This window comes from Delphinus delphis, chromosome 18, assembly GCF_949987515.2.
Source record: "Delphinus delphis chromosome 18, mDelDel1.2, whole genome shotgun sequence".
NCBI classification, from domain to species: Eukaryota; Metazoa; Chordata; class Mammalia; order Artiodactyla; family Delphinidae; genus Delphinus; species Delphinus delphis.
In genome coordinates, this window is record NC_082700.1 from 20,809,146 (window position 1) to 20,953,324 (window position 144,179).

Genomic DNA, 144,179 nt, shown 5'->3' on the forward strand with positions numbered 1-144,179 from the left:
CTGAAGGTCTTAAGAGCAAACACTGGGATTTCCTGGAGAAGAAGAAATTTTGCCTCCAGACTGTAACACAGAAATCCTGCCTGAGTTCCCAGCCTTCTGTCCTGCCCTACAGGTTTTGGACTTGCCAGCTCCCAAAATCACGTAAGCCAATTCCTTGTATCAAATCTCTTTATATACAGCATAAGTATATGGTATATAATATATGATCTAGAATGGCTAAAGAACATGTGATACACACACACGCACACACACATATACACAATGGAATACTACTCAGCCATAAAAAAGAATGAAATAATGCCATTTGCAGCAACATGGATGGACCCAGAGGTTATCCTACTAGGTGAAGTAAATCAGAGAAAGGTAAATATCATATGATATCACTTGTATGTGGAATCTAAAATATGATACAAATGGGCTTACTTACAAAACAGAAACAGATTCACAGACATAGAAAACAAATGTATGCTTACCAAAGGGGAAAGGGAGGGAGTGATAAATGAGGAGTCTGAGATTAGCAGATACAAAACACTATATATAAAATAGATAAACAAGGCCCTACAATATAGCACAGGGAACTGTATTCAATATCTTGTAATAACCTATCATGGAAAAGAATATGAAAAAGAATATATATACATGTATAACTGACTTTGCTGTACACCTGAAACTAACACAACATTGTAAATTAACTATACTTTGGTTTAAAAAACTATGATCTATAATAGGATACATATATCACATGCGGTATATAAAGGACGAGCGCTGTGCACGCCTGACTCCTAGCTTCTCCGTCAGGGCTCTCCGTGCCATGCTGTCCAGCAGCTGAAGGTCCAGGACCTGAGGCCTCAGGGCACACTCCTGGAGTGGAGTAGGACTGAAGAGAAGATGGGGGTAATGTAAGTTCTCCAGAGTACCTCGCTGAATGTAAGTCCTTATTCTGTAGGGACTGGCCCTTGGAACGTGAGCCCCATTCGATGACATGGAAACTCTTTCAGTTCCCTAGATAACATGTTTTCTCAGTCTTTAGTGATCAGTCCTTCCTGCCACCTCATCTTGTCCATTTTCCTTATAAATGATCTCACTCGTGACCCTGAGCTACTAATCGAGTCAGTTAAACACTGTGAGTTTTCTGCCTCCGGCGATGCTATAGAAATCGAGGGTTTTGCTGGTAAGTGACTAATCTGTCTGAATATATTAATTACTGCACGACCTGTTAGAGCTTTGAGAACATCCTAAGAACACTCTAAGAATACCTTGATAATAAAACATCTCCCTGCCGCCCCCGCCGTGATTCACCTCTTCGTGGTCGGGAGAATATGTCACACCCAAAGAAAGCCTCCATCTGTGTAAGGCGCTCCAATACGCACTTAAAACAAGCACTCAGAAACAGAGACCGTGTGAATGTGTTTGCGTATTTGTACCTGTGAGGACCGGCCAGGTTATACTGCAGTAAAACAGCTCCCCAAACTCAGCAGCTTAAAAAACAAGTTTCTCTCTTGTTCATGCTACTTATCCCTAGGGGCTCTGTTCTGGGTCACCCTCACATTGGGAGGAGTTCGCCGGAATGAACTAGGCCTCCTTCACAGTGACATCAGGGCAGCTGTGGGTCAAAGTCACGTGCCAATGAGGCAGAGGAGTGCAGCCTGGAGATGCTAGGGCACCAGAAAAGAACCTTTGGGGACAGACAGGCTTGGGTTCAAGTTCCAGCTCCGGCACGTCCCTTGCGTGCGACCTTGGACATGTTCTTTTCTTTAATGTTTTAAAAAACAGATGTATTGAGGTATAATTTACATGCCTTAAAAGTCACCTAATGTAACTGTACTGTATAGATTAATGATTGCAGGACATTTATAGTTGTATGATCATCGCCACAATCTAGTTTTAAAACATTTGCACCACCCCCAAAAGTCCACTCGTGCCCTTTTGCAGTTAACCCCAGTTCCTACCACCAGCCCTTGGCAACCACCAATTTATCTTGTCTCTATAAATTTGCCTTTTCTAGACATTTCCTATAAATATACTTATAGAGTATATGAGCTGTCGCCTCTGGCTTCTTCCACTTAGCATACAGTTCGGGGGCTTCATCCATACTGTGCCATATATCGGTGCCTCTCTTCTTTTTGCTGCTGCATTGCTTCGTTTCATGGATGATATATTTTGTTTATCCATGCACCAGCTGATGGACATTTGGATAATTTCCACTTTGGGGATGTTATGAATAATGCTTCTATGAACATTAGTGCACATGTCTTTTTGTGAATGTATGTTTTCATTTCTCTTGGAGAGAGTCTTAGGATTGGAATTGCTGGGTCAGAGGGTAATTTATGTTAACTTTATAAGAAACTGTTAAAATGCTTCACAAAGTGGCTATGCCATTTCAATTCCTCTCAATAACGCAAGAGGGTTCCAGCTCTCCACATCTTTGCCAACACGTTAGTCTTTTTAATTATAGCCATGCTAATAGATGAGACTTTATTAGTGATTTTTGTATATTTCATTGTGACTTTATTTTCTATTTTCCTAATGAGACTGAATATCTTCCATCTTCTTATGTAGTTACTAGCCATTCATATATTTCATTTTTCTTTTCTTCTTTTTCTTTCTTTCCTTTCTTTCCTTCTTTCTTTCTTTTCTTTCTTTCGTCTATTCAAATCTTTTTTTTAAACAACTTTATTGGAGTATAATTGCTTTACAATGGTGTGTTAGTTTCTGCTTTATAACAAAGTGAACCAGCTATACATATGCATATATCCCCATATCTTCCCCCTGTTGTCTCCCTCCCACCCTCCCTATGCCACCCCTCTAGGTGGTCACAGAGCACCGAGCTGATTTCCCTGTGCTATCTGGCTGCTTCCCACTAGCTATCTAATTTACATTTGGTTGTGTATATATGTCCATGCCACTCTCTCACTTAGTCCCACCTTCCCCTTCCCCCTCCCCGTGTCCTCAAGTCCATTCTCTACATCTGCGTCTTTATTCCTGTCCTGCCACTAGGTTCTTCAGAACCACTTTTTTTTTTTTTTTTAGATTCCATATATATGTGTTAGCATATGGTATTTGTTTTACTCTTTCTGACTTACTTCACTCTATATGACAGACTCTAGGTCCATCCACCTCACTACAAGTAACTCAGTTTCATTTCTTTTTATGGCTGAGTAATATTCCATTGTATATATGTGCCACATCTTCTTTATCCATTCATCTGTCAATGGACACTTAGGTTGCTTCCATGTCCTGACTATTGTACATAGTGCTGCAATGAACATTGGGGTGCATGTGTCCTTTTGAATTATGGTTTTCTCAGGGTATATGCCCAGTAGTGGGATTGCTGGGTCGTATGGTAGTTCTATTTTTAGTTTTTTAAGGAACCTCCATGCTATTCTCTATAGTGGCTGTATCAATTTACATTCCCACCAACAGTGCAAGAGGGTTCCCTTTTCTCCACACCCTCTCCAGCATTCATTGTTTGTAGATTTGATGATAATGGCCATTCTGACCCGTGTGAGGTGATACCTCATTGTAGTTTTGATTTGCATTTCTCTAATGATTGGCGATGTTGAGCATCCTTTCATGAGTTTGTTGGCAATCTGTATATATTCTTTGGAGAAATGGACATGTCCTTTATTTTCTCTGAACCTCAGTTCTTCTATCCAGTGGGATTAACCACATCTCCTAAGGCTGATGTGAAGATTTAGGAGATGATACTTGGAAAGCGGAAAAGCATTGAGCTCCATGCTCGGCAGGGAACAAGTGCTCATTCAATGTGAGCAACCTTTTATCCTTTCTGTGGCTCTCGTTTCCTCTGAGGCCACCTCCACACACACAGAGACACACCACCAGCACCACCGGGCAATGAGAAAATCCCGAGTTTATAAAAATACCATTCTTACCTTAGGAGCCTTCGGACTGGTGTTTTCCAACTTTTTTGATCACAGCCCCCAGTCAGAAAAACATCTGAATAAAACAATGTGTGGGCTGGTGGGGGGAACATGGGTACAAGCACTGAACTGCACCTCACCCGGGAGAACGTGCGGGAATCACAAACCCAGCACCCGTCTCCTGTGTATCCAGAGAAACTCCTTTGCAGGTGTGCCAAGGAAATGAAGGAGGAGGTTCGTAGCAGCCCTGTTCGCAAACACCCAGTCTGGAGCCACCCCCATGTCTACCAGCCCTGGGGCGGAACATGGATCACGATGCACTCATAGGAGGAAAAGCATGCAGCGCTGAACATGAATGAATTCCACCCATGGGAATAGTCCAGCCAGTACTGAGTGGAAGAAGCAGATCCCAGAAGAACTGTTACGAAGAAATCCGAGACAGGCCGAACTAAACTCTCTCTTTCCTGACGTTTACATGGGTAGAAAAATTATGAAGAAAGCAAGGGGGTGATGATCATAAAAGTCAGGATAGGATGGTGGCTGCCTCTGTGGGGGAGGAGGGTCACTCAGATGGTTTCTAGAAGGCACGGCTCTGTCCTAGTTCTTAACCGTAGTGATGGGAATTCAGGGTTTTGCTTTACTAGTCTCTAAAATATATAAATTGTATATATGCTGCTGGGAGTTTAATATATTTCACAAGAAAAATAAAGATTAAAAAAAAAAAAACAGGGCTTCCCTGGTGGCGCAGTGGTTGAGAGTCCGCCTGCCGATGCAGGGGACACGGGTTCGTGCCCCGGTCCAGGAAGATCCCACGTGCCGCGGAGCCGCTGGGTCCGTGAGCCATGGCCGCTGAGCCTGCGCGTCCGGAGCCTGTGCTCCGCAACGGGAGAGGCCGCAACGGTGAGAGGCCCGCGTACCACAAAAAAAAAATTTCCAAAGACATCTACCTTTATTACATGAGGTGTATTCATGTGTTTATTTTATTCAGTTTGGTTTTTTTTTTTTTTTTTTTTTGGCCGCTCTACCCGGCTTGAGGGATCTTAGTTCCCATAACAGGGATCAAACCCATGCCCCCTGTGGTGGAAGGGCGGAGTCATAACCACTGGACGGCCAGGGAATTCCCTGAATTCTATTTTTTAATGCTACTTATAAACTACTCGACTGATTGTAGACACCCCTAGTGGATCACGACCTATAGTTTAAGAACACTGCCTTAGACTAATGATAAATACCAACGTCCCACCTTGCTTAGATCAGAAAGGCTATTTGAAATATTTGGCAAAGCCCAACGCGCGCGGCAAAGCCAGACCTTGTTCTTGGAAGAGGTTTACTGCTTTTGCTCAGCCATTTGCAATTCAATGGCAAAGCTTTTCCTCTCGGGAGCCGGTACAATAAGTGATGGCGGGTTATTGTACTGCAGCATCAGTCACCCTCATCCCCTGATTCAAACAGCCGAGGGAAAAAAATAAAAGGCTGGACGCAACAGTTTGGGGGCTGTGTTTCTGCAGTGGAATGACAATGTTTCCGAGAGACAGACTAAAGTGTATCATCAGGAAATGGGCAGTGGAAGCTATTTACAGATGCAGCAGGGAGTGAGAATTGCTGCAGGCATCTCTAAAGGAAGAAGGATGCTGAGATGAAAATGGCATTGTAATACAGCCTCCCACGGAAGAGTGTTTTGTTCAGGTGCTGTCCTGTTGTGGTCGGCAAATTACGTGGAGGGAGTGGCTTGGGGGTGAAAGCGCTGCTGGCCCGCCCGATAACAGAGCAGCAGATAACAGAGCAGTGTTTGCTGGACAACCAGCAAACACTCCTTTAGTGTTTAAATTACTCCAAATGTTCCTTTCCAGTGCTTCAGAGTCAGCATTGCTTTCACTGGTTGAGTGGGACCCTGGGCAGAACAAGCCAAATGCCTTTCGTTTGGGACACATTCCCTTCAAGCCTTGAAAAGATAAGTGGATAAAGCAACCAGGTGTTATTGCCAGGAGAGGTCAGAGCTACATGCTGCCCTGTTCCTGCAGGGAACTACAAGAAGACAGAGCGGAGATTCTGGTGAATACCCGGCGGGTAGATAGGGTCAGGACCTGTGACATGAGCTGCCAGGAGGCAAGGACATCATTTGGGCTCCAGATGGTCCTGCAGTGATGCCACGGCACCCAGTCATAGGGGTGTCCACCTAATCACTGGGGTGGGTTGCACTAAGACAACGGCAGGAATGAGAGAAAATGAGGAAGGAGAAATGACAGAACTCTCACATTCCCCTGCGTTCTTGACAATCACTGAATATTTACAGCCAGCATAATAAAACTTGGGTTCCCCTGTCCCTTTCATTCCAGCATTCCTCTTCTGAAGCAGGAAGGAAAAATGGTCTGCATTCTTGGCGCTTTACAAATCCATTATCATCTTACACACAGAGAAGCAGACCAGCCCCGGGTACCATCAGCCCATATATTCTCGGCCTTCCTTCTGCATCAGGGTTTACAGCAGGAGAGAAAATTAGGAACCTCTCTCCGTTCAAAGAATCCACAAGGGAGGCTGGCTATGATGACATGAAATGTGTCCCTTTTGTCTCCAGAAAACTGTTAATCCTTCTTTGTGTTGTGGATAAGAGCCTGCGATATTGCAGCTCTGTGTGTGTGTGTGTTTGCATGCACGTGTGTTTGTTCACACAACACACGGAAGAGAGCGAACAAGCTTCTGAGAAAGACCAGAAAGGCATGGAAACACAGTCTATGAAGCAAATGTTGACATGATCAAGACCAGGTATCACCTTCAGGAAGCAGGTTTTATTTCATGGGGTCCTCTTCCCAGTAACTGTGGCTGTTAGCCCAGCCTGTCGATCAGTAGCGCCTGCTCTTCTAACCTACTTTGTATAGAAGATGCCTGTATACATTTTAGGTAGCCCCTAAGAGGAAAATCAAGGTTTGAGAGGCTGACTATTCCATAAAAGCTTTGTGGAACAAAGACTATGTGTCACAGTAAGTACACACTTTGTGGTAACAACAGAAATGAAGCTGCGGTGGGTTTTTCCTATCCTACTTGTACATGCGCCCAGAGGGTAATAAGCCATGAACACGTCCAATAACTCTAATAATTGAATAATAAAAAGCACTGAGTCAAGACAGACGGTAGGAGGGGGCGATGGCAGCAGACAGGAGGAGCACCTCCCCGAGCGGCACAAAGGCAGGTGGAGACAGATCACAGAGGAAGCGTTAGGACAGCCTTCTGGAGACTTCCTGACCTTGGCGTTTGTCCAAGACACGTGGTGCAAACAACCTCCGAAATGCACACCTAGCACACGCCTCCGACCTCCCTGCGGCTCCGAATGAGCCTGCTGAGACCGTGGTTGCTCTGGTGTGGGCTTGAGATAGCCACTGGCAGCTGCAGGGCGATTGCCTGGAGTACTTAGACCGTCACAAAATTGGACGGATTCTTACTTCAGCATCAATCAGCTTCCTCCCTGAGGGGGAAAAAAAAATGTGTGCAGTGGGGGGCAGGGAATTAGGTTATTGAGTTGGAAGAATTAACATAATGGAAGGAAATGAGGAGCTACAGAAAGTGCATGAATTCACTGCCATATATAACTCACTCCTGGAAACGTTGTTTTTTTTTCTTTATGATCCCTGGAGGATTTGACCCAGTGATTTGGGGGCACTTGTGAGGCGCATTTTAAATCTCAGGTAAGGGAAGAGTGAAGCTCCTTCACTGAAGAAAGACCTACAGGTACCAGAGGAGGAAGGAAGGAAGGGCTGGTGCAGGTAATGAAATTTGTAGCTCACGCTTCTTGGGGGAGCTCAAGTTGGGGCCACTGCCGAATTACAGGGGCAGCCTCCCTCTCCCAGGAGCTCTCATCGGGGAAGCCATGGCCACCTTTAACAGAAACACCCGGAGGCTGCCACTGGCCATGCTCCTTTGGACCCTGGGAGATGGGGAGGGGCATGGGGCCAGCAAGTCGCTGTACATTCTATTAACGTTATTAGCACTTCCTTTCAAAGTGACAAAGTGCTAGGATATCATTAGAAATGGAAGATATGGTCCCTTTCAGCCCACGGTGTAAAACTACACCATGAAAAACAGTTCTATGAGCATGCATATATCGATCCAACAGTCCTCTGTATTCATTGTATGCATTTAGCATAGTACTCTGAGCACAGGTCCTTTGTTGAAGGTTGTGTGATGATTGGAGGACAGAGGAGGGGGTGGTGAGGGAGAGGAAGAGGAGGTGCTGTTGCTAAGGATGCCTTGGAATCGATTGGTGCAATCTTTTCTATAACGAGGATGGATTAAGTGATCTAGACTACTCCTTGTAATCTACGAGAAACCACTTTGCTTTCCTATTCAGTCCAAAAATTCTATAAATGTGAGTATTGTACCTTTCAGGATTGTGCACATAACGGTTGAATAATAAATACCTATGGACTGATTTTACGAATCCATTTCATAGACTGTAAGTGGAAGGACCTGTTCCACCATCAGACAGCTTGTCAACAGTGGCGTGCAAACAGAAATGGACCAGGCTGGGTCCCAGATACAGAACAGGCCCTTGAATAATGAGCCCTTTGGATTGCATCGCTAAATTCACCTTTTCTGCTGAGAGGGGAAGCGTAAGGAAGCACCACAGTGGTGATGTTAGGGATAGCAGAGCCATCTCCTCTCTTGAAAAGGGAGAATCACACACAACCACTGAACCATTAGGAGACTGAAAAATCAGCTTTTGTTTTTCCTAAAGAGCTTCAACTTCTTGTTCTCTCTGTCAGTGGAAGTGAGGAAATTTTGAGCGCTACTGTCTATTATTCATTCATTCATTCAATGATTTTTTATTTATTTATTTTTTTTACTGAATATCTGCTAGGTACCGTACGTCATCAATGCCAAGCCAATGCAGAAATTGTCAGTGCCCTCAGGGAACTTGCAATCTAGCAAGAGTCTAAGAAGTCTTCATATTTCACTACAACGCAAGGCAGAATAAGTTAAATGCCCTGAGAGAAATGCAAATAAAGGCTAGTAGGAGTTCTAAGGCGGTAGAGACACGGCGAGAGAAGAATCTATCATCTCCATGATTAATGAGAATGCGGAGAGGCAAGCGGCCCATCAAAACGCTGACTGCCTGGCCCCCTGAAGCCCATCTGAGATTGCAGATACAGGGGTGTGTGTCGGCCTTCCCGCCTGCAATCCCTTTCTCCCTCCATCTTGACTCATCATTTGCTGCCTCTTTAAGATACAGAGTGATTTGGGCCTTCTGCTTGGTGTTTCAGGATCTAGAAGCCTGAAACTACTTCCAGCGGTCCTAACATATGTGCAGTCAGGAGACTAAACCCCTGATTACAGGTCAACGGTGCAAAAGGAGAACAGGGTAACGTGATTATACACTGGCATTTCTGCAGTGTCCAATCTGAAAAGTGCTAGCTGTTTTCTAGGTTATCTACACTCTGAGCACTCAGGGTGAAATGTCCCAGTATTATCAAGAAACAGCAGCGTTTCAAGCCCTGCTATTACATACGCTAAAAATATCAGGTCTCATGGTTGGCCAAGAGGAAGAAAAATTATCAACTCTGCTTACAGAAACACACACACACACACACACCCCTACCTATCAAGGTTTCTCAGTGCCACCTTTGTTTATATTCCTGACTCTGGTTTTTGCCATTAACCCCAGAAACTTCTCGATGAATTTTTGTTAACAAACCTCAAAGATTGCAGTCTTTATGACAATAGGGGTGTTAGGGCCTCTTATGGGATTACATGGCTGCTTTCCCTTGCAATGGTTCATGATCTAGACTTGTTAGAAAGAGCTCTCTGGTTTGGTGTCTGCTAGAATTTTCTTTTTTACAAGACAGAGAAAATCAATCTGAGAGGTTACTGTCAACATTGATGTTAAAACGCCACGGAGGGTGAAAAATAAATAATGCTGAGTACAATTTTCCTCCTCAGATGTCCTGATAGGCCTCAAGAATACACAGCACTCACCCTTCTAATCAAGGATGAGCAGATCGTGGGGCAGTAAATAATGTCCAGGAAAGGCATCTTCCCCCTTGATTTTCTCAGTTATATTGATACAAATAATCATACACTCAATGTAGAAAAATAGAAGATACAGATATTAAAAAGAGTTAACACCCAACATGCTATTACCCAGAGAAGATGACTGTAAATATTTTGGTGTATATCCACTGCTATAGATTGACTGTTTATGTCTCAAACGTAAATTCCTCTGGTGAAATCCTAACCTCCAATGTCATGGTATCTGGAGGCAGGGCCTTTGGCAGGTGATCAGGTCACGAGGGCAAAGCCCTCATGAATGAGATTAGTGCCCTTACAAAAGAAACCTCAGAGAGCTCCCTCTTCCCTTCCGCCATGTAAGGAGACAGTATGTAAAAGACCGCCATCTATGAATCAGGAAGTGGGTCCTTAGCAGACAGCAAATGTGCCCATGCCTTGATCGTGGGCTTCCCAGCCTCCAGAACTATGAGAAAAAAAGTTCTGTTGTTTAAAGCCACCTTGTCTGTGGTATTCTATTATAGCAGCCCAAACGAACTAAGACATCATCAAAACTTTTTCACGTATCTGTGTGTGGTTATTTTTAATGGAATTAAATTTAATATTTTGTGACCTACTTTTCCCCTTAATGTATCATGAATACCTTTAGACACACACACACATGCGTACACATCATCAGCTTATTATTTTTAATGGTTAAATAATATTCTGCTCTCAAGATGGACTGTAATTCATCTATTCAATCCTGGATATCACTGGACACTTAGGCTGCTTGCAGTTTTTCACTTTTAAAAGAAGACCCTAATGAATATCCCTGTACATATATTTGCATACTTGTCTGTTACTTACTTAAGGATAAAGTCCTTAGAATGGAATTACTAGGTATCTTTCCCTTTTTTAAGCATTTGCTAAATATTTCCAAACTGTACGCCAGGATTTGTACCGATTTACACTTTTAGCAACAGCGTCTGAGTCTTTTTCCCTAGATGCACGAGAGGCACCTTTTAAAATCCTGTGTATTGGGCTTCCCTGGTGGCGCAGTGGTTGAGAGTCCGCCTGCCGATGCAGGGGACATGAGTTCGTGCCCCGGTCCGGGAAGACCCCACATGCCGCGAAGTGGCTGGGCCCGTGAGCCGTGGCCGCTGAGCCAGCGCGTCCCGAGCCTGTGCTCCGCAATGGGAGAGGCCACAACAGTGAGAGGCCCGCGTACCGCAAAAAAAGAAAAAAATCCTGTGTATCATCTTTGCCCTTGAACTCCCAACCAGGACACACTCCTTTCCTGACTGCAGCTTACAGAAAGAGCTCTGTATCACTCGTGTGCACCAGACAAAGAAAGATGGGCAGGCAGCCATAAACTGGAGGAACAGCTGAGATGGGCTGTCAGGACATAGCGAAATTTTGCTCAAGAGAAAGAGAGAAAAGAGTGAGGTGTCAGCCTCAGAGATATGTGGCTTGGTTCCCTCTTCCCTTCCTTTTAGTGTTAAAAGCAGCAATACTTTCTGTTTACACAGCAAGGTTTCGGCTTTCAACCCTTTTCCAGATTCAAGTATAATTGATATCTGTGCACTTTTTTTTTTTTTTTTTTTTTTTTTTGGTGGTACGCGGGCCCCTCACTGTTGTGGCCTCTCCCGTTGCGGAGCACAGGCTCCGGACGCGCAGGCTCAGCGGCCATGGCTCACGGGCCCAGCCGCTCCGCAGCTTGTGGGATCTTCCCGGACCAGGGCACAAACCCATGTCCCCTGCATCGGCAGGCGGACTCTCAACCACTGCGCCACCAGGGAAGCCCGATATCTGTGCACTTTGACACGGATGATCGTGGCAAGTCCTCCCCGCTACCTGATTTGGTGCAGGTGTGATTATCCACCTCACTATGGATCAGGACACTTGCCTAAGTGTCAGGGTGGAGTGTTGAACTTCTGGTCCCCAGTCTAGAGCTCCCTTCAAATATTTCCCTCTTTCGCTTAATATTTAAGAGATTGGAATAAATACATATTAACCCCAGGACCTGTGGTAGAAATTGCTTTTTTGACATAATTCCTGCTATCAACTTTTGCTGTGCTTTGATTTTCTCCTAAAGAAGGGTGCAGCACAAATAAAGAAAAACGGAAATCTGGTCCCAGCTATTCTGCAGATGCCATGAAATGAGCTGCATTAATGGAACTTATTTATTGTGTGAGTGACTCTCTGGGGTCACGGTTACTGACTCGTGAGGAGGTACCAATGTTCGGACGGTGCTCTAAGGGGCCCTGTCATGGTCAATTTTATCTGTCAGCTTGGCTAGGTCATGGTACTAAGATAGTTGGTCAAACATAACTCTACATAATTCTGTGAAAGTATTTTTTGATGAGCTTAACATTTAAATCAGCAAACCTTGAGTAGAGCAAATTACCCTCCATAATGTGGGCAGGCTTCATCCAATTAGTTGAAGGCCTTAATAGAAAAAACTGATTTCCTCTTAAGAAGAGCAAGTTCTGCCTCCAGACTGCCTGTGGACTTGAACTGCAGCATCGGCTCTTCCCTGGGCCTCTAGGCTGCTGGCCTGCCCTGCAGATTTTGAACTTGCCAGCATCCGTGATGTGTGCACCAATTCCTTAAAATAAATTCCAACCCCCCAGCCCCTGCTCTCTCTCTCTCTAATACATAGAGATTATAGATATATATAATTATAGCTATATGTAATAGAGATAATATATAACATATTATATATATAATATTACATTATATATATAATATTACATTATATATAATATTACATTTTATATATATATGTATATATAAAATCTCCTGCTGATTCTGTTTTTCTAGAGAATGCTAATACAGGTCTATGGCCAACTTGTGACCTAACTTTCTACCTACTTTATTGTCACTTTCAAATCCAAGACGCAAGCACAGGTGAACTCCATTCCTTCCCACTTTTCAAAGACATGTTCAAAGACGAATGAGATGATAATAGAAATGTCACAGAAACTGTGCCAACACTAGGCACGGTGGACTTGAACTTCAGTCCACTGTGCAGCCCTAGTCACAACCCAACACTAGGAGGCTGGCCCTGGCGTCCCCACCGACAGAGAGGAAGCTAAGGCCTGGCGCAGCTGAGCCACCTGCTTCTATCCTTGTAAATGTGACGCCAGTGAAATAATATATAACAAGTAATGAATAAGCAGCTGGAGCGGCAGCTCCAGTCAGGAGATCCAGGCTCCCCTGACTTGCCTGACTCTCAAGTTCAGACTTTTGATCTCTAGGCCATTCTGCTGTGTTAAAAGTGGTTTGGCATTTGAAAAATTATTCAGCCTCAACTGGGCACGAGCAGGGCTCTAAATTCTCTTTGCTTCTGAGCAAGTGAAAACTGCCCAGAGACTGTTTCAGGTTCTGAACACACAAAATGAGGTTCAGGCAGGAAAGAGAGTCTTTCCCTGAGCCAGGGCATCAGAGCTGTGAGTTTCTCCAGTTCGAGAATGATTTTGATGCTCAACATCTGCCACCGATCGTCTCCGTAGCTCTGTCTTCATCTCCAGCTCTGATCTCTCTCTCTGAGGCCATCACAGGCAGAGCTGGGCTCCAGCCCTGCTTACCTCGCCCTGACTCAACTCGTCCCAGGCTCCCAGTGTCCCCATGCGGGCTGCCTTGTGGCCAGGTAGCCCTTGGCTGAAAATATCTCTAGCACACTCCCCAGACCTGCTGCTCTCTTTCCCTCCTCACTGCCACATTCTCCTTGCTTCATCCTCTTCCTTTGCAGGTAGAAAGATCTGGAGGCAGGAGCTAAGGGGAGGAGAAGAGGAGGAAAAGGGCCAAGGCTATTCCTTTCCTCTCTTCTTCCCTTGCAAATCCAGACACAGTCAAAACATAAGCATCTTTCAGCCACGTGAATAGATGCTGCAGTCACCGTCACAAGAAAACATCAAGGTGTTTTAACACTCAAGGGGATAGAGCTGTAAGAAAGCCCCACCCACCGCTGTTTGGAGTCATAGACGGGAAAGTGACAGTATGACAAGAGGGACCGCGTTCCTGTTTAGTTCGAGGCAGATTACAATGTGAAAAACACCATTTGCCTTTCACTGATGACACTTTAAGCATTATGGAAGCATGTTCACCCAGAAAATAGTCAGTATTCTTTCCTATTTTCCTAGGAAAGATGTACAGAATCATTCTGCCTCTTTATTTCTCCTGTTTTCTCCCTCCCTCACCCTCCGCAATGCCAGAAGCAGCTGCTGTTGCCTTGGCAACACTACAGAATAAACTTGTTGCTTTTAGACCATCTGTACCCAACCTGGGCTATGTCGAGGTGGTCTGTTTCCTTTTCCTGTTCATCACCTACCAAAAGCCAGACTTCATAATTCAGATGCTGACCTTCCTCAACAGTTATGTGAGGGCTAACTTCTCACGCCCATCTCAGAGTTAGAAGGGCTGGCTTATTCCTTTGAATTCAGGTCTTTCCCAAAGGACCCTTAATAAAATATACGCTTGATACTAGGGAGATGGGACCCATCAACTCACTACGATGGCATTAGTCAGTGTTCTTGCAGAAAACAGAATCTCAATGGACAGCACAGGGCCACCACATGTAAAACAAGTGTTAAAGTAATATGCTTTTTTTCCCCTCACTATAGACATATTTTTAGTAATTTGTCTATTTGTCCTTATTCCAAGAGAGACAGTGATTATAAAAATATTTCCATCTTAAAACAGATTTGAAAAATACAATATTCCAAAATTACCAATAATCCTGCTACCCGCACACATTGTTACTATTTTTGAACATTTTTTTCTCTTGTGCTATATGTTTCTTCAAAAAGTAAGATGGATTTGTTTTATAAATACAATTTTATATTCTGATTTTCCTAACTTAATATACATTGGGCATTTTTGCACATTGTAAAAACCGTTTGAAACATGATGTCTTTCTCTCTCTCTCCTTTTCCCCATCCCTCTCTCTCTAAGCTGTTTTATTTATTTATTAAAGAACCTGGTCATTTCTCCTGTAGAGTTTCCTACGCCCTGGAGTTTGCTAATTGGATCTCCATGTTGTCATTTATCATGTTCCTCTGTCCCCTGCATCTCCTGAAAATCAGTAGCTACATCTCAAAGGTTGATCAGATTCATGTTGTTACTTTGGTAAGAATGCTCTGTTGTGACTTCCCAGGAGGTACCCAATACCTGGTTGTCTTTCTGTGATGTCAGCAGCCAATGATGATCACCGCCCAGATCCCTTACTTCATTAGGAATTTCAAAAAGGTGAATATTCTCATTTTACCATTATTTCTTCATTTGTTAACTGCTATAAAGAGAAACTTCTCCTCACTGACTATTTAATTACACTGAGGTACAGTTCATCGAAGAAAGGCAGGATAAATACCTTATTTATTCCCTTCATTTGCCAGTTATCAAAATAATGAATTAAGTGCCAAGCGCCATGCAAAGGGAACTAATTAGTTTTGCTGGTGTCATTATGTCCGTGTGGATTTAAACATATTTGATGTGTTTCAGTCCCTTGCAGTTATTATTCTTAATCATGCTCCAGCCGTCCCATCTTCAGGCCGTGGGAGCCTCTTCACGTTGCTTTCTAAATCCTGAAAAAGATCCTTGCATTTTTTTTCTAGTACTTTTTTTTTTTTTTTGCGGTACGCGGGCCTCACTGTTGTGGCCTCTCCCGCTGCGGAGCACAGGCTCCGGACGCGCAGGCTCAGCGGCCATGGCTCACGGACCCAGCCGCTCCGCGGCATGTGGGATCCTCCCGGACCGGGGGCACGAACCCGCGTCCCCTGCATCTGCCGGCGGACTCTCAACCACTGCGCCACCAGGGAAGCCCTCTAGTACTTTTTAAAAACATTGCATCCTTACTTTCTGTTGTCATGGGATGTTCCGGGCTCATCTGAAACATTTCTGCTCCGGATCTAGAACGAGCCATTTCTTTAAAGAGATCTAGTTTGTTTGCTTTTAAGTGGGAAATTTTATATAGAATCTGGGTTTTCAGGTACTCATTTTCGAGGTCTTTTCTGTGGACAGAATTAAGGAACTTTGCTTTCGCTTTCCCTTGTCCCTCCTCCTCTCCTTCTGCTCTTACTGCCCTTTAACATAAAATACGCCGTTGCAATGATCGCCATTTGAATTCAAGATTACAGTGTTTTTTCTAACCTCATCAGTCTTACACCTGTGGCTCCTTTCCCTTACATCAATGACACCAACATAATTACTCATCTGCTTCATTAACAATACACACACATCAAATTACCGCAAAACTAATGGTTCAAAGCAACAATAAACACTAATTATGTCACAGTTTCTATGGATCAGCAAATCAGAAGCAGCTTAGCTGCACGGTCTGGGTCTGAGTCTCTCATGAGATTGCAGACAAGATGTTAGCCAGGGCCACAGTCATATGAAGGTACGAACGGGGCTGGGAGATCTGCTTCCAAGGGGACCTACTGACATGGCTACCAAGTGGATGCTGGGTGTTGAAAGAAGACTTCAGTGGGTCTTAGAGGGCTGCTGGAGGGTCCAGATGGCATGATTTCTGGCTTCTCCCAAAGTGAGCTATTCAAGAATGCAAGGTGTAAATGGCAAGGCCTTTGGTAATCTAGCCTCAAAAATCACACAGTGTCACATCTACCACATTCTATTGTTATAAGTGAATCACTGTGTATGGCTCATATTCAAAGGGAGAAGAATTAGTCTCTACCCACTGAAAGGGGAATGTCAAAGAATTTGCAAGCATATTTCTTCTCACTCTCTGGCTGCAACTTAATTTACATTATAAATGTAAAATATACTCACCCCTACCAAAGACTTCCCCAATGTTTTATTCTCTTACACCATCCGCTTGAAGTCCATGATCTTGGTACTAAATCAGGTACAAGTGTGGAGGAGACTCCTCAGGTGTCCTAGAGAACAGCTCCTCGAGTACAGTTCCTCACAATCTGAAGACCTATGATCTAAAAAGAAAAGTTAATTGCCACCAACACACACACACACACACTCACACACACACACACACACACACCATCCAATGGTAGGGTAAGCACAGGATAACTACCATGGACCATCACCCCACCACCACTACCATCATTCAAAATAAAGGAAAACAGGAGACACACAGACGCAAAAGATAGGAAAATTCATCAGGGCAAATGTTGAAAGTTCCTTGTTTAGGAGTCCAGGTCTGAAAATGTGTCTCCATAGCTTTAAGCTCCAGCCTCTGAGCTCTTCTTTCCACCCTGTAGGTCATCCTCTCTTTTTCATGAAAGGTAGCCCATGTTTTCTACTGAAGAGTATTCTCAGCTTACTTCCTATCAGTAGAAGCTTCAGGGTCCAAAGGCCTCTTATCATTTTATACTAATTCTGCCCCTTTCAATCCAATCCATGTGGTACTTCTGCCAATTTACTTCTCTTAAAAACTTTATGGATCTCCTATGATTCTGGGTGTAGCCCACTCAGACAAAACCACGTTCACAAACCCTTCCAAAATCAGCCCTTCTTGACCTTGGGCTTCTATTCAGTCTTCTCGAGGCCCTTTAGGCTTTCATTAACACTCTCAGCTTCTGTCCACTGCCCAATTCCAAAGCCGCTCATAAATTTCACGGTTTTGTCATGGCAGCACCCCAGTCCTGGAACAAATTCTGTATTCGCTATTTATTTCTACATGACAAATTATCCCAAAACTTAGTGGCTTAAAGTAACACTAAACAACTATTATGTCACAGTTTCTGTGAGTTAGGAATTTGAGAGCAGCTCAGTTAGGTAGTTCTGGTGGGGAGTTTCTCATAGGTTGCAGTAAAGAATTTGACCAGAGTTGCAGTTATCTGAAGGCTTGACCAAGGGTGAAGGATCTGCTTCCAAAGTATCTCATCTGCACGGTTGGCAAGTTGGTACTGGCTGTTAGCATGAGACATTAGTTCCTTTCCATATAGGCGTCTCCAGAGGGCTAGTTGAATGTCTTCATGGCATGAAATCCGGCCCCAGAGCAAGTGATCCAAGACAACAATGGGGAAACTGCAATTCCTTCGATGATCTAGCTTCAAAAATCACACAGCATCATTTCCACACTTCATCAGAAGTAAGTCATCAAGTCTGGTTCACGTTCAAGGGGAGAGAGATTAGGCTCCACTTTCTGAAGGTGGTGATACATTTTTAAACCACTACAGACACTACCACCAGCAATACATGTGCTAAAGGTAGTTAAATTTTTTGAACTTCTTTCTGTCTTTGGAGTACATTTTACTAAGGATATATAGTCATCTTACTCTGTTCCAAAGTAACTTAAAATTGTCTTTTCTGTGTGCATATGCCACCAACTTGTCAAATGGTTGATTTGTTTTATTTTGGTTTTGACTTTTGAAGATTTCTTTTTTATTTTTGTTTTATAATTTTATAAAATAATTTCAAGGTTTTGAAGTCCAACTACAGAACAGGATATATTCAGAGAAGTCTAGCTTTATTTTTGCCTCCTCTACCCTCTTCCCTTCTCGCCCCTATAAGTAACTTTGTTGTTAGTTTTTATTTTTGTTTTGTTGGGGTTTTTTTGTGGTACGCAGGCCGCTCACTGTTGTGGCCTCTCCCGTTGCGGAGCACAGACTCCGGATGTGCAGGCTCAGCGGCCATGGCTCATGGGCCCAGCCGCTCCGTGGCATGTGGGATCTTCCCGGACCGGGGCACGAACCCGTGTCCCCTGCATTGGCAGGCGGACTCTCAACCACTGCGCCACCAGGGAAGCCCTGTTGTTAGTTTTTAATTCATTCTTCCATTTTTAAAACATAAATAACAAATAAATAGATATCCCCCATTCTAAGATAAATATTTTCATGTTATGCACAAAATTCTTCACATTACTTTTTTTTAATCTACCAAGATAACCTGAATTCATTGCTTAGCAGTATTTGGCGATAACTGTCATTTCTTTTTATGGTTAATTGTCACCATTTGATAAATGTATACAGTTTATTCAACCAGTCCCCTATGGAGGGATAATGTGGCGGTTTCTAGTCTTGTACTATTACAAATAGTGCCACAGTGAATAGCTTTATGCATACGTCTTTCTATACTTTTTCCAGAAACCTATTTTTACAGCTATGATTTATTCCATGCTGTGGCTAGATGTATCTTAAATTACTTAAGTCTACTTAAATAATGTTGGACACATAGGTTCTTTCTATTATTTCCAGTAGTATAAGTGATACAACAATGAACATCCTCATACTTAAATATTTGTTGACATTTCTGTTTCTATCATAAGAACAGATTTCTAGATATTTAGTTAGTAGGTCAAAGTTTATGGACCTTCTTAGGCAGTTAATGCATATTGTCAAATTGTTTTCAAGAAAAGCGTACAACAAGTATACACTCTCAGAGGCAGTAAATCTCAGTATCTGGCACTGCAGAAATCTGGGGTCAAATCCTACCTTTACCGTTTACTAGTTAGGTAACGATGGTCAAGTTAATATTCCTGAGCCACAGCTTTCTTGTCTGGAAACGAGAAGAATATCTGATGGGGTTACTGTGAAAAGGAAAATAAGATATTTGACTGTAGATATACTTGACTACAAAGGCCAACTATTTAGCATAGTGCCTGATATCTACAAAGCATTTAGATGTTTGTTATTATTATTCACATCATCAGCAGAGGACAATGTCCTTCTCAATGAAGATTCATCAGCCCTGGTTATTATTGTTTAAAAATAAAAAGTGCCAATTTGACACATAAAAGATGCCATCTTGTTTTTTTGTTTTTTTGTTTTTTTTGTGGTACGTGGGCCTCTCACTGTTGTGGCCTCTCCCGTTGCTGAGCACAGGCTCCAGACACGCAGGCTCAGCGGCCATGGCTCACGGGCCTAGCCGCTCTGCGGCATGTGGGATCTTCCCGGACCGGGGCATGAATCCGTGTCCCCTGCATCAGCAGGCGGACTCTCTGCCACTGCGCCACCAGGGAAGCCCAAAGATGCCATCTTGTTTTAATGCATTTCTTTGATTTCTAGTTCTATTGAACATCTACCATTCATTTATGAATTTTTAAATTTCTTTTTCTGTGTACTCTGTTTATATCCTCTGTCTATCTTGTTTTACATAATTTTAGTTCTTTAAAATGATATACAAGAGTTCTTTATTAGGAATACAAATCTTTTGCTGTCATAATTGCTGCAAATATATCCCTCAATATGTTGGGTTTTTTCAATGTCAGTTGTCAGACATTATTTTGACATAGAGTTTAACATTTTATGTAACCAAGTATTTTCCTTTGTGATTACTTCAATAAACTTTTAAAATCTGTATGAATACTTCACTACTTCAAAGTTCAATTATATGCTCATTCACATGTTATTTCAGTATAATTGGGGCATATACCTTACATACAGAAAAGGGCATTGATCATAAGTTCACAGCCTAAAGAATTTCCACCCAACAGATATATCCATTGTATTGTTTTCTAGGGCTGCCATAACAAAGTACCACAAACTGGGTGGCTTCAACAGCATAGATCTGTTGTCTTGACAGTGCTGGAGACATCTTAGAAGTCTGATGTCAACGTGTCAGCAGGGTTGGTTCCTCCTGGAGGCTATGAGGGAGAATCTTTTCCATGCCTCTCCCTTGGCTTCTGGTAGTTTGCTGGTCATCTCTGGTGTTCCTCAGCTTATAGATGTACTGTCCCGATCTCTGTCTTCACGTTCATGTGGCATCCTCCCTGTGTGTATATCTCTACATCAAAATTCTCCCTTTTTAGATGAGCACTAGTCATATTGGATTAAAGCCCACACGAATGACCTCATGTTAACTTGATGACCTCTGTAATGACCCTATTTCCAAATAAGGTCACATTCTGAGGCACTGGGGATTAGGGCTTCAGCACATCTGTTTTCAGGAAAACAAGTCAATCCACAATATTCATGAAACTAGAACACAGATCAAGAAACAGAATCTACCTAGCTTTCTAAAACCTACCCCATGTCCCCTTCGGTCATGACCCCATGCCAAGGTTACCACTCTCCCGATCTCCTGCCCCGTGGATAACCTATTCTATGTTCCTGAACTTCATATAAATGGACTCACACAACATGTATTCTTTTGCATGTGGCTTCTCTACCTCAAAACTGTATCTGTGAGATCCATCCATGTTATTGCCTTGTTGCACGTAGCAGTAGTTTATTCTATTTTTTTATGTAGTATTTAACAGAGGAAGGAAGAAAACAATGTAATTTATCCATCTTATTTTTGATAGATACTTAGGTTGTTTCCAGTTTTTATCTATTGTGACTACAGTTGCTATGAAACTATATTATGAATACATTGCAATGAAAATCCTAGTACCAGTTTTTTGCTAAGCACACGCTCACACCTCTATTGGGTATATGGAGTGGGCTTTCTGGGTCATAGGGTACCCATGTGTTTGGCTTTACTAGATGCTTCCAAGCAGCTTTCCAAAGTGGTTTCCAGTGGTGCATGAGAATTTTGGTTGTTCTATATGCTCACCAGAACTTTGGGTTGCCTTGGACAAAAATTTTTTTGATGAGAAGATGATGATAATGATGATGACAATAGCTTCTCATTAAAGTTATTATGAAAACCAGTCATTGGGCTGGTTACTTTACTTATATTATCTCACTTCATCTTTAAACTACTTTACAAGAGAGTCATTAGCTTCCTTTTTACAGACAAACAAAACTAAGCGTCAGTAAGATTACATAATTTACCCAAAGTAACAGTAAGTAGCAATGTAGGCTTTCAATCCAAATTTGTCTAATTACCAATCTCTGAGAATTGCTGGTCCAGATAAAATGGAAAGCTGGTTGCTCTGGAGGTGAACGGGAAGCATGAGAGGATTGGTGTGGCTACCGCAGAGGGGTAGTGGCAAGAGGCGAACACAGCTCTAAATCTCTACACGAAGGCTAGTTTGTGCCACTAGTTTTGGGAGACATTAACCATGAGCGTTTGTCATCAGGGTTAGCTTCAGACATTTCCCAATGGATGATTATTTTGAGGACTGATTCCGAGAACAGATGGGTATGCTTAATATTCGAAAGTAGACTGACGTAAACCAGTTTGGGGCTAGAGAGTAGGACAAAAGGTCAGGTCTGGAATTAAGGAAAAGCGTCCACAGTAGCAGGTCTGTGGCTCTGTTCTCACCACTGATGTCAATATGCACTCCTTAGCCCTTCAGCCCTCACTCCCAGACCCAGTGTCCAGGTAATACTGGGAACATCCACCCTTAAGAACATAGCAAGAGTCAAGTCTGCTCTTATCGTGTCCTCTGCTTTTGTGACCCTGGATGGTAGGGTGAATATTCACGGGGAAAAATATTTCGTGGAACAGGAAGGAAAAACATTCTGAACATAATCACTCTTCCACAAGACACTCAATAGACTCAAGTATTGAAAGGCTGCTTTGAATCAGGCACTGTGCTGGGCTCTTCCAGATACATCATCTTAGCCTTCACAATAACTTTGAGAGGGGAATAATTTGCTATTATCCCCATGTTACAGGCGTGGGAACTGAGCCTAAGTGATGTTTTAAGAAACCTGTCTGAAGTTACCCAGAGGTAGAAACAAACAGCATAATAGTTCCACTCTAACAAAGGATGTGGAAAGAGGAAGTTCGGAACTTCTGAATTATGAACTGGTGGAGTATGGTCACTTTTATTTATTTCTTTTAAGGAAGGCAATAAAAGAATACTGAATGTTTTCCTGCTGAACTGCTGAAAGCTTGTTCTGGAAAATGAAAACTTTGCAAAGAGAATTCTGGTATTGTAGGTCAGCAACTCTTATCTATGAACCATATTATGAATGGGTCCGGGGACTCATATCCTATAAAAGCATCATACAGATGAGGTTCTAATCAGTTCAAATGTTGTCCTCTTCTAATTTTGTGCCAGTGCAATTATTCTAGAAAGTACAAAGTTTCCATTTTAAATGGTGCTTGGCTTATTTGTTTCCGAACACATTGGTTTGGTTTTAAACTCAAGTGAAAACCAACACCTGGGCTTTGTCCTGGTTTCAGGAAAACTGTGCATTTTTTTCCCCTATACTTTAATCAGTAGTTGGTTTAATTGCCTTACCAGGTCACAGATGTAGGTGTCCCAGGTGTGTGTACACTTTGCCTACGTTACAACCCAAGTACTGTAGCCGGAGTGGAGCGAGAGCCATTCAGGAAGAAGCAATGGGCTCACACTCAGTGTAATTCACACCCAAGACTGATGCTCACACAGGCTCACCGCCTCTGGGCTGGCTTCCCAGCGGAGAAACAACCAAAGAGAATGAGAAACACGACACATGCAATTCTCCTGCTTTAGTCCCAAAGACTGACTAAGCCATCAGAGCTTGTTCCCCCCAAACCCTAAGACTCCTCGTGTACTGCTCAGGAGCCTTTCTTCCAGAACCAGTGGATGGGCTTAGCACCTCTACCAGCCCAGTTCTGGAGAGAGAGGGAGTGCAGTCCGAGGACTGGAATGCCCTCTGCCTTCTCTAGCACAGAAATGTGCTGCTGGCATTTGCAGAGACAAGCAAATGATGTTGTATGTGTGCTCTTAACCTCTATTTTAACGTCTCCAACAATCTCGTGGTTAATTAGCAATTTGCTGCCCACCAATATGCAAATGAATGACAAGCAAAAGCCCTCCGCATCTGTAATTATTTTGCTGATTTACAAGTCACTCTCCTCTCTGTGTAGGTTTTTCTGTGTGTGTGCATTCATGCATCAGGGATTTCATTATTTTTAGAAGCACACTCCGTACACGTTTATGCTTTAATATTTTCAGGCTTCAGTAATTACAGTATTATAGATATACGTACATTTTTTCCCCCTCAACTCCCGAAGCATTTATTTGTCAGGAATGCTTTTTCTATGATAAAGAGCGGAGAGTCAGATTTATCAAGGGGCTGAAATCCAAACTACAGAGAGAATCGGAGCACAAGATTGAAAGATGCACGTTTCTGCTGTTGCCAAACCCTTATCTGGAATCGGAGGAGTCTTGTAATATTTGATTTTCTCCCAAGCAGCTCTGGTGAATCAAGCCGCGATCTGCGTTATCCATCTGCTTACTTTAGAGCAGGGTGTTTTACTATTTGGCGGTTTAAATGCTTTACGTTTTTGCCAGCGCGTTAAGAAAGCCTCTCATGTTAAATTAAGTCAATTAATAAATGGAGACACATTAAGCAATCAGTTTTGTCAGCCCATCTCCCCAGCATTATGTATGGTTGGCTGTAATCACAAGATAAATGCAATGTGCTGATCTATGGTAATGTTCAATAATACATTCTCCGCCAGGCTCAATTCATCAGGGAGTTTCGGTAGGGGAGGCATTTGTTATTGGCTGTCTCTGCACCTCAAGGATAACATTTCTGTCCTTTTGATTGGCCGCCTCACTGCTGCAAGATTCTAACCGTCTTATTTTGATGATGAATACGAAAGCACAGTAAGCCGGGCTGGAGCGTAGTGTCTCAGGGGCTGCGCTCCTTCCAGAGCCCAAGGACTTACAGCTTCCTCCGCTGCCTTGCTGTGCCAACAACCCCCCCAAAAAAGTTGTGATGCTTTTCTTCACCCAGTGCTTTGGGGCTGTGTTAGATCTCATTCACCTCCGCTTTCAGCACTACAAGGCTAAACGGGTGTTCTCCGCCGCTGGGCAACTTGTCTGCGTTGTAAACCCCACGCACAACCTAAAGGTGAGTGGCTCTCTCTCGCTTGATGTTCCCGCGGCTTGGGTTCAAGTCCATCCTCCGGGGGCGTCTGTGACCCTCCCGCGAGCGCGGGGAACTCGCGGCAAAGGCTGGTCCACTGGCGCCAGGACGGTGTTGGGTACCCGGCGCCGGTGCCTCGGGGCTCATTCTCCCTCTCTTGGCGGTTGGATGCTCTCGGCGACAGTGTGTTGTTTCCCCGACTGGCAAGAGCAACTGGAGTGAGAGTCTTCTTTTTTTTTTCCACGCTGTCAGCCTAGGAGTGGGGCGGAGGTCAGAAGTGAGGTCGGTGGACGGAGCAGGGGGCTTGCCCCTCTCTCTCCCAAATATTTGTGGGCAAGTGTTTAGGAGACAGGATTTGAAAAGTTACTCAAATCGCAGTCTGTCCCACGTGCTGCAAAGGCAGGCGAGCACACGGATTTAGGAAGCCCCTCTGGCTGCCGCTGAAGTAACTGGGGTCGGGGTGGAGGGGCAGGAACCCCGAGGCAGGGATCTGGGAGTTGGGGAGAGGGCTCCTTCTTCAGAGTGTTTTCCCCTTGTGCTCAGACTCGGCGTGAGTGGGGATCGGGGGGGCGGGGATGTCGGGAGGAGTTTGTCTTCTTTCCTTCCTTCGAGCTAGATGCGCCCGGTGCGCGGAGGACAGGAGGGGCAGATTTGCTTCAAGAGTATCGAAATGAAACCAGCCCCGAGCTGCCACTGCCCGAATCACCGCAAGCGCTGCGGGTGCCTCTTTGCTGTGGCCGCCCGCCGGGCTGCGCTTCCGACGCCGCTGCCGCTGCGTTTGCGCCTTTAGGTCAATGCCCTTTAAGAGAACAGCCAAAATATGGGCTGGAGGGACCGCTTCACATCACCGCCAAGGCTGAGGGAAATGAATGCAGAGCCCCTGGCTAGGGGAGGCAGGGGAGACGGGAAGGTAGGGCGGGAGGGGCGGTGCGAGGGCGCAGCTGAACTCCCCCCAGTGTGAAAGTCTGAGCCCAATGGGCTCTGTCCCCAAATAAACGATGGACTCGTTTGGGAGTTGCTTTCCTGTCCTCATTATACCCAAGGCACAGTGACGGGGGAAGGGCACGTCTGCAGCTGAGCCACGGAAGAGTCTCTACCAGAACAGCTCTGTCATTCTGACCACTGCTGTTGGGCAGGAGATGTTGCTTGTTGCTCATCACTTTATAAACTCCTGCAGTCAGACTCTCTTCGGCTGAAGCCCTGCAGGCCAGTGCTGAAGGATGCCTCCCTGCAACACTCCCCCCACCCCCGCTTCCGCACAATTCCTGGAAGTCCTCAGGAGGGACAGCTGCCTGGAGCCCCTGGGGCCATATGTCAAGGCCACTCCTGGATGGAGGGGTGATGCACTACTCTGGGACAGCTATGGTGCTCCTGACCTAGGAACCGGCTTTCCGCGGTACCCAAGCTGTGACTAATACCATCTCCCTCAACCGTTCAGCCTCCCAATCCCAATCCCTCCTTCTCTCACTCTCTCTCTCCCTTTCTCCCTCCTCCCCTCCCCTCCTCTCTCTTCCCCTCATTCTCCTATTTTCTTTTTCCCTTCATGGCTTACTTTTATAAATGAGAATTCACCACCAGTCATCCTTGGCAAAGCGAGTGTATGATGTACCTAGTAAAATATGATGCTGAATTCCATTTTATGGCCACTTTTGAGACTGCATTCAAACTCCCATTATTTTGTCGCTTTACATTAGTTAGTTCCCTGCGGCAAGAAATTTTGTTTATTCCTGTTTCGCATTTTAAAACCCTTACAAATTTTTTATGAGACTTAGCATTTCCAAAGTTTGAGTTTGGATGGTTCGTTGGCTGCAGCAGGTGATGGAGGGGAAGAAGGGTGCTAAGATCTTGGTGTGGGGTGGAGGGAAAAGCATCTGTGTGTATGTTTCAGTGATGTCAGGCTGGATATTGACAGGTAGTCCTGCTGCCCGGATTCAGGAGCCCAGAGTCAGTGTCGGAGTCCTTGGGTCAGTGCTGACTAGCTGTGTGACCTTGAAGGACTCGATGTCTCTGAGCCTTCCCTCCCTCACCTTCAAAATGAACCTATGACTCTTTAGCCCGCCTCCTCCACGACTCTGTGAGGCTGAAAAAGAGATGATACTCAAGGTAGATGTGCTTTATAACGGTCTCCTCCGAAAAAAGATTACGTTATCGTACATAATTTGTAGGGTTCCATTAGGAACTTCAAAAGTTATCACTTAAAGCCTTCAGCCGACTTAGTAACATAAAAATAGGTGACACGTGCTTTGAGAGGCTATTTCCCATGGCTCACTTTTTCACGTACATTCTCATTTGGCTTTTCATTTCCTATAAAAAGCCACTTAGAGAGTTTGCTCAGATGAGTGTCGCTGCAGATAAACAAATCAAATCGACGGCCGCTAATGTTACCAGGGGTTGCAGCAGGACACACAGGATTTACAGAGGCTGTACCAGGCGGAGACAGACCTCCGCATCCCAGGTTGCCCCTGGGGAGGTCTCATCCAGGCTCCAGGTGGCCCATCAGGTAAGTTTTACCTGCTTCTCAAACCTGAGGGCTAACAACCCTTTGCAGCTTATAAAGGAACAGTTCTCTAGGAGCATTGCTGCCCCATCACTGATATTTAAAAATGCATAAAACCTCGAAAGAAGTTGCTCCTTCTCAGCATTCCTTTCCATAGGCAGACCACAGAAGTATGCCTTAGATATAATAAGCTGTGATCCACATAGGAAGAAAAATTCTTCTTTTAAAGAAAAAAAAAAAAAAGCTGTGGCAACGTTAACCCAGAATAGCTATTGATCTGCGGTGCCTCCCCGCATTTTGTATGACAGGCTGGTACATAAAATGGTGACGAAGGACAGAGAGACTGCAACCTTGCTTTCAATTTTCTAGGTTGCATATTGCTACAGAGAGGGCTGGGAAGCCTGTGTTTTTCTTTGTGGAAGCATTTTTTGCACTTTGTCCTTTCCCGCGAATGCTAGCAGTACTTTACGACCCGAGGCAAGTGCTGAGTTATAATCAAAATTCACTTACTGAGCAGAGAAAATTGTGCATTTACCATGCTTCTACGGGTCACCTTCATTCTCAATTTTATTATGGCGATTACTCGGTAACCTGGATTCCTTCAAGCAACCTGATGCCTTTCCTTCTAAGTGGAAGGCAGAAGCCTTCCCGGGGAACGCAGACAACCCAGTTAAAGCCGTTACACTCCTTAAGCCCACCCTGCTTTAAAGGGGTGTTTAGAGTCGCTGGCCTGGAATAGGAGGGTCTTCTGCTTCAGGAAGAATCCGTAGCAGAGCTGGCTCTGTAGACCGCAAATGGCACTCCGTGTTGCCCTGTGTCTGTCTGTCTGGCTCTGCCTACAGGGATGGCTCCTTAAAGGGACCCGGGCCCCCACTTCTCCTTCCCACCCCATGAAAAGGGACCACCAAGGAGCCGGTGACCTTGGCTGGCTGCCATCTGCTTCCCCATTCATGGAGGTCACTGAAATGTGGCCCACGGGCTGCAGGCTGGCACCGGGGAAGGTGCGGGCTCCTGGTCCTGATTCAGCACTGCTTTCTCCCTCGTGTCCTTTGCTTGTTTCCAAACCAAGAAAGCCTTTCTCTCCTGGCCCCTCTCCCATCGACACTGGCTGCTTGTACAATGCCCTGCCCCGGGCAGCCCTCCCTGCTTCTGTCCCATCCCCAGAGGTGCCCTTTGAGGGGTGACCTGGCCAGTCTCTGCACCCAGGCCTCTCCAGGGAAGGGTCTGTAGTGGCAGCCAGACCCCTCTGGGGTCAGTGCTCAGCGCTTCCCAAGCGGACAGGCGCTGAGCTGAGGCTGGCTGGGCGACTTCCTCCCTGTAGCCACAGAGCTTGATAAACGAGGTTCTGAAAGAAGTCTAGCAAAACACTTTCTGGCAGACTTCCAAAAGGCCCTCACCAGGGCCAATGTCATTGCTGAGACCCCCAGTGCCTCCCGGCACCCAGACCCGAGGGCGGAACCTCCCCACCTCTCCTGGGAGGCTATTCATACCTCCATCCAGCCGGTCCAGTCCCTGGAGCTCTTTTCGATTATTACCCGTTAACCTTGAGTTGACAGACAGACAGACACACACACACACACACACACACACACACTCACAGTCACGCACACACACACAGTGGGAAGGGCATATGGGACAATGACGGCTTTAATTTGTGCCTGACAGATACTAAATCTAAAAATCAGGGCATTTTAGTACCATCACTGGAAGCATCCACGTGCCTTTCATTCTAAGACCAACCCGTATGGATGAATGTGTTCTGAGTGATGGTGGAGCTGGTGGGCTGGGGATCATCAGAGGAGGGAGCTGAGGAGAGGCGGGGTCAAGGGCAACCCTCACCTCTACCGTTCATGCACTGATCTTTGGAGATCCCGCGCCTGCCCTGGGGCTTTCACTAACTCTGCTTGACACAGCGTGGCAGGCAGCTGAAGGAACGCTAAAGACATGAACATCGTTTTTAGAGGTTTAGAGGTGGCCCTGGAGTATTCAGCCTGAATACCTAGTTTAAGGCAGTTAAAGGCTTCCGATAAGATTGTTTCATAGGCAGGGTGTGGGTTGCTCAGCTCCTCCTGACACAGCCATTGTCTGAGGGTCGCATCCCCAGTCTTCTGGACGTTTCACCATCTTCCTTTGCTGCCGAGGCTGGAGGCTCCTCACAGCTCCAACAGCACCTTAGGCGGGGGTGGGGGAAGGATGAGGGAGGAGCTGAGCTGGCTGTCCTCACTCTGTGAGCTTTATTCTAAAGGCTTTCCCTTGCTGCCTCCTCCAGCCCTTTGGTTTCTGTGAATATTATAAGACACTCGACACTGTAGGCACAGAGCAGTCATGCGGCTTTTCTGGTTAACGGTGATTGCACATGAGGCTCCTGAGTCACGTAACTGGAGGCGCGAGCCCCGAGCAGCCGTTCGGTTAGCAGCGTGCTGGTGACGGGGAAGCAGGGGAGGCTGAAGCTGGCGCAGAGGTGATGTGAGCCCCTTGCCTCCGTACTGCATTTATCCGGCAGCCCCAGAGCAAATTCTGTGGCTCTCCCTTCACCATGGTCCCTCAAGCTGCAGGGACTGTTTGGAAGAAATGAGAAAACTGAGACTGAACACTTTTTTTGAAATCCACAGAGAGGTCAGAGTTATTTGGATGGCTTTCCTGGGGCAAGGCAGAACGTTTCTCTAGCAATTAACAATAAGAAAAAAAGAAAAATTAACTGTCTGGGATGGTATTTTACTCTTAGCAAAGTCATCCGGACTCAACCAACTCTGTTCCCCAAAGGGGAAAGGTGGCCTGTTTAGACACAAAGTACCACGTGGAAGGGGTTACCTGGAGAATGGAGCTCCGTTCTCTATGGCTCAGAGAGTGACGGGGAGAATGTCAGAACTGGGAGCCTGAACCGTCTTAGTTTACAGTTGAGGAAACGGAGGCCAGAGAGGGGAATGACTTGTATTCGGTTCCTACGGCTGCTGTAACAAATTACCACAAATGGGGCAGCTGAAAATCAGAGTGATCTATTTCTCAGAGAAATCAGGAGGCTGGAAGTCCAAAATCAAGGTGTCAGCAGGGCCAGGCCTCTCCAAGGCTCCAAGGAAGAGTCTGTCCCTTGCCTCATCTGGCTTCTGAGAACTCCACGTGCTCTTGGGCTTGTGGCCACATCCCTCCAATCTCTGCCTCTGGGGTCACATGGGCTCCTTCTCTCCTTTGTGTGTACATCTTATAAGGATACAGGTTATTGCACTTAGGGCCTCCTTGGGTGATCCAGGATAAGCTTCTCATTGCAAGATCCTTAATTTAATCTCACCTTCGGTCATATAATATTCACTCTCTTGCTAGTTAAGGTAATATTCACAGGTTCCAGGTATTAGGATGTGAATCTATCTTTTCAACCCACTACTCGACTTTTGCAGAGTCAACCTATTTAGTGGCAGAATTTAGGAACCAGAAGTCGGCTCTCCTGATGTCAGGCCTAGATCCCCTGCACTGCCCCAGGCTGCCTTCCAATTAGCCCTAACTAAATATCCCTTGCACGCTGTGGAAGCAGAAAATTGCGGGGACCCCCCTTCCTGCACCCCATCAGGCCCAGGCCAGCAGTGTGACCCCATGGGCTGCACCACACACCCACCATCTCCCCTTTGTCAGATCCACATTTCAATTTGGGGCCTCTCCATCCTCCTCCCTTATTCCCCTTCCCCCTCCACAAACCTTCTTCCCTTTTCTTTACTGAATTATTCTAAAAACAATATAATGAACATGGATGCATGCACATCATATTTAAAAATCAAATGGAAAGAGATACACTGTCAAAAGCATAGAGCATAGGGAATTCCCTGGCGGTCTAGTGGTTAGGACTCCACGGTTTTACTGCTGAGGGCCTGGGTTCAATCCCTGGTCAGGGAACTAAGGTCCTGCAAGCCACGAGGCCAAAAAAAAAAAAAAAAAAAAAAAAGCACAGAGCATTATATTTTGCCCTTAGTACATATTTTATAAATCCTCCAGGTCAATATGGGGAGAAGCAGTGGGTGTAGGAAAAAAACATGGGCTTTGGGGCAGACAGGTCTGAATTCAAATCCAGGCTGTGCCACTGGCCGATGTGTGACTTTGAACAAATGACTTTGCCTCTCAGGGGCTCCATTTCCTCCTCTATAAAAAGGAGAAAAGAACGCCCACCTTGTGACCACCTGGAGGGGTGGGATAGGGAGGGTGGGAGGGAGACACAAGAGGGAGGGGAATATGGGGATATAGGTATACGTATAGCTGATTCACTTTGTTATACAGCAGCAACTAACACACCATTGTAAAGCAATTATACTCCAATAAAGATGTTAAAAAAAAAAAAACGCCCACCTTCTATGGCCGCTGCAGGCGTAAATGAGTTCACAGAAGGAAAATGTCTACCACAGAGGAGAGAGTCGGTAAATAGTAGCAGTTATTGTCAACACGGGTCATTACGATAAAAGCTAAAAGCCACTCCTGGGAAGTTAGAGTCAACTCCCCAAAACCCCACCTTCCGTCTTTCTCCGCCTCCCGGCAGGCCTCGGTGCTTGCTGTTCCTTGGTATCTGTGAATTGCCCTTGGCCTTGAAGAGATTTTGAACGGAACAATTTCTTGCCTTACGTAAAAGTCAGATTCGTCCTTACTGCCTAACTTCAAAGAAAGCCCTGAACCCTGCTTGGGTTCTGAGCCCTGAAGTGCAATGGGAGAGGAGGGGCTGGGGCTGGGAGGACACGTGTGCCTGCGGTGGAACAGGGGCTGAGGACCTGGTGCCCGTCATCGGAGCCAGGAGCCGTGCGGACGAGGCCCCTTCTCCTCCCACCCCGGGAACGGGCCCTCGTGACTTACGCATGCTTTCTTTTCATTAGAGGCAGCTGACTAAGCACAGGGGCAAGCGGCCCTGTGAGGGGCACCTGATCCGGAGGGCGTGGGTCTGAGGCTGAGTGACACCGCTGAGAGATGCAGCAGGGTGGGGAGAGGTAGGTGGGCAAAAACTGCAAGCCCCCTGGGAGACTGGACATTTTCTCTCTGCCCTTCAGTTCATTCTGCCTTGAGGAAGTAGCTTCCCTCTGAGCCGGGCAGGATGAAGGGGGTTGATGCTTAATGGAGGATGCAGCCCCTGGCATCAAGGGCAGGCAAGGGGTGCTCTGACCTTTCCAAGCCAAGAAAGAATTCCTAGATCCCACTGTCATCGGACACTTTTTAAAAAGCACGGAGGTAGGCCACAGGGCTGAGTTCCCTTACTCCATCCTGAGTTTACACACACACACACACACACACACACACACACACATACACGGAGTCAGTGGAGGTTCTGAGATGCCAATCTGTTTGTACCCTGAGTGGTCTCTGAATAGCGCAAGATCACAGGGTACAGGGCTCCCCTGGTGGCGCAGTGGTTAAGAATCCATCTGCCAACGCAGGGGACACGGGTTCGATCCCTGGTCCGGGAAGATCCCACATGCCGCGGAGCAACTAAGTCTGTGAGCCACAACTACTGAGCCCACGTGCCACACTACTAAAGCCCACGCACCTAGAGCCCGTGCTCCACAACAAGAGAAGCCACCACAATAAGAAGCCTGCACACAGCAAGAAAGAGTAGACCCCACTCACCCCAACTAAAGCCCGCGTGCAGCAACGAAGACCCAATGCAGCCCCCAAAAAAATATATATATATGTGTGTATGTGTGTGTGTATATGTGTGTGTGTATATGTGTATATATATATATATATATATATATAAAGATCACAGGGTACGAAGCCCAGTGGATGGGGAAACCTGGTCCCCAGCACTGTGGAGGAAAGCACGGAGATGAACAAGATCCCGCTCCCCGACCCAACCTGTAACTGACCACTCCAGCCTCAGGAAAGAGGTAAAAAGGGGAAGTCAGTGATGGGCGAGAAAAGAGTAACATTCTAGCTGAGGTCCTGGAATATGGGCTTTGGAGTCAGACTGATCTGGCTTTGAATCCAATGCTGTCACTTGCCTGGAGTAATCTCTTTGACTTCCCTAAGCCCGCATTTCCTCAACTATAAAATGACTGTTCTGAAGGTGAAATATCGTGATATACATAAAGTGCTTAGCATAGCACCCAGCACCTAATACACACTCCATAAACGGTAACTATCATTACTAGTAAGTGGAGTCCCTTAGAGATGTTACCTGATACACAAGATGTGACCAAGGTTCTTTTGCCCAACTTGTATGAGTGATCAAACTTCTACTCAAACTGGATGTCGGGGGAAAGAGAGGGATGGGCCAGCAGTAACAGGACCTGTCTGTTGAGTGACCAAGATTTTGAGCATGGCAGGTCCAAGCTCAGAGAACCAGAGCCACGCTCCAGTTCCAGGTCCTGGTCTAACAGATGAGGCCCAAAGGGGTGATGCCCAAGGTCACAGCTGATAAGGGGCAGGGTCCACTGCTCTACCTGTGCCACCACACTGCTGGGGGGTAGGGGCGTTGGAAAAGGATGCTGCCTGTCTACTGTGACCCCCACACACTGGGCATCTTCCCAAAGGGTCCCCGTCCTCAGGACCTTGCCAAGGTATAAACCGGCCGGGTGAGGATGGGGCGTTAAAAAGGCAATGCTCCTCGTGTCTCTAGAGCTGGCACAAATACACAGCGAGTGACTGAGATGAGGCTCTGCGTGAGATCACCCAAGCCAGGAAGCCATAACCCCAGGCTTTCACATAGCAGGGTGGATCAAGTTCTGCTACAAAAGGCTGCATTTTCATCTTGACCTTGGGCCCAGGATGAACGCACCATCAGAAACCAGCCTAATGTTTTTAGCAGAAGAACAAAGGTCCCGTGGATAATTTAGAATTGTGGTGTAACAGGAAATAGCAGTTTTACTTGCAAGATGCTGTACCTCAATAATTCCTTGGTCCTTTAATGGATGTTTCATCACGAACCGGTGATTAGGAGGGAGCTGGGAGCCGCAGAGCTATCTCCAGGTGGCACCGGGAACTCCAGCCAGGAGACACTGGCCTGTGGAAGGGACAGGGCCCCGCAGGACGAAACTGGAGAGTGTCCTCTATGGAAGGGAAAGGCCATCGCAGACCACGTTTGGGGACGGAAGACGGGGTTAGCATGGCATTAGGAAGGCTCCACAGAAACAGAACCAAATCAGATCAATACCAGATTTTACAAAAGACTGGCCAGCCCATCTAGCGATGTGCCCAGCTTTGCAGCCAGTGCCATGGTCCCTCAGATCTAATGCCTACGACTTCACCAAGGATGTGCTGGGAAGTCCCAGGCAAGTAGCCACTCAGAACCTCGCGTTCCCTTTCTATAAATTAGAGGTATACTGTGACTTAGGCTAAGCTGGTTACATATCCTGAAGTCCACAGACTGTCGTTTTCTGCTGTCACAGTTATGCACACAATAATAACAATAATGATCAGAACAACCACAAAATAGCTACCATTTACTGAAGGCGCGCTATGTCCAGGAACTGCATTAAATGCTATGCATTTGATTCTCCCTTGGAAATAGTATATTATCATTCTATCAAAGCAAAGGAAAGGTAAAGAGCTTACTCACTCTTACACAACTGTTTGTGGCGGAGCCATTTAAAATGAAAATCCCACGTTTTTAAGCACTTCTTGGTATGTCATCCCTCAGTGTTCTCTCTTTTCACAACAAACAACTGGCCATAGGACTAATATTGAGTATATTATATTCCATTTAAAAATACTGAGCTAAGATCCTGTCTCATTCACCCTCTGTCTGCATACATCAAACACACACAGATGCCCCAGCTCTTGGGGGCCAATCCTGGGAGGCATGCTCTAGGCTCTCCAGGGCTACCTGGTGGAATGGAGCCCTGTGGTCAATGGCAGTGACTCTGTCCCTTCCTCCTGCTTCCTGGAATCACTTCCCAAATAAACCACTGCATCCAAGTTTTTATCTCAGGCTCTACTTTGGGGGAAACCAAGTTAAAACTACATATGTGTGTATGTTTTTTGTTTTTTTGTGGTACACGGGCCTCTCACTGTTGTGGCCTCTCCCGTTGCGGAGCACAGGCTCCGGACACGCAGGCTCAGCGGCCATGGCTCACGGGCCCAGCCGCTCCGCGGCATGTGGGATCTTCCCAGACCGGGGCACGAACCCATGTCCCCTGCATCGGCAGGCAGACTCTCAACCACTGCGCCACCAGGGAAGCCCTGTGTATACGTTTTTGAATTAGCTCACGTTTATTGAGCACTCACTAAGTGCTAAGTGTGATGCTAAGTGATTTACCTGAATTGCCTTTTAAAAAATCCTCAGAACTACGCCGACAATCTATCCCCAAATTACACACAAGGAAGCTGAAGCACAGAGAGATTAAGTAACTTGTCCAAGGATGCATCCAATCAGCGGTAGAGTTTAGCTGGTGCTTTTAATCTTTAAGCTGTCTCTCCCTCTCGGTCACAGAACTGCTTACCTGGAAGCTTCTACAAAGAGCCTAGCCTTCCAATTCAGGCTCGATAAAAATTACGATTTGCATAAAATACTTGGAAGGAAATCTTGGCAACAACTTTATTTAAGTGCACGACTCAAAGTTATCCTGCAGAAAAGGAAGTTTGTGCTCCATGATCATTTATTTATTTATTTTTTTGCGGGACGCGAGCTTCTCACTGCCATGGCCCCTCCCGCCGCGGAGCACAGGCTCCGGACGCGCAGGCCCAGCGGCCATGGCTCACGGGCCCAGCCGCTCCGCGGCACGCGGGATCCTCCCGGACCGGGGCACGAACCCACGTCCCCCGCATCGGCAGGCGGACTCTCAACCACTGCGCCACCAGGGAAGCCCCCATGATCATTTTTTTAAATGGGTTACATGGTTGGACAGGAGGACAGAGCATCTGAAACCAGCATTGACCCCCAAATCTGGGACATGTGATCGTCTTGTCAATTCCCCACTTGCTTCTCAATGACAATGGGAACTAGCTGACCACGTCAGAAATGAAAATGTTCTCTAAGCACTGGGATAGCATTAAACGGGCCACTTTTTCTGAGAAAAGAAGAAATCTTTTTATACAAAAGCAAAAATGTCCTTCAAGAGAATGTGGCTCTTACCCTGTCACACCAGTTTTCTGAGAGATCCACAGGCCTTTGAAATTTCCTTTCCCATTAGCAGCCATACTTTATTACTAAATTTATTTTCTTAAACTAAAATTGAAGAGGAACGCAGTTTTAAGGACCATTTTTTACCTCACTTAACTGAGCCTCTACCTTGATTAGGGGAAGGGTCGACCCTTCCGCCCTAACGCTCTTCAAACATTTCCTTTTTTCCAAAACTGCCGTGGGAAGAACCGAGTTGAGGGAGGTGTCCGGGTGAGAGGTGAGCTTCTGGGAGGAGAGCGCAATGACGTTTGTGAGCCCTGTTTCCAGGGTACAAGCTGGAGCCGCGAGGGGCAGTGTCTATACTGACTTCAGGCGGCGTGAGGAAAACGCTCGGCCAGGCGCTGTGGAGGGGAGGCCACCAAGGTAATCCCCCAGGGGTCACCTCATCCTGCAGCTCCGACATCCGGGGAAAGTCACAGAGGCTGCAGAGGGCTCACGGGGGACGCTGACACGAAGGAACTAAAGGCATTCTGTGAGGAAAGTGCCTCAGACTTGAGCGATATGCCATCGCCACCATTCCCAGCCCCGCATGACCCCTGCTCATCCCCCCGCCCCTCGGGGTGACGGCCTGAAGCGGGGTGACCACAGCGGGGGCAGGGGACTGGCACTGCAGGCACCTCTGCCGACCCCAGCCCTGCCTGGCCTCCCCATAAGCAGGAGAGCTGATGAGCACGTGAAGAAGCCGCCTCATTGAAAAGACAGTCTCTTCAGCAAGTGGTGCTGGGAAAGCTGGACAGCCTCATGTACATCAGTGAAGTTAGAACACACCCTCACACCATACACACGAATAAACTCAAAGGGGCTTAAAGACTTAAATATAAGACACAACACCATAAAACTCCTAGAAGAGAACATAGACAAAAAAACTTTCTCTGACATAATTCATAGCAATATTTTCTTACATGAGTCTCCCAAGGCAAAAGAAATAAAAACAAAAATAAACAAATGGGACCTAATCAAGCTTATAAGCCTTTGCACAGCAAAGGAAACCATCAACAAAACGAAAAGACAACCTACAGATTGGGAGAAAATATTTGCAAACAATGTGACTGACAAGGGCTTAATTTCCAAAATATACAAACAGCTCATAGAACTCGATATCAAAAAAACAAACAACCCAATCAAAAAATAGTCAGAAGGGCTTCCCTGGTGGCGCAGTGGTTGAGAGTCCGCCTGCTGATGCAGGGGACACGAGTTCGTGCCCTGGTCCGGGAAGATCCCACGTGCCACGGAGCAGCTGGGCCCGTGAGCCATGGCCACTGAGCCTGCGCGTTTGGAGCCTGTGCTCCGCAACGGGAGAGGCCACAGCAGTGAGAGGGCCACGTACCGCAAAAAAAAAAAAAAAAGTCAGAAGACCTAAATAGAAATTTCTCCAATGAAGACATACAGATGGCCAACAGGCACATGAAAACATGGTCCACATAGCTAGTTATTAGAGAAATGCAAATCAAAACAACAATGAAGTATCACCTTACATGGGTCAGAATGGCCATCATCAAAAAGTCTACAAATAATAAATGCTGGAGAGGGTGTGGAGAAAAGGGTAGCCTCCTACACCGCTGGTGGGAATGTAAATTGATACAGCCACTATGGAAAACAGTATGGAGGGTCCTTAAAAAACTAAAAAATAGAACTACCATATGATCCAGCAATCCCACTCCTGGGTATATATCTGGAAAAGACAAAACCTCTAATTCAAAAAGATACATGCACCCTAATGTTCATAGCAGTGCTATTTACAATAGCCACGGCATGGAAGCAACCCAAGTGTCCATCAACAGATGAATAGATAAAGAAGACGTGGTACAGATACACAATGGAATATTACTCAGCCATAAAAAAGAATGAGATATTGTCATTTACGGCAACATGGATGGACCTAGAAATTATCATACTGAATGAAGTCAGACAGAGAAAGACAAATATTATATGATATTCCTTATATGTGGAATCTACAAAATAATACAAATGAACTTATTTACAAAGCAGAAACAGACTCACAGACATAGAAAACAATCTTATGGTTACTAAAGGGGAAAGGGAGGGATGAATTAGGAGTATGGAATTAACAGATACACACTACTATATATAAAATAGATAAACAACAAGGTCCTACTGTATAGCACAGGGAACTAGATTCAGTATCTTGTAATAAGCTGTAATGGAAAAGAATCTAAAAAAGAATATATGTGTGTGTGTATGTGTGCGTGTGTGTGTGTGTGTGGTGTGTGTAACTGAATCACTTCGTCTACACCTGAAGCTAACACAATATTGTAAATCAACTACAGTTCAATTAAAACAAATAAGTAACAAAAGACAAAAAGTAGAAGCTGTCTCATGAAGCCCCAGTGACGCATCTGTTTATGGTAATTAAATAAAGCCAGTCGGACCCTTCTCAGCGCGCTTGCTGAAGTCGGTGCCAGACACCTGAGGCTCTCCAAGAGCCCAAGGGAAATGAGAGCGGAAGGCGGGCTCCCCCGCACTCACCACAGCTCCGTGCAAATGCTCGGCCGAGGAGGCTTCCTCAGAACCGAGAGGCTGCAGCCCTTGTCTGCGGTCTGGCTCCGTTCCCACGGGGTCTTGGGCAAGTCATTTAACCTTGGCTTCTCCATCTGTCAGGGGAGAGGTGCCACTTGCTCTGTGCCTCCCTCCTGGGTGACCTTGGTGTGCGGAGGCCCGCTCTTCACTGCTGACCTCATCCACACGTGGTCTCTTTTCAAAGGGGTTTGAGACAATTGAAGGCAAATGGTAGCGTGAACAGGTGAATAAAATGGAAGAAAAATGGAGGACGCGAGCAGTTAATTGGAAAGCTTAACCCATTTATCGTGACAGAAATTTAGTAGAAAAGTGAAATTCTACAGATGTATTTTAAACACCTCTCAGCGTACTGGAAAGATCATGGCCTTTGGACTCAGGTGTGCTTTCAAATTTAGTTCCAATTTTCATAGCTGTGTGACCCTTGGCAAGTGACAACCCTCTGAGCTTCATTTTTCTTGTCTATAACAAGACAAACACTGAGAAGCTGGTGGAGGATTAAATGTGACAGATACATGCGAAAGCACCTAGATCAGTGCCAAGCATGCAGTAGTACCCTCGAAGACGTTGATTTCTTTTTGCCTTCCTTCCTTCCTTCCTCTTTTGATTTTTTTTTTCCATGGTAAATAAGGAAGTCTCCAGGAAACACTTCTGGCATTATTTGAATAGTGGGTTACAGGAAACTCTCTGAGAATGAGAAAGTTTGAAATTACGAAAGGAAGAGAGCCTTGTCATGCAGGGAAGGGAGAAATCTTCAAGATGAGAAATGACTCGGTTAACTTATCCAAAGTCACTAGATGAGTCTTTTACATTCTCTACATCGTATTTTTGTTATCTGGGTGTAGAATTAATACAGTAAGTTCTCTCTACAACTGAGATCTCCCAAGGGTATCTGGGAGTAGAACAGGGAATCTTGGGAGGATGTTTTTTCCACGTGAAGCTGGGAAGACCAGGGGCAGGGTCACTGTTAGGGAGGGCAAGGGGTACAACTCCAGACAGATGTGAAACTTTGCGACATCAGGACGCCTGGGCGGTCTAGGGGGCGCTAGAACCTGCCAGTCCCCTGTTCCTGGAGCTGGCACTGGACGGCAGACGTCTGCACATTTTCTACTAACCAATTAGAAAGTAAAGATGGTAAATGCAGCTCCTTCTTGCACTCTGAGGTCACGTGGGTGTGTCCAGGCAGGCAAAGAGACAACCAGCAAAATTCCAGGCAACTGGCTGGTATCAGGGATGCGCAGCAGCAGGAAGCAGCCCGTGCCACCTCCTCTGTGTAGCCTGTCCTGATAACCCCTCTCCCCAGGGAGAATCAAACCTGCCTTGTCCGCCTCAACTGAATTGATGTTCATCACAGCCCTCAGACTCTTCCACTCTATGCAACCATTTGCACATCTGTGTCCCTGTCACACACGGTGAGACCCCCCAAGGCTCTGTATCCCCAGGCCTCGCGTAAATGACCATCGCACGCTAGGTGCTTGGTGAATGCGGGTCTAATTAGTAAATGGAAGGCTCGGGACTGTAAGAACTTGGTAAGGAAGCGGGAGGACTGAGCGGGTTAGCAAGACAGAGGCTCGAGGGCAGGAAAGAGACAGAGCCTGTCTCCTGAAGCCTACGCTAAGCTGGAAACTTATGAGGAGGACAGCCGGGTTACAAGGCCAGAGCTGGACGAGCAGTGAAATTTGGCCCAAGCCCCCGCAAGTCCCTCCTGCTTGAGGACAGTGCTGGGTTTCTGAGCCTGGACTGGGTCTGGGCTCACAGTTGGGGTCAGTGATACAATCAAGTGTAGTGTGATGCTGAGGGAGGGACTCCGGAGCCACGCTGCCTGGGTTCAACCACTGCCTCTGCAGCTATAAGCTGTGCGAGGTTGGACTTGCAACCTAGCTTCTTTCTGCCTCAGTTTTCCCATCTGTAAAATGGGAATCGTAACAGTAGTACTTGCATCCTAGGATTGTTGTAAGGGCTGTTGTTGTCATTACCAGATGCAAGGAGGGCACACTTAGTCCACAGGTCCTGACAGTGATGCGGTGTAAGAGGAAACAGGAATCTAGTGGATTCTGACTTCTATCCACTCTATTACAGCTGCTCTAACTTAAACTGGGTAGTTGATCATCTGCAGGTCAGTTCTCTCTCTACATGCTGCTGAGAAATGTTTTAAGGTCCAGTTTGGGAGAGTCTGCGAGTCACTACCATGATGGTGCCATGGGTACTTTTAAAAGAACATGGGTTTGGGCTTGGTTTGCTGGTGTATTCAAATGAACCAGTGAGTTTTGTGGTTTAGGCTTTCTGTCTTTATATTCTACCTAAAAGGGACAAAAGAACATTAGAAAGCTCCTTTAGATGTTAAAGTTCCTTTTTGTTTTTAAAGGCACATTTACTATGAGCCAGGCACGCTGTTCTAATTACAAATATTAACTCACTGAATCCTCAAAATAACCCTGTGAAATAGGGCAATAACTATCACTAGTATACAGATGAAGAAAGAGGCAGAGAGAGGGTAAGCACTGTGTCTGCAGCCACACAGCACTGAGAGGTGGAGCCAGGAGCATGAACTCAGGAGCCTGGCCCCAGAGCTGCTCCGGTGTCTCCTGTTACACCTGTTATGCCAGAAGATCTAAGTTTAGGTAAATTCACAGGAAGGTAAGCGGGCCTCTCCCAGCCCAGGGTGGGCTGAGCTGCCTGATGGTCCTAGGGTAGCTCAGTCTTTCCTGCTGGAAGGAAAGGAGAATCCCACAGACCACATCAGACTCCCTGGGTTGACTCCAAGTGGCCCAGCTTTGGAAGGGAAGTTCTGTGGCCCCCCCAGAAAAGGAGCTGAGAACCCAGGCAGACAACCCCCATGAGGTCAAGGACACTGCCTGCCAGCTACGGGGTCTGAGCACCCAGGGAGCACAGCCCTGTAACCTGAGACCTTAGAGGCAGATCGCTTCTTCCCCTTGGTTTACTGTTACCTCTCAGATGGTCCCCGACTCAGACAGAGGACTGGGGGCCTGGGGGACTTCCTCCCTCTTCTCAGCAAGTGGAGGGAGCCCCAGGGAGCCCCACGGATGCTGGTAAACAGGTGTATGTGATCGCCAGGCCTTCACAACTGGACAGCCTTTCGTTTCCCCTGATAGAGGTAAATGTTGATAACTCAGTGATGATGATAAAAATTGTAAAGTGCCAAGCACAGCATGTTTACTTACAAAAGCCACGAAATAATTGCTGCAGCCTTGCTGCTAAGAAAACCAGTTGTTGAGTCCAGGATAATTCTAGTAAGAAATTGGCACCCAGGGATTAATTGTTTAGAATGTAATGACCGCTACAACCCAAATGAATGAGAACAGAAGGCAGTTTCCAATTTGAGTCTCAGGAATGAAACAGACCTTGCCAGGCTGGCTGATACAGAAAAAGAGAATGGAGGACTTTTTTTTTTTAACCTCACTACCGATTGGGCGAAAAATCAGAAAGCATTTTGCAAGAACGTCTTCTGAGAAGACTAGCCAGAAATCTGTGAGGACGCCTCAGGAAAACTCTTGATTGATGAGTGAAAGCCTGGCTGAGCTCGTCCTAGAATCCCTGAGCAGGTTTGGGGGCAGCAAGGCAGGGGTGAATCATCACCGCGCTGGGGGAGACAGAACGGGTGCCAAGCATGGAGACAGAGCCGCCCCTGACACTTCAGCTTGACCTTCAGCAGATCACCCCTGCTTTCTCAATCTGCCCTTTCCTGCAAATCTGGGATGGACTGCAGTACTTACCCTGCCAACCTCAATGGCTTATTGTAAGGATCAAACAAGAAAATACCTGGCAAAGTGCTTTGTGATCTTTAAATCACAATGTGGGTGAAGTGTATTATATGGATAAATTACCCCTTCCACATCCTTTTGTTTGCTTAGCCCTTGTTGTTCTAAAAAGGACTCAAGGCAACCTGCCTATTTTTTCCTCATTTTTTGCAGAGTAATAAGCACTCTGTAGAAAAATTGTCATGGCGAGCAGTGTTCAGCACCAGAAAAGACCCAGGATGGTTTGCTGGGTCCACTGGACAGGAGTCTGAGGGTCCCGGTGGGAGCAGAACCCTTAGCAGGTCTTCAGACATTGAATGTGATGGGGAAACGAAGATGGGGTAGCCTATTTGTTCATGTGTCTACTTACTGAGCTCCTGCTATGAGCATATATTTATTGAGGACCTGCTATGAGGATTGGCTCATCATGGAGAGAGTAAAAGGACCCTCAAAAGATACCTACTTGGGCTTCCCTGGTGGCGCAGTGGTTGAGAGTCCGCCTGCCGATGCAGGGGACACGGGTTCGTGCCCGGTCCGGGAAGATCCCACATGTCGCGGAGCAGCTGGGCCCGTGAGCCATGGCCGCTGAGCCTGCGCGTCCAGAGCCTGTGCTCCGCAACGGGAGAGGCCACAACAGGGAGAGGCCCGCGTATAGCAAAGGAAAAAAAAAAAAGATACCTACTTAACAAATAACCATGGGAGCGGTCCCCAATTCTTCACCAGTTTCCCAGTTCTTATCCATTTCCCTCCCATCTCCATCCCTCTTCCTAGCTGACATTGGTAATAGAGGTGCTGAGTTCTTTCAACTAACTGGAAGGCATGCTCATCACAAATGAGGAATCCCAGGATTGCCTGCGAGACTTGAGTGGTCAGAGTAGGTACTGAGAGAGGGTGCAGACTTGGTGATCCTAGTCAATGGAAAATCACAAGTGTTGTCAGAGGATGTGGTGAAATTGGAAACCTTGTGCACTACTGGTGAGCCTGTGAAACAGCAGCTGCTGTAACAGTATGCAGTGCCTCAAAAAATTTAGCATAGAATTCCCATCTGACCCGTCAATTCCACTCCTGGGTATGTACCGCAAAAACTGGAAATGGGCTCAACAGGTATTTGTACACCCATGTTCACAGACGCATTAGTCACAACAGCCAAAGGGTGGAAACAACCCGTGTCCATCCACAGATGAATGGATAAGCAAAATCTATATGGTATATCCACATAGTGGAATATTGTTCCACCATAAAAAGAAATGAAATTCTGACATACGCTACAACATGGGTGAACCTTGAAACTATGATGCTACGTTCAATAAACCAGTCACAAAAAGACAAAAACTGCATGGCCGCACTTACAGGAAATATTTCAAATAGGCAAGTTCATAGAGACAACAAGTAGATTCGAGGGTACCAGGGGCTGAGGGAAAGTGGAACTAGGGAGTTTTTGCTTAATGGTCAGAGTTTCTGTCTGGGGTGATTTTTTAAAGTTCTGGAAAGAGATAATGGTGGTGGCGGTACAACATTGTGAATGTAACTGATGTCACTGACTTGCACACTTAAAACTACTAAACGTGGCGAATTTTGTGTTATATATTTTTCACCATACCAAAAGTATACTTTGTTCAAAAAAAAAAAAAAGGTCAAGTCCTTGAACTTGCTGGTCATAGCGGGGCCCTGGCTTACGATGGGTAGCTTCACGCCACGCGGCTCTCCCCCTCATTCTCCGGCCTCTTGGGCCTGGCTCAGCCTTCCTGTCCATTGTGCTCTCTCCCATCACTGGGCCTCTGGAATGTTCCTCCACCCGCCCAAAGCAAGCCTTTTCAGACCACCCAGGCTAGGTCAGGTTCCTTGGTTATATGCTCTCAAAGCCTATACTCTTTCTCTTCAAAGTACAACCTCCAGTGATGGGATATTCCAATGACTCCTGACTCCCCCTGGCTCTCCCAGGGACAGTGTCTGTTTAAATCTCTCCATTTTAGTGCCATTGCCCATAGCAGGCCCTCAGTAAATGAATACGTGCTGGATGAAGAAACACATGAAAGACTGAGCTAGTCTGTCGTCTTCTTCCCACCTCCTCCATCATCTCTATCCCATGATTCGTTATCCACAGGACTTCGGTCTGTCTGAAATAATTTGAAGTATTTATTTCTTTATGTATCTGTGGTGTCCCTGCCTTCTCATTCAAACCCCTTCAGAGTAGGGCCCTTTTCTGCCTTGTCCACTGCACTACCCCCAATATAGAACAGTGCCTGCCATGTCGTAGGGCTCAATGGACATCCATTCGATCAATGAATAAGCAGACCTTCATTAGCTCCCGCCTGGATTATCTTCTTCTCGATTTCATGGTCTCCATATCAACGCCAGAGTCATATGGCTACAGATGTTGATTTGCCTGTGTCCCACTTCTGCTTTAAGCCAGGGTCCAGAGGTATGGTCCCTGTTCCTGTCAGAGGATACACCGGCCTCTCCTGACACACCCCATGTCACCGCTCAAACCTTCCCAGGCTGGAGGGCTCTAAGCTCACTACACAGACCGTTCTTAACCCACGCTCTTCTCTCTCCCCAGAATACCATTCCCTGCCTCTTCGTCTGGTTAGTACTTTCCCACCCATCAAGACTGCTCAGATGCCATCTCTTTGCAGGATGCCTTCCCCAAACCTCTATCATGATCCAGAATTGTTAACCGCTGGGCTCCCCCACTAGACTCGAGGCATCAGAGCTGGGAGCAAGTTCCGTTCATGTCGGGACAGGGCTCACTGCCCGGCATAAGGCAAGCCCTCAGTGAAGAGGGGCTTCACCAAACCCAACTGTTCAGAGTGAACTTGAGAAGGACAAGAATGGTCTCTTGTTTGAGACCAACGATCGCAATTCTGTAGAACCACCCTTGGACCAGACAAAAGGGCATTTTAAGCCCCGAGCTCTGCAGGTCCCACCTGGCTCTCCTCGTGCTGTGCCCCAAGCCTGTGGGGTAAGGAATCTGCAGCCGCAAGTGAACGTTCCTACCTGGACCTCGCACCTTCCCTTCCAGGCCTCTCTCTGGGTATCCAGAGCTTATCGTTTGCAGACCTGTCCTTCCGAAGGTGCCCCATGCCACCAGCGTGCTGCGCGGCTGATTAAGGAACGTTAAGGCTTCCTTTTTTGTGGAGGCCGTGGACAGAACTTAGATGTACAGGCTGGGGTGGCCACGTACATACATCGGGTATGGGATGGAGCCAGAAATAGGAAGAGAGGCAGGCCAGGCTGCCCAGCCTAGAACCACAGCTGACTCTCTACCACCATGTTTCAGAATTCTGAGGAGTTTGAGCACTCTAAATTCAAGCTTGGTCTTCTAACGTGTTATGAAGATGTTCACTTATCAAGATGGAAAAAAAAAAGTACTTTATCAATCTATTGGCTTAGCTGTAACTCTGAAACATCTCGACAAGTGGTCTGTGGGCCTCTATGTTACCCTTGCCTGGGGTCTCCCTAATGTTAAGGGCATGCCTGACCTCACCACCAGGGGAGGGGCATCATGGAGTGTGGGGCTCGTGTCTCGAACACAGAAGCCTCTAGAAACACAAGGTATTGTTTTACTCTAAATAGAGATTTTACATATAACTGAACACATGATATAGATAGGATTTATTAGCAGGGCTGAGAGACAGAAGCACCTCTCGGTCTTCTCTGAGGAAAAAATGCAGGAAGGGAAACAAGCAAGATTGTTTTGTCTCAAACTAGTTGATGTCAGAAGAGGAATTACTGAGGGGTGGGGGGGAGACGAAGAGAAGCTTCCGGAACACTGGAAGTGTTCCACATCTTGATCAGAGTGGCGGTTACTGGGTCATGCACATGTTAAAATTCACCAAGCTGCACACTTGAGATGAATGTACTTTACACACGAGCAGTTTTGGGAGTCAGTCAGCTGGGGCTGGCCAGCTCCATGCCCTCAAGCAAGTCACTTATCCTCTTAAACCTCAATTTACTCACGAGGAGTAGGTGAGGTCAACTCCCTACCTCAGGGTATTGCAGGAGAGGAAGGACGTGCAAGTGCTTCATCACTGGTGGTTATTATATTATATCAGCGACATTAACTACTTGTGCATTAGCTGTGTAAGCTGGTGCTTAAAATGCTTGAAACTTTGAAAGGTATGGATTTGTTTAAGGTAGAGTTTTTCTAAATGCAACAGAATGAGTTAGTTCTGTCCAAAACTCTCCTCCGCCTAACAAGTCTGTCAATACCACTCATTTTCACTGACGGATTTCTTGGAAACCACACTTGGGTCTAGGTGTCAACTTTTCTGCGCGGTAAGCAGGTTTCCCCTTGGCCATCAGGCATGATGATGTGACTGGAATTCAATCCTAAGGGAAACTAGAGCCCACGGTGGAAACTGGCTTATTGAAAAAGACCTTTATTACTCTTGCAGTGGACTTCACCTTGGGCCCCCCAAAGAGGCCTGGTCCTGGTTGCATTGATTCCTTATGGTGATGTCTCAGCTCTAATCTAATTCCACATGTAAGCTCAGAGGATGTGGAGAGATTTTTCTGACTCTTTTATATTAGGTAAGCCAAGCCAGGATAGCAAGTTTTGAGTCTCACAAAATATGGACTATGCCTTCTTTGTTATACTGCTGTTAAATTCTGCTGTTCTCTAAATCCAACTTTCAAAGGAGAAGTGGGCTTCTCCTAGAGTCCTAGAAGCTTCGAGAGCAACATCCGCACATCATCAAACCTTTACCTGGGGCCCGCCAAGGACAAAGGACCATCACAGGTACCATGGGAAGAAATGAAGAGGATCTCGGCTCTCAGAGAGCTGAACTGGCAATCAACCCCCTAAATGACGTACCAGGAACGTGAACTGCAACCGTGAAAATGGGCATGGGTGCAACTAACTGCAGTGTGAGTCAGGCCAGGACCAATGCTCAGGAGAAGGGCGGGAGAAGGAACCAGAACAGGGCACTCACAGAGGCAAGGCGCAGTGCCGCGCTTTGCTTATGTCTCATTTAGTCTCCCCAACAACCGGGCAAAGCAGCTAGGATTATTCTCGTCTCACAGATGAGGAAACTGAGGCTCAGAGAAGCTAAGACACAGCCCAAAGTCAAGGTTTGTAACAGAGGCGGGACTGGCGACATCTGTGAGGCACAACACAAAGTGAAAATCTAGGACCGTATGTTAGAAAATTAAGAATTTCACAGCAGTGACAGTAGTGCATTAAAATCAAGCATGGGACCATTCCGAGTGCAGGGCACAGTTTTGATGCCCACGAAGCCAGCCTTGAATGGAGGAGCTACAAAGAATTGTGGAAGGAAAGAGGGATTAATCTTGGTTGGAAAGGTTGATAAAATGAAAAGCTTTATTGATAGGGGTGGCAATGAGCTGGAAGGGGAATGTCACTTTGGTTTCATATAGTCAGACCCAAGACCACCCTGGTGGTGCTTTTTACCCTGAGCAAGATGTAGCCAGGAGCTTAGGTAGCTCCTGAAGCCTATGAGACTAAAGAGTCTGTCCCGGGAGCAAGCTGCCAGTGCTTGGTCTAATTCTTTGCTGTCTGCAGCTTTCCCAATCCCTCTGAAAACTCTGCGACCTTCCGGACCAGCTCCAGGCCTAGACTGGACATGTCCGCCTAGTTCCCTATCATGTTAAGAATACGTCGAAAATAACAGAATAATTCAGCATCAGTGGCTTGAACAAATATAGGCCTATTTTTCTCACAAAACAAAGTCTAAGAGTAGATAGTTTCTAGCATTTGTTCAGTTCTCAAAATGTCAGTATTGGCCTCTCTGTGATTCTCCTGCCCTTTTTGTCAGGGTATCACCTCATGGATGCAATATGCTTACTTTAGCTCCAGCCATCTTGACTGCATTCAAGATAAGTAGAAGAGGAAAGGGTGACACTACACACAATAGGGAAAGCAAAAGCTTTCTCAGGATCCCCACCTCCAAATGGTGGCCCTTAAATTTCATTGACTAGAGTTGGGTCACAGCCACCCAGAACTGCCAAAAGGGCGGAGAATCAAAGAACAGTGACTGGCTCAGCACTGGAACTGGCCACTAAGCTGCCATGAAAAAAAGAGAACTGGTGTTGAGTAGGTCTTCAGCTTGTTGGTGACTCTATGGACAAATCTAGTGCCCGGTGTTCATTCCAGTCCACCTGTATGTCTCCCAGAAACAGTCCTAGGGAATCTTTGGGTCATGGTTGGCCTGGGTATTAATCTGGGGGTGCCTGTTATCCCAGGACTGTGGGCAGCTAGGCGGTCTTCGAAGCGATGACCTGCGTTCCCACGGCGCCTCACCTCTTCCCTTTCGGGCACTTACAACTCACACAGAGGACTGAGGTCTTTCCAAGGATGCCCTTTCTCTCCTGTGGGACTATAAACTCCGAGAGGGAATATCCATGTTCAATTTGAAGAAATGTATTTAAGGATGTCAGTTGTTAGGAACTGAGATTTTGCTGCAATCCATTAATGCATAATAAAGGCTGCAGCACAGACACGAGGAGAGTGATAAGAGAAAGCACAGAGTTCCTGTAATAACACAACTTGGAGAGTGAAGGAGGGCTGGCAGAGAAGGCTGTTGACTTATCCATCCATCCATCCGTTTAAATGTTTATTTAACATTATGTGCCAAGCACTGTCCTAGGCTCTGGGGATATATTAATGAATAAGATAAACAGGTCCCTAATCTCGCGGGGCTGATCTCAATCTAGTGCAGGGAAAAAGAAAAATAAAGCTCAAGTAAATAAACAAATATATAGGGTAAGGTTACACGCTTTACAGAGAATTACAAGCTTCTAGGAATTGGGTCATCCAGGAAAGCCTTCTCTAAACAAATTGCACGTGACTTCAAATCTGAATGAACAGAACGTTTCCAGAACCGGCCCTGCAGGGCTTGGGGGAAAACACCTTTCGGGCAGAGGCTAAACAGAGGAGAAAACAAGAAACAAAGCTTCAGGGCTGGGGTGTTGGGAGCCAGAGGGAGGCAGGCAGGGACCTCTGAGTGTTGAGGGTCCTGGGCTTTGTCGGCGAGTGGGCGGAGCCTCCGGATGAGAGCTGGGTCTTAGAGGATGAGTGCAGGTAGCGAGGAGGGAGCAGGGGGAAGGGTCATCCTATGGACAAAGCAGGATAATGGCAAAGCCCAGAGGCTGTGTGTGGCTGGGCAAGTGTGACGCGGGGCAAAGGGAAAGTCCTCCGAGACACAAGGGGCCGCTGACAAGTGTCCCTGTCCTAGACCCTTGAGAACTGCCTGGGGGAGAGTGAGTGCGGAGAGGAGTCTTAAACTCAGGGCAGAGAATGCCAGTGGGAGACCCTCTAGAGGCGTCGAAATATCCAGAAAAGAAACGACGAGGACACACACCTTGGAGGGGGCTGGGTGGTGGGAAACACCGTCGATCTGGTAGATGAGTAGCAAGTAGAAAAGATGACCGGGCTTTCATCTTTGGAAGCTCTGCAGGGCCAGCCTGGTACTCTACCTGTTACAAGCGTGCTCTGACGGCAGTGGAATGAATGAACAGATGATGCGAGGCTCAGCAGCTCCGAGAGCAGCGAGAGGGAAATGAGTCGCAGCAACAGAAAGGGCTGCCTCCTAAGTCACTTTCTGTTTACCAAGATGTTTCATAAAGACACTGACTTTTTTATTTTTCCCTACCGTTACCTTCGGCAGGAAAGCAAGCTGGGAGAAGTGGTCATCTGGAGCACTAAACTAATTTACAGAGGTGCGAAAAGGTCACTTCAGATTTACCGCTGAGCACATCACCCCGACTTGGCTGGGGGCAGGGCTCCCGGCTTCGGTGAAATCGGTTTCCCCTCCTGTGTTTTAGGGTGAACAGCATGGTGGGAAGCACTGGCGTGGAGGCTGCAATCCCTTCCCTGCCTTCTCTCCATCATCTTCCTTCCCATTTATTAATGTGATGTTCCCAGAGTCGAGATAATGATTTAAAAGCTCTAATTTTGTTACATTCTGAAGCCTGTCTGCCATCAAGGCTGATTGTAATGAGATTTGGGGGAAGGAGCTGAGCTCTTAGCTGGGGTCAATTCATCTCTGGGAGAAAGTGCTACCATCAAAACACCCAGGAATTATTAGCACTTAGAGGATGGCTGAAGAGACCTATTAATGCAAGCTGCCTGGGGAGTCCTGAAGTGTGAGGTGCAATTATATTTCTTATTTATTTCCTCCGGCTTCATATTTAAGGGTGAAGAAAAGATGGGTAGAAAAGATCTAGTGAAAATCACTAAATACTTAGTGATGCTGTCCCAGCGCCTTGCCCAGGTACCACGTTCTGGCACTCCTAGATGTGAGCACATCAGCACACGCTAGGTCTCGCGTCCACTTCTCAGCCCAGCCCTGCAGACAGGAGAGGATGGCCTGGTTTCCATTTTCGTTCTTTTAGAATGAGGAATCTGAGGCTCAGAAAGAGTAAGTCCCTTTCTCTAATAAGTGGCAGAGCAGGATTGAAAGCTGGGTTTTCCATTCCCGGTGCACTGTTTTTTATAAATCCGTCACACCCCTTTCTTTACACGCCAGGCTCTGTGTGACGCAGTCTGGGGGCCCGGAGAAATTTTAGCAAGTGGTTTCCAACACTGCCTGCATGTTAGACTCAGCTAGGAAGCTTTAAAAGAAGAAAATAATGTCAAAACCTGGTCCCCACCCCCAGAGATTCTGCTTTAATTAGATGAGGTCAGGCCCAGACCCTTTGAGCTTACAGAGATGGGAGAGAAGGAAGAATGTGGGAAAGACACTGAATCGTAGGGGGACCGTGGTTACTCTGTTACTATTTTTATGACTATCAATGCTTTAGTGACTGCAAGAACTGCCAGGTGCCCTGCCTGCTTCTGGGCCTTATCACAGTTAATCCCACTAACTACCCTCGGGGGCGGAGAACATAATTGACACTTTTAGGCAACTTAATATGGCACAGTGAGACGAATTAAGGGCTTGGAACTAATAGGAACTGACTTCAAAACCGAGTTCTGCCGGTTTCTATTTGTGTGATTTTGAACACGTCACTTAAACCTCTTTAAGTCAAATTTGCCTGGTTTGTAAAATGGGATGTAAAAATTGCCTAAGTTATAGTGTGTGGAGATCAAACGGAAGAAAGTGTGTCTTTGAACTTTGTAGAGTCTACTATGTAGGCCATCAAAACAATGTCCTGGGGCTTCCCTGGTGGCGCGGTGGTTGAGAGTCCGCCTGCCGATGCGGGGGACACGGGTTCGTGCCCCGGTCCGGGAAGATCCCACATGCCGCGGAGCGGCTGGGCCCGTGAGCCATGGCCGCTGAGCCTGCGCGTCCGGAGCCTGTGCTCCGCAACGGGAGAGGCCACAACAGTGAGAGGCCCGCATACAGCAAAAAACAAAAAACAAAAAAAACACAACGTCCTGATGATACTACAGAGGAAAAACCCTGAGGATCAGAGCAGGAAGCAAGTTGCCCAAGGTCACAGGCAGGACGAACACACTCCAGATACAAATCCGTATGGCCTCCTCTACTGTGGACCTACAGGATTAAACCACCAGATGAACATTTTCATGGTACCTGGTTGCCCTGAAGGCATCTGCATCTTTAGACCTCTGTCTTAAAGGAACGGTAGGATAATGTGGGCGGAGAGGAGTAGGAAAAGCTTCCTAGTGTCTTTGGATGGTGTTAAGTCTGAGGCCAAAATACTGCCAGTGCTTGGGGGATCACGGAATAGACCAAACTCTATAGGGCCGAGAGTTTACATTCAGATAATTGGAAAATTTTAAAGCTGGAAGTCATATCAACTGTAGGTTTCACGAAGGAAATGGGAAAAACTCCAGAGGTAGAACGAGACTTAAGGTTTCTCAAGTAGTAGCTATAAAAAGACTTGCCTTGGAAACTGGGGCAGACTTGCCTTGCCTGTAGCGGTTCTGAGAATCAGCTGAAATAGCGGACGAGCGCTTCTCAGCGCTGGCTGCATATCAGAATCACCTGGGGAGCTTTCACAAGACTCCAGAAGCGGATTAAGTCAGCAGGCTGGGGGTGGGCCGGGCAGTAAAAACTCCCCAGGCAAATCAATTGTGCAGTCAGACCTGAGAAACCACCCCTCAGAAGCATCATGCAAATCTGAGCTGTGATTATGTTATTATGCAAGTACCCCCAAGACCATTATGAAACACAGTGCCCACCTTCTACTGAGGTTCCAGTAAGAGCTAATGGCGCTATCTACAGCAGAAGGGACCAGTTAAACCAAAGGAGGAGCTGTCCGTCCTGAGGGGGGATTAAAAGAATCCCTTGTGGTTGCCTCTCTAGGGCAACCCGAGCATAGACTCCACGACCATGTGACCTCCAGCCTTCATTTGCTCTTTAATAAAGGAAATAAGTAGAACCGCACGGAGCTAATATTGAAGGCTGGGCTGGAGGCCGTGGGGGCAGGAGGTGGAGTTGGAGAACACTTCAGCTTTCGGAACAGCTCCTCCTGTTTCAGAACGAGGATGAATTTCTATCTCCCAGGTCTGCGTACACCCAGCTCTCACACAATAGATATGTGTCAACTGTACTTAGGATACTGACTTCTTTAAAAATAACGTTTTTCTGATTGTATGAAAAATACACGTTCATTTTCAAAATTTGGCAATAAAAATATTAAAAGCTTAAATTGTCCATAATCTCACAGCCCAGAGGCAATCCTTATTAATATTAATTAACATTATTTATGCCTTTTTTCCCCATTCTCTCTATATACTCACTTGATAATGAAAACTTTAGCTCACTTTTTCATGGCATTAATCACTCCTGAGTAATAATTCAGAGCTGAAGCTTAAATCAGAAAAGACTCAAATTCAAATGCAGTTTATTACGTTACAAGAAAAACCCCTTTGGCTCAGTGTGTTTTCACATGATCCAATACGCTGCTTACTATACAGGCATACCTTGTTTTATCGTGCTGCACAGATATTGCCTTGTTCACAAATTGAAGGTTTGTGGCCACCTTGCGTTGCCAGTTGATGGTTAGCATTTTTTTAGCAATAAATTATTTTTAAATTAAGGTATGTACATTGTTTTTTTAGACATAATGCTATTGCACACTTAACAGGCTACAGTGTAGTGTAAATGTAACTTTTATATGCCCTGGGAAGTTTAAAAATGTGTGTGAATTGCTTTATTGCAATATTCTCTTTATTGCGGTGGTCTGGAACCGAACCTGCGAGATCTCTGAGGTCTGCCTGGACTTTGAAAAAGTAATGAGTGATTACTGGGGAAATATAGTCACCTCTAAGAAATTGACATTAGAGTTGAAGAACAAGTTCCCAAATCACGTTCCAGAAAGACTGCAACTTTTCTGCTCATTGCTCCCCAGTTACGGGAGCAGGATATCAGACAGGTGCGGGTTGAGACCTCAATGTCTTCAGAAGGTGCCCTGTGAGTAGCTAAGCAGGTGTCAGGACTAACTCTGGGGGGCCTGGGCTGGTAGCTCCAGGAGCCAGACTTCTCTGAGATGCCCTGGGTCCCACGTGTCCCCCACAGCCGGGCACACATGCCCCAGGAGCAAAAGCACGTAATCCCAGTTAGGAACACACAGGTATGATGCATTCCCTGACGATGGCCCTCATAAATCCCTCCTGCCTCTTCCCCAGGCCCTCAGCCCCGCTTCCTGGAGGGTGGTGCTGAAGCATAAGAACCAGAAATCAATCTGGCACGTGAAGAGGCACCTCCAGGTATCTTGCAGGGCACACTTGTTCTGTTCTCTCTTCCTACGCAGCTTGCTGAGCTGCAAATCGCCCCCTTCACTGCCTTTCTGCCCCACTTCATTGATTATCAACCCAATAATCCAGAACAGGTATTTTCTGGGGGCACCATCTAGGTGATGATATAATTAAGAGCTGTTTAAGTAACACGTGTTTGTAATTTGCATCTTTGTATAGTTAATTAGGACAACAGTCAAAATTCTCTCTAGCAGTTTTCCACCTCAAAGTCTAATTATTCTTATGGCACTGACATTTTCTGATGGCCTACTATGTGTCAGGCACTGTACTAGATCCTGGGGCAATACGGTCCAGGCCTTCAAGGCTTATAGTTGTGGAGACGAGAAATCAAATAAATGTAACGGGCTGTGATTGGGCTATCAGTATCTGTGTTAGTTTCCTAAGGCTGCTATAACAAAGTACCACAGCTTAGCGGGCTTGAGCCTCAGAGATTAATTGTGTCATGGCTCTGGAAGTCCAAAATCAAGGCACAGGCAGGGTTGATGCTGGGAGGGAGAATCTGTCCCACACCTCATTCCGGTGGCCTCGGGAGTTCCCTGGCTTGTAGATGGCGCTCTCCCTGTGTCTCCACATCCTCTTTCCTCTGTATGTGTCTGTCTTTGGGTCCAAAATTGTCTTTTGATAAGGGCACCAATCATATTGGATCAGGGCCCACCCTAACAGCCTCATTTTAATTTGATCATCTGCAAAGACCCTATTTCCAAATAAGGCCACGTTCACGGGTACTGGGGGTTAGGACCTCAGCATCTTTTTCAGGGACACAACTGACCCATAATGGTACCTGTATCTATGTACAAAGCACAGAGGGGAACACAGAAGAGAAGCAACAGAGCCTGCTGGGAGAGTGTGGGAAGGAGAGGACTTTCCAGGAAGACACCAGCAGCAGCATGTCAGAGAGATGCCCCACAGCTGGCTGTTCCCTGGTGAGGCCGCTCCAGGGACCCCAGAATCTGGGGGAGGAGGAGAAAGAGAAGCCCCTGGGAACCCAGAGACTCCCACAGAAGCGGCCCTGGTGGACAGTCTTTCTCCCCAGGTTATTCAGGATGTGAAGAAGGAAGGGAAGGTGGTGGGAAGAGGGGCAGCGGCTGCTCAGGACTCTGGAATTGCCAGGCACCATCATCCTGAGCAGACCTGCCCCTAATACTTGTGAGGCCTGGGGCGAGCGGAAGCCCCCATCTCATACGTCAACACTTGGCAAAGAGCAGCCCCACGAGCCTTCGGCATCTCGAGTAGGGGAAGCAGGCGAAGGTAAACGGTGCGCTCCGTTACCCGTGCCAAGCAAGCGTCATCAGAGGGTGCGCCCCGGAGGGCTGCCGTCCTGGGGCTTCTGTGGATGTGTCCATCCGGATGAATGCCATTCCTAAAGGGTTTTATAACTCAACTGGTCTAATTTATAACAACACTTTAAAAAACAGATACATGCACATAATTTTCCACTCCCCTTGTTTGTGGAAATAAGTGGCTGTAAACACCTCTCTTCTTTTGCTGGGATGTGAACACCGGATAAAGCCTCACTTCGCTGTCTTTATTCCAGTCGGTCACCAGGATCCTAAGGTGAAGAGGCTGGCAGAACCAGGGCTGGCAGGTTGCCTGGGGCCTTTCCCCCGGAGCGGAGCAATGGAGTGGCGCAAAACAGACACAAACCAGAGGGGGCCTCAGCCTCCCTCCTCTGTCTCAATGCAGGCCTAGCAGGGCGGCTGCCTGGGCTTCTTCACTCTGCCTCCAATCCACCTGGGTGAATCTGGGTGATGCAGCTAAGTTTCTCTGTGCCTCAGTTTCCTCATCTCTAGCACGGGGTTGAGGATGATTCCTAACTGGTGGCTTTGCTGTGAGAATGAAATGAGATCATGCATGTAATGTGCTTCCCGTGAGGGCTGGCTCCTGGAAAAATGTTACGTAAGTAGTACCTATGTCATTTTTATTATGAGGCTCCCCATGCTGCCATGTCACCTGAACTGCCGCTGTCAGTTGTGTGACAGATGAAGAAACCAACTCCCAGGAAGTGAATTGACTTGTCTGGACTCTAGAGACCCGGGGCAGGCATGGAATTCGGGGCTGTTTTTTTCCTACCAAGTCCTTTGTGATCAGCAGAAAAAGCCAGAAAGCATGGTCTTTCCTGGTGGATAAAACGTTAACACTTTCAAATGAATCAAGGCAACCTAAAGGCGCCAGGGTTTATCCAGTGTAATAGTCAAGGTCCTCCAGAGAACAGAACCAATAGGATCTGTACCTATCGATCGATCGATCAATCAATGCATCGAAAGAGATTTATTTTAAGCAATTGGCTCACACGACGGTGGAGGCTGGCAAGAACAAAATCTGCAGGGCAGGTGGCAGGCTAGAGACCCAGGGAAGGGTTGATGTTGCAACTAGAGTCTGAAGGCAGACTGCAGGCAGAATTCCCTCTTCCTCAGGGTTCGTCGTTCTGTTTTCTCTTAAGGCCTTCAACTGATTGGATGAGGCCCACCCACGTTGTGGAGGGTAATCTGCTCTACTCAAAGTGTACTGGTTTAAATTTTAATCTCGTCCCCCAAATATTTACCTTCATAGCAACATGTGCACTGGTCTTTGATCACATATCTGTGTACCATGGCCTAGCCAAATTGACCCATAAAATTAACCATCACATCCAAAACATGTAGCAGTGCAGGCCCTACCCAACAAGCACCCACAGTGATTTTTTTATTTCTGTCAGATCTCTGCAGGAAAATAAACTCATGACTTGCAGCCCAGAAAGACCTGAGCAGCATGGGATTGTGGGGAGGAGCTGAGATGAGAATGAAGCCTACACGCTGCGGCATTACCTCTGCAGGTGCTGCTGACTGTGCCAGCTAGCCTGCTCCCCTGTTTCTCTTTGCTTGCCCAGTTCTTGTTCATTCCCTGAGAGGTCACTTCTTCTGGGAAGCCTCCCCCGACACTCTGAAATGGTGCTCGTTTTCCTCTTACATATTCCCTGGCACCCAGTGACCACACCGTGCCAGGGCACTTCTCCCATGTAACGTCACTGCTGGTTACTTGTCAGTTGCTCACACTGGACTGTCAGGGCCTTGGGGACTACGCTCCACAAACACTTCTTGAATGGATGCATGAGTGTTACGGACTTCATGTTTGTGTCCCCCCCAAAATTCATATACTGAAACCTTAGCCTCCAAGGGGATGATATGAGGAGGTGGAGCCTCTGGGGGGTAATTCGGTTTAGATGAGGTTATGAGGCTGGAGCCCCCATGATGGGATTAGTGTCCTCCTTCTAAGAAAAGACTAGAGCTCCCTCCACCATGTGAGGACATAGCAAGGAGACAGCCATCTGCAAACCAGGAAAAGGGCTCTCACCAGACACTGGAGCTACCCACACTCGACCTTGGACTTCCCAGCCTCCAGCACTGTGAAAAATAAATTGTTGTTTAAGCCACCCAGTCTATATTATTCTGCTACAGCAGCCTGAACTAAGACAGATGAGTGAATGAAAGAATGAATGACCCTGGGGAGTTCCCTGGTGGCCTAGTGGTTAGGATTCTGGGCTTTCACTGCTGTGGCCCAGGGTTCAATCCCTGGCAGGGGAACTGAGATTCTGCATGCAGTGCAGCCAAAAAAAAAAAAAGAAAAAAAAGAATGAATGACTCTATAAGGCCAGGAAGAAGGGCTTGTCAGCATAAAGCTGACCAAAGGGGCCTCAGACGCAGGACACCGGGAGCAGCAACCTGCAGTGCCTTAGTCTGTTTGGGCTGCTAAAACAAAGTACCGCAGACTGAGCATCTTATAGACCATGGAGATGTATTGCTCACAGCTGTGAAGGCTGGAAGCCTGAGATCAGGGCGCCAGCATGACCAGGCGGGGGTCTCTCCAGAGTCATATGTTCTCACACGGCAGAAAAGGCAGGGAGATCTCTGGAGCCTCTTTTATGAGAGCTCTAAGCCCATTCATGTCGGTTCCATCCTCATGACGTAAGCATCTCCCAAAGGCCCCACGTACTGTACTAATACCATCACGTAGGGCATTAAGATTTCAACACATGAATTGGTGGAGGACACAAACGTTCAGACCAGAGCATCCAGGGTCCCCAGCACCAAGGGCAGGGATTTTCCTCTTGCTCCTTACGCCGTGGAAGCCAAACAGCCTCCTTCCCACCTGGCCCTCTCCCCTTCTCAGCTGCACGAGAGCATCACAGAGTAAAGAGCTGAGGCCAGCAGTGAACCAGGACCCGGTCCTGGGGCAGACTCACCACCCTCTCGCTGGTCTGGCCAATCTGCTTCTGAGTGTGGACTGTGATGACAGCAAGGGCTGGGTACCCTCTCACTTCCCAGCGGCCCCCTGGGAGCCCAGAAGGCCTGGGCGGGCCTCCGTACGCTGGCTTCCTTCCACTCCTGAGAAGAGGCTGTGGCCTCACATTCCCAGTCAGGAGGGGCTCAGCACCTTTATTTGCTGCCTGCACTTGAGCCCGTGAAGACGCCCCCAAATTTCTCTAATCGTGTTAACTCCCTATGCCTGTCATCCTCAAAAGCTTTTGTGCCCCTAGATCATCAGAAAAACATACAGAATCCCTGCTCACAAGTGCTGGGACCTTAGGCCTTGTTCTCAGCACCCAGCGCGAGCTGCCTCACCTGGATGTCCTGCTGATGGGGAGGTCGGTCTGTCTATCTATCTATCTCTCTATCTACCTATCTATCTATACCTAGATATATAGATATACACACAGGCGCACGCCCATATGGGTCACAGAAAAGTGTGGCAGTAAGGAAGCTGTTCCCCAGGCTCCCAGTGATTCTATGTCATGATAACGATCATTATAATCATTATAATATTAGCCACCTGCTGCTCCAGAATGGCTGTGAGGATTAATGGGATGTTGTTAACAAAGTCCTTGGGGAAAGCTCTTTAGCAGGGACTGTCTTTAACCTCTTTCGGGTGGGGGTGAAGAAAGGATAAACTAGGAACGGGACCACATCCTGGCCATCGCCCTGCCATGTCCTAGCTGCGAGGCCTTAGGCCAGTTGTGTCCCCTCTCTGACTCTGTTTCCTCATCCATAAAATGGGCTCACAGGGCTTGTCCGTCCTCTCTCCTGGGATTGGGTGAGGACAAAAGGAGATCCCGTTAGTGAATGCCCTGTGAAATCTAGCAAGCTTGGAACACATTGCCAAGCCTGACCCTGCGTTATCAACCTCAGGTCATGTTTCTGCATCAAACAGTTTGGGAGTCCACTGGCAGCTCCTTCTCAGAAGTCCCTGGTCTGCTCCACATGACTCACTTGTTTCTTCTCTATCTCCACTGGTGCTGGGAGGTGTCCTTTGGATGAGTGGCTCTAGGCTAAAAGGAGCACATGGGGAGAGCTAGGCTCCTGTTCTCTGAATATGTCCTTCGGCATCTATCCCTGCCCAATCGACGGCTGAGGAATCTCTGAAAGCTCAGATGGAGGCTTCCCACAGGGTTCCAGGGCAGAGTTCAGGCCCTGAGCCCTTCTCACAGCAAGACCAGGTTAAAAGCTCTCTGGTTCCCCAGAGACAGAATCACCTTCCCTTTGGAAGACTCTTTCCCTAAAATGACCTCTGAGCCCTAGGTCAGTAGACGTTGGTATACATAAGGAGTGGAAGTTAAACCAAGAGCAGCAAACTCCAGGATAGGGTGGCCCTGGGAACCTTGGAAGGAGAAACTGGAGCAGGTGACAACAAAAGTAGTTATCTCCTGTCTGCAAGAAACTTCAGGACAGGAAGTGTACCAGGACCACAGTTTCATAGCCTGAGACCCTGAAGTGGTTTCCTGAAATTTAAAAAAAAAAAAAAAGTCACCCATAAGAGGTGTCATTTAGGGGGCACTAAAAATGCTTTTCCAGAACATCTGTTTGTCCTATCAACAAAGCCTAATTACAGAGTTTTCAAAATCTAGTTAGGCTGAAAACACTTTTTTTTTTTTTGGCCACGCTGCACAGCTTACGGGATCTTAGTTCCCCGACCAGGGATAGAACTCGTGCTGTCGGCAGTGAAAGCACAGAGTCCTAACCACTGGACCACCAGGGAATTCCCTGAAAACATTCATTTCTCTAAGGAAATATTCATTGCCTCCCTCATGGCCAGAGTACGAACTACCACCACCCTTCACCCCCTCCAACTAGTCCTGCCTCGCTAAGTTCCAGAATCGAACACCACTACCACCATCATCATCATCACTACCACTACTGACACTGATTAGCAACTCCTCTGTCCCAGACAATGTGCTAAGGTACATGACTCTCTCTTTTAATTCTTAAAATCACCCTATGACAGAACTTCTCTCATTGTCCTAATTTTACATAGGAAGCTCAGAGAGGTTAAGTAACTTTCCCCAGGTTGCACAGCGAAAAAACAGCTGAACCAGAACTCCAACATTCATGCTCTGAACTTCTCTATTTTACTGCTCTTGGGCGTAACAGAATAGTTCCTCAACCATATTCCTGTGGAAACCAACCAGAGAGATACGGGCATGCAAGCTGAGCATTTTCTTTCTTTCTGACTCTGGGCCTGGTTTCTGTCTGTCCCAGGCCCTTGCAGGTGAGGTACATGCAGACCCTCACTCTAACTAAAGAAAATGAACCAGAGGGCCCAGGGGAACTTTGTAAAGTTTGTTGCTTCGTATCTCCAGAACTGCCTGTAACTGAATCGGTAGTGACAATACACAAATTTTCACAGTAGAATCTGTTCAGAGTAATCATTTCGGTAGAGTATCAGTTCTAGATTCCCATGAGTCACACAAGTAGAGCGGCACATTGTTTCTCTAAGGGTTTGTCTCTGACTCCAAGACTAGAAGTGGAGAAATTGACTAGCTCCACGCAAACACTGGGCTAAAATTCCCGTCCTACATCACTCCCTGTGGCAGCATTTTTCTATCTCCTGAACGTGATTTGCTCTGATTCCAGGACACATCAATACCCCATGTCTAAGCCACCAAATCAGCCACTGGCAGCAGAGTCTGAAAAATACCTCCTGGATTTTAAGTATCCAGGGTGGTCTGCAGCAGCACTACATCAGCCCGACAACACGAGCCAAGATATATGTGTGCTCCTGGTACACACCATCCTTCACCCAGGCTCTGTGTGGAAGCTGACTCCCATGCGAAGCACAAGTGCATCCATCCATTCAGCCAGCTAGCCATTGCGGAGCATCCCCGATGCACACGGGATAGGGCCGGACCTGCTTGTCTCTCACCTTCACTGAAAGGTGGAGGTTGGGTTGAGCAACCGGAGGGCCCTGGCATCTCCTGGGGGAGGATGCAGAGCTCGGTTTCCTGGAAGGGTCCAGAATGTTGGCTGTGGGCCGCTGTGATATAAGCCGACAGCTCCTCAGCTACCTTTGCTGAACTGTGCCCTCAACTTGTTGCCCCAGGACTTTGCACTGGTTTAGGAACTTTGGCTGCTGTGGGTCGGAACTGGCTCAAATAGGGGGCCTGCTGATAGGAGGAGTTCTGAATGGAAGTGGTTTTTTCCTTCTGTTTCTGCTTTGTTTCATTCCTGTCCCTTTCTCTCTCTCTCTCTCCCTCTCGCCCTGCTACACACATTATTTTTAAAATAACATTTACTTTTTTAATGACAAAATCAGCACATGCTCTGTAAGGATGCTTATAAAATGTAGAAAACCACTAAGAAAAAAATTGCCTATAATCAATCCCACCCAGAGATAACCACAATTCTGGTGATTGTGCTTCTAGTAAATTTTTGTTTTGTTTCGTTTTGTTTTTTGAGGTACGTGGGCCTCTCACTGCTGTGGCCTCTCCCGTTGCGGAGCACAGGCTCCGGACGCGCAGGCCCAGTGGCCATGGCTCATGGGCCCAGCCGCTCCGCAGCATGTGGGATCTTCCCAGACCGGGGCATGAACCCGTGTCCCCTGCATCGGCAGGTGGACTCCCAACCACTGCGCCACCAGGGAAGCCCTCCAGTAAATTTTTAACACAATACCTTTGATTGTATTTTTATAAGAGGTGCATTAAATAGCATTATGCATATACAGTCTTATCTTTTTAAAATATTAATATATTGTAAGCATTTTACAAGGTCAGTATGAAGGTAGGACCTTTTTGGGTAAGCACCTTGGGTACTTTTCAGTCCAGTGTTCCCTGACTGGAGTCTCAGCCAGGCTAGAGGAAGACGGTCCAAATTACTGATGCCCTGGGCTGAAACTTTCCTTGCAGTCTTGAAGCAACTGATCTGCCCACGATCAGGAGTCATGCCTGGCAAAATCCCCATGAGACAGCTCTCCGTCTCTAGTGGGCACATCTGATTTATTTAGGGCATTTGTTACAACGTCCAGAGATTCTCATTCCACAGATCTGCAGGCACGAAAAACATGTCTAGTACTTGTAATGATTTCCAAACCATAGTCTATAAATTTCCAGGGTAGCCTTAAATGTGGAATGGAAATTATGGAGTCCATTTAAAGGTCTCGGTTCTATAGAGCCCCCAACATCCCCAATTCCCTCCACCCTAACTCCCAACAACTCAGCCAATTACCTTAAGGCGGCAGCCACTGAAAGGTCAAAGGTTATGCAGGGCAGCCTCAGGATTTATGTCCACTTCAAGACTCAGTGACCCTCATCAACTTCTGTTATGTGTCAGGACCGAGAAGGGACCATCAATATTGTTACAACAGAGTTGGAGGCCCGCTCATTCCCCGTGTGGGATGTGCCGCGGGAGGCATAAACCGAGGGCACTCTGGTCTCAGAAGCTTCTTATTCAACTAAGCTCTTTCAGGTGAGAAATAAGTACAAATCTTAAACATATTCATAATTTGTGAAGTGCAATAAATGCAAGATTCTTTTCTCTATAACTGAATTTAATATATATATTGAGTTCCCATTCCGTCAAGAGTGGAAACAATCTTAGCCAAGTTGAACATTCCGCACTTTTGCTCAGAGTTGTGTCCATGTTTTGAGGGGCCTATGAAGTGACCTTTTTTTTTTTTTTGGCCTCACTGCACGGCTTGCAGGATCTTAACTCCCCGACCGGGGATGGAACCCGGGCCCCCTGCAGTGGAAGCTCGCAGTCCTAACCACTGGACCACCAGGGAAGTCCCTGGAGTGATGTTCTGATCTATGTTTAACAATCAGCTCTCTGGGGAAAAAGTACGTGTATACATATGTACGTAAGTTTATTATAAACTTATACAGAGGATGTGAGACAATTCTAAAAAATAATAAAATATACAATATTCTTAATTTTAAATTCCATATAGCCACACAGAATGCCTTGGTTTTGCTGAACTTTTGTACCCAGAGCCAACCTATGGTTGCAATTCAGCCATCCTTTGACAAGATCAGATTACTATGAGAAGTCACCACAGCACTGATGAATGTGTATGATTTCCCTGTGAATGTTGGTTGATAGTTTCTTTTATGTGAACAAGATAAAAGTAAACCAGCAAACGTAAATAACAGAATATCACTCACTCCTCAATGATCCGAATGACCTCTTGTCTGAATCAGGTAATAATTTTAGAATACTACAAGAATATTTCCTCAATTTTTTGCGCTATTTAACACACCAAAAAACCAGCTATATACACAACACACTTTTAAATGTAATTTGCCTTATTAACATTTTCTCCATTACTTTCTTCAATCTACTCTAGAGAGTCAAAAAAACAGGAACTCAAGCCCTGGTTTCCAGCGTTTGCCAATTTCCTAAATACTCTCACCGTGGCTAATTTCAAGCTACTGACGTGACATTATACCTGAACTTGCGAAGAGATGTTTACCATTATTTAGCATTTCCATCATACAGATAAAGATACAAAGGTTTAGAGATATGTAAATAACCTCAAGAACACATATAATAGTAAAATGATTAGGAAGTGATAACTTTTGAGTATTTCCTACCTTTCTTGTTTTAATGTAATTTACCTGTCAGTTTACATAATTTAATTTTAATAATGGCTGGGTTTAACAATCAGCACATAAAATTCCTGAAACTTTAACAATTAGCTCTTGTGAGCTGATAGACACTTGCCTATGGGCTGTCAATGATTGGGTTTGGTGGGCATTCTTCCTAGCCACTGTCAGCTATCCATACTGACACCCACTAAGAGGTCTTGCTGACCTCTGGTCTCTGGTCATGAGTCCGAGCAGGTCACCGCTGTGCCCTGATTTCTCTACACACAGTGTCTTCTCCAGGTCCATAAGCTCTCAGCTCACTCCTGTGCCTCTATGGACGAACTGGGGATGCAGATTCTAAAACACATTAGAAGACTTGGTAGTATATACTAGTCCATGCCACTCTCACTTCGCCCCAGCTTACCCTTCCCCCTCCCCGTGTCCTCAAGTCCATTCTCTACATCTGTGTCTTTATTCCTGTCCTGCCCCTAAGTTCTTCAGAACCTTTTCCTTTTTTTTTAGATTCCGTATATATGTATTAACACATGGTATTTGTTTTGCTCTTTCTGACTTACTTCACTCTGTATGACAGACTCAAGGTCCATCCACCTCACTACAAATAACTCCACTTCGTTTCTTTATATGGCTGAGTCATATTCCATTGTATATATGTGCCACATCTTCTTTATCCATTCATCTGTCAATGGACACTTAGGTTGCTTCCATGTCCTGGCTATTGTAAATAGAACTACAATGAACACTGTGGTACATGACTCTTTTTTAATCATGGTTTTCTCAGGGTATATGCCCAGTAGTGGGATTGCTGGGTCGTATGGTAGTTTTTAGTTTTTTAAGGAAACTCTATACTCTTGTCCATAGTGGCTGTATCAATTTACATTCCCACCAACAGTGCAAGAGGGTTCCCTTTTCTCCACACCCTCTCCAGCATTTGTTGTTTGTAGATTTTTTGATGATGGCCATTCTGACTGGTGTGAGGTTATACCTCATTGTAGTTTTCATTTGCATTTCTCTAATGATTAGTGATGTTGAGCATCCTTTCATGTGTTTGTTGGCAATCTGTATATCTTCTTTGGAGAAATGTCTATTTAGGTCTTCTGCCCATTTTTGGATTGGGTTGTTTGTTTTTTTGATACTAAGCTGCATGAGCTGCTTGTATATTTTGGAGATTAATCCTTTGTCAGTTGCTTCGTTTGCAAATATTTTCTCCCATTCTGAGGGTTGTCTTTTCATCTTCTTTATGGTTTCCTTTGCTATGCAAAAGCTTTTAAGTTTCATTAGGTCCCATTTGTTTATTTTTGTTTTTATTTCCATTTCTCTAGGAGATGGGTCAAAAAGGATCTTGCTGTGATTTATGTCATAGAGTGTTCTGCCTATAGTTTCCTCTAAGAGTTTGATAGTGTCTGGCCTTACATTTAGGTCTCTAATCCATTTTGAGTTTATTTTTGTGTATGGTGTTAGGGAGTGTTCTAATTTCATTCTTTTACATGTAGCTGTCCAGTTTTCCAGGCACCACTTATTGAAGAGACTGTCTTTTCTCCATTGTATGTCCTTGCCTCCTTTGTCATAGATTAGTTGACCATAGGTGCATGGGTTTATCTCTGGGCTTTCTATCCTGTTCCACTGATCTATATTTCTGTTTTTGTGCCAGTACCATATTGTGTTGATAACTGTAGCTTTGTAGTATAGTTTGAAGTCAGGGAGTCTGATTCCTCTAGCTCTGTTTTTTTGGTTTTTTTTTTCTCAAGATTACTTTGGCTATTCGGGGTCTTTTGTGTCTCCATACAAATTTTAAGATTTTTTGTTCTAGTTCTGTGAAAAATGCCAGTGGTTGTTTGATAGGGACTGCATTGAATCTGTAGATTGCTTTGGGTAGTATAGTCATTTTCACAATGTTGATTCTTCCAATCCAAGAACTTGGTATATCTCTCCATCTATTTGTATCATCTTTAGTTTCTTTCATCAGTGTCTTATAATTTTCTGCATACAGGTCTTTTGTCTCCTTAGGTAGGTTTATTCCTAGGTATTTTATTCTTTTGGTTGCAATGGTAAATGGGAGTGGTTTTATTAATTTCACTTTCAGATTTTTCATCATTAGTGTATAGGAATGCAAGAGATTTCTGTACATTAATTTTGTATCCTGCTACTTTACCAAATTCATTGATTAGCTCTAGTAGTTTTCTGGTAGCATCTTTAGGATTCTCTATGTATAGTATCATGTCATCTGCAAACAGTGACAGCTTTACTTCTTCTTTTCTGGTTTGGATTCCTTTTATTTCTTTTTCTTCTCTGACTGCTGTGGCTAAAACTTCCAAAACTATGTTGAATAAGAGTGGTGAGAGTGGGCAACCTGTCTTGTTCCTGATCTTAGTGGAAATGGTTTCAGTTTTTCACCATTGAGGATGATGTTGGCTGTGGCTTTGTCATATATGGCCTTTATTATGTTGAGGTAGGTTCACTCTATGCCCACTTTCTGGAGGGTTTTTTATCATAAATGGGTGTTGAATTTTGTCAAAAGCTTTTTTGCATCTACTGAGATGATCATATGGCTTTTATCCTTTAATTTGTTAATACGGTTTATCACACTGTTTGATTTGCGTATATTGAAGAATCCTTGCATTCCCTGGATAAACCCCACTTGACCATGGTGTATGATCCTTTTAATGTGCTGCTGGATTCTGTTTGCTAGTATTTTGTGAGGATTTGTGCATGTATGTTCATCAGTGATATTGGCCTGTACTTTTCTTTTTCTGTGACCTCTTTGTCTGGTTTTGGTATCAGGGTGATGGTGGCCTCGTAGAATGAGTTTGGGAGTATTCCTCCTTCTGCTATAGTTTGGAAGAGTTTGAGAAGGATGGGTGTTAGCTCTTCTCTAAATGTTTGACAGAATTTGCCTGTGAAGCCATCTGGTCCTAGGCTTTTGTTTGTTGGAAGACTTTTAATCAATTTCAATTTCAGTGCTTATGAGTGGTCTGTTTATACTTTCTATTTCTTCCTGGTTCAGACTCAGAAGGTTGTGCTTTTCTAAGAATTCATCCATTTCTTACAGGTTGTCTATTTCTTGCATATGGTTGCTTGTAGTAATCTCTCATGATCCTTTGTATTTCTGTAGTGTCAGTTGTTACTTCTCCTTTTTCATTTCTAATTCTATTGATTTGAGTCTTCTCCCCTTTTTTCTTGATGAGTCTGGCTAATGGTTTATCAATTTTGTTTATCTTCTCAAAGAACTAGCTCTTAGTTTTATTGATCTTTGCTATCTTTTCCTTCATTGCTTTTTCATTTATTTCTGATCTGATCTTTATGATTTCTTTCCTTCTGCTAACTTTGGGTTTTTTTCTTCTTCTCTCTCTAATTGCTTTAGGTGTAAGGTTAGGTTGTTTATTTGACATGTTTCTTGTTTCTTGAGGTATGACTGTATTGCTATAAACTTCCCTCTTAGAACTGCTTTTGCTCCATCCCATAAGTTTTGGATCGTCGTGTTTTCACTGTCATTTGTTTCTAGGTATTTTTTGATTTCCTCTTTGATTTCTTCAGTGATCTCTTGGTTATTAAGTAGTGTATTGTTTAGCCTCCATGTGTTTTTATTTTTTACAGTTTTTTTCCTGTAATTGATATCTAGTCTTACAGCGCTGTGACCGGAAAAGGTACTTGATACGATTTCAATTTTCTTAAATTTACCAAGGCTTGATTTGTGACCGAAGATATGATCTATCCTGGAGAATGTTCCATGAGCACTTGAGAAAAAAGTGTATTCTGTTGTTTTTGGATGGAATGTCCTATAAATATCAATTAAGTCCATCTTGTTTAATGTATCATTTAAAGCTTGTGTTTCCTCATTTATTTTCATTTTGGATGATCTGTCCATTGGTGAAAGTGGGGTGTTAAAGTCCCCTAGTATTATTGTGTTACTGTTGATTTCCCCTTTTATGGCTGTTAGCATTTGCCTTATGTATTGAGGTGCTCTTATGTTGGGTGCATAAATATTAACAATTTTATATCTTCTTCTTGGATTGATCCGTTAATCATTAGGTAATGTCCTTCTTTGTCTCTTGTAATAGTCTTTATTTTAAAGTATATTTTGTCTGATATGAGAATTGCTACTCCAGCTTTCTTCTGATTTCCATTTGCATAGAATATCTTTTTCCATCCCCTTACATCAGTCTATATGTGTCCCTAGGTCTGAAGTGGGTCTCTTGTAGACAGCATATACATGGGTCTTGTTTTTGTATCCATTCAGCCAGTCTATGTCTTTTGGTTGGAGCATTTAATATATTTACATTTAAGGTAATTATCAATATGTATGTTCCTATTACCATTTTCTTAATTGTTTTGGGTTTGTTATTGTAGGTCTTTTCCTTCTCTTGTGTCTCCTGCCTAGAGGAGTTCCTTTAGCATTTCTTGTAAAGCTGGTTTGGTGGTGCTGAATTCTCTTACCTTTTGCTTGTCTGGAAAGGTTTTAATTTCTCTGTCGAATCTGAATGAGATCCTTGCTGGGTACAGTAATCTTGGTTGTAGGTTTTTCCCTTTCATCTCTTTAAATATGTCCTGCCACATCCTTCTGGCTTGCAGAGTTTCTGCTGAAAGATCAGCTGTTAACCTTATGGAGATTCCCTTGTATGTTATTTGTTGCTTTTCCCTTGTTGCTTTTAATATTTTTTCTTTGAATTTAATTTTTGATAGTTCGATTAATATGTGTCTTGACATGTTTCTCCTTGAATTTATCCATTATGGGTCTCTCTGCCCTTCCTGGACTTGATTGACTATCTCCTTTCCCATGTTAGGGAAGTTTTCAACTATAATCTCTTCAAATATTTTCTCAGTCCCTTTCTTTTTCTCTTCTTCTTCTGGGACCTGTATAATTCAAATGTTGTTGCGTTTAATGTTGTCCCAGAGGTGTCTCAGATTATCCTCAATTCTTTTCATTCTTTTTTCTTTATTCTGCTCTGTGGTAGTTATTTCCACTATTTTATCTTCCAGGTCACTTATCTGTTCTTCTGCCTCAGTTATTCTGCTATTGATTCCTTCTTGAGAATTTTTAATTTCATTTATTGTGTTGTTCATCATTGTTTGTTTGCTCTTTAGTTCTTCTAGGTCCTTGTTAAACATTTCTTGTATTTTCTCCATTCTATTTCCAAGATTTTGGATCATCTTTACTATCATTTCTCTGAATTCTTTTTCAGGTAGACTGCGTATTTCCTCTTCATTTGTTTGGTCTGGTTGGTTTTTACCTTGCTTCTTCATCTGCTGTGTGTTTCTCTGTCTTCGCATTTTGCTTAACTTACTGTGTTTGGGGTCTCCTTTTCGCAGGCTGCAGGTTCGTAGTTCCCGTTGTTTTTGGTGTCTTCCCCCCTTGGGTAAGTTTGGTTCAGTGGGTTGTGTAGGCTTCCTGGTAGAGGGGACTGGTGCCTGTGTTTTGGTGGATGAGGCTGGATCTTGTCCTTCTGGTGGGCAGGACAGAATCCGGTGGTGTATTTTGGGGTGTCTGCGAACTTATTGTCATTTTAGGCAGCCTCTCTGCTAATGGGTGGGGTTGTTTTCCTGTCTTGCTGTTTGTTTGGCATGGGGTGTCCAGCACTGGAGCTTGCTGGTCATTGAGTGGTGCTGGGTCTTAGTGTTGAGACAGAGATCTCTGGGAGAGCTCTCACTGACTGATATTACGTAGGGCCAGAAGGTCTCTGGTAGTCCAGTGTCCTGAACTCGGCTCTCCCACCTCAGAGGCTCAGCCTGACACCCGGCTGGAGCACCAAGACCCTTTTGGGAAGTCTGAGGTCTTTTGCCAGCATTCAGTAGGTGTTCTGTAGGAGTTGTTCCACATGTAGATGTATTTTTGATGTATTTGTGGAGAGGAAGGTGATCTCCACATCTTACTCCTCTGCCTTCTTGAAGGTCCCACCCATCCCTTTTTGTTGCCAAATTATATGCCATTGGATGGATATACTACATTTTCTTTATCCATTTATCAGTTGATGGGCATTTGGTTTTTTTTCACGTCTTTGCCTCTTGTGAATAATACTTCTGTGAACATCTGTGTGAAACTTTTTGTGTGGACTTAAGTTTTCATTACTCTTAGGTATGTACCTAGGAGTGGGTCATATGGTAATTCTATGTTTAATGTTCTGAGGAGTGGCCAGAATGTCTTCCAAAGCAGCTGTACCATTTTGCATTTCCACACACAGTGTATGAGTGTTCCAATTTCTCTACCCCCTTACCAACACTTGTTATCTATCTTTTTTATTTTAGCCGTCCTAGTGGGTGTGAATTGGTATCTCATTGTGGTTTTGAGTTGAATATCTCTGAAAGCTGATGACACTGAAGTCTTTTTATGTGCTTATTGGCTATATATCTTCTTCTGAGAAATGCATATTCAAATCCTTAACCCATTTCTTAATTGGGTTGTTTTTTTGTTGTTGAGTTGTAAGAGTTCTTTATATATTCTGGATATGAGCCCCTTATTGGATATATGATTTGCAGAGAATTTCTCTCATTTTTTGCTTTATCAAATATCTTTTCAACATCAAGGAAGATAATTATGTAATTCTTTTTTTATCTATTTATATGGTAAATCATATTAACAGCTTTCTAATATTGCATAATTCTTGCATTCCTGATACGAATTCTTCTTAGCCAAGGGGTATTATTCTTCCAAAATACTGCTACCATACTCTATTTGTACCATTTTATTTAGAAACTTACACCAATATTCATAAATGAGATTAGTCTAAACTCTCTTTTTGTGCTATCTTCATTAAATTTTATTATTAATATTTTGATGGTTTTCTAAAAATCAGATTTCCTTTTAGTCTGCTTAACAATTTAAATACAATAAGGATCATCTCAAACAGATGGTAAAGATTTGGTGGAATTCCTCTGTGGAACCACCTGGGCCTGGTGGTTGCATCTTGGGAGGGTGTGAGAGAGGAATGACAGCTTCCTCTATTGCTTCTTAGATTTTCCGTCTCTTCTGAGATTACTTTTGTGAACTCATCTCTTCTAGGGAAAATATACATACATTTGCATTAGCTGAAGTAAAACACTGTTTCATAATTTTTACAAATTTCCTCTCTGCTTATTTTCATTTCATATTTGTACACTGTCCTTTAGTAATGACTCAAGGTGTTCTCTGGGGGAAAGGAGACCCCTCTGTGTGTCCCACCTTTGCCCACTAACCCCAGTGGATCAATTTAAATGTGAGACAAGAAGTTAGATCCAGCTTGGTCAACCCAGGCTCTCCACGCAGGACACTTGGTACATGTTCCACCAAGTCAAGAGCCATTTTCCTCTCCTTCTCTTGAATGTTCTTCTCATTTCCCCTTATTCCCTTTGAGTGATTCCCTGAACAAACATATGCTAATCAAGACTTAGGAAGTAGCTTATTGCTAAATTCGAATAAGGTCTGTAATTTGTTAAGAGCATTGCACCAATTTTATTTTCCTGATATTGACAATTGCAAGATGGTTATACAAGTTGTTAGCATTAGGTGAAGCTGGATTCACGGTACATAGGAAATCTCTGAAATCTTTTTGCAACTTTTCTCTAAGTCTAAAATGAGTTCAAAATAAAAATATAATTAAAGAAAATACCTGATAGTGTACACAAAACTTGAATGTATGACTTTACAGCCTAAGATGGAGTATGTGCAATATAAAAAAGTCTTTGCTTTTTACAAATAGATTTGTTTTAATTCATATGTATTTATAGAATATTAATATATTAATAGTAGGAATGGTAATAATGAACTCACCTAAATTACATATAAAGTGATTTTATTTTTAAAAATGTAATATGTAAAACCATTCTATTTGTAAAAGTTCCAACCACCATTTACTTTCTAGGAATCGACCTGTTTTCAGTGTACAACTATATGCACCTCTAAAAAGGGGTGTATATAATTAGATAAAAATATACACTTTAACTGCTACTAACCTTATATCCCTCTTTACATCCCACCCCATCTACGTGTCAAATTTTTAGTAAGAAATTTGCTGATGTCAGCCTCTTCCCTTTCCCCCTTAAAATCCTTTAGTGGACCCACTAAAGCCTTCATGACAAGACCCGAACTCCTCAGCAGGGCATCCACAGCTCCATGGCCTCTTCTGTGTCATTTCTCATCACTCCCACCCACCTCGACCTTGACCACCTCGACTTCCCAGGCTGGCTGAATTATTTGTAGCCTTCAACTCTGTTGACATGTCCTTGCTTTTTGTCTACCGGAATGTCCTTTCCTTCTCCCCACAACCTGCCCTTTGCCAAGGTAGTCCCTATTTGTCCTTCAAGGCTGTGCTCAACTATCAACTCCTCTATGAAACTTTCCCTGGCTGGACTTCTCTCCTTGTCTCTCCTCTGCTCCCATCACTTCCTGGCCATATTTCTACCATAGCACTGACCACACATGTATTGTAGTTGTCTGTTTTCCAGCCTGTCCTTCCATCAGACTGTCCTCTCTTTAGAGGGCAGACCCTAGGCCTTATTTATCACTTTATCATCAGGATGTATCACAGTTCCTGGCACATGGAAGATGGTTGATAAAGTGTGCTGAGTGAATGAATGAATGAATAAAATGAAATCCATACACTCCAGCTTTAGGCAAATCAACAGACACTCTTGATCACCTCTACATACCCACCAGTGACTTTGAGAAAGTCAGAGTTGTATAACGTGCGGTCCCCATTTCAAACTACTTCAAAGAGTAAGTTGCTCCTGCCCACACTCTACTGAACAGGCTTTGTAATCCAAGGCTGCTCAACCCAGAACTCCTGGTTCTGCCATCTTTCACTTGCCTAGTGCAATATTAATTGGGGACGGCAATGTGCTGAATGCAGAGCTGGAGCTAGCAGGGCACTTTCATGAAGCTCTCCAAGGTCTCTGCTCTCTGTTTTCAAATAGTGCATCATCCCAGAGAAGCCCACCCCCATCCCAAAACATGAACCGTGGCTCCTAGTGACAGCCAATGTGGCTCCCCAGTCTAGCGTATGAATACCTTAGCTGAGAATTATCCTAATAATCCAGAAGCTTTTCCCACTCTCCTTTCTGCTCAGGGACCATACTCCAAGATACAAAAGAAAGATTAAATCTATAGTTCCTTCCCTGGCTCACCCCACTTTGCTCTGTAACCTCACCACCCTCATCATCAGGTCAGTGGCTGGGAAAAAACTAGACTCCTGTCATTCTGCCACTTTATTGAACCTTAAACTCTTTTTTTTTTTTTTAACCAATTTCCTGGCTGATTCTTTTACATAACGTCCCAATCTCCATGAAGAGCGTTTTCCCCTCCTGCTACCTGCATCTTCCAGAGTCAGCCTGGACGGGCAGCATCTGCACCGAAACTCAGCCTCTCTGCCACTGTGACACTAGGCCAGAGTCTTTTGCTGCCGGCCTAGACCAATGCCTAGAATGTAGGAATATCAACAAATGTCATCAACTGGGTGACAAGTGCACTTGACCTTCCCTATATTCAGGAGTACATAAGACACTAGGCATGAAAACACTTTCAAATGCTAAAGTGATGGTTTAAGGCAGTAGCTCTTGACTGAAGACAAGGCAAAACAATGAATAATGTAACGTGTTATTAAGTATCTGTTGAGCTCCTGCTGTGTGAAGAGCTCTATGCACACTATTTCCATTATAATTTTCAGTCACTAATATTAGAAAGCATGGCATATTCAATACACCCTGTGTATCATGATCATGTATCCAGGATATGAAACCAATCCACAGTGAATCCCCATGCTACCCCCCACCCCATCTTGCTCTCAAAGCTCTTGGTAATGTGGTCACACCTTTCTCATTCGGCCTTATTTCTCATTATTCTGCTAAGGCCTCACCAGTCCATGAAAAGACTAGCTCCTCACCAAGCTCACGCTGTTCCCTGGCCTCCGGAAGCACTCTCTTCCCAACCCTCCACCACCCAGCTCTCATCCATCATTTCTGGTCCATTGCAAGGGCCAACCCCTGCACAAGCCTTTTCCTATAACTCAAGCCATTTGATACTAGAGGGAACGCAGCCTGCATCACTCCACGTTCTCTTATATCACAGAAACATATGGCTTCACATATGGCTTGTGCTGGCAAGCCCCCTGATGGCCAAAACAGCGACGTCTCTGTGAGTGTCCCCTTCAACACATCACATGGTGTCCAGCATACTCTAGTTGCTTCACAGGCACAAGCTGGTTGATAAGGACCCTGGGAGAAAATGGCCCTGAGCCTACAATCAAAAGTGGACACAGGCAGAATTGGCCCTTCTCGTGGGAGGGTCACGGAAGCGAGGTCCCATCCCCTCCTCCCTGCTGTGAACATGGCACCGGGAGAGGTCACCCACAAAGACAATGTTCTACCTCATTACCAATTCAGTCCCCGTGGAAACCTTTGCCAGGGCCCTTAATTTCTTGTGTTAAAACAACACACGAGGTGACCCCAGCACAATCTCTAATAGGTAGCATGGGTCAACAATTATTCATTTGTACCACAGCTTTTCGCATGACGGGCTGAGATGAAAACTTGTCCTCTTCCTGGCAAGAGCTATAAATTAGTTTTATGCTACTGTTAAACCCAGAGGCAAAAAGGGGAAGGGACTGGAGGTGGGGGGGAGGGTCAGTGAAAAAGGCCTGGCTGCTTCCAGGGACAAAGCTACTTCTTGGACCCTGTGGACAAGGGCGGAGGGGACAACAGAGGACAGTGAGATTAGGCCACAAAAGAAATTGATGCAGAGACTCTGAAACAAGACAGTGAACTCTTTGAAGATCTGAACTGAATCTTAGTTTTCTTTTTATGCCCAATATCTGGCAGGTCTGCTGAATGAATGAATAAATGATTGGAGGCATGCAACTGTATCTCTCAGCCAGAGGTGCACAAAACCAATTATGCCACCCTCCATATGAGCCTTCCATGAGTTCTCTGAGGCCAATGGAGCCAATAAAAATGCTGGTGCTAATCAACATTGTTTGCCATGTACTGTATTGTTCCATAAGCTCTCAAATGGAAAAAACAGTGTAAAGACCATACATATAATATTTAGGTATTTATGTTTAAAAGGCATTGAAAAAAATGCCCACCAAAACATTAACAGTGGTACCAACAGGATAGTGGCCTTCTGAGTTTTCTTCTTTATACTATGCAGAATTTTCCGAAATTTCTTTGACCAGAATTCATTCCCTTCTGATCAGAGAAAGAAAGAAAAAAAATCCACCATCAAGCCATAGTTATCTGGGCTAGAAAAAGAGAACAGTGGTGTAGATCATCTAGAAGATGGGAAAACTCATCCACGCTTGACTTTGGAATATGTTACATGCATTTTTCCCCCAGAAGATTTATCTTCCTAATTATGCTTTGCTCTTTACTTAATATCAGGATTAGTTCTAAGTCCCTGAGCTCCCTTGCCAACTAATGAGCTGAACTGGATGGCAAGAAAAAGTCAGCTTGGAGTAAAATGAAATACGAGCTGCAGATAACCCACAGGCGGATACTTGAGCTTTGGCTGCACACAGAGAGGGGGCAGGAGGCCTGGCGGCCTCTGTTCCCCTGCTCAGAAGCCAGATTCCCAAGGGTCAAAACCCAGCTTCACTACTGCTAAACCCAAAGTTATAGGGAGAGACCCTATCCTTTCTTTTTTTTTTTTTTTAACATCTTTATTGGAGTAAAATTGCTTTACAATGGTGTGTTAGTTTCTGCTGTAAAACAAAGTGAATCAGCTATAGGTATACATACATCCCCATATCTCCTCCCTCTTGCGTCTCCCTCCCACCCTCCCTATCCCACCACTCTAGGTGGTCACAAAGCACGGAGCTGATCTCCCTGTGCTATGTGGCTGCTTCCCACTAGCTATCTATTTTACATTTGGTAGTGTATATATGTCCATGCCACTCTCTCACTTTGTCCCAGCTTACCCTTCCCCCTCCCCGTGGCCTCAAGTCCATTCTCTATGTCTGTGCCTTTATTCCTGTCCTACCCCTATGTTCATCATAACCATTTTTTTTTTTTAGTTTCCATATATATGTGTTGGCATATGGTATTTGTTTTTCTCTTTCTGACTTACTTCACTCTGTATGACAGACTCTAGGTCCATCCACCTCACTACAAATGACTCAGTTTCGTTTCTTTTTATGGCTGAGCAATATTCCATTGTATATATGTGCCACATCTTCTTTATCCATTCATCTGTCGATGGACACCTAGGTTGCTTCCATGTCCTGGCTATTGTAAATAGAGCTGCAGTGAACATTGTGGTGCATGACTCTCTTTGAATTATGGTTTCCTCCGGGTAGGTGCCCAGGAGTGGGATTCCTGGGGAGAGACCCATCCTTTCTGTGCTCTAGTTTCCCGGGATGCAGATTGCTAGTGATAATGGTCCCCGCCTCCTGGAGCCAGAGGAGGATTAAAGGAGATGATGCGTGTAATGCACTTAGCCCAGGCCCTCCGCACGTGTCAGCCAGGACAATTACACTGGGGCAAGCAGCCCACGATTTGCATCCATATAATACTTTCTTCCAAATGGATTTCACCATTTAAAACACATTTTCACATCTCCTCTCTCTCCTCTAGTTGGAGGGCAGGTGCCAACATTCTCATTTTACAGTTATGGAAATGAAGACCTGGAAAAGTGAAAAGAGTTGCTTTGGGTTTTGGAAGGAGTGGAAGAATTGGGACCACATCTCATTTCTTTAGGAGCCTTTATGGCCAGGTGCCCCTGTCCTCGCCCCATCACACATGGTCGGGGGTTCAACTCTACGCCTCAGTTCCTTTCTTAGCCAACACAAGGAAATGTAAGTTTCATCCCAAGGCTTGTCCACTAAGACTTGGGAAAATTAGCCAAGAAATTACTGTTAAGTGCTCGGCCAAGATCAAATGCTGTGGAAATGCTGAGTTCCAGTAATGGGGAGAAACTGAAGAGATTTCCATTCACTCTGACTCTTTGTCAGGAGGCTGGCACGTTAGCAGGGCTAGAATTGAGGACTCCTCATTTCTGTGTTTTATGGAGGAAGGCCTTTGTGCCATTATCAATTTATCTCTTTTCCGACATATTATCCAGTGTTAGATTCGTGGAAGAATTTTTTGGCCACGGTGGAATGGCGGAAGGTACAGGGAGGAAGACAAAGTCCTTCCAAACCCCCCTGCCTTTGCAAGTAATTTATACAGAGACCAGACCCTTAGATTCTAGAGCAGATTCTAGCTCCTTCCTCACCTCCCACCCAAGGCACCTTCTTTTCCCCCTTACATTCCCTCCCCTCCCCGTGGGTTCGACATTAAGAAAGGAGAAAGCAGAAAAGACACCGCACAGGGTACTGCCCTGATCATTCTCCTACAAATCCCTGGCTGACCCCTGTGAGCATGTGCTCTCCCTGCTAGGAAAGTCTGCTCTGTGAAGACTGGGACCACCTTGTCTTGTGCACGTCCCATGGCACATAGTAACAGCTCAATATAGATTTGTTGAATGAATGAGTGAGTGAATAAATGAATGAATTCACTCTGTGACAGCAGAACGGCATGGCTATCAACGGGCACTGCCAAAGAGGGTGATGCTTGTTTATGTATTACTACTTAAAACTCGGAGGAGGAAGCTGTTTCTGAATTCCAAACATGAAAACCCAATTAAACTAAATAGTAGGAAATTACAGGCAGCCATAAAAAATGAAGAATTTATTAATTAAAGCTAAACTCGCTCCTAAAAAATGAATTGAAATACTGTGAAAAGAAAGAAGATAAACCAACTTCCCATTCTGTGCTTAATAATTCCCTCAAAGCATGACATAAATCACAGCAAGATCCTTTTTAACCCACCTCCTAGAGAAATGGAAATAAAAACAAAAATAAACAAATGGGACCTAATGAAACTGTAAAGTTTTGCACAGCAAAAGAAACCATAAACAAGACGAAAAGACAACCCTCAGAATGGGAGAAAATATTTGCAAACGAAGCAACTGACAAAGGATTAATCTCCAAAATATACAAGCAGCTCATGCAGCTTAGTATCAAAAAAACAAACAACCCAATCCAAAAATGGGCAGAAGACCTAAACAGACATTTCTCCAAAGAAGATATACGGATTGCCAACAAATACATGAAAAGATGCTCAACATCATGAATTATCAGAGAAATGGAAATGAAAACTACAATGAAATATCATCTCACAGCAGTCAGAATGGCCATCATCAAAAAATCTACAAACAACAAATGCTGGAGAGGGTGTGGAGAAAAGGGAACCCTCTTGCACTGCTGGTGGGAATGTGAATTGTTACAGCCAGTACGGAGAACAGTATGGAGGTTCCTTAAAAAACTACAAATAGAACTACCATACGACCCAGCAATCCCACTACTGGGCATATACCCTGAGAAAACCATAATCCAGAAAGAGTCATGTACCACAAGGTTCATTGCAGCTCTATTTACAGTAGCCAGGACATGGAAGCAACCTAAGTGTCCATCAACAGACGAATGGGTAAAGAAGATGTGGCACATAGATACAATGGAATATTATCCAGCCATAAAAAGAAACGAAATTGAGTTATTTGTAGTGAGGTGGATGAACCCAGAGATTATCATACTAAGTGAAATTAAGTCAGACAGAGAAAGACAAATATGATATCACTCATGTGGAATCTAATTTTTTAAAAATGATGTAAATGAACTTATTTAACAAAACAGAAACAGGCTCACAGATTTCGAAAACAAATTTATGGTTATCAAAGGGGAAATGTCGGTGGGGGGAGGGATAAATTAGGAGCTTGGGATTAACATACAGACACTACTATATATGAAATAGATAACCAACGAGGACCTACTGTAGAGCACAGGGAACTCTAGTCAATACCCTGTAATGACCTTTATGGGAAAAGAATCTGAAAAAGAATGAATATTTGTATATGTATAACTGAATCTCTATGTTATACACCTGAAATTAATGCAACATTGTAAATCAACTATACTCCAATAAAATTTAAAAAAATAATAACACACACACAAAAAAAATTCCCCCAGAGCTATGTCTCCCCCCTGCCCCTCCTGTGAAGTGGGTCCGTGTTACCAGGTTCTGTCTGGGTACTGGGCACCCCATACGACTGACAAATCAAGCTGTTATCCTGCAGAATAGGGGAGCCAGATCACCTCTATTACGAAGGTGCCCTCAAAGTTTGTTAAAGAATCAGAAACTTGGGCTTCCCTGGTGGTGCAGTGGTTGGGAGTCCGCCTGCCGATGCGGGGAACGCGGGTTCGTGCCCCGGTCCGGGAGGATCCCACATGCCGCGGAGCGGCTGGGCCCGTGAGCCATGGCCGCTGAGCCTGCGCGTCCAGAGCCTGTGCTCCGCAACGGGAGAGGCCACGTCAGTGAGAGGCCCGCGTACCGCAAAAAAAAAAAAAAAAAAAAGAATCAGAGACTTAAGAGGAATGTCTGAGGTCCTTAAGGACCATCTATTTGATTCCAAAAGAGATGGCCCGGTAGGATCTAAGCGGGCGGGGAAGGGCGGGCCTAGCCCCTTGCTCAACTTCAAAGTGTGGTCTGTGACCCAGCAGGTTTGGCATCCAGGTAGGAGCGCAGAATCTCAGTCCCGGAGCACACCTGCTGAATCGCAGTCTGCGCTTTCACAAGACGCCCGGGTAATTCGCATGCACGCTGCAGTGTTTGAGGACGACGCGTCTAGCCCACTTTCCGCGGAACAGTGAAAGGAGAGTTTTGAGCCTTATGAAACTGCAAGGGATGATATAGGACAGGGGTCCCCAGCTCCTGGGCCGCGGACCGGTACCGGTCAGCAGGAGGTGAGCGCGGGCCAGCGAGCGCAGGTTCACCTGCCGCTCCCCATGGCTCGCGTTACCGCCTGAACTACCCCGCACACCCACCGTTGGTGGAAAAATTGTCTTCCACGAAATCGGTCCCTGGTGCCAAAAAGGTTGGGGGCCGCTGCTATAGGAGATTTATACAAGTGCAGGGCACGTGCCTTCCCTTCTACAACATCCCCTGAGAGCACTGGGAATGGCAGAGAAATAGGAAGCCATCCCAGCCTCCTGGGGTGACCCCAGAGGGGACCCGCGCTGCAGGCGCTGTTCAGGCTGTTGCCGTCCTAGCCTGCAGAGGGCCGAGCCAGAGCCTGGGGACCATCTCCTTCCCCTTGGGACAGCTGGAGAGTTTGGGACCCTCGTAGAAAGTGAGGACCCTCCAATGGGGGAAACGGGACCAAAACAGGACCAATGTTGAAAGGTAGCCACGGTGAATTCTGTAAAGAAACACACCTCTGGGGACAATTTCAATTGCCTTGAAGTATGTTGGGCTAAATTATCTTTGCAGACACTAATAAACATATTCCTTAGAGACGCACGGTGACTGTCATGACTCAAAGATGAATATTGGATGAACGAGTTATTAGGGACTGGCCAGACTGCTAACCTCCCAAGCCCAGGGGGCAGCAATTCTCCTTTCTGCCTTCCCATGTCTTCCCCCTTAAGCCTAACTAAGATTTGCGTTAAATATGTACGCAGCTACTGGGAGAGCTTTAGGTCACCGGCCCCCACCTCACTTAAGGGGATTGACTTGGAGCCATCAGCAGGGGTGGGGAGAGCCTCCCTGCAGAGACAGGAGGAGACATTTACTCAGCCAGGCCTCAGCCCGCAGCCAGGGGTTAGTCTCGTCTAATCCTTGGTCCTGCTGTGGTATTAGTTTCAGTCCTTAGCCCCCAATCTGGTCTCAGGAAACAGCCTTCTGCCCCAAGGACCAAAGGGCTAGGCTTGCCAAACTCCAGGCACAGCTGTGAATACCTTCAATCCCTTCCTCTGGTTTCCAGTCTCCCTGGGAGTGTCAGCCAGACCCCACCTTTCAAGAGCAAGGAAATCTTAACTCTCCCTGGATACTCAGAGCCTGTCCCTGTTGTGACTCCCATCCCCATCCTCTGATCGCCCTAGTTATTAGCATCCCAGGCAACCAGATCACTAGAGGATCAAATGAACACATGGGAACATGAAAGAAAAGGTTTTCTGGGTTCTGCCTTAAGCCCCATACGATACGCCCATTTAACAGTGACCTGGAGACAACAGCCGTGCACACCCACTCTCCCACTCTCTTTCTTTTTTGTTTGTTGTTTGGTTTTTCTTCTTTCACGTATAGTGTGCAGTGAAGTACACAATCTCTAGTATATATCCCGACAGATTTTTACATATATATGCATCCAACTAACCACCATCTGGATCAAAAGTTAAAATATTTCCATCTCCCCCCCCAAGAGGTTCCCTCATGTCCCTTCCTAGTCAATATGCTCCCACACAAAGGTCCCACTGTTCAGACTTGTCACCGTAGGTCAGTCATGCATGGTTTTGAACTTCATACACATAGAATCATTAAGTATGTGCTCTTCTATGTCTAGCTTTTCTTAATCAACATGTTTTGGAAATATAGCCACATGTGTAGCAGTCTTGCATTGTCTTGTGATAGCTGGGTAGCATTCCATCGTGGGAATATACTACAGTGCACCCATTGAAAGGACGTTTAGGTGGTTTTTAGACTTCTGGCTACTATGAATTAATCCTTCTATAAATATCCATGTGTATGTTTTTTGATCACACAATGCTCACTTCTGTCAGGGGCTGAATGCGTAACCAAGATGCGTCTGAGATTGTACTCAATTTACAGGCTCACAAAGTGGCCTGCCCATTTCATGGGTCCTGGCAGAAGACACAACACTCCTGGGTCAGAGGTGAAGGGCCACTTCTCACCCACAGCAAGAGCAGCAGGCAGAGTATCTGCATTTTTGCACCAGTTCTTTGAGACCCAATCCCTAAAGGGTAATTAATGCAGAAAGGGACAAGTGATGCCCACACACACAGTAGGGTGTATTACAAATGCTTGGGGAACCCACATTTTTTTATAATGGACAGTAAGCATGCCTGCCTTTAGTTCTGGAGGGAGATACAATATCTGTGTCCCAAGACTGGAAGCAAATCTGCCTTCTGCTAGGGAGACACTAGCTCTGTATCTCAAGGCTGTTCAGTATTACAAACAGCCTTGAAAACATAGTCTGGAACAAAGGACATTCAATGCCTTGCTTACAAGGTGTACAGAAATGCAAGAGCCCAACAGAGAATTGTTTCCCAACAGGTAAATGCCCAGGAGTGGAACTGCTGAGTCAAAGGGGCTGGTCTACATTTAGTTTTAGCAGATACTGCCAAAAAAGGGGTCCCAAAGTGATTGTACCAATTTATACTCCCATTAGCAGCGTCTGAGGTTTCAACTGCTCCACGTCCTTGCCAGCACCTGGTATTGTTGATCTGTTTCATTTAAGCCAAACAGCCGTACTGATCTGTTTCACTATGGCCATGCCTTTGTTTTTTCAGGAACTCTTCCACATGGCAGATGTTTAGATGCTATTTTTTTTTTTTTTTTTTTTTTTTGCGGTACGCGGGCCTCTCACTGTTGGGGCCTCTCCCGTTGCGGAGCACAGGCTCCGGACGCGCAGGCTCAGCGGCCATGGCTCACGGGCCCAGCCACTCCGCGGCATGTGGGATCTTCCCGGACCGGGGCACGAACCTGCGTCCCCTGCATCGGCAGGCGGACTCTCAACCACTGCGCCACCAGGAAAGCCCCTAGATGTTATTTATAATGATGGTTCAGATCAACATGAATACTATTGCCTTTACCGAATTTTCATTTGTCAAGTACATATTAACAGCCATATGCCAGGTGAGCAGTGGGCAGTGTAGATATGAGGCTCCGGGAAGCAGACACACAGGGCAAACTTCTCTCAGGAAACACATTTTAAAGACAGCAAGTAGGATGTGGTTCCTAAGCAGGGGGAGCTGGTTTTGGGGAAGCACTGCTGTTCAGGCCCGGCCACCATGAGGGGCTCGAGGAGACAGGTTTGCTCAGTGGAGGAGAAAGGGGTGCAATGGTGGGAACACGGGAGGGCCAATGACCAGACCTGCTCATAGGATCACCTGAACTTTCTAGCGGGGCTGCACTGACCAAAATGCTAGTAGATGATGATAACAATGATGATGATGAAAATAACAGCAATCAGTTATTGAGTACGTCCTATGTTCCAGGCACTAAGCTAGGCTCCTTACGTTATTAAATTACTCTGTACACTGCAGCCAGCATCCACTGGCCAGTGTTGAGATGAAAAGATTTAGTAAAAGGCTTTCTGCTAGTGAAAACACTGGTCTTGGATGAGAGCTGTCAGGGAGGTTTTAAGAGAGATTTGGAAGGGCTCTGGTGTTTTTATGATTCCATCCAATTCAGTTTCGTGTCTAGAAATTATGTAGGGTGAATTTCCTTTGCTTACATCTCGATTAGCTAGCTATTCAATAACAATAATAACAATAGTGATGACGGTGATAATGATAATAGTAATAACATCTTCTTACTCTGGGCTAGGCATGATACAATGTACTTTGTATTTCATTCAGTCCTTACTTCAACCCTATGAGATATTACAACTCCCATTTTACAGAGGAAGAAACAAGTATGGAGAGGTTAATTAATGAGTCCATGGTCTCACAGCTTTTAGTAGCAAAGCCAGGATTCATACCCCAGTGGGTCTGACTTCAAAAATGTTTTCTTTCTACTCTGCAGCACTGTCTTTCCAACTACGCTTGGTCAAACGACACGCTTCTTACTTTAGGGACAGGCTTATAGGAAGGCCTAATTTGCTAAGGATGATTATTGAGAATTAAGCCTGCCGTTGGAAGATGGATTTGTGTGTGTGAAATGACCTGGTGCTCTGCTCTAGATCTGTGCAGCTCTGGTTTCAGTACATGGATACTAAGTTGACAATCATCCTGGCAAAGTCTGCTACCTCCACGTCTGGGGGCAGACACGGCGTTTCCTGACAGTGAGGCCGTCCTCGGGGAGGAAACCAGAATTCTGAGCAGAGGTCCTAAGCAGACAGAGAGGGACCCCCGGCTTCTTTCACAGCCTTGTCGGCTAGAAGATTTAGAGGAATACAGGTGTGTAGGTGTGAGTTTGTCAGCGCTGGGAGATTTGGAGACAGACTGGGAACCAGGATGAGACAGGCTTGAAAGTCCTAGAGGCCAGGCCTCATATTGACACAATAAGCTAGGCCTGATCGCAAGCACGGGTCCAGGGTCAAAGTCTGGTCAGAGTGAGGTCAGGTTTGTTTGTGCTGCATTTTACTTTGACCGCAAATAAGCAGGTCAAAGATACACCCAGGGTCAGGGACACACGAGTGAACACTGCTCTCCAGTGCCGCCCTAGTGCCCTACAGACACCAGAAGTTCATGGTCTCAGCAGCCACAGGCTATGAGAAATTTGCCAGGTCAGAGTTGGACAAAACTCTGATGGGGAGACCTGGGGGCAGGGGGTGGAGGAAGCGGGGAGTGGGGAGAGTCCCTGTCATATCAACATCCCAGTGACACGTGCACTTTACCCAGGTTCTCTAAGATGGAAAAGTTTAAGACCCAAAGGAATTTATCCATTCTTTCAAAACCAAAAAAACCTACTGAGCTCTTTGAGGTATCAGATAATGTTCTAGAGATACAACGGTGAACACAACCAAATTCCTAGTCCCAAGAAATATACATTGCAGTAGGGAAGACAGACGGTACACAAATAAATATATGACCTACACTATATATACTATAATATAATGTTATAAGTATAGAACTGATAAATACTAGGAAGTGAAATAAAGCAGAGTAAGGGGATTGAGAGGGTTTCTTTAACAGATAAGTGAAGGACAGCCTCAGAGTAGAGGAGCAGAGACGTGAATGAAGTGCGAGAGTGAGCCATGTGGGTAGCTGGTGGTGTTCCAAGTAAACGGAATAGACAGTGCAAAGGCCCTGTGGCAAGTGTGTAGACAGAGTGTTCAAAGAACAGCAAGAGGCCAATGTGCTTAGAGCAGAGTAGCAAAGGGATGCAGGGGGGAAAAGATGAGGCAGAGAGTTAGCTGGGCGTCAGAGGATGTTGGTTCTTTTTCTTTTTTTTTTAATTGAAGTATAGTTGACTTACAATGTTGTGCTTGTTTCAGGTGTATAGCAAAGTGATTCGGTTATACATATAAGAATATATATATATATTCGTTTTCAGATTCTTCTCCATTATAGGTTATTACAAGTATTGACTATAGTCCCCTGTGCTATAGGTCCTTACTGTTTATCTATTTTATATATAGTAGTGTGTATCTGTTAATCCCAAACTCTTAATTTATCACTCCTCTTCTCTTTCCCCTTTGGTAACAATAAGTTTGTTTTCTATGTCTGTGAATCTATTTCTGTTTTGAAAATAAGTCCATTTATATCACTCTTTTGGATTCCACATATATGTGATATGATATTGTTCTCTGACTTACTTCACTTAGTATGATAATCTCTAGGTCCATCTATGTTGCTGCAAATGGTATTATTTCATTCTTTTTTTATGACTGATATTCCATTGTGTATATATACCCAAGCTTCTTTATCCATTCACCTGTTGATAGCCATTTAGGCTGCTTCCTTGTCTCGGCTACTGTAGACAATGATGCTATGAACACTGGGGTACATATATCTTCTTGAATTAGAGTTTTCGTCTTTTCTGGATATATGCCCAGGAGTGGGATTGCTGGATCATATGGTAGCTCTATTTTCAGTTTTTTAAGAAACCTCTGTACTGTTCTCCATAGTGGCTACATCAATTTATATTCCCACTAACAGTGTAGGAGGCTGCCCTTTTCTCCACACCCTCTCCAGCATTTATTATTTGTAGACTTTTTGATGATGGCCATTCTGACCGGTGTAAGGTGATACTTCATTGTAGTTTTTTGTTGTTTTGTTGTTGTTTTTTGCGGTACGCGGGCCTCTCACCGTTGTGGCCTCTCCCGTTGTGGAGCACAGCCTCCGGACGCACAGGCTCAGCAGCCATGGCTCACGGGCCCAGCCGCTCCGCGGCATGTGGGATCCTCCCGGACCGGGGCACGAACCTGTGTCCCCGGCATCGGCAGGCAGACTCCCAACCACTGCGCCACCAGGGAAGCCCTTCATTGTAGTTTTGATTTGCATTTCTGCAATAATTAGTGATGTTGAGCATCTTTTCATGTGCCTATTGGCCATCTGTATGTCTTTTAGAGTATGTTGGTTCTTGATGGCATGGATAGGGAGTTTGTGTTTCACTCTGATACTGATGGAAAACTATTAAAAGATTTTGTGAGAAAAGTTACAGTCTGTATGAGGCCAAGAACGGATGCAGGAAGACTTGTGTATTCATTTCTTAGGGTTGCCATACAAAACTACAAACTTGGTGGTTCAAAATAACAGAAATTTATTTTCACACACTTTTAGAGGCCAAAATGGTAAAAATCAAGTTGTCAGCAGGGCCCTGCTCCCTCTGAAGGCTCGAGGAGAGAATCCTTCCTTGCTCTGGTTCTGGTGGCTCCGGGCATTCTTTGGCCGTAGCAGCATTACTCCACCCTCCACCTCTATCTTCACATGGTCTTCTCGTCTGTGTCTGTGTCTTCTCCTCTTCTGTCTCTTCTAAGAACACTTGTCATTGGATTTGGGGCCTACCTGGATAATCCAGGGCGATCTCATCTTGAAATCCTTAATTTATCTAGATCTACAGAGACCGTTTTCTCAAATAAAGTCACATTCTCAATTCCAGGGGTTACCATGTGGACACCTTTTGGAGGCCACCTTTCAACCCACTACCTCTAGTCAGGAGGCTATCACAGTAGCCCAGAAAGGCGGTAAGGGTGACTTGCCTTAGAGTGGTGGCAGGCAGATGGTGAGAAGTGGTTGGATTGTATTAGGGTGACAGCTCAATGGAGAGGATTCACTCGTTCATCATCTCCACAAATATTTCTCGGGTTCCTACCATGTTCCAAGCACTGCCGGCACTGAGGATACAGCACGGAAGAAACAGATGCAACACTCAACCACCTGAGCTCACATCACGGTCCAGCAGCAAAACACGTGAGTGTGCTGTGTCATAAAGGAACATGCAGCAGACAGAGCAGCCCTAGTCAGTACAGAACATGGAAGGAGGAATACAACTTAGCCAGGCCAAAGGGTACCCCGGGGGTGGGAGATGGGGAGGGTTGACAGCCCTGGTGGAGAGAGCTGAATTTGTGGAGTTCCTGGTCACAAAGTCTTTAAGGAACCAGACAAACAAGGGTGGCATGTGGCCTTGGGGCAGCCTGGCCATCAGAATGTCTCAGACCACCCAGGACATACCGCTGTCCACTCGTAGCCTGCCAACACATCTGCTTCTGAAGTTTGCGTTTGCATGTGTAACCATTTTAGCAACGCACCCCCTCCCTAACTTTATGGCCCCGGATCCTACCATAGCGGCACCAGGTACACGAGCAAAATTGTTGCCCACAACCCGAGGTCATCCAGATCAGGTGAGACTGCTCCCAGCATGCTACGTACACCACCCTTGAGTCACCCCCAGGGTCCTCAAGTAATCCTACCCAGATCCCTGCAGCTAATGGGTCTTCAGCTAACCAAATCCTAACCTTTAAATTGCTCACACAGACCCTGGGTTTCACTTGCCAGCTGCAGACATAAAAGTCTGACTACTCAAGAAGTTGCTTTTCAGGAAAGGTCTTTCATCGGCGAGATTCACAAAACTCATTAGCATCTCAAAACCTCGCAGATAAAAGGCAGAGTCAAAGAATAAATGGAAATGAGCAGGATTCCTCTGCTGTGTGGTTTGACTACAGGCCCGCCCCTAATGTTTGCGGGGCTCTAGGCAAAAGTGAAGGCGGAAGCCCACACACTGCATGTCTAAACACTTAAAAGATCAAGGTAAGAGACACTTAAAATATGGCGTACCCTCCTACTTTAATAATTAACCCTTCATAACGATCTGGATGGCCACAGCCCCCGTCCGCAACCCGTCTCACTTTCTTCCTAATGAGGCTTCATGCTGCACTGAAATGAGTCCCAGGCAAAGGCAAGTGGACACCCTAGCCCACACATCCAAGCCCCAAATAGTCCCCCATGGGCCACACCTCATGTCTAACGGTCCGCCTTCGGGATAATGGATCCCAGAAATAGCACAGGCTCCCAGAGGCTGACTCAGAGCCACTGGGTAGGGAATTCCAGATCCCAGTTATCTGGAGTATGGTCTGGAAGGGCCAGTTCAGGGCACTGGGTGGGCACAACCCATTAGTCCCCCCACCTTATGGGGAAGGGGAAAACTGGGGGAGGGCCCATAATCTTTGGTTGGATTGAAGTTACTTCCTGCTGATTGTTAACAGAAACTGGAAGTATGGGGGCATCCAACCTTTAGTTAGGTCACTGGTCCTGCCGGAGTGCCAGAGGGGAAAGCGGGTCTAGACCAATCGAAGAGGGTTAGATTAAGACAATCCAAGACAGTCTGCTGGATCCAGGGCTGTCCTTCCCAAACAAACTGTAAGAAACAATCTGCTATTGATAAAGGGGATGCCTAGGGCTCCGAATAATCTCTATACAAAGTAAAAGCAAAGAAAGTCCCTCGCTGGCATGAGAAGTTCCTCCTTCGAGGCTGTTATTTGACTCTCCATGATGGCAGCTGGGTACATTTCAGTGTCCTGCCCCTGGTCAGGTCCCACTGTCCCATCACTGTCGGGTTCTGGGTGAGGAGCCACCAGGAGACCTACCTGAGAAGCCAACAGCTATGGCCTCCCGTGCACGTGCGCACACATACACGTACACACACCACGCCACACGTATGTCTACAGGAAGGAAGGGTAGAGAACAGAGCCTCTGACTGAAGACGAGCAGCCTTTCCATGGATATAGTGCAGGACACGGTTCCATTTATGAATCGTTCATTCATTCATTCAAGCAACAAATACTCAGGGAGAGTCTAGTAGATGCCAGACACTGCACGGTGCTGGCATTGCCCATCACGGGGCTAAGCACTGAGCAAACTAAACCCTGTCCCTGCGCTCTGACTTCCAACCTAGCTAAGAAGAGAAAGCCACGCACTAGTGATTTTCAAAACGAGTTGAAATTAAAAAATGAATTGTACGGACAGATCTTGACCACTGCTTGACTTCTCAGGTCAGGGAGGGAGGCAGCATCCCCATCTCACAGGGGCTGATGGTCTCAAAGTGACAATACCAGTTGGGACCATGATGGAGGCATGCTGGGCAGTCATGGGCCAGGATCTAGGAACTAAAGAAAGGCCTGGGGTGCTTGAGGACTGAGTCATATTTTTTGTTTTCACAATGTCGTCCACACATTTCTTCCCAGCCTCTCACAGAGCCAGGGTCTGAATTTATAAGACGACCAGCTGAGTCACGAGCCTTTTGAGACCATAGGACCGGTGCCGGTGTAGACATCTGTATGAACCCCTTTCATTGTTTTTCACCCATGGACCTTGGGTTCTAAAAATTTGATCCACCCACATTTTTATCTTCCTCTTTTCACAGTAATAACTCATTTTCCTCTTTTTTATTTCTGGCATATAACGCTCAGGACTCAAGGCTTCTGTGTGTTTGCTAACAAGTGTCTCCTTGCTCAATTTACATAATTTTAATTGCCAGTGAGGAAAGTTTGTATGCAGTGATCTACCAGGAGCAAGATTCTGATACTCTTAGAGATGGTACCAGACCACGGTAAGTCCTTGACTCAGTGGCCAGAGGCAGGAATAGTCAGGGAACAAGCTCCCGGGCTCGTCCCTAAAGTGTGGAATTCCTCTGAAGTGTTTTAAACAATCTTCGTAGCTTGAAAACCAGGAATTTCATCAAGGAGAGTCCATTTCTAGCATCTACTATGCTGAGTAACAAACTCCTAATTTCACCAATGGAAACCTCTGTGGAAATGGTAATTAGCAGCATCTGGTGTGGATCAGAAATACGGGAACTAATTGAAGTAACTGTAGTCGTTATCTCTGGAGTCTGGTCTTTCGGATAAAATGTTAGGTGATCACCTTGAAGTGAGAATTCCTGATTAGGGAATTGACAGCCCCTGGAGTGTAGGTTAAAAATGTACACATTCCTATCACATTCTCTCTATGAAAGCCTTTTAAAGAAAATTACAGACATTATCATGCTGCCCACACGAAGCTCTCATTCATTCTGTGTTCTAAGTATAACCGTCTGGGGGGAAAGGAGCATGAGACACATTTTCTAAGGAAGACAGTCTATCCCAGGCAATATGAGCCCCTTTGTTGTTTTCTATCTTCGTGTAACTTATTTCTCAACTGTTTGCTGGAAGCTTTCCAGAGTCCTCCTGGGTTTCATATGCACGTGCACAGTCATGCTAGGTTTTGCGGAAGAGGGGTGGAGAGGTGGGTGTCCCAGGAAAATGGAATGTGGAACACTAAACCTTCAGCCTTGACCGTCCTTCTGAGAAACGGAGGGGATTTTTAAAGACTACAGAGTGGGACCTGGAGCAGGTACAGATACTCACCCTTCTCTGCAGACCCGATTCCCAACTAGGTTCCAGCCTCCCTTCTTTTTTTTTTTTTAGCATCTTTATTGGAGTATAATTGCTTTACAATGGTGTGTTAGTTTCTGCTGTATGGTTAAAGTGGTTCAGCTATATGTATACATATATCCCCATATCTCCTCCCTCTTGCGTCTCCCTCCCACCCTCCCTATCCCACCACTCTAGGTGGTCACAAAGCACGGAGCTGATCTCCCTGTGCTATGCGGCTGCTTCCCACTAGCTATCAATTTTACATTTGGTAGGGTATATATGTCAGTGCCACTCTCTCACTTCGTCCCAGCTTACCCTTCCCCCTCCCTGTGGCCTCAAGTCCATTCTCTCGTAGGTCTGTGTCTTTATTCCTGTCCTGCCCCTAGGTTCTTCAAAAACCTTTTTTTTTTTAGATTCCATATATATGTGTTGGCATATGGTATTTGTTTTTCTCTTTCTGACTTACTTCACTCTGTATGACAGTCTCTAGGTCTATCCACCTCACTACAAATAACTCAATTTCATTTCTTTTTATGGCTGAGTAATATTGCATTGTATATATGTGCCACATCTTCTTTAGCCATTCATCTGTTGATGGACACTTAGGTTGCTTCCATGTCCTGGCTATTGTAAATAGAGCTGCAATGAACATTGTGGTACATGACTCTTTTTGAATTATGGTTTTCTCAGGGTATATGCCCAGTAGTGGGATTGCTGGGTCGTATCAGCCTCCCTTCTTTGCAGACCTGATTCCCAACTAAGTTCCATCCTTGACTTTATCCCAATGTTCTGATACCTGCCCTGAAATGTTACTCCTCCCCGCTCTTCTCTCCTGTGTGTGAGATACATCGATAGCATCGCTGCCTTTCCCCTTCCCCCCTGTACTGAAAGCTTCACTTCATTAATTCTCACAAATAAGGGCATGAGCAAACTCAAAGCACATGCCTGTCGTTATTTTTTTAGAGCATTTATTCTTTTTGATGTGGACCATGTTTAAAGTCTTCATTGAATTTGTTACAGTACTGCTTCTATTTTATGTTTTGGTTTTTTGGCTGCAAGGCATGTGGGATCTTAGCTCCCCGACCAGGGGTCGAACCCACACCCCCTGCATTGGAAGGAGAAGTCTTAACCACTGGACCACCAGGGAAGTCCCGCACATGCCTGTCATTTGAAATTGGGTGCAAAACATCTGCCTTCAGCTGAAATGCATTAATTAGCATGGCTCGGTTCCTGGAATCAAGTGGAAGGAGAGAGCAGTTCTCCAAATGAGCTCACTGACCAGAGGGAACAGATGCTGGAGAAAGGGTCACGTGGTTTTCCAGGGGCAGGTTTCCTCTTTGGGTGCCAGGATATGTAGGGATAGCCATTACCAACCATGGGAGTGTGGCTGATGAAATTAAGGAAGGCATTTTTAAATTCAATTACACCCTCAGTGGAAATGCTCTCACTAATGCTTGGGGAGAGAATTATACCCAGTCCATAAAGCCTAACATTTCTAAACCCAATTTTGCGAATTATTCTAAAGGTTGATTCAAGGTCTCTCTTCCAAATGGGAAGTTAAATATGGCCAATGGAAGGAAGACATCCGCAGACTGACTGAGGGGTTTATCAGCCTGTAAGAGTTTTAATTAATGTAATCACTAATGTTGCATTAACAGTTTAGTGAAGGAAAGTAATTACTCACACATCCGCTGTATCAGATGGGAAGATTAGAATTCATTTTCCAAAACGATTAGCATTTTGCCAATTAAAAGAATCCCTTCTCCCTGCCAGCAGCCCTGTGACCTCGCTCAGCCGAAGATCATTTAAATGAAACATATTTTGCATCAGAAGATAGAGCAGGAGAAATGGAGAATTAAGGCTGTGTTTATTCCTAGCGCCTTCTCAGGGCACAGCAAGCGCAGGGGTCTCCGTGGTTGACAATGTCTCGCTTTATTTGCATAGTCAGTCACTTTGGATTATACCACTGGCTGCTCTGTTACCCTGCAGCAATTAAACAACGGAAAGGCCAGTGGAAGACGAGGCCAAAAGGAAGCAAGGGGAGAGTCTGGGTGGAATGGCCAAGCCTAGGGTCCAGTGGTTGGACAAGTGCCAGGACTCACTGTTGCCCCATCCTGAGTGACAGCTGGAACCGGCTCTGTTGGTGTGCTTGGGCCATCATGCTGCCCACAGGGGCTCCCTAAAGTGTGAAGCTGTGTCCCTTGAGCCCTCCTACGGATGGCCCCTGAGTGTTGGGTGTCATCTCTGTGCCAAGACTTTGGCAATACGGTCCGACAGCTCTCCAGCCTCCCTCCTCACCATCTCTGGCAGATCCTCTAGTGACAGCCACTTGGAACTTTTCATTTCTTAAAAATCCCATAGTTGGGGCTTCCCTGGTAGCACAGTGGTTGAGAGTCCGCCTGCCAATGCAGGGGACACGGGTTCGTGCCCCGGTCCGGGAAGATCCCACATGCCGCGGAGCGGCTGGGCCCGTGAGCCATGGCCGCTGAGCCTGCGCATCCGGAGCCTGTGCTCCGCAACGGGAGAGGCCGCAACGGTGAGAGGCCCGTGTACTGCAAAAAAAAAAAAAAGAAAAGAATCCCATGGTCTTTCAGATCCAGCTCCTTGGAACCTGTTATTCACCCCATCAGCAAACCTTTTGCCTACTTTGTTAGAGCATCACCCTTCCTGCTTCGCCCAGGGTAAATGGCACTGGGCATTGACTAGAATAGCTACGGCCCCCACTTTGCACACTCAGAGCCCCTCCGGTCCTGCACTTTTGCATTGTGTTATATTATACGAATCACGGTGAGCTACTGAGACAGGAACTGGGATCGTACTCTGCTCAGTATTCTCAGCCTGTGCTGAGGCGGTGCACGTGTCAGCTGCTGTATCCATTCTTGTCGAACGGCTTAATGATCGTGGGCATATATTAGCCCTCCCTGCCTCCCCCCTGTCAGCCTCATCGAAGGTCAGCCTAGGAGGCCCAGACTGGTCGGATCAGCTAACATCACAAAGGAGGGAACTGAGACATTTGCATACAGGTGGGCATTCCCTGTTCACATGTGCTCCTCACTGGTGAAGCGCTGTTTCCAACGGGGGCTGACCCTCACTGAGTGCACCGCCTGGGCTTCCTTCTGCTATGTCTCTGACTGCGTTTAGCCAATGGGAGGCATGGCGGGAGACTGGAGTCGGGGAAGAACGGGAGGTTGAGGTGTTTCTTCCTCATGCCCTCCTTACTTTGGTTTCACATCTCTGATACTAGCTGCACAGAACAGGATGGAGAAGACGGAAGATGCATCTGCAGAAGGGCAGAGAATAGCCCAGAGGCCATTTCTGAGATGGGAATTTCAGGATATTCCATCATCATGCATTGGCATGGGACAGGAGGCCCCAGTCAAGTGCTATGTTGGGGTCTCCAGACCCTTCCGGTGGCCTGTGTTCAGCCCAGAGTGCTGCCCAGGTGCGAGGGTCAGCTGACCAGTACCAAGGCAGGCAGCCATGGACCGAGGGGGAAGGCCACCGAAACGCTTCATCCCAAACTGTGTCCAAATGGAAATACCTTACTGATGTAATACTTGATGTGGTTATTAAAGCTGTTTGACAGGCACCGTTTCATTTGATCCCCTGACAACCCTATGAAATAAATATTTTGCTGATGGGGCAACTGCCTTAATCAAGGCTGCTGGACAAGTAAACGGTGGAACAGACCAAAGTTGGCCAACATCCAGCTGGTGATCTTCCCAGGCTATGATCCATACCACCTTTAACTGATCTGGGCTCCATTCCCATCTGCACCCCTTATAAGCTGTGTGACCCTGGGCAAGTGACTCAACCTCTCTGTGTCCGTTCCTTCATCTAGAAGACACACATAACATGTTTCTCTCGTGACTGCTGTGACCTAAATGAGGGTGGGGGGCTTCTCAGAGGCTGGGAGAGGGGACAGCATTTGAGGCTTTCCATGAGAAGCCAACACCAGGTCCTCTTGAGCGAAACAGAAGAGGCTGATCTTCTGCTGGGCCTGTTGGGAGGACCTGGGAGGAGTCCTTGCATCTGGCTGGTGGAGTGTATGAGCCTGGGCTACTTGTACAATCCCAAGGGATCCTAGGAATTGGCCCCCCTCCTTCACCGGTTGACTAAATGATAATCAGCCACCAGCAGGCAGGTAGGAACTAAGCCAGATTTAACTTTTTTTAAAAGTAAGAAAATTGATCTTTTCTGTGAGAAATTAAATAACGACACAAAAAATATCTACTTTCCACAGTGCCTAACACTTAGTAGACGCTACCTACTAGTTAATTCCCTTCCCCGTATTTAACACTAAAGGCTGAGTCAGTCTCATCACTAGCAGGATTCTGCAACACAGCCTTTCCATCAAGGGGAAGACACTGTCCCCCTTGGGACAGGTGGCTTGGCGGGTGTGCAGGATGGGTGATGACAGGCTGCCCAGTAGCTGCCGCGCAGGAGCTACTGGAAGGGCCCTGTAGCTCACCCTCCAGGTCAGCTGGGCTCCCAGCGGAGGAGAGAGCGGGGGCGAACAACTCCAGAACAGAGCTAGTCGGGCCCCCAGTGCGTGTGTATGTGTCCCTGGGTGCTCTAAAGAAAGGGAAGCTCGCCAGGCCTCCACTCTCAGCCACTCTCTGAGCCCGAGGAGATGGCCCTAACAGCGATGAGTGTGAAAGACAGACCATCACCCATCACCCTGGTCCTCTACATGCTGGCAAGGAACTGAAGCGAGGCAAGTGCCCAAAAGCACCCGAAGTCCAGAGGGGCTTGGAGAGCGAACCCGAGGGCAGCCCAGAGAAGGCTGCCACTGCAGACCGGCCACCTCCCCTGCACAGCCCAGATCCCACAGACTAATTAAAGAAAAAAACCCTCAAAGAATGGGGGAGGGAGCTGGAGGTGGGATTATCGAGGGGAGGGCAGTTGCTGTGTTCAGAGTCATGAGGCGTGAAAATGAATCCCATCTTTCACTTCCCAGCTTTGTAACCTTGGGCACGTGACTACTGAAGCCTGTTTCTTCAACTGAAAAACAGGAATCACAGTCCTTGCGCCAGGGAGGAGCCTTTTCCAAACCGTAACTAATTAGATACGCACTAATGTCTGTACCACCTACACCGAGAAACGCAGTGTTGATTTTGCTCACAGCTGTATCTCTAGGGTCCGGTAGTGGCAGGTGCTCAGTAAATGCTTACTGATCCCTGATCAGAAAGTGTTGTCACAGCTCCTGATGTTTTGAGGGCATTGGTGGGCACGTTGTCGTGAAGAACAAAAGGTCGAGAGAGTCTCAGGGTGGAAGCTGCCTAGTGGCGAGTCCCTGGCAAGTTGCTCTGGAACAGTGAGCCTAACGCAGGACAGAAGTGTGCCTGGTGGGCCAAAGTCCCAGGAGTCATAGCTCAGGCTCCCTCCCTGGGGACTGTGGTCCAGCTGCACACAAACAGCTCGGGGATCCATGGTTGCCTTACTACCCAGAAGGGCACCGCAGATAGCACAACCCCTGGCAGCACTGGAAGGACAAATAGGTATTTACCAAAATTTTGTTCTAAAAATAATAGTAATGATAAAATAGAGGGGAAAAAATCCATCGACTTCCAGTCCCTTCACAAAAATATCAACAGTATCAAAAAAGCACACAAAAAAGTGATTTCTTTGTTCTTTATGACTAATGACCATCAATGCAAGTTATTTGAAGGGTAAAACTGCCTGAGTATCTAATTGAAGAATCAGAAAGGCAGAAAGATTGCATTTTCTTGGATGAGTTTTCAGAATCTCAACCACCCAAGGCATCCACCGTGTCCCTCATTGTTTTAAAGTTTTGTTTTCTTTTTTCTTTTTTTTTTTTTTTTTTTTGCAGTATGCGGGGCCTCTCACTGTTGTGGCCTCTCCCGTTGCGGAGCACAGGCTCCGGACGCACAAGCTCAGCGGCTATGGGTCACAGGCCCAGCCGCTCCGCGGCATGTGGGATCTTCCCGGACCGGGGCACGAACCCGCGTCCCCTGCATCGGCAGGCGGACTCTCAACCACTGCGCCACCAGGAAAGCCCTGTTTTCTTTTTTAAATATACTAATACGTTTGGAAAATCTCTTCTTGCAGGAGGAATCTCTTGAAGAAGCTTCTATTTCCGATTGGGTAAATTTACATTCTATACTGAAATGAAATGACTTGGAGAAGACTTCAGCATCTAAATCTGGCAAAACATTCAAAACAATGAATTCTGTCTCATTAAAATATTTGTCAAAGCAGATAATAACAAGTGTTGGCAAGGACGTGGAGAAATTGGAACTCTCTTAGATGCCTGATGGGGATGTAGAACGGTGCTGCCATTTTGGAAAACAGTCTGGCAGGTCTCATTTTTTTAAGAAATAGAGCTTTCTCTACCGGTAAGGGAGAGTCTGCTTTCCACATTCTGAACACCGGGGGAGTCTCAGCCAGGCTGAGAGACTGATCTCACCGCCACTAACGTTCTTCTCTTTCGCCTACAGTATGTGTCCGGCCGATGCGCCGTCACCCAGAGCGCCCCGGAGCCCGGCAGCTTCCCCCCTCACCTCCTCCCCCCACTCCTCCGCCACCACGCCCGCCAGCCCCACCTCCGCCACCACGCCCGCCCTCACCACCACCCCCCGCACCAGGAGGCGGGGCTACACGCTGCCCAGGTGACGCCCTGCACCTGCCCCTTGTTCTCCTGCCAGTGGGAAGGCCACCTGGAGGTGGTGGTGCCCCACCTGCGGCAGATGCACAGGGTGGACATCCTCCAGGGAGCCGAGATCGTCTTCCTGGCCACGGACATGCACCTCCCGGCACCGGCCGACTGGATCATCGTGCACTCCTGCCTCGGCCACCACTTTCTGCTGGTGCTTAGAAAACGGGAGAGGCATGCAGGGCACCCCCAGTTCTTCGCCACCATGATGCTCATCGGGACCCCCGCCCAGGCCGACTGCTTCACCTACCGCCTGGAGCTCAACAGAAACCACCGGCGTCTCAAGTGGGAGGCCACCCCCAGGTCTGTGCTGGAGTGCGTGGACTCGGTGATCACTGACGGGGACTGCCTCGTCCTCAACACCTCGCTGGCCCAGCTCTTCTCCGACAACGGCAGCCTTGCCATCGGGATTGCCATCACTGCGGCGACGGAGGTCTGCTCCTCGGAAGCTGAGATGTGAAGCAGAGGCCCCGGACGGTCACGTGCAGTCCCCGCTTCCCCGAGGAACTCTGCCTGGGCCCTTGGATCTCAGAAGGCCAGGACTCCAGGCTCCTTTCTATCCTTCTCCCTCCTTCTTTCCTTCCTTCCTTTCTTTTTTTGTCTCAGGTACTTTGTGGTATTTGGTATTCGTCTGCCATGGGCATTATATTACGTAAACATCTTGTGATTCAAGATCTGGGTGTGAGGTTTGTCCTGATTTGTTGGTATAGTTTTATAGAACACTTTTAATCGGATTCAGTCAGAATGGTGATTTCTCGCCACCGTCTCCTTGCAATTCCCTTCTCCGCTGCTTCTAAATTGAGCAAAAGTCACCAAGGTCACAAAGCAGACTCTTGGGGTTGAAAGGAGACAGTGTCCAAATCATTTCTTCCTTCTCTTTTTAATCTATTTCAGAGTGAGCTAACTCTGAAATGCGTGCCGACAGCAGATTAGGGAACGGGACCTGGCCAGCTCGGAGGTATGTATTTCAGACCAACCAGACGCAAGTCTGCCACCTTCCCAGGAACCTCAGGGGCCACGCTGCCTGGACACAAGGAGGTGGCGTCTCCTCCGAAGGCCAGGGCGCCGGACTGCAGGCGTCACCACGCCATGTGTCCTCTGGCTTGATCCCGGGGCTGGGGGGAACGGGCAGAGGTTGAACCCTCTTTTGCCAGGCTGTTATGAGCTTGCTGTCAGCCCGGGCCATCTTTTCCTGCTCCGAAATCAAAGGCCTCAAGGGTTTGGTGCTTTCTTGAAAATCTCTTTGCCGTCTGTTGAGCAATTCATAGAAAAGGATGGGCAAGATGCAGGGGAAGAGAAGCAGTGGAAAAAGCGAAGGATAAAATGAATCTCCCACCTCTGGGAGGGCGTTCTCTCCTGAGAGAGCTTTATTATCAAGTTATAAAATCCACCAATCCTTTCCCTGGGGTGGAGCACGTTTGTATCAGGCAAAGAGCCCTCTGTGCCCTTGACAGTTCATAAGCAGAACCACGATTCGGCATCAAACACAAGGAACTTGAAGGGTGCGACCAGGTCCTCTGACCTGAAGGGCTGTCCCCATCACTCAGACAGCTGAGAGGGTCCTCTTTCCTTCCCTTACTTCTAAAACGCTCCGAGGGCCCCGTTCAGCACACACACGCTATCACTGGTCAGTATGCGTCCAGCGCCCCGTTGCAGTATGAATGAAGAGGCCACGAAAATCCATACTGCCTCCAGGTAGATGGCCTTCTCTCATTCGGCTGTCAGAACACTTTGCCAACCTCTTCTTGTGGAAGTCTCTCGTGTTTTTGAAGAAAGTAAGCATGTTCAGTGGAAGCTTCTGATGGAAGCTGAATACCTGTAAGCCTTCCCAGTAGGCCCTCTTCCCCCTCCTTTTGGTCATTTTTGTTCTCCCCTCGGCCAATCCCTGGTTGCAGCAGCTACACGGGGCCCCCAAACCCCACACGACGCTCACCAGTGGACCCTTCACCAAGCAGACGTTGCTCTCGGCCCCGTTCCCTCCCCTGGCCATCTCGGCTGGGTCCTGGCAGGCCTCCCAGTGAGGATTTAGTTTCGGGCAGCTTTTGCCCTGAATGGCCATCAGCAATCTTTTCTCTGCCAAAAATAATTGATCCAGAAACACAACACCCTTCCCCCCAACAACTGGGTAATCCTGCAGCCACCTGTGCTGCCAACCTGCGGCTCCAGCTCTGCAAGGGCAGGGTCGGTCGATAGAGGAGCTCGGAACGCAGCCCCCTCTAGTTATACAGTAACCACTGGGGCCTGGGATCTGAGGTTTTGTTCTCTAAGAGCCCTAAGGAGACCAATAAACATCGTGTCACTGATTGAGGCAAACGCCAGGGGCGCAGTCCCAAGGAAAGAGTTGTAAGCTCCTTTCTCTTAGTGCTGTCAGAACGTCCCACAGGGCACCAGCATCCCCCACCCAGAACCGCACCGCCGGCCTGGGAACAAGCTGAGGCTGGCTGGTCCATGTGAGGAGAGACTGGCTCCTTACTTTACCCCCAGGCCCTTCCCCAGAACCTAAGACCTCCTTGGCTATAAGTCTGATGCCTCCAGAGGCTGCATTCCTTCCATGGTTCCTGATTCTCCACCACTTGGAAAACATTTGTGTAGCGTCACAGGTGCCCCAGATAAACAAACAAACCAAACCTCGTTAAGAGTATAATTACCATCCACGGGGCCTTAGGGCTCGTGCCAACGCCACCTCTGCCTTCCTGTGGTGCCAAGTGAGGAGAGCCTGACCGAGAATAACTTCAGGCTATTAGTAGTGCACACAGGGCTGTATTATGAATAAGTGATCCCAGGTCGGAAGGGATATGTTTGGTTCCTAGAAACCTTTAGATTACAGGGTAGAGGTGTGTTATTTTCATCCATCTGTGGTGCTCCCAAGAAGCCCTTCCTCTCTATAGCCATGTGTGAAGAATTGAAGGAAAAGGAGCAACGTGGAAACAAGGCACAGGGATTAGAAAATGGCACCAGCAAAGTGTGCTGTGTTGAGCTTCACAGTCACAAAGGGTTCCCTCATTTGAGACTCAGGAGAATCCTCGTCAGCGTCCTCCGTATACGAAAAACACAGAAGTTCAGAGACACGAAACGACCTTCCCAAAGTCACACACCAAGTGTGCTGGGACCACAGCTTGAACCTGGCCCACCGACTGCAAACTTGGTGTTCTGGCCAGAGGAAGACGAACACAGAGTAGTCAGCACGTTCCCACCGCGTCAGTGGACTGGGGTCCCGAGGGTCCACTGGGTCTTGGTTCGGGAAGCAGGGAGAGTCTGAAGTAGCTTTGCTTTGAGAGGCATCTCAGCTCGAAGAACTGGTCAACCTGGAAGCAGGGGGAGGGGTGGGGGGCAGGGGAACCAAGGAGTGGGGTCTTCAGTGGCCTCAGGCCCCTTCCTGTATCACATCGCCCGCTGCAGGTTCCTCCTTTTTAGGTTCCCAGGAGTCCGCTCAACACAGAGTCCTGGGATCTGACTGCCTCATGCCCACCCAGATGCCGACTTGATACCCACCCTCTGAGGAGTACAGTCAGCCCTCTCTGTCTGCAGGGGGTTGGGTCCTCGATACGCCCCACACCCCCACCCCTGGATACCAAAATCCACGGATGCTCGAGTTCCTTATACAAAATGCCATAGTACAATCGAAACCCACAGATGCACAGGGCCAACTGCATTTGCATTTAAAAAGTAGGCCTAGGGATATATGTGAAAAGAATCTTAAAAAAGAGTGGATATATGTATATGTATACCAGATTCACTCTGCTGAACACCTACACAACATTGTAAATCAACTATACCCCAATACAAATTACAATTAAAAAAAAAAAGTAGGCCTCGGGAGACGGCAGCCCTTAACAGCAAGAAATGAGTTACCAGCATTTGAACTTGAGGCAGGAGGTGTGAAGAGAAGGTCATTCCTGCCCTTGAGGCTGAGCCTGCATAAATGGTCAGTGCAGAATGGAAGTCAGGCCAGGCAAAGAAGATTGCCTTTAATTATCCTTCTCTCCATGTACCTGCAGCTGGGATAGACCCCATCACTACCTGTGGCTATCGTGGACCTTTAAGAAACGGATCAGGTTAATAATAATAATAGTACTCATGGCTACCACTTATTGAGGGTTTACTATGTAACCTAGTGAGCTAAGTACTTTGAGCATATTATCTCATTTAATCCCCATAACAACCTTATGAAGCAGGTACTATTATTTCACCCATGAAGAAACTTAAGCTAAGAGGGATTAGACACTTTTAAGGTCACACAGTAGCAAATGGTACAGCTGGGTCTGGAATTTAGCGTGTCTTGCTCCAAAGTCCAGGCTTCAGACCAATACCAACTATGTCATTTCTAGAAATTCATGGACCCAAGGCTCAGAAGGACCAGTCATAAATTCTGAATGGCACAGAGGCCTTTTAGTAGAGTTGATTAAATGTGCCCTTTCATTTCTTCCCTTTCTCCCTCTTTTCCCAGACCAAGACAGAACGGTGTGCTACAGCTGGCTTGTGTAACAGTTGTTAAATTTTTTAGGAATTTTACAAACTGTTAAGCACAGCCACTATCAAAAATTAAATTATATAAATTTACAATTAAATAAGTTCTATTAAAAAGAAGGTAATAAATACTCAAAACTCATCACTTCCTAATTATTTCACTACTCTTATTTTCCATGCTTTCAAGATTATTTACCTTGATCACATGTGTGTGGTGAACATACTATATAATGATGCACTACCAACCCCATGTTTGGTGACATCATGGTAACTGCTTGAAACTGGCCACGGTGGCAGTGTTCACCCTATGGAAACTGTCAATGCTATAAGCCAGGGTGTTTCCCACTTGGAGAACTAGCTGTGAAAACCTTTACCAGCACACCACTGCCTGGACAGTTCTGGTGCACATGGCAGGGTGGGGAGAGGGGACTTTGGAAGGAGAAGCAAGATCCTGGTGGCCACGCTGACAGGGATAGAGATAACAGCCAAGCTAGCCAAATAGCAAATTTTCGGGAAAACACAAACTGTTCCGGAGAAGGGGGTCTGACGCCTCTAAGCAACTTCAAGGGCACTCCCTGCCCTATTCCAGATCCTTCCCTATTGCTGTTAGTGTGGGAAGTTCTATCTGATGACTTTCATGGAAAACTTATGGTTCCACAAAACCAACCTACTGCAATCCCAATCCCAAAAGTAGGACCAAACTCTACAAAATTAGAATCTCCCATTGCTTGTTCTTATAGGTCATTTTTCTTACCTCTGTATATAGAGCAAAACCTAAAGAGATATTTTACTCTGCAATTAGAGATTGGAAATATCCAACATCTGAGAATGACACAGTGGGCGGTAGTTGCAAACATCACATAAAATGTATGACCACAGAAATAGGACCCTCACATCCTCAAAGCTGAAGGACAAAAAAGGGAACAGATCAGGGGATGTTACATGAAGAACAGAGCCTAGCGCTAATCTGGCCACTTCACTGCAACCCAACAAGGAGCCTATTCACAATCCATAGTCTACCCAGACCGATACTCTTTCCAGATTAAGGGTATGGTTCCCACTAGGATAAAAGTCACAAGGAACTCCAGGCTGAGTGCCCTGTAGCAGGCAGAATCTCCAAGGTCAATAGTGAATCAGTTACTCTGATCCCAGTGGCTTCAACGTAAGTGAAAGAAGTGAGGCTTGTTGAAGCCTCCACTTGGATGCAATTTCTGGTGGAAGGGGAAGGGACTGTGGACTGGACATCAAAGACGTATGCTTCGATTAAAGTTCAGCTACAAATAGCATCAAGAGTAGAGTCTCCTAGTAGATTGTTAGACCTTCAGATTATTTGTTCTGAAGATTTCCTTTAAGGATTGGTGAGCTCTCTAGTGTATTAACCTGGACAATGGCCAGCCAAGAAAAACTTCACTAAAAAGAGATCCAAGAAATCTGTCGTAGATAAGCGTTGATTTGTTTCCCCCAAATCAGATTATCACATGGGTTACCTACATCGGTTAGGGTTTGTGTTTTCCAATATTGTATGAAAATATTTAACCTTGAGTACTGTACTATAAACACTCCCCTCCCCTTTTTAACCTTTTCTTAGGGTATTGAGATGAGACAGAGAAAGGAAATTGAGAATCACTTTACTTGATCTGAATTGATGTATATATAATTTTCTAGGCTTTCTTATGATGTTAAAGACAAGAAGCAGTAGCAGATTTAGAATTCTACTTTCTCTCTACTCTGTCTCCCATGAAAAATGTCATTAAATTGCATTTGATATTGTTTCCTCGAACCTTTGGAGTTGTTTGTTGTTGTTGGGATTTTTCTTCTCTCCATAGGCTACTGTGTGACATGAGGGAATAGAAATGAAACGCGATACCCGACAGTGCAATTATCAGAAATTCACCAGCTGCCACGTTTGACTTATGTTTCATTATCTTCCTCCCCTTTTCATTTTTGCCTCCATTTTAAAGTCATAATTGGATGTAAGGGAGAAAGTAGGGCTGAAGGTGAATAAATGCTGTGGCAGCTAATTTGCCCTCAGTACTATTTCAGCATCTGGTGCTACCCTGAGAAGAGAGACCAAAGCCTCCCTCGCTGGCTGTCACTGCCCACCCCCTTCCTCCCAGTGCCCCTTATCTCAGCTCTCCCCTGCCTCTGCCTGACAACAGTGGCCCTGAAATTTACTTCTGGGCCTATCAGATCAGTTGTCAAGGGAGCCTTCATGGTTTAATTCTTTAGTTTCAGGCCACTGTTAGTTACTCGCAAGATCAGGATTGAGCAAGTTTTAATCCTATTGCCTGTCAAGTCATCTTAACCTCTATCTTCTTCCCTACGTTCTTGGTCCCAGAACCTGTTTTCTGCTCTCACAAAGGTTTATAGAAAGCGCCTCGAATTGATCTGAGTGATCAAAACTGACCACAGGGCCAGCATGAATATTCATGAGCCAGGTTACTTTTCAGGCCACGGCCTTTCTTGGGACAGTTCTGCACACCATGGTGTCCCAAACGCTTGCCCTTGCCCTAAAAATACACTCAGAGATGCACAGTAAGGTTGCTGAATGCCAGAGAGACACTCCACTGAAAGAAGGGGGAAACTCACCCATCGGAAAGTCAGCCGGGGAGGGAGGCCCAGCCCCGAGCCCACTCTGGGATGCAAGGTTAGTTCTCAGACTTGAGTGTGCTTAAGAATGATCAACAGAACTTGATTTCTGGGCCCTAGAAACTAGAGATTTTCCTTCAGGAGGTCCAGAGTGGAACCCAGGGTTCTGATTTAACATTCTCCCCCCGAGGATTCTGCTGGAGGTATGTGGGTGAGGATGAGATTCTCAAATCCAGAACTGAACACACGGATGCTAACAGGGGCCACAGGAGACTAGAATAAAGGAGCAGATAAAGCCACCTGAAGAAGAAAGCCGGTCTTTCTGCGGGAGGAAGGAAGGCAGGAAAGGAGGTGATGGGAAGCAATCACAGTTACCTTCAGATGCAGAAGCAGGAAACACTTAAATGGAGTCCAAAAAGGAGAGCAGACGGCAATTGGGTAGGGGTTCCCTGTAACCGAGTGGCAGAGGGAACTCTATTCTCCTGTCATTTGGGGGCAGAGGTGGTAGGTACAGAGGAGTGAGAGAAGGCTGGGCAGGCAGCCTTCTGTGTAAATCTTCCCCAGGAGCACAGAAGGGGCTTATCTTGTAAATCCCTGCCAGGTTGGGATGGTAATTCATATTTAAATCTCTGCCCCCAGCCCTGACAGGGAGATACCTCGCAAATCCCCAGGGAGGCATTTATTTATCCTGCAAATCTCCCCAGGATGCCTGAACAGGGGTCACCGTTTCAGGGCCCTCTGTGGGGAATGTGATTACCAGGCCACTTCTGGCAGCCACTCAGAGCTCAGCCCCATGTAAGCCTTGCCTATGGGGCGAGAGCAAAGGAAATCACTGAACTGGTTTCTTACTAGCCTAGAGGTAGGCAAGATAAACTCTGTACACCCTCTGTAAGGGGGCCACTGGGAAAAGCATCTATTAAGGATAAAGTTGGGGGCATGGATTACCACCCATCCATGAGGTAATTCAATCTTCCCTTCTCTCTGCCTCTTCCTAGGTTCCAAATCAACTTTGTTAATACACAGAGATAGACATTTCTTGATTTTTACATCTGACTTGACGCATCATTCTGGCAATTACAGAGTTAAAAAACAAAACACAATCAGACAGGAAATCAAGCACCCCAATACATCGAAATGTTAGGGAATCGTTGACGGAAACCGCCCGCCTCGGCCAGGCATGATGATAACCGCTTGAAGGACCTCATCAGAAGGTCGCGATGAAGAACGCAGTGCTGCCGAGGAAAGCTAACCAGGAGAACTCGGGAGGGGCCGAAAGGAGGAGGGAGGAGACAACATGCCCTGCCAACCTCCCAGAAACCCTCGCGCTGGATCCATCTTGGCTGAGAGATGCACGCGCCACAGGGAAGGACCCTGAGTCAGACCAGCGACGGGCCAAGCAAGATGATTGGCCAGAGACAACCCGGAAACTAATGCCATTACCATGAAACCTGAGACTGCAAGCCGCGTGGAGAGCAGTTCTCCTGGGCTGCCTTACCCTGCCGCTCTCCACCCGGGTGCCCCTTCCCAATAAAATCTTTTGCTTTATCAGTACGTGTGTCTCCTCGGACAATCCATTTCCAAGTGTTTGACAAGAGCCCACTCTCAGGCCCGGGAAGGGGTCGCCCTTCCTGCAACAGAAAAGCTTCCAGATCATTCAGAAGGTGAGCCCACCACCTACCCTGTGGCCCTGCTTCCTGCGAACAAGGACAGGAGGTCGAGGTCCGTCAGCAACACGCAAGGAAGTTTCTCCTGAAACTCTGGGTCCATCCCCTAAACATTCAGATTGCATCTTCACCAACCCGGGAAAGGTGCTCTGTAAAAAAAGAGAATCGGGAAAACCACTGTCACTGGGGCTGGTTTAGTGATGCGACCACATCCTGAGGGTGAGGCTTAGTTGGGGAATGGGCTCTCGAGGGGAGAGGGCAGAGAAGAAGCCTGCTTAGCAAATAAAGTAAGAAGCATTTTTATTTGCTAAATCTGGCAAACCTAGGAGGAAAGAGTCCCTGAAGTGCATTTGTTTTATTGTGGGTGCAGGTTACTAGCCACAGTAGGCCCTCAGGGGGAGTGTCCTCATCTTGCTAATTCTGCCTCTAATCTGGGGAGCCGAGTGTATGGCCAGTCCTCTCGGGCCACAGGGCTGGTGGAGCGGTATTCCCTAGGCCTCGCTGCCGCATCCATGGTGGGCTGTTCTCTGGGTGGGCTCTGGTGGGCTGGAACTCGCCTCTGCTTCTTAACAAGCCCAGGACGGCTTGAGATCCCAGAGTCTCAGGGGCACCTGGGCACAGGGAAGCCATGGCAATTTAGAAATAGTCGCAAGTCTTCATGTGCCATTAAGAAGAACGCTTCAGGACAGGATGTAGGAGTGCCTTCAGCCTAAGCAAAAAAATATTACTGAATGCCTACGTACGTTGGGTTTGCTGGAGGATACAAAGGGAAAAGAGGGTCTGGTCCCTGCCCTCAGGAACGTCTTAGTGGACTCGAGGAGCCAAAATAAATGCATTTAAATGTGCATAAAGCAACTCTCAAATGGTCCAGCAGTTGCTAAGCAGCGGCCCAGTAGCAGTGGTTGGGTTGGGTTACAGGCATCCATAGATTTGGCCAGAAGGAGACAAAGAGCCCAAATGGATTTAGACAATTTACAGTTTACAGTGAGAAGAACATTTTAGTCCAGGTTCCCTGAGCCCCAATTCCGAAAGAACAACGAACAGGTGTTGACTGTGCACAGAGTGGGGATAAGTTAGGGAGAGGAACCCTGAGACCAGGAGACTCTGATCTTATACGGGGTTGCTCGCAAACCTGCCCCTCCTCCTTTCTGGAGAGAGAGATTAGTTTTATTACTCTGGAATATAAGCAAATCTCTCTGAGGAGGGAATACCTCTATTTTTTACTACCCAGGAATGTAAAGAAATTTGTTCTAGAAGGAGCCACTGTCTCCATGGTTACACTGATATTCCTAAAAAGATAGTTCTAGAGCAAACAGGCTCTTCACGCCTAGACGAGTAGAAACACACAGACTTAGATAATAAAGAGCTAATGAAATGATTAAGACTTTAACTGGGGCTTCCCTGGTGGCACAGTGGTTGAGAATCTGCCTGCCAATGCAGGGGATACGGGTTCGAGCCCTGGTCCGGGAAGATCCCACATGCCGCGGAGCAACTAAGCCCGTGCGCCACAACTACTGAGCCTGCGCTCCAGAGCCTGTGAGCCACAACTACTGAGCCCGCGCACCTAGAGCCCGTGCTCCGCGACAAGAGAAGCCACCGCAGTGAGAAGCCCACGCACCACGACAAAGAGTAGCCCACGCTCTCCGCAACTAGAGAAAGTCCGCGTGCAGCAACGAAGACTCGATGCAGCCAAAACTAAAATAAAATAATAAATAAACTTAAAAAAAAAAAGACTTTAACTGGCATGGTTTGAGGAGGAGCTTGATGGAAGCTTAGATGATTTTAAAAAATGCTTCATGGAGAAAGATGAACTTGACATTGTCCCTGAAGAACTTGTAAATAATGTCCAGGACTCCAGCCCATTCTATCTGCTAGGACAGGCGCTGGCCAGATAATAAATGTTTTAGGTTTTGCAGACTATATGCCCTCTATGGCAACGATTTAATTCTGCCATTGTGGTGTGGAAGCAGCCTCAGACAATACATGAATGAATGAGTGTGCTGTGCTCCAATAGAACATTACCTACAAAAGCAAAGAGCAGACTGGATTTGTCCAATGGGCTACAGTTTGTCAACTCCTGCACTGGAATACACAACAATGAACTTTAATACAGATTCAAGGGGATGAGCAAATGTTGGAAATGACAGAAAGGATTCATGCAGTGGGAAGAGAGTTGGATGACGAAGCACTGAATAATGAAGAGAGTAATAGAGGAAATATCTAGATTAGGTAATTTGTAGGATCCTTTATCACTCTGAGATTCCATAATTGTTTAGGGTCTTGGTAGAGTAACTATAAACTCTACAGGCATTTTGAGTTTTCTTCCAGATATAAGAATGAAGTTAGAGTCCTATTGGAATCTTAATCTATATATTCACCTCCAAAATTCTAGAAGAGCTAGAGATTCTAGAAGGCCACAGAGAGCCTTACTCATGATAGCTCCTAGGTTCTCTGAAATAAATGATAAAGGGGACTTTGAGCCCGATGGTCAGTGACCTGTCCAAAACACCAGGATTACTGCTTCATTATAACAATGAGGGGGAATGCATTGATGGGGAATCCTTTAAATAACTTCCCGGAAGCAGAGGATAATCAAAATACAAGGGTGCTGTCTTGGGAAATCCAGGTTGTCATAAGACATAAAGACTTTGGAATACAATACTATCTAGTGCCGCTCAAATATTTTCCTCCCCAGTGTTTTAAGATGCCCAGGATTTGTTTTAATCAGATATGATAAGATGGTAGACACAGAGACAAGTACCTCTGAAAGAAAAGCTTATTATTTATAATTCCCAAGAGGAGGGGGGACCCACCATGCCACACAGAGCCACACAAGGAAGCACCAGGGTTGATCAGGAGGCAGGAGTGAGGGGAAAACGTCATGGGCAAAAGCCATTATTAGTACTTTTTTTGAGAAGGAATGGGTGAGGCAGAGGAAACACTGAGCAGGTTTAGAATTAGGTATTTGAATCTCAGTGGCCTCTGGGCTACAAGGATTGTCTCTTATTTGCTGGACACTTGGCCCCTGGGGTGATTTAGGGCAGGGGCCTGGTAAAAGGAGGAGGGTAGGGGTGTGGATTCAGGATTGGTTGGTTTGCATATCAAGGGCCTGCTCTCAGGCAAGTTGTTTGCTCTCTCTAGGAATTATCTCTCTAACCTTAGGAGGGGCTGTCCCTCTTCTAGTCCTCAAGGCCCCAAGATGTCAAAACATCATAAAAAATAAAACACATGATTAATACAATTTTCCAGGCCCAGGAAAATTTTGTTCTAAATGTCTGGACAGAAGAGATTATAGACTAAAAGAGTTTTAATCCCTTGGAGAAGGTCATGTGGGCTGAAAGAATTGTCATCTTTGTAGAAAATTCTCCCTTCACACTTGGGTGGCTACAGTACCAGCTGTGGAGTGAGGCCCAAACTAAGGCAGTGGGAGCAGCAGAGCTTAGAGACCGACAACAGCCTTGCAGGAGAACAGTTCACAAGGAAAAGGTGTTCAGCCTAGGTGAATGCTGCCCTCTGGAGTTGTGCAGTGCGCCACCTGCACAGCTGTACACCAGAGGCCTCAGTGTGAACCACCCAGGACACACAGGAATGGGGGAGTATATCAGTCAAGATTTTTACTAGTGGACAATAAAATCTACTGCAGCTAGTTTAAGCAGAAAATACGTGAGGTAGTTCACAGGCAGGCCAGAGAGTCACAAAGTCAGGGACAGAGCAGCCAGAGAAGACACCCAGCCACTGCACAGAATTCTTCCAGCAGAAATACCACTGTGTTGACTTCTGCTTCTCGATACCTTGATGCTAGGAGGCCGGACGCTAGGGTCAGAAACTCTGCCACAGCTGCTTCAGAAGAGTGAAGGCACCCCAAAGCAGAATACGGCACCCCAAAATGTGACTATAGGAGTTCAGGACATGCCACCCCAAAATATGCCACTTTGGTATATTGATTATTTTGAGCCCTAGGCACTTGGAAAATCCCAAACATTGTACAAGGAAAGGCTTTCTCTGAACTCCCCTTATCTGCCTAAAGAAGATCCTTCAGAAGGAACTCAACTGTCATAAATCCCCTCCCCAGGAGTTTCATCAACCAGGGAAGATGGACTCATCACAGGAGAGAGAACTAGAAGTCGGCACCACACTCAGACAAACTTCATCACAAACTACCACACCTCCCATCTGTGCTTCTAAGGGTCCATGCATCGTTCCTAAAAGTCAATTTCTCCCCCTCCCACCGCAAAGGCCTACACCCGCCTCTCCCCGTCCCTATTAAGATGGTTTTTAAGCCTGAATTCTAAGCCACCTCTTTGAGTTACTCATTTTTCCTGGGTGTCTCCCATGTATACATGAGGTGCACATGTTAATAAACTGCTGTTTGTTTTTCCCTTGTCCATCTGTGTTTTATTACAGGGATCTCAGCTAAGAACTCAGAAGGGTAGAGGGAAAGCAGTTTTCCTCCCCTACAAGGGCCAGCTATCCCTGCCACTGTGCTTGCCGGGAGATCAGATCCCTAAATCATATTAAGGAGTTCCAAATGCCAGGGAAACTGGGCAGAATTGGTCTTAGCTTTCAGGCTCTCTAAGCTCCAGAAATGAAACTGAAAGGGACTGGAATCTGTACTACACAAGTCAACTTACACTACCTGTCACAGTAAAGAATGAGAGGCTTAGAGTTCCAGGAACACAACTGGGGATTCAAAGCAGCTACCACTGGGCTGATCGCCTGAGTGCTGGCTTGTCCCAGTGCCGGTGTGGGCTGGGAAACAAGGGGTGAATAACCCGAAGTGAGAAGCACCAAAATCCTTGAAGTAGACTGCATTTTGCCAATAGACCTATTCCTGAAACAATGAACTAAATCACATACTAAGTGCCACACATAATATTTACTACTTAAAGAACCCCATTGTGCATCCTCCGCAAAGTGAATAACTGTACTTCTATATTTCTCTCACGCGAAGCGGGATTTAATAGATTGAGCTTTCTTAAATCGAGGTATACTATCCCCTTGGAGCCTTTAAAAGAACAGAACGTCACAAATCTCATGAAAGGATGCCATAGAGAGTCACAGTTTTGACATAACAGGCATGACATAACTGCAAAATGGAAGTTGGCAGTGCCGCCGTTAAGCTCCCTGCCTTCCAAATTAAGAGCTGGAACTCATCAGCTTGGACACGGAGGGAACAATCTGTGTGATCCTAATACCTGGCTGTGTCCACTTGGTAGCTAAAGTCCTCAGAGTATCAACTCGAACGCAGATCCTGGGTCCCACGTTCACATGTGTGCTCTAAATACTCAGGTGCTGGATGGGAGGCACAGGTACTTAACGCTCTCATAAAAAGCAGCACACAGATGGTAATTAACGCCTCACACTGTCCCCAACGCACAAGGCAGATTTGCTACAGTGGCAGCAGCTCTGATTTCTGGTTTCTTTTTCTTTTTTTTTTTAATTTTTGCCCAGACAGCCGGAGACCAAAAGCTGTACATTATGAAAGCTTCCCTCAAATCCCAGTGCATAATGGAGACTGGTTCTCCTTAATAGATTCATGTACTCCTGCCCCAGCGCCTTGTCAAATAATAGCACAGTCCAAGCAGTAAGAGAGGAGTCCGCACACTCCCAGCCCGCTCACAAGTGCAACAGTGGGGAGGCGGCTTGTTTATTACCCTGTGTAGAGCAGAATCAAATTGTTTATGGACCATTTAGATGCACATGTTATCATTCATTTAGCAAACATGCTGCATATGCAGACAGTTGAGCCAAACAATGGATCTATAAGGACATCCCCCACTAATCTACGAGTATCAACTGTGCTTTTTCAAAGGGGATTTGGATTTTCTCTGAATTGATCGAACTTGACAAGTAATTTCTACGTAATGTTCTGGCTCGGCTCTTCTCTCTTCACCATCTGTAGGTGAGAAATCCTATTGTCTGCTAGTGACGAGGTACAACCTTTCTGCAGGATCTATTTTGTTTGGTTGCCTTGAAATTACAAAACCTTTCCATTCCACACGTGCCCCATCCCCCAATCCATTTACGCTTCCTGAGCTGTTGCAGGAGAGGAAGCTGTGAAGAAACCTAAGCCACCTTTGTACAAAGGGAGACAGTGTTCTCGCTCACCAGCCCACAAGACCGCCTCAGTCCCTGCCTGGGAATTGTAAACCAGCCACTGCTGTCCCAACAACTCTCGGAATCAATGAAAACCACATTAGGGAAAAAGACACCAAATCTGAAAACTCTCCCTGTCCTGGAGTTTATTATCGAAACACCAGCTTGATTCAGTTGTAGTAAACAACTGGGTGAATAGGAGAACACCAAGGTAATAAGCCCAGCAGGTCAGAGATGTAAAATGGGATTAGAAGAATTTTTCTACCGAGGGCTCAAAGGGAGGGGCTGGGGGCTGTGTTGCCTTTGAATGAGCTCAAAGGTCAGCCTCTACGAATTCTACTAATCTCAGGACTAAAACCTACGTGAGTTTCTGTCCTGGTACCAGGCAGGTGACCTTTAAAAAACAAAATCACATTTTTCTTTGTCCATGTCCAAATGGAAGAATACTTGTGATCTGCCCACTGTCTCTTCAAGGAGCCTTAGCCCAACAGAATCTCCTACCAATCCCAGGCAATCCTTCGGCTTGGTCATTAGAAAACAATAATTAAATTGCCAACACATCCTTTAACTACGTTACCTCCGTTTCACTGGAAGGCCAGTCAACGCCTAGATTCAACTGACAATGATCAAGTGGTAATGATGTGTACCAGGAACACGGGGCCAGATGCCCTTGAAATTTTTTTAAGGAAAAAAAAAAGCCTTGATATTGTTTTCTATTAATTCAACAAATTTTACAAAATGCTGGCTAGGGTATAATTCTCCAAATGCTAAATAGAACACATGCCAAATGAATAGTAAGTCCCCTTCTCTATGCCACCCACCCCTAACACTATAGACACACACACACACAAACACACACACACACAAACACACACACTCTCTGTATCCAAACTAGTTTCCCACTCACCACTCCTTGCAACAATTCTTAAAACCTGCTGCTTGGGCTTCCCTGGTGGCGCAGTGGTTGAGAGTCCGCCTGCCGATGCAGGGGACACGGGTTCGTGCCCCGGTCCGGGAAGACCCCACCTGCCGCGGAGCGGCTGGGCCCGTGGGCCATGGCCGCTGATCCTGCGCGTCCAGAGCCTGTGCTCCGCAACGGGAGAGGCCACAGCAGTGAGAGGCCCGCGTACCGCAAAAAACAAAACAAAACAAAACCTGCTGCTTTACTTCCTTAACCGCTAATGTCATCCTTTATCTGTGTTCTAGCTTCATCCCTCACTACTGTAACTACCTCGGCTCTCCCACATCACAGGCTACTGCTTTGTTGCCAAATTCGGTGACCTCTTGTTTTAGAGGGAGTGTTCATGGATTTCCGGGAAATTCCTGAGCCCTACCCAGAGAGGTCCACTGCGCATCTCACACCCAGCTTTTTCCCAAAGTCAATGCTGACCTGCTTCCTCTACCTGCACGGGAGCCACCCCGCCAAACCTTCCATTCTGGAGTTCCCAGCCTCTGGAGAGGCAGCGCTCTCCTCCCGGTCACCTAGACTAGAAAGCCAGAGGCATCTTAACACCTTCCCTTATCCTCCCCTGGCTTTTCCAGTCCACCTTGGTATCCACTGATTCTTCCCCTACATCACTGGCTCTCCAAGAACTGTCCTGCACTTCAGAAAACTCCTCAAGGTATTCAAATCGCATGTAAAGAGCTCCACTTCACATCATGTTGTATTTGTGACTGTCACTTCCACAGTGATTTTAGTGTGGGTGAGAATATCTGACTACTTCATACTGAAATGCATGTTATTTGATTATAAATGACTTTCTTGGTGTTTCTCCTTTATCCTACAATTAGTGTATTACAATTGCTGAAATTACGAGAGTAGGTTGGTTAGATTATTTGCGAGCTTCATTTCAGGTGAGGTTGGTAAACACCTCTCTCTTGTAGAGCTAGTATTTAATCTTTCCTTTCCAGGCCCACTGGTCCGTTCCAATTGCTTAGCCAGATACTAAAATTTTCATCCGTCCCCTGCCCCATCGTATCTCCAACTTCTTGCCTCTCCAATCCTCCCTCTGATGAGAAAGGTGATCATTATATACCACACGTCAGACTGTGTCTCTACCCTCCTTCAATGCCTCCCCACTGTCTCGAGAGGCAATTTTAACTCCTGAGCACACAGGGTAAAGCTGTCACAAGGGGGTCACTGCCACATCTCATGCTGTGTCCCTCCACACATTCTAAGCTTCTGACACTGGGGTGTGTTTACTCCTCTGGTCCTTCACTTATGCTGTTCCCTCCGCTTCAACTGCCTATCCCTCCTCCAAGCATCAGTACAAGAGTCACCCCTCAGCAAAACCTTCCCTGCCCACAGGTCCCCCACTACTCTAAGCACGTTACTTTAACCCATTAGAGCACGCAGTTCCTCCCTGCACCATAGTTCTGGTGATTACATACCTCTCCCCTATACTGTGGTCCCCCGAGCCAGGACTGTCTCATTTACCTCTGTAGCCCTTCTGATATAGTGTGTGCTCGAGAAATACTTCTTGAGTTCAGTTGAAATAGCAAGTCCTGCCAGAGCGAGAAGCATTTTTAGACAAAAGATCATCAGTTGAGCAAGACCCAGGGGAGGAAAGTGTACCCAGCCCTATTCGCAAGGCTAAATGCAGGGCTTAGAGCCCCCCAGGAAAAGCCTCAGATACTTCCTTCCTGTTATTTTAATTAAAATTAAAGGTACATGTCAATAAAATAATAAGGAATACATGCAGCATTTTCTTGGGACTTCCCTGGTGGTCCACTGGGTAGGACTCCGAGCTCCCAATGCAGGGGGCCTGGGTTCAATCCCTGGTCGGGGAACTAGATCCCACATGCATGCCGCAACTAAGAGTCCACATGCCCCAACTAAGAAGCCCGCATGCCACAGCTAAAAAGTCCACATGCCGAAACTAAAGAACCTGCATGCCGCAACTGAAGATCCCACATGCTGCAATGAAGATTGCAATGAAGATCCTGCCTGCTGCAACTAAGACCTGGCACAGCCGAAATAAATAATAAAATAAATACATAAATATTTTTTTTTCTTTTTTTTTTAATGCAGCATTTTCTTAAAAGCCCATACTATCAGGACTTCCCTGGTGGCGCAGCGGTTAAGAATCCGCCGCCAGTGCAGGGGACACGGGTTCGAGCCCTGGTCTGGGAAGAACCCACATGCCGTGGAGCAGCTAAGCCCGTGCACCACAACTACTGAGCCTGTGCTCTAGAGCCCACGAGCCACAACTACTGAGCCCACGTGCCACAACTACTGAAGCCATCACGCCTAGAGCCTGTGCTCCACAACAAGAGAAGCCACCGCAATGAGAAGCCTGTGCACCGCAGCGAAGAGCAGCCCCCGCTCGCCACAACTAGAGAAAGCCCACACGCAGCAATGAAGACCCAACGCAGACAAAAATAAATTAATTAAAAAAAAATTTTTTTAAAGAAAGACCATACTGTCAGGCCAGCCACCACCATCACCGTTTCTGCCCCAGAAGCCCCTCCCGGTGGTGCTGTTGGAGTTGGGGTGACTCTCCCGCCACTGCTCTTCCAGCCAAGCATGGAATCCACGCTCCTCACTCAGCGGTGGGCTTTGGGCCGATGGGGTAAACACTCCGTGCAGTCAGGTCTAAGCAACACTGAGGCACACACATCTGCAGTGCCTAGCACGCAGCTCTGCCGTGTGCCCCCGTGTGGACCTCCACGGTCACCCAGCCCTGGTCTGGATCCTTCCCCCCACCTTCTCTCCCTTCTGTCTCTGTCGTCTCTGTCCACCTGGCCCCCTCTGCCTTCTCATGTCACCCGTCTTCCCCTCACTCCATCCTCCTACAGCTCTGACCATCTTTCAGGCTCACGGTGTCCCCTCTCTCTTCAAAGTCTTCATGCTGTTGCTTCTGCCTGAAACACTCTCCCTCCTGCCCACTCACCTCCAGTTATCTGGGTAATTCTCACTCTGCCTCGAGCCTCAGGGAGGGCTTTCCCGGCACCTCTGATTTAACGAAAGGCTCGCAGGGCTTTCCCAGCACTTGTAGTGCTTTGCGTTTGTCTTCTTGTGTGTGTCTGTTCGCCACAGTATCCCCAGGGCCCAACACAGGGTGTGGCACACAACAGCAAATCAATAACTATTTGCTGAATTGAAATGAGCTGCATGACTGCGTGGGTCTTCAGGTTTCATGGGAATATCTACCACGGGCCAGACATTGTTCCCAAAGTGTTGGAGAACAGCTCTGAGCAAGGTGGGCAGAATCTCCGTCGTCAAGGGTCTTGCACTGCAATGGGAGGAGATAGATTTTAAAAAGACATAAACAGATGAAAAAGGAACATGACTACTTCCAACAGTGATGTTTTTGAAAAAGTAAAATCCTCCCTTTCTCTATTAACTTGTTCAAGTTGCCGAAGTTGCGTACATGCCAACTCCCTCGAAGGCCATGATCACCCAATACCTGCACAATATTAGGGTGATGTCAGTAGGGAAGAAGCAAGACCGACGGCCTAGGGGTTGACAGCCAGCGGGCGGGCCACCTTCCCCCATGCCAGCCTCATCTCTCCTGTCCTCTCCGTGTCTATACCACAGCTCCAGCTCAGGCCCTCTTCGATTCCAGGGATTCACAAGTGTCTCTGTCTCCACTTGTGAACAGGAAGACAGGAACCATCACTTCCTCAACCCTGCACACTGCCCAGCCTATAGTAGGAGCTCAATTAACATTTGCTATCTTTGAAAAAGCTGAATTTGAAGGCTAGTGCGCAGAAGTTTAAGTATGGAGCAAGTTGACTTTTGCAAACTCTGAAAAAATAATTCCACACCTGTTGGCCTTTCTGACAGGATCTACTGGGTCCCTGTCTGCAGATTTGAGGATTGGCTGCTGTGACATCAGTGCCGTCCTGTTGTCGCTCAGCTATCCTAGCTCTTTGGTTCACTGAGCTCCCTCTCCAGGCCTATCCCCAGGCCCAGCGCCTATGTTGACAGTATGTCCTCTAGGGCCCACCAGGGACATGTTCTCTTCTCATGCAGGTTTGAGGATGCTGCAGTCCCTGCAGAAGCTGGTGACTCTGCTTCCACATAAGCAACCACCATTCCTCTGTAAGTCAGGGCCAAGCCTGGTGGTACGGGGACATCCAGAATGTGAGGCAAGGCAGGAGCACCTTGAGAGCCTAGATAAGCAGGCAAGCAACTTCTCAAGGACATCGCATCAAGTTGTCCTATTTCTCTGCCCCATACGGGAGGAGGGCCACCAGAGGGAAAGGAGAGGGAGAAAGAGCAGGTAGGGGTGCAATGGAGAGATGGCAGAGGTGATGAATGGGGGACGGAGAGGCAGAGCTAAGGATTAGACTAGATTAGTGTTCTCAAGCTTTAGGGTGCCCCGGAATCACTTGGGGATCTTGTAAAAATGCAGGTTCTGATTCCACAGGGCTGCGTAGCATCTCAGACTCTGCTTTTCTGACAAGCCCACGGGGGACGGCTGCACTGCTGGGCCTCAGACCACACACACTGTGTAATAAAGACGGAGGGACTTCCCTGGAGGTCCGGTGGCTGACTCCGCGCTCCCAGTGCAGGGGGCCCGGGTTCGATCCCTGGTCAGGGAACTGGATTCCACATGCCGCAACTAAGTGTTCGCATGCCACAACTAAGAGTCCGCATGCCGCAACAAAGATCCCGCGTGCTGCAACGAAGATCCCGCGTGCCACAGCTAAGACCCGGTGCAGACAAATAAATAGATAAGTATTAAAAAAAAAAGACTAAGATGATTTCTTAAGGCCCCTTCTGTGCCGGGATGGAGCCTATAATTCTCTAAAGGCTTGGAAGTAGGGTGACCACACTGAGTGGTGGGGGCTGTGAAGAGGTGTCTTTATTCAGTATGACCATATGCCTAGTAAAAATGGGAGATTCTGGTACAATAAAAGAAGGAGAGAACAGATTCTGGAGGATCACTACTGCTTCTGCCACACTGACACTGAATCACCACTTATTGTGTGCTGAACATTGGGCTTGGTACTTTATTGGCAAAGCATGACCTATAAGACAGACATTCTTGGAGCCCAGAAGTAAACCCACACACCTATGATCAATTAATCTTCAACAAGTGAGGCAAAAATATACAATGGAGAAAAGACAGTCTATTCAGCAAGTAGTGTTGGGAAAGCTGGACAGGTTCATGTAAATCAATGAAGTTAGAATACTCCCTCACACCATACACAAAAATAAACTCAAAAGGGCTTAAAGACTTAAATATAAGACATGACACCATAAAACTCCTAGAAGAAAACATAGGCAAAACATTCTCTGACATAAATCGTAAGAGTATTTTCTTAGATCAGTCCCCCAAGGCAATACATAAAAGCCAAAATAAACAAATGGGACCTAATCGAACTTATAAGCCTTTGCACAGCAAAGGAAACCATCAACAAAACGAAAAGACAACCTACAGACTGGGAGAAAATATTTGCAAACGATGTAACTGACAAGGGCTAAATTTCCAAAATATACAAATAGCTCATACCACTCAAAATCAGAAAAACAACCCAATCAAAAACTGAGCAGAAGACCTCAACAGACAATTCAAAGAAGACGTAGAGATGGCCAATAGGCACATGAAAAGATGCTCAACATTGCGAATTATTAGAGAAATGCAAATCAAAACTACAATGAGGTATCACCTGACACCAGTCAGAATGGCCATCATTAAAAGTCTACAAATAATAAACACTGGAGAGGGAGTGGAGAAAAGGGAACCCTCCTACACTGTTGGTGGCAATGTAAATTGGTACAGTCACTATGGAAAACAGTATGGAGGTTCCTTAAAAAACTAAAAACAGAACTACCATATGATCCAGCAATCCCACTCCTGGGCATGTATCCAGAGGAAACTAACTTGAAAAGATACATGTACCCCAATGTTCATAGCAGCACTATTTACAATAGCCAAGATATGGAAACAACCTAAACGCCTGTCAACAGAGGAATGGATAAAGAAGATGTGGTACACATCAATGGAATACTAGTCAGCCATAAAAAAAGAATGAAATAATGCCATTTGCAACAACGATGGACCTAGAGATTATCGTACTAAGTGAAGTAAGTCAGACAGAGAAAGACAAATATTGTATCACATGTGGAATCTAAAATATGATACACATGAACTTATTCACAGAACAGAAACAGACTCATAGACATAGAAAACAGATTTATGGTTACCCAAGGAGAAAGTGGGGGGACAGATAGATAAGGAGTTTAGGATTAGCAGACACAAACTACTCTACAAAATAAACAACAAGGCCCTACAGTATAGCATACGGAACTATATTCAATATCTTGTAATAAGCAACGTATAATGGAAAAGAAGATGAAAAAGAATATGTATATATATATACAAAACTGAATCACTTTGCTGTACACCAGAAACTAACACAATACTGTAAATCAACTATACTCCAATAAAAATTAAAAAAAAAAAGACGGCCACTCTTGTTATTCCCATTTTATAGCTGAGGAAACTGAGGCTTGCTTAAGAAGGCTTAAGTTATTTGCCCCAAGTCACCCACCTTGAAAATGGCCAAATTATATTTTGAACACAGTAGGCCAAGCCCAGAGCTGTAATCACTATAATCTGCAATTTGCCATGGCCAGGTGACTTGCATTTAAATGAGGACTCCCATCTCCTCCTGGCTGTGTTCTCTTGAGCATGCAGTAAGTGCTTGATCACACTGTCTATTATTACTATCATAATTATTACCATTAATTGAGACCATGGGGCAGGATGCCTGTGGATTTAGAAAGCAGGGGAAGGAAGGGAGGATCGCTGGGAGGCTCCTGAACTTCCTGGCCAGAATTAAACCTCTGCCCATGGAAAGCCCAGAACCAAGAAGTATGGCTCTCATTCTCTTGCCCTGAATCAGTGATTCCCCTTCCTGAAGCATCAGACACCCAGTAGGGAAGTGGGGCAAAGATGACCTCAACCTTAGAGCTCTCATTTTCATCAGCTACATCTACAAGGGACGGGACACATTTACAGTTGCAAAAAGAGGACCAGAGAGACATGGCTGACTGCTCGGCCAATGGTCAGCTCAGGCAGGACAACACGGTCAAGGCCCTGCATTGAAAGTGACAGTAGGTTGGGGAAGACCTTGAAAGCTGGCACAGGGCACGAATAGGGTGAGGAGAGTGAGGCATTCACTTCGGGAGCAAAATTTAAGGGAGTGCCAAAAATTAGTAATCGAGATAAATAATATTTTAATGCAATATTATTTTAAAAATCAAAATTGATGCCCAAAAATTCCATGCAGGAAAAAATGATCAGTATTATAAATAAAGACCAGATGTGACCCTGAACTTTGTACAACACTGAGAGTGAGTTCCTCACCTGGTCCAGCCTTGATTAGCTGGGCAAGAGACCTAGTGCCCCACATTTGGTGCAGGGGCAAAAGGAGGAGGTGTGGTTCCCACCCTTCACAAACTTACAGGTTTATCCTGGTGAAACTAGGGTGCACTCCGAACAGTACAACTGCTTGCTGGGCCAAAGGAAGTTGGAGCAATATTTATTTAACCTAAAATGTCAATATCGTTCAAAACCCTTCAGAATTCACATGCACTTTAACACAGCAATTCTGCTTCTAAGATGTTATCTTAAGGAAATAATAACAGATATGTGCAAAGACATTCGTCACAGCATAGTTTATATAAAAGAACTGTTAGAAGCCTCTTAAATGGCCCAAAATAAGGAACTGATTTTAAAACAATAACGAGATATCCATATAATAAAATATTGGGTTGGCCAAAAAGTTCGTTCAGGTTTTTCCATAACATCTTATGGAAAAATCCGAATCAATTTTTTGGCCAATCCAATACTATTCTGCCCTCTAAAACACTGCTGTAGAAGAACTGTTGATGACATGAGGAAAAGCTCATGAAACACTGTCAAGTGCGGAAAGTAAATGAAGGTGTATATATGAAAACCCTCGTTAAAGAGCTAAAAATGATTACCTTTGGGGGCAGTGGGATACATGGTGGTTTATATTATATTCTGTATTATCAACATTTTCTAAAATGAATTGTTCTTATAATCGGATGTCAGCATACTCTATTTTTTAAGAAGCAAGGATCTATTTACAGATTAGTAGAGGCCCAAGAGGAAGGAGATGCATCATTCCGGGGAACACGATGGGCACAGGCAGTGGGGTTGGCCAGGATGGCTGGAGCAGGGGAGGTGCCCAGCTAAGTATGGTGTCCTCGGACACACCCATGGAGGAACAGGGGGGCACAGAGCCTGGAGTGGAGTGAAGGTTCCTCAGACGCAGAGCAGGAAACAGCTGCCCGCATGGCTGCCAATTCCAGAAAGCCCTGATAATCCTAGATCCTGCACACACAGGATCCAGTGAACCTGTTCCGTCAGAGAGGGAAGGAGCCACGGGCATGATTCAGAGCCGTGATGAAAGTTCCAGCAGCTCCTCTGATTAAAACTGCAAATCCACAATTCTCCACCTAATCCCTTGGTGAAAGGGAAGATTAGCACAAGTCCGCAGCCCTGATAACTCCTACTACCCCTTTAAGTCCCATGTAAAATTTCAGGCATCTCCCTGGAGACCCCAAGCTGGGCTATGGCCATTGCTTTCCCACTAATTGGAAAACTATAGTAAGAAGGGAAACATTGCCGATTCCATAATAACCTCAATAACAGAGCAGCTTGCCTTGTGCTCCCTGATTACTCTATCCGTTTACTAAATACACTTGCAGGGCTTGAAAGGATGAATGATGGAGGTTATTGTGAGCCCTTGATGTCACTGCATTTTTCATTATATTAAAACAATAACATTGGTACTGGGGGAGATCATTTGGTCCAGAAAACCTTCGGACTCCTGCGTGCTGGGATGGAGGCTTTGCAAATTTGAACGACTCCCTTTGGGGACATAAAGACATGCAGCTTTCTGTGCCCACAACGGAATCTTTAAACCACAGCGGGAGGAGGGGGCGGCATGAGCGCAGGGGCCTCAGTGAAGCTGTTGCTTCTTCCTCCCTTTTTGTTCCAAACCACTTCGCATCTGGCATCTCATGGTGTGTTAAGAGGCTACGGCTGTGAGCAAAGGAGGTGAGGGGGAGTCCATGGGGCAGGGAGAGGCTGGAGCGGCTCCATGGGGGAGTGGACAATACATCCCCAAACCCGCCAGCTCCCAACCCCGTCACAAGGTCCAGAGAGCTGTGCGGTGGCTGTAGCCCGCCTGCTGCTCCTGGGGAAGACCCAGCCACCACCATGCCCTCAAAGAAACTGCATTCCCAGCCCTGGGTGGCCCTTACCAGTCAAATGACGACATAGGGGCCCAAGGACCCCTAATGCAGAATCCACTGATTTCCTATTTTCCCAACACTGTATAGCAGAGGGAACTCTACTCAATAATCTGTAATGACCTTGTGGGAAAAGAATCTAAAAACGAGTGGATACATGTATATGTATAACTGATTCACATTGCTGTACACCTAACAGTAACACAACATTGTAAATCAACTGTACTCTAATAAAAATTTAAAAAGAACCAGCCCACAAATAGGCCACGATCGTTATTTTTGCACAAGAGTGGCAGAGGTGTTAACTGTGGGGCTGTCTCAGGCTTTACACAAAGGAATACATTTTTAAATGGGCAGCTGGTTTGAGATAAAATTACAGGTGCGCTTACAGTGGTAACAAAGGAGGGTGCCTCTGACAATGTAAAGTAAATTTCCATGGCATGGGATATGGCAGACGACACCACTTCCCTTCATCTGGAACAAGCACTGAACACTGAGCCACACTTGTACTGCAGAGAGGAATCAGGCCCAGAAATAAACCAGGAGCCACGTGGCAAGGCGTGCATTAGCCTGAAATCGAGAAGAGAGGCAAGGCTGAAGGATGGAGTATAGCGGGGCCAGGGGAGAAGATTCTGCTGGCCAAGTGTGTGGCGGCCCTTGGCATTGTCCTTCGTTTGGCCTAATCCCCAAAGTCACCTCACTCTGTAAACCCCTGCATGTTGGGGCAACACAGAATTTTTAGGCAGGGGTTTTCCCCATGCATGACAATTCTTCTCCACACCATAATAAGAGCTAAGGCGTGCCAAGGCGGTCTTTCCCAAGTTTTTATAGGACATGAATCACCTGGAGATTTTGTTAAAATGCAGATTAGGATTTGATCGGTCTGTGTTGAGGTCCGAGATTCCTGCATTTCTAACAAGTTCATAGACGTTATGGATTCACCTGGTCCATGGACCACACTTTGAGAAGCAACGTTACGTTGTTACTGTGAGCCAGGCAGGCACTGTTACAGGTGCTTCACGCATAGTGTGTACTCATCACAACAAACCTCTTAGGTAGGTGCCATTTTGTAGATGGAGAGATGTAAGCACAGGGAGGTTTTGCGACTTGGCTGAGGTCACACAGCCAGTAAGGAACAGAGCCAGGATTTGATCCCTGGCAATCGAGTGCTAGAGTCTGACTTCTAAAAATCAGTTTCGATTCTTAGAGATATAATTCCTCATACACCCCTATCCCACAGTGAAGTCACACACACAGGTTCTGCTTTCTGCCTGTGGACATTTCTTCCACACGGTTATTTGACGACATTTACAGAGCGAGTGTTTTGAGCCAGGCCCTGGGCTAAGCTCAAGTTTGTAGAGAGCCGGCCCTGCCTAGAGGAATGGGGAGAGGCAGGCGGGGCAGTGGGACAAGTGATCTGACAGCTCTAATGCAGAGTGACCCACCCTGGGATCACAAAATGCATTGGATAAACTCACATAGGTTACACTGTTTTCTTCTCCCCAGGGTGGAAAGGAAGGGAAGGGAAGAAGAGGAAATTAAGATTTTATTTTTCAAAAGCCTAATACATGATAAGACTTGTACATGTATTACCTCATTTAATCCACATGTCAGCCTGAAATATAGGTGATATTCTCCCCTTTAAAACTGTATCAGAGGTCTTCCCTGGTGGCGCAGTGGTTGAGAGTCCGCCTGCCGATGCAGGGGATACGGGTTCGTGCCCCGGTCTGGGAAGATCCCACATGCCGCGGAGCGGCTGGGCCCGTGAGCCGCCGCTGAGCCTGCGCGTCTGGAGCCTGTGCTCCGCAACGGGAGAGACCACAGCAGTGAGAGGCCCGCGTACAGAAAAAAAAAACAAAAAACACTGTATTAGACCCTGTCCAAGGTCACAGAGCTAGCTGAGTAGGAGCGGGCATTTGAACTTGTCTATACCTGACTCCAAAGCTGGTGTTTTTCCCATATGCCGTTTATCCTGTTATGTATGTATTGCTGTGAAACTACCCCAAAACATAGTGGCATGAAACAACATCCACGTGATTATGCGCGAGGATTCTGCAGGATAGGAATTCAGAAAGGGCACAGCGGGGAAGGTTCTCTGCTCCACAACGTCTGGAGGACCCACTTCCAGGGGGCTTCTTGGCTCACAGGTCTGGTGCCCGAGTCAGGAAGGATGAGCTTGTCCAGCTGGGACCGTCATTTGGAGTGCCTTCCATGTGGCCACTCATAGCAGTCTCAGGATAGTCAGACTCTACACAGTGGCCCGGGGCTCCAAGAGTAAGTGTTTCCACAAGCAAGGTGGAAGCTGCATGACATTTAATGACCTAACCCTGAAAGGGTTAGGCATCACTTCACCTTTCTCTGCTGGTACACCATGGTCACAGAGCGCCCCCAGATTCAAGAGAGGGGACATAGACCCCACCTCTTTTTTTTTTTATATATAAAAGGATCTTTTTTTTTTTTAGATGTTGGGGGTAGGAGTTTATTAATTAATTAATTAATTTTTGCTGTGTTGGGTCTTTGTTTCTGTGCGAGGGCTTTCTCTAGTTGTGACAAGCGGGGACCACTCTTCATCGCGGTGCGCGGGCCTCTCACTATCACGGCCTCTCTTGTCGCGGAGCACAGGTTCCAGACGCGCAGGCTCAGTAGTTGTGGCTCACGGGCCCAGTTGCTCCGCGGCATGTGGGATCTTCCCAAACCAGGGCTCGAACCCGTGTCCCCTGCATTAGCAGGCAGATTCTCAACCACTGCGCCACCAGGGAAGCCCAGACCCCACCTCTTGAAGGGGAGTGTGTCAAAGAACTTGTGACCGTGTCGTAAAACCACTACAATCACTTTCACCCAGAGGAACCACCCTCCCACGTGGCCCTTGCCTTTTGGAACCACATCGAAGACTTTTAATAACTCAGCCCATGAGGATGTCAACTAGCGCAGCATGGGTACCCAGAAGAGTGAGCTACTGATGGCTGGAAGACATCAATGGGATGAACTCACCATTAATGCGCCCTATAGGATAGCTTTAAGGACTGCGTTCACAGGGAATCATGGGCCTGGCAATGACCACAGACTCTCCCCCATTAATGCCCAGCGCTGCTGTTGAATGCTAATGCAGAGGACATGGCTGATGGGCAGCAACAGTTCCCCACCCACATCTTTCTTGGATCCGCCTTCTCACCATGGGCCGCAGTGGTTCCTAGATCAGGTGTCATGGTTTAAAAGCCTCCACATCGGGTTGGCATCATCCAGTACTCCCAAGAAGGCCTTGGCTTCCAGGGGACACTTACAGCGGGGACCCTTGCCACCAGTAAGGAGATTCTCTCAATCTCTATAGGATATGTTCACCTTCCACGCTCCCTGGAACTTTACGTCACAAAACCCATGGCTCTGAAAGCCCAACAAGGAGCCACAGGGAGCCGTGCACCATTCAATATGGCGGACAGGTGAGCACCATTCAATATGGCGGACAGGTGCGAACACAGCAAGTAACTGATGGGGAGCTGATTAGACGGGAAGCCATTTAATCAATCTGAGCAGGCACTGCAGACCACTCACATAGAGCTCAATCCGAAACAATCGGCAAGTGAGAAATACCTCCTTCCCTAATAATTTGGTGCTCTTCCCCCATATGACACGGACCTATATTGATTTCGCCTTAACAACCTCGATCTAATATTCAGGGCTTCTAACAAAATGGAGTCTGTCCTTCCTTCCTTCCTCCCTTCCCTCCTTCCTCCCTTCCCTCCTTCCTCCCTTCCCTCCTTCCTTCCTTAACAATTTACTAGACAATCTAGGCACTAGGAAAAGATCAGTGACCAAAACAGACAAAAATCCCTGCCCAGCCTTCATTCTGGTTGGGAAAAGATAAGACTAAACAGTTAAAAGAGAACACTAAACAGTTTATACGTGATGCTAAAATGCGGTAAACGCTATGGGAAAATTAAGAAGATTGCAAACAAGTGGTGGTGGGATGCTAAAGTGTTAAACTGAGTGGCAGGGGAGGGAAGCACTGTGAAGATGGTATCAGAGCAAGAATGTGAAGGAAGCAAGGAGGTATCCACGGGGCACAAAAGCATTCTAGGCAGAGACAACAGCCACCGCCGGGGTGGTGGGGGCGGGGGGCTGGCATGATTGTGGGACAGATGGAGCAAGGAGTCATTGAAAATGAGGTCACAGAGGTATAGAAGGGCCCGATTATGGATTCTGGCTTTTATTCTGGGGGAAGTAGGAAAACAAGGAATTGTAGGGTTTTAGCAGCAGAGTCACAGTCACTCGGCTGCTGTATTGAGAATGGACTAGAGGCGGGTGAGGATAGAATCAAGGAGACCACTTATGAGGGCAATGCAGAAATGCACGAGAGACATGACGGTGGCCAAGACCACAGAGGTATCCGTGCAGGTGCGGAGATGTGGTCAGATTCTGCATGCATTTGTTGAGTGAACAGAATTTACTGCAGATGGAGATGGGATATGAGAAGAAGAGTGGCACAGAAGAGGACTCCAAAGTTTTGGACCTGAACATCTGGAAGCATGGGGTTTTCACTACCCAAGATGGAGAGGATGGGAATGGAGAGAAGACGAGGAGCCCTGTTTGGGGCATGTAGAGATGTTTGGGACATGCAGAGATGTCCACTGCACATCCAAGAGGAGATGTCAGGTAGGCAGTCAGATGGTGTTAACACTAACTTCTGGAGGAAGCACCCAGGAAGCAGCCATTTCTAAAGGAATGCCTGCATGTTCACAGGTGGCTGCCAGCAGGGGCAGCTTTTCCTAAAGATATGAAGGTAATGGTCCAAATAAGATAGCAAGTCTAAGGTCAGTCAACCAATCAGCAGGCGTATTCTGGCCACCTGCCCTGTGGCAGCACTGTTCCAGGCACAGGAAGGATGGAGCAGGAAACTCAGACACGGATATTTCCTTCAGGGTATCTTTAACCCCCTAGCTGAACTGACACTTGAGTTGCACTCAAACCAATGAATTCATAGATCTCCACAGAGCACAGGTTATGTGCTGGGCACTGGAGGAAACATGAAGGAGTAGCAGGACACAGCCAGGAGAGTCATCCATAGTTAGAAGGGAAAGACATGAGCCTCTGAAAATTTAGGGAGAAATGTATGAAAAGTCACAAAAGTGTCAATGAACTAATGTAAAATAAAGGTAGAAAATCCCTAGCAAATGACTTCTTATTCTAGATGCTTATTGGAGTTCTCAGTATAAATCTGGAGGAAGTGGGCACCTGCTTGAATTTCAGGGAGCTCTCTGCCCATGGTCAAGCTCTAGAACACTCCACCTCTGGTTTGCGTAAGCCTTCAAAAGCGAGATGCTTCTCGTTGCCGATAATGGAGTTTAGGAATGATTTCATATGTGGACTCCACGTCCATGGATTTCAAACATCAGAGTTTTGGGAACGTATAAAAATTCAGTCCTGGACCACACCTCCAGGGATTTTGATTCATTAAGTTACCTTTAGTCAGGTAGTCCCAGGCTCTAATAACTCACTACTGCAGCCATAGATCGGAATGAGCAGGAAAGCTACCACGTCCCCCGGGATTAGACCTGGGGAGCGAGCAGTCAATAGAAGTTAAGGGAAAGCCTTTGCTTTGATATTCATCTATGATCCTAGTGAGTCACTGATTTACTCAGAACTCATGAGTTCTATTTCAACCACATATTGTTATACTTCTCACTCTAATGAAACAGAAAACAACAAATATGGTTTAAATCCATTTTCTGCAAAATGCAATGGAGTATACTCACCCAGCACAGCATCAATAACGAAGGAATAAAAGCAACCACTTTGGCTGGACTTTTCCTACTTTTGATGCATTCGGGGGTTGTAATGTTTTAAATCAGGCTGCTTACAGTCAGTAACCCGACAACATCCTACCCCAGCCCAGACTATTTTCATGTATCTCTCCTTGAAAGGTCTTTTTAGTAGTGAGCTCTATTTTTTGACCCCCTAAATACGAACCACACATTGAAATATTTTAACTATGGTCCTTTGAAGGGGTGGGGGGGGTGACAAGTTCACGTAAACCTACGTCTCCTGGGCTCCACATACTGCACCGAAGCAGAGCCCTATGGGTTCACTGCTGTAGCAACCCTACAGTTCCTGAGATGTCACAATCAAGGACAAGGTCATGGCAGCCTACTGCTTTCCGTAGTTTATGTCTTTTTAAAGAGATCAGTTGACACTGAGTTGGTTAAGGATGAAGATCTGCCCAAGATGACCCACTAAAAAGTGGTACCACTAAAATTTGAACCCAGGCCTGTACGACTCCAAAATCAATTCCCTTTCCCTTTTTCCTTGTGGAGGACACCCCCAGATCGACCACATTTGCAACCAGCCTTTTCCCACAATCAGTCAAACTGAGAAGCAGTGACAGTTCTCTCACCTCCTCTGCTTAGGTCAATCCAGAATCCAATCTGATGGCAAGTTTCTGTGTGCTGCAGAGCTCTTATCTTACACACACCAAAAATAGTGCAGATGAAATGAAAGGACTCTACCGCATGAGGGGGAGGGAAGGAGTCCCACAGAGCCCCCTCTGGGGAGCACTTAATCAGTGGATAGTACATAAAATGTTTACCAGTACATTCTTATTCTTCACGCTTTGCAATCGTGGTTTCATGCAACCCTCTAAATCCCTATCAATAAAATCAACGGAACAGCATCACCAGTACAATTTTGGAACCTGGCAGGTGGATGGGCGAGGAGGGAAGCAGAGAAAAATGGATGGAGCTGTCACTGAAGTCTAGAAAACAACAGGCTAAATTGAGTGCTTTCTACTCTAATGTATTTAAGTCAGACTCAGTAAAGCTTGGCACCGGTCCCTGTTCACTGTGCTGCCACGATCTCAGCAGATTCCCATTAGTGTACTGGGCGCTTTCTGAAATCCTCTTTCTCATGGTGGTTCAGACTGAGCTTCACGGAAGTTGTTAATGCTGTTTGCCAATGACTGCTTGTTCTCCCCCCTTTCAGCACATATAGGAATTGCACTTCCTGGTCTCCTGTGGTTGGGTGAGGCCATGAGACCAGTTTGGGCCCATGAATTGTGTTTCTTCCAGGCGGAAATTTTAATTGCAGGTGCAAGAACTTCCCAGGCATTCTTTTCCTCTGGCGTGGCAACTACCAACTTGCAGATGTTGGCTGCTCTGTCATCCTGGGTTCTTGAATAATCGCTAGGAGCAGAGACCCCTTGGCAACCTGGGTTAGGCATGGAACATTTGAGTATCTTCCTACATGCCCATGACCTATGGCATGTATCATGCATGAAAAATAAACCTTTATTGGATACAAGTGAACTTACCTGCAAAACAGAAACAGACTCAGACTGAGAGAACGAACTTATGGTTACCAGCAGGGAAGGATTAAGGGGAGGGATAGACTGGGAGTTTGGGACTGACATGTACACACTGCTATATTTAAAGTGGATAACCAACAGGGACCTACTGTATAGCACAGGGAACTTTGCTCAATATTATGTAACAACCTAAATGGAAAAAGAATTTGAAAAAGAATAGATACATGTATATGTATAACTGAATCACTTTGCTGTACACCTGAAACTAACACAACATTGTTCATCGACTATACTCCAATATAAAGTAAAGAGTTTCAATAAATAAATAAATAAACCTGTATTGTTTTAAGTCACTGAGATTTGGGAGTTTTGTTACTGCAGCATACTCTAGCTTATCTTGATTAATTCACCCAGCAAGGAACAAGCAAGGAAACTGGGAGCTTTGAGATTGTACGAAGGCTTTGCTGGCATCACCTTTGAGGAATTACGTTTCCCTAAAATTTTTGGTGTTCCAAGAAAACCTCTCTTTCTGGGGTGCTGCAATATGATGATCTTAAAGCCCTGTTGAAGCCTATTTGACTTTATAAACCCTCTCATGATTCTAGAGGGTACGACTTTCAATACGTGATATATACCACGACTCCCTGTAGAGATACTCAACAGACATCATACAGACTGAAAAGCTGGGGCAAAGATGGGCCCAGCCCTTGCATCTGTGCCCTCGACTTTAACACAGTGTCGGGATCGCAAAAATGCACTCAGGCTGAACCGCTTTGAACTGAATAGTTCAAATCCCAACCCCAGCATTTACTAGCTGTGGGCAAATTGCTTAATCTCAGTTGTTTTCATCTGCAAAGAGAAAATCATACTACTGTCTACTTATAGCGCTGTTGTAAGGAATTCATGAATCGGTATAAGTTAAGGGCTTGCAAGAATGCCTGGTACACAGTAAGCACTATATATATATATAGATTAATATTATCAATTACAGTTGTATATTAATATACAATTAATATTATAAATTTATTGTTAATATTATCATTAGTCCAGTTTTTCCAACATCTGTGAATTTTTTTTTTATTAGACAGGTAAATCTGAGGAAGCATATAAAGCTTTTTCCTGGCTGTAAAGAATATTTTTTAAGTGAAAATACAGATTTTAAGCATATTCTTTTCAGTCCCTAAGAATTTGCTAGCCATTCTGCTGCAATCATTCAGACGGCAATGCCTTGGCAGGTGTCACTGTAAACACTGTGCAGCCATCAACAGTACACATGCACCGGCCCGGGGGTTTCTATGATTCACAAGCCAATGTTCGTTATTGGGCTATTGGCCGTAAGTGGCTATTAATTTTGGCTCCAGACACCATCATTTTAAGAGTTCTCCTTGCTGCATAGTATTCACAGGTCCCCATGAATATTGGGACATATCGAAACATTCAGACCTTTTGAGACGGAGGCTTAATTTTTAACTTCTGATTGAAGTCAGTGCTCCATTTTGTTGAATAATCATGGGCTTAAGAGTTGTAGGGAAGGAAGCTCAAGGGACAACCAGATGGTGCGTCGACATTTTTCAGGGAACGTTCAGTCCCACTTGACTTTCTGAGTAGGTATCGCCAAAGCACCCAATACACTTGGAGGAGCTCCCAGAGCTCAGCGTGCTCACAAACACAAGCGCTTACACAACATCAAGCTTCCCTTGCTGGCCCTTCAGGTGCTCTCCGAGGTGCTAGGGACCCATCGCACGGCATTCAGAACGGGAAGCCTGTGGCAGCCCGATCTGTGCAAGGAAGTTTGGGCAGATAATCATGCCTGAGCCCTCAGTCCCACCCAACTCCTCCAGATTTGGTCTCTTGCCCAAATGTGAGTCTGTTCTATGGGTTACACTGAAAAAGGAAGAAAATAAATTAACACTTATTTTGTCCCTGGAAGGTTTGGAGAGCTCTGCTTACTTTTTTTTTTAAGTCAGATGGATTGAGGTGAAATGTATATCCAATAACATTTACCCTTTTTAGGGGTACACAGCTCTGTTGCTTTTAATCCAAAGATCCAGAAACTTCTTCTCTAGGGTCCTCCTGGGGATGCCAGGGAATCCACTTCAGGAGCTCAGATCCACAAATACAGCTCTGGTCTCTCACTTCTGGTCTTGCATACTCACCCTTCAATCCCCCGGACAAGTGATAAAAACCATTTTTGAAAACTTACAGGTAAAGGGCATATAAGCTCTAGTTTTCTATTAGGCCCCAAGAGACTGAAATGGCACCTTCCAATTCGGTAGAGTCATTTATATATGTATTAATCATGCCTTTTTATTTTCTGTATTTCTGATGCTTTGACATCTGGGGTCTTGCTGACTCTAGAGGGACTGCCCCTCCCAGGGCTAGCCGGTTCCTAGAGATAGTAAAACACTTGCCTGCAAGTGTGCCGTTTATATGCAAACTAACCAATGCAGAGCCCACAGCCCACACCCCCATCATCTCCTCTACTGGGCTGTCACACACCGAGTCTAACCCCCCAGGACCAGGTACCAGACAAATAAAGACAGCATTTGCACCCCGGAACCCTAGTCAACCCTAACCTGCTTAACCTGTCTTGCATTTCCTGTGAAAACCCAAGTAAAGGCTCTGGCCCACATTTCCCCCTCACTTCCTCTGCTCCTGACCTACCCTGGGGCTTTCCCACGTGGCCCTGAATGGCATGCCCCCCTCCTCCTGGGAACTGTGAGGAAAAAGCTACCTTTTCAATTGTAACTGTCCCCGAGCTTGGGCCTCACCATACCTGAACAGTAATAAAATCTACATTTAAAACAACATACATCTGCACATTACAGACATTTCACAAAGTACATGTCCAACTGACTGTGTGAAAGGCTCTCACTGAGAGGTATGCCAATCACCACCTGGATGACCTTCAACACCACCTGCACAGCTGACACATGGGCCAATTCTGACTCCCGGTCACAGTGCCATTAAAAATATAAACAGCTCAGGAAATGGTTTGGTAAAAGTTAACATAAAATTCATTCATTCAAATACGTATTGAGCATCTATAAGGTAACTGGTGGTACTAGAGATTCAATAATAAGTTGTGGTCCAGACCTCCAAGAGCTTCTAATATAAAAAAATGGTACCCATACATCACCTCATATTCTATAGAATACAGTAGATAGTCAGCGTGCTCCTGGCCTCCTAGTTGTGGTGTCATGAGGGGTAGGGGAGGGAAGCTTGGGAGCACCAGCAACAACGCTGCCAGAAAGGAAGCTAAAGTACTGGCAGATGTAGAAGATGAATAAGATCCTTCTGCTGCATGAACACCTTCCCTGGCTTCCTGAAACTCTGGCCTTTGGCCTGCCCAGTTACCTCAGTTTTTAGTATTTACCTCTAACTTCCAGGAATTTCTTATTCAAAAAAAAAAAAGTGTGACCCTAGTGATGTCTTCTGGGTCATAGCCTGCAAGATTTGGCATATCTGCCTTCCATTCTTTGGTCCAGCAAGAAATGAAGTCAAGTCAAAACAGACTGCTGGCCCAGAAGACATTCATACCAGAGCAGGTACCACCCGGTGGGATGTCCTAGCGAAGGGCAGTGGTGGCAGAGGAGGGCTTGCTGGTCATAACTGCTGTATATCAAATATTCCCATTTCTCTGTGTTAAGGCGTAGGGAAGGCTTGTCCTTGCTGGCTCCCTTGTGGTTGGATGGAGCCATGTGACAAGTTTTACCCAATGAATTGTAAGCAGAAGAATGTGTGTTAGTCACTTCTAGACCAAGCGTGTAATGGTTGAAGAGAAACCCTGGAGCTGCACTGCCCAATATGGTAGCCACCAGCCACGTGTGGTTACTGAGCACTTGAAATGTGGCTGGTCCAAACTGAGATGTGCTCTAAGCATAAAATACTCTTGTGGAAATTATAACACTGGGCTAGATAAAATACATTATCAAAATTAATTTCACCTTAATCACCTTCGTTTTGCCTTTTTAACATGGCTACTAGAAAATCTGAACTTATATATGCAGCTCATGTTATATTCCTATTGGACAGCGCTGCCCTAGAGCTTTTCTCTCCTCTTCTACATGACTGGGAATGTGCCAGATAAGATTACTCCTGGTGACCAGGGTCCTGAGGTGGGAATGACAATGACGTGGAGAGAGCCCTCCAGCTACCCTCAAAGGACATGCAGCACAGGCAAGAAATCAACCTTTTATTAATCCAAGCAACTAAGACTGGGTTGGTTCATTACCATAGCAGTCTATTCTAACTGATGCAAGAAGGATGAAGACACTTGGAGCCAGTCTGGGTACAGGTGGGGTAAGACATACAGTAAGAAAGGGACACAGAGGAGATGTTTCTCATGTCATGTCTTGCCTATAATCATCCCTGCACGTGTGCGAACACACACACACACACACACACATCTGTTTATGTCCTATGGAAGAGGAGCCAGGACATGAAACACTCTTTCTGTCCAGTGACATTTCAAATCCACCAGTAGCAGACAAGGCTGCATGGGTCTTAGGAAAAACTTGTCTCGTAAGAATGGTTGACGCTGGGGTTTGGGGCTTGGCTGTGTAGCACCGCCTGTGTTTACCTCATTCCTGTCCATGGAACCACCTCTGATAATTTACTTCTAGGGCTGACAGTCACCATAATGCCTCATTCAACCTGCATCCTCGATTCAGTCGGGACCCACGGTGATAGTGTCGGGAAAAATAATCCTGGGATGAACAACTGAAGGGAACTCTGAAAAGGGTGCTATACCAAAAGGTGGACTTAGACATTTGGTCTTCAGTGAACACTGAGGAAGGGGGATCATAAAGTCCTGTCGTAAAGGAGGTGTGAGTGGTGTTTCCAAAAACGGGCTTGCCAAGAATCAGAAATATAGATTCCCCTACCATTCACCTATCTGCTACCGCCCTCATCCCCTGCTTCCATTACGGGTGTTTATGGCTGTAACGGAATATTTAGGTAACAGTGGTTCAAAAGAGGAAATTTCTTTTTCACATAACAAGAAGTTCAGGGATAGTCAGTCCAGGGCAAGTGTAGCAATTCAACAATGGCATTAAGGACCCAGACTCCACGCATCTTTCCTTTCACCTTCCCAAGCAGGTTGGTACATTGCCTCATGGTTGTAAGATGGCTGCTTTAGCTCCAGCACCACGTCTACCTTCATGATGGGAAGAAGCAAAGGGGAGGAACTAGCTTCAGTCCCAACCCTGTGGTACAAAAGGTAGGGCAGATGCCCAGGCCTCACACTTGGGGAAGAAGGGGCATACTTTAGAAAGGTGGGTATGGGGGAGATGTACCTTTTTCTCCTAAATCCACAGGCCATGACTCAGGGTTTTATCAGCTGGTCACCTTTTTGAAATTTTTTTGCTTGGAGGGGTCTCCTTTTTGTAATATGCACAAAAGCACTATTTATGCTGGTAGACTTGGACCTAGTACCCTCAGCTGAAGAGCCTCTGCTTCTCACCCTCCAAGGATGCCCTTAGCTAGCAGTAATGCTCACTTTTCCTATAAAAGTGACCAACAGTTTGGAAAACAGTGCCTTGGGGTTAGAGTGTGTAGCCCACGATGGGCCATCGCTGCAATATCTCCAGCCCCGTGCTAATCTTAATCCGCACCTCTTTCCCACACCATCACCGCCACTAGCAGCAGGATCCAGACACACAACAGGTTCTTACCTCTCCTTACGGCAGCTGACTGGCAATTCATTCCCACCAAAATCTTAGCAGATAATGACCAAGCATTATGCCCCTGGGAGCCCCTGATACTAAGAGGCTACCATGGAAGTAGCAAAGCTTTTCCTAGAGCTCGAGGGCCTAGGGTAGTTATGGGGCTGAGAGAAGAGGGCAGCTCTCTGGAGGCAGGCTGTCTGACTCCTGCAATCCCACTTCCGGTTCCGGTTCCGGTTCCGGTTCCAGAGGCCAGATGGGATTTTCTGCCACCCCCACTCTGAGAGGGAAGCTGCGCCCATTCCGTAAAGACAGCTCTCACAAATGGCATTTCTGGCTGGGAAAATTGCCCTGCAGCAGAAAGAGCTGGGGCTAATTTAGCGTTCACTTCTCATCAGCTGAAATGTTTTTATTTTTGGAGAGAATTGGCGAGCCACAATTATTATTGATCTCTGTGACAGCAATCAGAGAAAGCTTTCGTGTACCCTCAAAAGAGCAGGACCAGAAATAGATGCCAGCCAATCAGAGCTTCTTCTTGCTCTAAATTGATTTTAGAGCTGACTTGCCATTTAAAGAAAAATAATAATAATAAAGTTCTACAGAGTGAATCTGGATGTGGCAATCACTCCCCTGTCAGTATTTATGGAGCGTTCACTGAGGTCCTAGCCATACAGTCTTAGAGAATGTCTTACCTGACTTTCAACAGATGGATATTAATGGGATATTTATTTACAGAGTACAATTAAACTGGAGCTACATCTTAATGTACAATTTACATAATCAGCTTTGTTCTGAACTGATGAGCTGTTTTCAATAGCTCTTGGGACCCTTCAGTCACAGCTGCCTCAAAGCCACAGCCACTGAGAATGGAGATTAAACAGCTTCCTGAAGCCAGAAGTCTTGATGAGGATCTATTACCCCATCCTGGAGACCTCATCATTTCTCTAGACACTGGCAAAGGATCAAAGATCCATGTTCGCTTCCTGCCATCATTCGGGATCAAAAGAAAGACGTTCAATTTGCATTTGGAAACCATTACAGCCATGGATAATCTCACCCTCACTTCTATAAAGTTTATGGCATTTCAATTTTTTAATGTCTCACATTCCAAACAACACACATAATTACCGACGTACCACACCATGTGCTTGGGGAGCCTGGAGGAAATCTTCCTAATGATTAATTTCATTTTAATACCTGTGCACATAAAGCTGGTTTCCAGGGAGAGCTGATCACAGGCAAGGCACATTTAGAGCCTGGAGGGGTACAGGGAGTAAATGCTCAAGGAGAGAGCCCGGTTGACAGAACTGGACCCTCAATAAGGAACTGTCATCTCCTTATCCCGACCCCCGCCCAGAGGGCAGTGCGTTGACCAAATACTTCCTGTCCTTCCAACGCATCTGATCTTAACCTGGTGAACAGCATTGCTCCTGCAAGAAGTCACAGCAAATAAACACTTCCTGAAAACTCAAGCTCTTTACGCGGGCCTCTCACTGTTGTGGCCTCTCCCGTTGCGGAGCACAGGCTCCGGACGCGCAGGCTCAGCGGCCATGGCTCACGGGCCCAGCCGCTCCGCAGCATGTGGGACCCTCCCGGATCGGGGCACGAACCCGTGTCCCCTGCATCGGCAGGCGGACTCGCAACCACTGCGCCACCAGGGAAGCCCCAAAACTCAAGCTCTTTAAGTTTGCTTTGTTCATTCCTTCAGACAGCCTTAGAAGACAGCAATTATTACTGGCCCACCACCCTTTCCAGATGAGAAAACTGAGTCCTAGAGAAATTAAGTAATTAGTCCCCAACCCCCTAGTGCATTAAATCAAATAACCGGAGTTTGAACCCAGTCTGTCAGGCTCCATAATACAAAGTGCTTACCCACCCTGTCCTACACAGTCTCCTAGAGCAAACAACACGGACAGTTCTACTAGTAGACCTGAGGTTCCCAAATATTAACAGAAATATAAGAAGAGGCTTAAAATGAGACTTCTGCAACCCACGGCTGTATTTGCTAACCTTGATTCTTACGTTGGGCAAACAAAAAAATCCTTAAAGGAGAGGTTGATGTAAATTATTTATTCATCCATTCACTCATTTATTCATTACAATAGGGCTTGTAAGCTATAGTTAAGATATAACAAAGAGGTCAACATCATACCCCATGGGGAGCAAGCAATGTACACCACTGGAATCTCTACAAATTTGGGGTTTTGTGATGTCAACTGGTTATCTAAAATAAACTTCAATTCTAACAGAAAGGTTCGTATATGTGAAACATATTCCTAAAATTCACTGAGCTAATTAGCGACCACAAATGCGGTAGGAGAAACATACACCTGGAGGAGGGTCTATTGATTCCTCCACCCGCTAAGCACGCAACCCTCAGCTCGTGGACCTATGTTCCATGATGGGATAAATGGCTAATGACATCCTGTTCACTCCTGAAAGCCTAACTCAGGGGACTTCCCTGGTGGCACAGTGGTTGGGAATCCGCCTGCCAATGCGGGGGACACGGGTTCAAGCCCCGGCCTGGGAAGATCCTACATGCCGCAGAGCAACTAAGCCCATGTCCCACAACTACTGAAGCCCGTGCGCCTAGAGCCTGTGCTCCGCAACAAGAGAAGCCACTGCAGTGAGAAGCCCACGCACCACAACAAAGAGCAGCCCCCGCTCACCGCAACTTAGAGAAAGCCAGTATGCAGCAACGAAGACACAACGCAGCCAAAAATAAATTAATAAATAAATAAAAATTGTTTTAAAAAAGCCTAACTCAGTTCCACTGCAGACTCCACGCTTGCTCTGTAATGATCCAGGAACAAATAGATGAGAGCAAGAGAGTGGTCTATTTCCCCATGGCGCCCAGGAAGGGGAGCCCCGCATATATAAGACGCAAAATTAGGAAAGGTCAAACTCTGACTTCTCACTCGGGGTACCCTTTCATGGTTTCAGTCTGCGGGGGACACAAGGTCTTCAGCTAAACATAATCCAGTCCTTTACCCTGTAATGCTCCATGTACCTGACCATTCTTGCCTCTTATTGCCTTACTAAAATTGGCCTCATCTGTCCCCTTCCCCTAGCATCCTGCTCTCTATCCTGTGCTAATGGGCACTAAAAAGTTCAGGTCGGGGTTTCCCTGGTGGCGCAGTGGTTGAGAGTCCGCCTGCCGATGCAGGGGACACGGGTTCGTGCCCCAGTCCGGGAAGATCACACGTGCCGCGGAGCGGCTGGGCCCGTGAGCCATGGCCGCTGAGCCTGCGCGTCCCAAGCCTGTGCTCCGCAACAGGAGGGGCCACAACAGTGAGAGGCCCACGTACCGCAAAAATAAATAAATAAATAAAATTAAAAGTTCAGGTGACCTTTTGCAGAGATATTTTACTTTTAAATAGGAGCTCTCTAGAGGTACTGCGCTTAAATTTCAGTTGTGTTTCCAAACGGCGGCAATTTCAGGCCAAGGCAACAAGTTGAGAGAGAAACGGGTGGGGGGAGAGATGACCAGTGTAGTGGGTTGGATGGTGGCCCCCCAAAATATATGTCCATATTCTAACCCCCGGAAATTGTGAAGGTGACCTTATTTGGAAAAGGAGTCTTTATAAGTATAATTAAGTTAGGATCTCAGGATGAAATCATCCTGGATTACCCAGATGGACCCTACATCCAATAACACATCCTTATAAGAAACAGAAGAGGAGACACAGACACAGAGGAGAACACCATGCAAAGATGGAGGCAGAGATTGGAGTGACGCAGCCACAGGCCAAGAAGCACCTGGAGCCACCAGAGGCTGGAAAAGGCAAGGAAGGACCCTCCCCCTTGCGCTTTCAGACTTCAGGCACGCTCTTGGAGAGCTGTCTCCCAGGTTGCAGCCCAGTATTCTTCGTGGCATTCTTCCCTACCAACCCACATGCTTACACTGGGAAGAGGGTGGGGAGCAAATGCCAACAGTCTTAAGACCCCAGATCGGGAGGATGGATCGTGAGGAAAATCTGTAGCACCAGGACGTGCTTAAGAGAGAAAGTCACAATTTCCTAAGATATTGAAGAAAGGTTTAATATAACAAAGGGGATGGATGGGATAAAGAAATAATGGAATTAAAATGAGAAAACAAATACTCGGACAAGTTCACAAGTTCATTTCCCTGGTGGCGCAGTGGTTAAGAATCCACCTGCCAATGCAGGGGACACGGGTTCGAGCCCTGGTCCGAGAAGAGGCCGCAGAGCAACTAAGCCCGTGCACCACAACTACTGAGCCTGCACTCTAGAGCCCGCGAGACACAACTACTGAGCCCACGTGCCACAATTACTGAAGCCTGTGTGCCCTAGAGCCCGTGCTCCACAACAAGAGAAGCCACCACAATGAGAAGCCCATGCACCGCAACGAAGAGTAGCCCCCGCTCGCCGCAACTAGAGAAAGCCTGTGTGCAGCAACAAAGACCCAATGCAGCCAAAAATAAGGGAGGGAGGGAGGGAGGGAGAGAGAAAGAGAGAGAGAGAGAGAGAGAGAGAGAGAGAGAGAGAGAGAGAGAGAGAAAGAAAGGAAAGAAAGAAAGAAAGAAAGAAAGAAAGAAAGAAAGAAAGAAAGAAAGAAAGAAAGAAAGAAAGAAAGAGAAAGAAAGAAAGAAAAAAGAAAGAAAACAGGAGGAAAACCAGGTTAGAGCAAGGACTACTGTTCTTCTCTATTAAAAAAAAAAGAACTAAAATTAGAGTGCAAAATGATGTCTATAGGTAGATGATGGAAGACTTGTCACTCAGAACATTTAAAGCTAAATCAGTCTGCAGGATACACACAGGAGAAGCGAGATGCATCACTCAGGCCATTATTCAAATGACTCAGGAAGAAAAAGAAAAACGCTCTGTGGGACTAAAACAGTTCTCTTGTCTGAAAAATCTGCATTTGATCTTCATGGAGATTCAATTTACCTGGCAACTGCTTGTCTACTTCTTTGTATACACCCAGATTTTTAAATGCATTTACCTTTCTTAGGAGTACCTAGTTGAGGTTAGGAAAACATCCTCTGCAAGCAGGACAATCAAATTACCGTAAAGACAATTTCAACAGCTTCCAAGAGTTCTGGAAACCAAAGGTCTCCACCTAGGTGCTCTGAGAGGTGAAATGCAGGGGGAGTTTGTGAGCAGGCCCTGCGGCTCCTGCAGCCCCACCATCTTTCTCCATCCCCCTCATCCACACAACAGGGCAGATTACTCTGAGGGCCATGATGTCATTGCTTGAAGGACCCCATCCCTGTGAGGTCACCTAACCAACCTCGTCTGTAGAAGGAGGCGGGAGGGGGCACTCTCCGTCCTCCCAGAGCTCAGTCCCAGTCACCCTTCCCCATAAGGCTCAGCCAGGAACGTACTCTGCCTTCCTCGAAAATCAGCTTTTCCCCACGCTTTGCACAAGCTCCTTTACTGCAATGAGCGATTCCCATCAGCACTGTGTCCTCTTCCATTCTGCTTGCTTGGGTCGCGTGTTAGCATTCCAAGAGATGCATGCAAAAAGGAGGTGAGGTGGGCAATTCCTACTGTAAATTTTCTATCTCTATAGTATGTGTAGAAGTAATCAGGAGCGTGCCATTTTATCTTTTTTGCTTTTATCTCCAAGATAAGTGTTTTCATTTAAAAGGTAAAACCTGGGACTTCCCTGGTGGTCCAGGGCCAAGGCTGCATGCTCCCAGTGCAGGGGGCCCGGGTTCCATCCCTGGTCAGGGAACTAGATGCCGCGTGCCGCAACTAAAGTTCCCACACGCCGCAAGGAACCTCCCACGTGCCACAACTAAGACCCGGCACAGCCAAATAAATAAATGAATATTAAAAAAAAATAAAAGTAAAAATAAAATGTAAGACCTTCCAGTCTTCCCACGTGGCCCCACAGATGCCCTGAGATCCAGCCCTTGCCTCCATCCTGAACCTGCCTCCTCTCACCTGCCTTTTTTTTTAAAACAAGTGATCAGTTTATTAAGAATTAAATGAGGGTATGGAATGTGATACAAGACACTCAAGATGGATATAATAGTACTACTCACACAAAAAGTTAAATCTCTTTTAAAAAACCATCACAAGACAAATGAAAAAGCAATTCTATCATCATAAAGTAAGGTATTTCATGCAAAAACTTCAAAGAAATCCCCAGTCCCCCCCAAACCCCCCCAAGCTCCTAACAAAGCTATCTGAAATATTGCCATGCTAACATATTAACCACAATATAATCATTCATAGAAAAGCAACACACTAATGAAGCAATGGATTAGATGAAACAACACAGGCTGCAATATCGTAAACTCACAGACCATGATGATTTTACATGATAAGCAGTTCCAGAGTCACTCATAGCCACCTTCTGCCTTGATGCTCATTCAGCCACACTGGCCTCCACAGCAGGCTGCTGCTGCCTCAGGGCCTTTGAACGTGCCATTAACCTGCCTGGAAAAGCACCCCCACCCGTTCCTCCCTCCGCAGCTCCTCCTCTTCATTCCAATCTCAGCTCAAGACATATCAAAGGGGCCTTTCACTCTGGTTTCCAGCCAGCACACGAGGAACTTGGAAGTTGTCATTCCCGTCCATCCTCACAAGAAAAACCTTTTACAACCTAAAAATCAACACCTCTTCTTAGACCTGTCAGAGAATTGAGGTCACAGGGAAAATCACTGCCCCCCAAATTGGAGAGACAGGAAGAGGGTAACAGAATCACAACTTCCTGGAGCAGAAACTTCCGTGAGAACGACTGCTGAGGCAGGAAACTGAACTGTAACTGATGAATCGCTGGAGGTTCGGAGTGTACAATTCTGAAAGGAACCCAGCCACGGGGGAACCATCATACTTTTGAGAGTTTTAGGAGCTCCATCAGATTCTCATGGTGGAGATCAGAGAAAAATCCCCTCGCACTTTCGGCAGTGGGAGGAGAAAGGTAGCCACTTTGAAATACACCAGAATGCTCTGTTCTTCTTAACGGGGCCTGTCCTGAGGAGACACTTCCACCAGCACCTAACCTGCGGGGTTTTTATCAGAGCCCAGCCTACCTTGGGGAAGGGAAATACCTAACTCCAGCCCCCTCTAGCCATCCTGTCCCACCTAAAGAGGGGGAAAACTGAGAAGCACTTGTGAAGGTCACAGCCCGGAATCACCAAAAGGCTGACACCATAGGACAACAGACTGCTTCCCCTCCCCCACACCTCTGCAACACATCAGTATACATATGACATCACATCACATCTTCCCACATCACATCATATCACATATCACATCACGTATCACATCACATCTTCCCACATCACATCATATCATATCACATCACATCTTCCCACATCACATCATATCACATCACATATCACATCACATATGACATATCACATCACATCACACCTTCCCAACACATCAGTACACATCCTGTATAAAAACAGGGGAATGCAATAAAGAACTTCACATCTCACACCTTATTTAAGCAGTCTCAAAGAGGCCTTTCCTTGACGGTGCTGTCTCAAACCGTACACACCTTCCATTCCAGCAGCTCATTTCCTATGTCTTTTTTCATAGCATTTAGCATTACCTAAGATCATCTTGCTTACATGATTACTTGTTTATTGTTTGTTTCTCCTACTGGAATATAAACTCTTTGCCTGCCCTGCTCCTTAGTGAAACCCCAGTACCTGTAGCAAAGCTGGAACAGAGTGAGGTGTTGAGAAAATATTTGGTAAATGACTGAATAACTGAATAAACACAAGCCCGTTGGTCTATGCATCAGTAGCAAGACTTTCACACTCAGAACATATATTTTGAGCAGCTCCTCTTCTTTGTCTTGGATATTCTTTTTTTGTTTGTTTGTTTTTGTTTTTGTGGTACGCAGGCCTCTCACTATTGTGGCCTCTCCCGTTGCGGAGCACAAGCTCCGGACACACAGGCTCAGCGGCCATGGCTCACGGGCCCAGCCGCTCCGCGGCATGTGGGATCTTCCCGGACCGGGGCACGAACCCGTGTCCCCTGCATTGGCAGGTGTACTCTCAACCACTGCACCACCAGGGAAGCCCTGTCTTGGATATTCTTAAGATGCTTTCCATTTTTCTTGGAAAAAAAAAAAATATATACACATATATAAAATGTGTGTATACATGCATATAGTTTATGTGTATACTGTACTCCAGCTCTTTATGATGAACGATAACTTAATATAGCTCTGCATACACATATCATCAAAACTGTCTCCATATTGAAAGAAGTCAGCCACAGCCATTGGGCAGTCGCTATCAGTTTCACAGACATGGAGAAAGCAGAATGTTAGTAGCTGGGAGTAAGACTTAGGGTTAGAATAAGACTTCAGTTCATTCCCCCCTCTCATATCCATAATAATATTTTTTTGTCACAGTGCCACTTGCTCTATTTCATACAGATTTTTTTTTCACTACATTGTAGTGTATCAGTTCTTGGATATTAAAATTTGTTAATGTTGGAGAATGCCTAGCTCTTTTGAACATTAGCCAATCCCTGGAGCCCACAAGATCAGAAAGATGAGTTAGGCTGTGATGATCAAATGTTCCCTTGCTGACACTGTAGGGATCCGCTGAGCCTAGCAGATGGTGTACAGACATGCTGTCTGATTATACCTTCCCACAGTTTATAACACTCATCCAGGGAAAGCTAATTCCTCCCTACCAAGAGGGCCCCGTTATCAAAAATCACTGCTGTGCTGTCTCTGTCCTCTTTCTTACTCAAATATCCAGACGCATCACTGCCCTCCTCCCTGACCTTTGCTCCACTAAGACAGACCAGGAAAGAAAAGAGGCCATTGTAACTTAACCATGGTGTCCTATTAAGGACACCAATGGAGAACATCTCCATCTTGAAGACCTCGGGACACAGAGGCCTAGGCGAACACTTCTGTAGCTGCTGGGCTCCACAAATCATATTTCTAAAGGGAGCACGTCCTCCGAACTCAAGTGTGTGTGTGTATGTGTGTGTTTTCAAGATCAAGATGTGAGATTTCTACAAACTTCTGGTGTCTCCAACTGGCATCATCATTCTCTAGTTTTGACCCTGTCCCAGTCTCTTTACACGTATATAATCTAGGAAGTGGTTATTTTCTACCAACTAATAGTCTACAAACCCTAACAACTAAAATAACACTAAACTCTCAGGGCTGCAGAAATGGCAACATAAGACCACAGTGCATCTCAGCATCCGGAGGTTTCCTTTCTAATGTAACAATTCTCACTTCTCTGTCACCACCACCCCCCCGCCTTATCAGTACACATAAGTCA

The 144,179-nt window shown here is 46.1% G+C and overlaps 1 protein-coding gene across 1 annotated transcript; it reads left to right on the forward strand.

The window, feature by feature from the left end:
* The first annotated feature begins 24,367 nt into the window (after positions 1 to 24,367).
* On the forward strand, positions 24,368 to 97,559 carry SIAH3 (siah E3 ubiquitin protein ligase family member 3). Its single transcript, XM_059995939.1, has 2 exons — positions 24,368 to 24,517; positions 96,711 to 97,559. The coding sequence occupies exons 1-2, from the start codon at positions 24,383 to 24,385 to the stop codon at positions 97,383 to 97,385; spliced, it is 810 nt and encodes a 269-aa protein (XP_059851922.1). The 5' UTR covers positions 24,368 to 24,382; the 3' UTR covers positions 97,386 to 97,559.
* The last annotated feature ends 46,620 nt before the right edge of the window (positions 97,560 to 144,179 follow it).

Bases quoted from the DNA above. Each gene is read 5' to 3' on its own strand.
- SIAH3 (XM_059995939.1), top strand. From the start codon at position 24,383: ATGCTTTTCTTCACCCAGTGCTTTGGGGCTGTGTTAGATCTCATTCAC. The intron at 24,518-96,710 runs GTGAGTGGCTCT...TTTCGCCTACAG, and splicing joins ACCCCACGCACAACCTAAAG to TATGTGTCCGGCCGATGCGC.